Source organism: Malus sylvestris, chromosome 4 (assembly GCF_916048215.2).
Source record: "Malus sylvestris chromosome 4, drMalSylv7.2, whole genome shotgun sequence".
NCBI lineage: Eukaryota > Viridiplantae > Streptophyta > Magnoliopsida > Rosales > Rosaceae > Malus > Malus sylvestris.
The window spans coordinates 22633719-22772367 of record NC_062263.1 but is presented as its reverse complement, the minus strand read 5'-3'; the positions used below and the strand labels follow the sequence as shown (position 1 = coordinate 22772367).

Genomic DNA, 138649 nt, shown 5'->3' with positions numbered 1-138649 from the left:
CGAAATTCAATAGAAGAAACTCCATTCTCACTTGCCTTGGTACAGAGGCAGTTGTCCCAGTTGAGCTTGAGCAAGCAACGTTCCGAGTCCAGAACTATGTGCAAAGCGAAAATGACAAACAACTTACCCTCAACTTAGATCTAGTCGATGAACATAGAAACCAGGCTCACTTGAGGAATGTCACCTACAAGCAGCGCATCTCCAACTAGTATGACTCAAGGGTCCAACCTAATTCTTTCAAAGTGGGGGACTGGGTATTGAAGAAAAGATTACTCTGCGATAGAGTCCCGAGTAAATGAACACTTAGTCCAAACTGGGATGGACCGTTTGAAGTTGTTGGCATCAGTCGCCCTGGCTCCTACAAGCTCAAAATCTTCGATGGCAAGACCCTTGGCCATCCATGGAACACTGATCACTTGAAGTACTATTACAAGTAAACTCACATTGTACAAGTGTTAAGCTTCAACCGTTTGGCATCCTATGTAACAAAGACCATTTGGCATAAATTCAATAAAGAGGTGATTTAGACAACTCGATCCTAACCTAGCAATGAAATACTCGAGTTCAAAGCTTCAACATGAATGCTCCCAACATGAAATAAAGTCTAAATATATGTCAACAAGACTTGATCAAGATAGTGTGAAGCAAAACCAATTTATGGTGCCAACAAAAGCTTCATCAATGGAGGGCAACTACAATTCTCAAAAGCTTCACACTCTTGATCAAGACAGTGTGAAGCAAAACCAATTTATGGTGCCAACAAAAGCTTCAACATATAAGCTTCACCTACAAAGCTTCAACATCCAACAAAACTTCATCAATGGAGAGCAACTACAATTCTCAAAAGCTTCACACACTCTTGATCAAGATAGTGTGAAGCAAAGTCAATTTATGGTGCCAACAAAGCTTCATCTATAAACCTTCAACACCAAAGCTTCACCTACAAAGCTTCAACACCAAGCTTTACCTACAAAGCTTCAACACCAAAGCTTCACCTACAAAGTTTCAACACCAAAGATTCACCTACAAAGTTTCAACACCAAAGCTTCACCTATAAAGATTCAACACAAAAGCTTCACCTACAAAAGATTCACTTACAAAGCTTCAACATCAAAACTTCAACTATTAAAAAAAATATATTTTTGAAAATTGGAAAGAAAAAAAACAAAAATCGAAAAATAGAAAATTCTAAAAAAAAAAAAAAAAAGGCCTAGGCCTCTCCTTCTTTGGGCATAACAACTTTTATACCAAATATATATAAAGGAGGAGTTTTGGGCTACCACTTAGAAAGAAAAATGGTGAAGTTTTGTTACTTTGGAAAATTGGCTACTAGCAAGACACCTCCTTCGTTAACTTCCTCGACTGGAGACTTGGGGGACTCCTACCATATACTACTACACCTCGGTACTTGGAAGTTTCACGACTACTCAGTGACTTGGATCTTTCAAGTCTCCAACCGAGAATTTTTCCTCACTCGGGATCCACCCACGAAGTTTCAACATGCAAACTTCAACAAAAGAAAAAATTCAAAGAACTTAGTGAATGATGCCTTAGTGTATTTAACACAATACGCTGAATAAAGTAAAGCTTATTTATTGATATCTCCGATAAATTACAGATACGTGCATACACATGAATCAAAACCAACAAACAGGAGTGGGCCTTCACAAAGATTGCTCATGAAAAGTCTTAGCACTCGGCAGAGCCCCAAAAATAGGAGGCACCGGAGGGTGATCATTTGGGGCCTCAGTACTGGGCAGAACCCCAGAAAGATGAGGCATCGGAGGTTGATCATTTGGAGCTTCAGTGCGTGGTACAACCCCAAAAGACGAAAGCAATAAATGTTTTTCGAACAAACCTACAAACCTCTGATGATCAATTAAAATCTGACAATTAGATACCTGCATCTGGTCAAGCTTCTTCTTCATGCTTCTAGCGTAGTTATGTGCGAGTCTGTGCAACTATTTATTCTCGTGCTTGAGCTCTCTGGTCTCCTGTTTGAGACTTACCACTTCAGCCTCCAAATATTCAACTTGGCGGGTTCGAGCAAATAGGCGTTGGGCCATATTAGACACAGAACCAGCACACTGAACATTAAGAGCCAGAGAATACTTAACAGCCAACTCATCGGACCATTTGGAAAGTAGTTTGTTATCTTTTGGAGTGAGAAAGTTTCTGGCCACCACCGCAGCAGTCATATCATTCTTCATCACAGAGTCCCCAATGGTAAGAAGACCAGTAGGGGATAAAAAGGATGGGCGCCATATGTTGTCTTGAGGAGACATGGTTGCATCTTCACCAAAGTTCAAGTCAAACCGACGATTGGATAGGCCAGACATTTTCAGAAATGATGAAGGAAAAATGAGTCCAATAAATCTCTAAAGTACAAAAATAAGGGGAAAATTCCTACAAGCAATAACTCCCTGAACGTACTTCTTGCACACAATTGGTGCCCCTATAAAAGAAATGGTAACAGGGCCATTTGTTCAAAAATCGAAGAGGCACCACTCTCCGAATTTCGAGAAGCGGATTTTCCTGAGTAAAATATGTGGACAATCTCCACATGCAACATCAGCTCCTCAGGTACCACAAATAACTTGCCAAAGATCTCTGACAAAGTTTAGACACATAAAATTTGAAGGTCCAACTACCCTACTATTACCCACAAGAGTAAAGGAATAGCACCACTGCTTGATAACTGGAAAGTCCCTCTGTGTGTCAACCTCCGTGCTCCGTGGCAAGGCAGACTAACAAAAATACCCAACCTTTACTCACATATGAGAAAACACTCCCAACATGATTGCTTCCTCAAAAATTGAAGAGGCACCGTTCTCCGAATCTCAAACGCCAAACTCCCAACAGGATTGCTTTCTCAAAAATTGAAGAGGTACCGCTCTCCGAATCTCGAAAGCCAGACTCCTAACAGAATTGCTTTCTCAAAAATTGAAGAGGCACCGCTCTTCGAATCTTGAAAGCCAGATCCCCAATAGTATTGCTTGTTCAAAAATCGAAGACGCAACACTGTCCGAATTTCGAGAGCCAGATCTTTAACATATCTTCTTGCTCGAAAATTGAAAAGGCACCATTCTCCGAACTTCAAGAGCCAGATTTCCTTGGATAAAATTTGTCTGCAATCTTCACACGCAACATCAGCTTAACAGATACCACGGACCACTTTTTCAAAGTGCTTTGACAAAGTTAAAACACGTGAATCTTGCAGCTCCCACTACATTACCATGACCGAGAAGGGTAAAGTAACAGCGTTACTACTCGCTGTTAGGACAATTCCTATATATGTTGACCTCCATCCTCCACAGCCAGGCAGGCCTGCAAATAAAAAAAATGCTCAACTCTTCTTCACATCTAAGAGGGCACTCGCAGCAGAGTCTCTTGAAATACTCAGCTTTCTTTCCCCCGATAATACCTCTGCAAACAAACCACACCAGAGCAAGAGTATCTCATATCATCAGGGTTAAAAGCAAGAGTATCCCATATCATGTTTTTTTCCTGTCTTTTTCTTTGCCCTTGCTCTTACTTGCAAGACAAGGAGAAAGAACGTAATCAGTCGGAACCTGAAATCAAACTTCCGATCTGGAACTGATTGCCCGGAACTTTTGCATGGTTGCTTGCCTAACATCGCTCTAGAGTACTCATTCTCAACTGTTGTCAAGGTCGCGAATTCTTTCGGCAAATACCTCATAATAGTTGATACAATATTGGCTCTTTACACTAAAGCTGCCAAGCATGGATGAGTCGCTGAGAAGTAGTGCTCTGAATGACCATTCAAATGCAAAGGTTGCACACCACTTCTGCGATGCAAAAGATTGAAGTAGAAGGTTTAATGATGAGCTGGAATAGATCACTATAGCACGACGCCCTCCCTGCAAAACCGCATAATCCAGATGGAGGAATCTAAGTCAAATCCAAGCTCAACATCGTTGTCCTATCCTAATAGCTTGAGAAGCTTCAACAACCTTTCGTTGACACCGTCGCCAAAGAGCAAAGCCTCAACATGCCACATCCACTACTTTGTCAATAGTAAAAGTATCACATATCATCAGGATCGAACGTACTCTAGATTTGATGGACTAGTTTTGACCCTCAAATTCTTAAGTCGGCCTTACACTCTGGAGGAAACCAGAAAGCCCTCCAGCCTAGTTCAAGAATAATTCTATGGAAAGTTACTTCTTCAAAAGCAAATGTATCTCATATCATGTTTTTTTTTCCCTATCTTTTCCTTTGCCCTTACTCTTACCTGCAAGACAAAGAGAAAGAGAGCAATCAGTCAACATTTGGAATCAAGCTTCCAGTCAGGAACTGACTGCTTGGAACCCCTTGCCTAATTGCTTACCTAGCATTGCTCTCAAGTACTCATCCTCAACATCTTGTGCTTCCAGAGAAGATGCCACATCTACCTAAGAACAGATAGGGCAAGTGAAAATGATACAAGGAATCATGTGGAGACAAGCGCAACAGAAGACGTGCCGATTCATCTATTACTTATTCAAAACCAAAAGTATCTCATATCATCTCTTCTCCATGTCCTTTTCTTTATCCTTGTTGCGGTCTGCAAGACAAAGAGAAGCAGAACAATAAGCCAGAACCCGAGATCAAACTTCTGATCTGAAACTGATTGCTTGGAACTCTGATTACTTACTTTGTCTGTCACCTCTTTCAGCAGATCTCCTCGCTCAGAGACTTGGGGGACTCCTACTATAGGGTTTGTATCGCGCTTGACCAAGCCCAAAAATACAAGTAAGCTTCAAGTGATTACCTTGTGCATCTCCATCGGTTAAAGATACTACCCCTATATAGAGGAAAAGTACTTCCAGAAAAGATGCCACATATACCTATGAGACAGATAAGGCAAGTGAAAACAATACCACACTTTGGTACTTAGAAGTTTCGTGATTACTCAACGGCTTGGATCTTGCAAGTCCCCAACCGAGGAGCTTCCCTCACTCGGGAACTTAAAGAGCACTGTTTATACCATACTTGACCAATCCCGAAACTACTGAGCACCAGTCAACGTTATACCATCAAAGGATCCACAAGAGTTTCCTTCCAACCAGGAGGCCAATCACAGCGCGACACGTGTCGACATCAAAGGCCAATCATAGTGCGACACATGTCGACATCAGAGGCCAATCACAGCACGACACGTGTCAAAGTCAGAACAAAGCTAGAGACTCTCTTCTATAAAAAGAGATCATTCTCTCACAATATTTCCTAATGTCATTTGTACAAAATCATTCACTAGTACTCACTAAAGGAGAGCTTGAACCTATGTACTTGTGTAAACCCTTCACAATTAATGAGAACTCCTCTACTCCGTGGACGTAGCCAATCTGGGTGAACCACGTATATCTTGTGTTTGCTTCCCTGTTTCTGTCCATTTACATACCGATCCATACTAGTGACCAGAGCAATCTAGTGAAGGTCACAAACTTAACACTTTCTGTTGTACCAAAGTTCTCACTGATATTGTGCATCAACATAGCAAACGATAGTATCTACACCAAGGACGTGAAGAGTGCGCTAAGTTTCATAATGAGTTAGTAATAATATGGTTCAAATTCATCTTTAGCGAAAATTGAACCTAAGACTTCGCACGGTAGACTAGCAGTAATGTCATGTAAATCGCTAAATTTACCTTCACTTCAACCAAACGTGCCCTAAGAGTGTGACCCCTGATTGGGAGGAAAGTTCGTGGAAATTTCTGTTCGAGCATAATGTCCCAACACCCCACGTATGATTACATCCGACAAGTACAGTTCCGTCCTTGTTTATCCAAAACGTATTACGTAAATCACATGCATGCCCCAGCTGAGATATTGTACAAAATCATGCAGGTACATATAGAGAACGACGTGATGGGGATGTGTACGTAGTCGCGGACGTGGCCACAAAGATATGGGCTGGATACCTAAATAGATGGAGGAAGCTTCGTGGAAACTTCTGTCTAGGGTTCCACAGACAGGGATCGAGTGGAGGGCAAATATACTTACAGGTGTATGTGGATATTCTAGCAAAGACATAATCAACGAGAGCAAGACATGTTTTTGTAGTGTGGGTAGATGTTAAATAATGTGATAAGAGCTCTAATAATTCAATAGTTTATAAGGATCGAAGTATGATTGAGGATCATATATGACAAAGTAAATCTTTCTTTCCCTTCTTTGAAACCAATTCGTACTTGTTTCCAAGCAACAAATATAGATTTTGAACAACTAACAGTGGTAATTCAAAGGTTTATATATATATATATATATATATATATATATATATATATATATATATATATATCGTTCTTAACGAAAAGGACCACATCAGAATTTTACCACACTCATTTGGCCTCAAAATTTTTAATTGCCAAATTACTTGAGCATGGCAGCGCAAGATGATAAATAAAGGGTCCATTTGATAATTATTTTTCTTATGTTGTGTTATAAATAAGGGAACTTTAACGAAAAACTTCTGGTACTGTTCACTTTAACGAAAAACCATATTTTTACACTAAAAAGTCAATCATGATACTATTCATTTTACCCTTTATTTTGTCTTTATCATTAAAACTCAAAGTTTTCAATATAAATAAAGGGATAATAGATGGGAAAATTAGATATACATGGGTGTGACAGTTTGTTTAGTTTAGAATTCTAATTAGGGAGGGTTATTTGGGGATATTGAAGCTTCATCATTTTAGTGTGCTTCCTTTATATATATATAGAAGATAAAAGAACGGAGAAAAGCACACAATATAACGTTATGTTTGGTTTTTTTTTTTTTTATGGAGAGATAGGTGAAATGCACATAAAAGAAAACTAAAAACAAAAAAACTACTGTAACTGTTATACTTTTAAGCTGCTTAATACAACGGCCTAGCTAGTGGTATTCCTCTTCACTTGTAAGTGAGAGGTTTCAATTCTCGCCAAATGCGAAATTGAACCACATTATTATTGCAAGCACATTTTAAAACTTAACGAACTCCCTCACCCTCTTAATATAGATATTACCGTTTGTTCAAAAAAAAAATTTGTTATACTTTCAAGACTTTTTTTTTAATTTATTCTTCTTAATTTGTTTTTTCCTCTCTCCCTCCCACCTCTCTTCTTCACCGCTTCTATAATATACTTTCCTTATATCTCAAACACAGAGACAGTAGAGATCAACTTATGAATAAGAAAATACAAATCAAATGTAAATTTGGTTGCTTAATAATCTTCATGAATAGAGTAACCCCAAAGAAGATTTTATATTTAAGAAGTTGTGAAAGCAACTTATACCAGAAATTCAAAGCTGAAATTTAAGAGTAGGGTCATGAGCATACGTGTACATACGTTATTGAACACATAATAGAATGCAGTAAAAATAAGCAAATTAAATGGAGCATAAATTCTTCAACTAAATAAGCAACTAGCAAGAATTAAACCCTTCAAACAATACAACCGTTGATAGCGCAGTTTCAAACTTGGACACCCGAAATCATCTATAAATATTGTGCACAATTGAAAATCTAATCGAGCCGCAAACATATATATAGGAATTTGTCCTTAAATAGTATGATATAGCACGAAATTTCTTTCTACCTTCCCTGTTTTTGTCACTTTGCTTCTTGTTAATTAGTTGATTACGACTCGTTAATTTGTTCTAATTATAAACATACCCAAGTGCATAAAAGAAGGTAGTTTTGTATTGTATGTGTATGGTAATTAAGCAAGAAAGTGGCTTGATAGTTGATACGTAAATTAATCTTTTCTTTCCCTAAGCAGTCTCTTATTCCTACATAGGCATCTCGAGAGACATCGTCACGTTGGAATGTGAATATCCAACGTAAAATCAACGGGTAATAGGCGGAGACCATCCAAAGCAAACAAACAAATATCGAATCAAAAACAAAAACGATCGTATATGCTCATGTGCAACTCTATGTGAGCCTGCCATTCCTGCCTAGCAAGAACTTCATGATATAGGTCACTCGAGATTTTGTTCGAGCATGGAAAGCTAAGCATAACCGTCCTACTTGAGATTAAAATTTAGAGATATGATCAGAGATAATCGATCCATCGAGGAGTTTCCAGGAAGGTTCGTATGTCAGTATACGTAGGGTTGTGTACACAACTACTTCTGAGAGTTCTCAGTCATTATCTGATATATGTGGCATGCATTTGGCCCAATTAATACGCAATTGTATATTTGCATATGTATGGTCATGACATCACCATCGTTAATATTATTTCTCTTTGTTGTCTCCATAGAAAATATTTTGCGTATAATTTTTTTTGTGCTAACCGTTGGACTTAATTTTTTTTTTTCCTCATAATTATATTGGATATACGTGGTTTAAAATCAATGTGAAATTATTTAATTAATTATTAAAAAAAAAACGTTAATGGTTGTGAGGATGTGAAGATAAGAAAGTTAGGGTTCCATATAAAATCAATTGGCAACATGAGGAGTAGACAACCTCTTATAAGTCATTGCAAGGTTTATCCTTTCACTAATGTAGGACTCTTATCTTCACATTCTCACACGCCCCCTCACGTGTAAGGATTTTCAAGCCAAACATGTGGACAAGATGAATTGGGTGATGTGGAGCACGTGTGCCCATTGGGCTTCACATGTGGGCCAACCTGCTCTGATACCATGAAGAAAGTTTGGGTTCCACTATAAAACCAATTGGCAATATGGAGAGTAGCCCAACCTCTTATACATCATTGCAAAGCTTATCTTTTCACCAATGTAGGATTCTTTTACCTTCACATTCTAACAAAAGAATCCCAAATTGAGCTACTCCCCATAAGTTGGGCTACTCCCCATATTGCCAATTTGTTTTATGGGGGAACTCCAACTTTCTTCAAGTATCAAGTCAAGTTGACCTACGTGTGAAACCCCAAGGCCACATATGCTCCATGTCACCTAATCTTGTTGTCCATGTGTTTAGCTTGAAAATTCGCCACATATGAGAGGCTTGTGAAAATGTCTCTTGCAAGGGCTTATAAGAGGTTGAGTTACTTCCCATAATATTATCAATTGCTTTCATGGTGGAATCTCAATTTTCTTCATACTATCAGAGCATGTTGACCTATGTGTGTCCAACGGCAACACGTGCTCTATGTCACCCAATTTGTGTTATTCAAGTGCTTGACTTGAAAATTCGCCACACGTGAGAGGATTTGTGAGGATGTCCCACATTGGTGAAAGGAAAATCTTGCAAGGGCTTATAAGACCATCTCCAACTTCTGGGTTAGAACTTAAAATTTTTAAACCAGAAAATTTAGGTTTTAACCCAAAAACCGTTTTTATACTCCAACCCTTCTAGATTAAATTTTTAGCCGCAATTATTAAGGAAAGAATTTAGGATAATTTTGTTCTTAAAGTAACTTTAAAAAAAATTATGTAATTCTAATTTTATTTTATGAACATTTTAACCTAAAAATATTTAGATTCAGGTAAATATTCAAAATCATTAAACCGATATCATGAAACTCGTGGAATACTATGGAAGAATATGATACACATGAAAGTTTTTTTTTTTTTTTTTTTTTTTTTTTTTAGAATTAGTTTAGCAGTTGGATTTAAATTTTGACCATTAGATCTTTCTTTTTTACCATTAGATTTTATTATTTTAGGTCTTAGCCATTGGATTCAATGAATTCATAAATATAAAAACTAAAAAAAAAATACATATATTGGCCAAGCCCGCTAACCTAGGGGAAATTCTAGGCTAAATTTCCCTATTAATGAGTTTTGGGTTAAAAGTCATATTTGGCCCAAGGGTTGGAGCAAATTGGGGTAGGTTTAAAATATAAAATTTGAGTTTTACTTTAAGAGTTAGAGCAGGTCTAAGAGATTGAGGTACTCCCCATTATATTGTCAATTGCTTTAATGGTAGAATCTCAAATTTCTTCATAGTATCAGAGCATGTTATTCACGTGTGCCAAATGGCACCACGTGCTTCATTTCACCCAATTCGTGTGGTTCACATGTTTGGCTTGAAAATGCGCCACACGTGAGAGGCCGTTGGAGGATGTGAAGGTAAAAGACTCCACATCAGTGAATGTAAAAACTTTGCAAGAACTTATAAGCGATTGAGTTGCTTCTCATATTGTGCTTCTCATATTCTAAATTTATTTTAACTTTCTATAATAATTTTCTATCTGTATTCTTTCTTCTATTGGGTTTTATGCAACTTTTCTTTCTCTACTGATTTTTGCCTGTTCTTTCATGAATTGCACAACAAGTATTTTATCTTCAGTCAAAAATAGGATGCCGTTTTTTTCTTTCTTGATTGCTATGAATATACTACTCGTTTAATTAATTAGCAATATGAGGATTAGATTTGAATAGATAACACAATATTTGCAAGGTATGTTGAAAGGAAGAAATGGCAAATTTGTTACTATCTTGGAGGTATGAATATTACTCAAAAAGAAAACTTATAGATTCCTATCCACCATAAAATGACGATCTCCTCAAAATAAAAAATGATTCATTTATATTTTTGGGCATCATGTAAAATTCCATAACTTACGCCTCTTGTAGTGCTTGAATTTAGAGTGTTTCTCATTCTAATACAATCCTCTATACCAAACAACATATATCATGAATTTTTTTTTTTTTAATAAATGATATTATCTACACTAATGTGGTTTAAAATTCGTCTTTGGTGAGAATCGAACCTAAAATCTCTTACTTACAAGTTACAAGTAAAGAGAAATAGCACTAGAACGTAGTAGTAAGAAGCATATATTATGAATTATCTGTTGCAATTCTATAGCCCTTGGCTTATTATGTTCGTAATTAATAAACGTCAACTTGCTAAATTGTCGATTTACGAGTACCTTTCTAATTTGATATACCCTATATAATGTACACGCCTACCGCTGCCGGCCGACACTGGTCTATTAATTAATTCCTTATATCTTACCCAGAGTAAATGCAATCTTCTGGACCATTTTTTAATTGAACATATTATCAGATGTATATTTTGAACTGCAAAATTCAGGTGCAAAAGATATAAATTAAAGCTGAGTGATAGCATTGACCTGGACTAAATTATGCAAGAAAAAGAATTTCATACTGCATGGGTACTCAAAATTTCATACTGTTACATGCACATAGATCTCAATCACCAACTGTTACATATATAAAAGGAACACTACCACACCAAAATTCCTCAAACTGCAAATATTATTTAGTTGGTTTCTCATATAATCAACATTTACCAAAGTAAGATATTTGTGTGTGGTTATTAGCTTATTATCAAGAATTGAATTTGGACCTCTCTTAATCCTAACCACTAGATTAACTACGATATTATGGAGAATTAAATTTGAATTTGAATTGCACGTTATATTATTGTATCGAAAAGTCAACTGCATTATAGTATCATGTTAGTTTGAAAAAAAAAGAGGATCAAGAAGTGTAGCATTGTCTAATGCAGGACGAATATACATTTTTTTTTTATCTCTTATTTTAGGAAATATGTGACGTAATAAGTCTGTAAGCTGTATATTAAATTTAAAAAATGAAACTTCCTGAAAGCCTACTTGGCAAATACAAAAAACATCTCAACTCTCTATTTAAACCGTATAACTCCTCAGTCTACTTCATCTCAACAGATACTGTCTAGCTAGCTACATAGCGAGCCTGTACATACCTTGCCTTGTTTTTCTTCTACATTTTTGTGTTGAACCACCATCGATCATGGCTTCAAACCCCGACCAGCCATGGCTGCTAGAAAATGGCACCCTCAAGGGTTTAACCAAGGAGACCGGCCGGACTGGACGGACTGCGCACAACATGTCATCGTCTTCACTTCGGAAGAAGTCCGACCGCACACTTGTCTCAAAAGTTCCATGTGCCCTTCTCAGACAGTTTCTGGCGAATTTGCAAGAGGTTTTACTGGGGACTAAACTCTTTGTTTTATTCCCAGCCATCCCTCTTGCCATCGCAGCTCAGTGCTTTGGCTTTGCAAGAGTGAGTTTCACTTTAGGGGTTTCAATAAAACAGTGAAAAACAACATTTTTATTTAGTTAATATCAAAACGTCATTTTTTCAAACTTGATTAAAATTAATTGAAGAAAGTTGGGATTCCACCATAAAACTAATTAATAATATGGAGAGTAGCCTAACCTCTTATAAACCCTTTAGTGTCGAGCCAACATGGAGTCATTGGTTGTCCTTGACCCCAACAAAACTTCAAAAACCCATTTATATTTGTTTATATATTTATAAATAGGTAAGGCAAACTAAATTACAAACTCCTTCCCCTACGTCTTCTATTTTCTTCTATCATATTTATCTTCTTTTTCTCTCTTCTTGTATGAAATACTTTAGTTGAAAAGTTTTGGCAGTCTTCAACATTACTCTCTAGTATCTTGCATCACCCTTGACATTCCTCCTTGCAGCATTACTTGCCATTTTACAATTATGCAGAAACTTTTCTTTTAAGGTTAGGAGAAATGATTCCTTACAAGTATGAGCCAAATAATTATGCATATATTGATTACTCCTGTATATATGTACATAAACTAAATGATATGTCAATATATGATTTGGTAAATAAATTCAATGAGTTTAAACTCGGTGCATAAATCTAATGCGTTTATATTGTTTACATATTATGTACGCAAATGTTTTGGACCGTAACCGTTTTGACTTCTTTTATATGCTTGTAACTCTTCTGATTTCTTTTCTATGACCGTAACCGTTCTTAATTCTTTTGTGATTGTAACCGTTGCGACTTTTTTTCTCCAACTACAACATTCTAATTTATATTAAACAGCCTTGGGTGTTTGCGCTGAGCTTAATTGGACTCATGCCACTAGCAGAACGAGTCAGCTTCTTGACAGAGTAAGTCTAATTTTATTAGTAGCGATTTTGACACTCACAACTTATAGTTTCAGACTCACGCATAAGTATATCAAAATCCTGTGCGAGAAATTAAATGAGGAACGCTAACTTTTCATTCGCACTATTTTATGTTAGCACTTATAGTAGTGTAATTTTCGTTTGTCATTGACATAAACTAAGCATTAAACCAGACTAACTTTGTACTTTTCTTTTCCCAAAAATGCAGACAAATTGCTTATTACACCGGTCCAACAGGTAATTCATTTCATTCTTATTATTTGCCCTACCATATATGTAATTATAAGTACACAAAAGGGCAAGACAAGAAGGAATTAGATTTATGAATTTCTCATATACGTACGGAAAATGATCGATTTATCTCATTCTAATTTATTTATTTTTGGGTTTGCAGTGGGAGGCCTTCTAAATGCGACCTGTGGCAATGCTACAGAGCTCATAATTGCAATATTTGCCCTAGCCCAACACAAAGTAGCAGTGGTGAAGTACTCTCTACTGGGTTCCATTCTCTCAAATCTTCTCTTAGTCCTCGGCACTTCTCTCTTTTGTGGTGGCATTGCCAACATGAAAAAAGAACAAAAATATGATAGGGTAAGTTGGCTCGGCTTGAACTAGACTATTTCAATTGAATTGTATAAATGTTATGGCCGTTGTTCGGTGAAATTTATAAATGTTGGAAGTCGACGTATTAAGTTTGGATAACAGTCCAACAATTATCTCTTCATTTTTAAACTTATCCTTATCCTGGATTGTGTATGGTTTCATTTTATGCTTATCTAAAATATGCCGTTTGGTTGTTGTTCATGCAGAGACAAGCTGATGTGAACTCCCTCATGCTGCTCCTGGCTGTGTTGTGCCACTTGCTGCCAATGCTGTTCACGTTTGCTGCTACAGGGAGCTCTACTGGTGTGGGAGTGGACCCCACACTCCATTTGTCCAGAGCCAGCAGCATTGTGATGCTCTTAGCTTACGCTGCGTACATAGTTTTCCAGCTGTGGACACACCGTGAATTATTTGAAGCTCAGGAGGTAATTAATTAATTAAGTTAATAGATCTAATTGCACCCTTCGTGATCTCACAATCTGGTGTTCGACTAAAGAAATTGTGGGAAAATGTCTTTTGCCAATTTGGACCACAAAATATGTCGGAATCTTTCCTGAATGTGTAGTTCAGATCCACCACAAGCATGGGTAGAATATTGTAATGCAAGACTCTTGAAACTGAAATTTGCGGGACATTTTTGGCAGCATTGATAATTACTAACCTAGCCATTTTGTTTATGGTGTTATGATCAGGAATCGAACGATGATGATGTTGTTGAAGAAACACCTGATATAGGGTTCTGGAGTGGAATTGTGTGGCTGGTTGGGATGACTGCTGTCATTGCCTTGTTGTCTGAGTATGTTGTGGGAACAATTGAGGTAAAAGTCAGACCACCCTGATTGAATTAGTTACCTTATGTTGTTTACTATGTTAATGTAAACTTCCTCACAACTTTTTTCAACAGGAAGCAGCAGATTCTTGGGGCTTGTCGGTCAGCTTCATCAGCATAATCTTGCTACCAATTGTTGGCAATGCAGCAGAACATGCAGGAGCAATCATATTTGCTTTCAAGAACAAGCTGGTGAGTCTTCAATCAATCGCATTGATTAGTTTCTCAGTGCATTTCTAAGCATAATTAAGATTAATCTTTCCAGCACGTTTTTGTTGCCACTATTTATTTGGAAATCTTTCTCAAGTACATTTTTTCGGATAAACACAGGATATAACTCTTGGTGTTGCTTTGGGGTCTGCAACTCAAATTGCCATGTTTGTGGTAAGTATATATACACTAAGAATATAGAATGCTAGTTTTTCTTTTCAAATTTGATTCAAGTTTAATTTCTAATGCCATTTAAATGAACTTTCAGGTTCCGTTGTGCGTGATCATTGCTTGGATAATGGGAATTAACATGGATCTCAATTTCAGTGTCATTGAGACTGGCTCTTTGGCTTTATCAGTACTTGCTGTGGCCTTCACATTACAGGTAATTAATTAACAATCTAATATTGCTAAACTTAACCTAATCAGCTTTCCTTCATTAATTGGCAAGCAACCATTTATCTCACTTTCTCCTTGATTTTATAGGATGGCAGTTCCCACTACCTGAAGGGATTGGTTCTTCTGCTGTGCTACATTATCATTGCAGCCTGCTTCTTCGTAATCAAATCTCCACTTCGTAAGTACTTAACAACCCAATTTGCTTGTTAATGTAACAATTAAAATTCTTCATACCTAAAACATGAGTTTTTTTTTCCCTTTAGATCAATCGAACATCCTGCACCCGGGACTTCAAACGTCCACTGGAGCAGTTCTTGGAGCTTAATTAAAATGTAAGGTCATTACGATACTTCAACGCAAATATTTACATTCGAGCTAGCAAGTTATAAAGTTAATTAACACATGAATTAACTCAACTGATTGGTTTTGAAGCAGATTTGGCGTTTCGGGGTCATTATTTCCCGATTACAAAAGATTGAGCCTTGATCAGCAGGTTTGGCTGGATGGATGCAGCTTTGTTATATTAGTTCAATTTCGGATTGTGTTCTTGAGCCTGTCTGAACGCAAACAATTTTCGTTTTGCTTGGGGATCCAAAACGAATTGGTAGCACTGTTGAAGCTTGATGATGACCGGCTACAGAATATCTATATAATATATATGTCATGTATAGCTCCATATCGATATGATCAGATTGTTTTATCATCTGATTTTTCATTTCATGTTCTGAATAAAGTTGTGGCATATGGCATAGAGGTCCATTTCTTTGATTTGTAATCCAATAAAAGAATAAATAAATTCAAGATTGGTGTGGGTTTTGTAATTTATTTGTACTCTTGTATGATTCAAGGAAAACGCTTGTTTTAAGCACTTTAATTTCTTTTCTATACCTAATTAACAATATCTAGGATACAAACCGACTTGTATATATGTTGCCAAAAAGGACCAAAACAATGCATGCTTTAGATTTTGAAAGTGATTGAAACGAGAGGCCAAAATGATTGGATTTTAGCAGATAGACTGCGATTTCATACAAAGATTTCCTCAGAAATTCTAGTTTCCCATTTTTAACTTTTTTTCATCTAAAACTTTGAAATAAAGCTAATTTGGAGTGTTTACCAAACATCAAAAACTCTCCCAACTTTTTTTCATGCCCACTTTTTTACTTGAGATTATGGTGGGAACTCAAGGTTACTATTGGGCCTCTTGAATGGATTCCATTGTGCCATGATTTAGGTCAGCTCATTTTTTGTACTTGGGCTTCAGAAGGTGGGGCCCGCCTAACTCCTTTTTCATTCCAGGACAAGGTAAGGGTTAGGTCATTGTTTTTAGTCCAGATTTAACCCATTTTGCTCGTTTAATAAACAACAAAGAAACTTATATGCAACTGAGTACGTACGATTTTATGCCCATTTCTTATCTCATTTGACTCATCTGAGAGATAAGCATAGCCACTCGGTTTTACTTAAGTTTTAGTTCACAAGTTGACTCACTCATCTCATTTTTCGATTTATATCTTTATTCATTCATACTCTTTGATTATTCAATCTCTCTCGCTATTTTGGTTGTGAGACAAAATTTGTAAGTTCTAATTGATTTTTCAATCTAAGTATCTGTTATTTTGATTCTATATTAATTATTATACTATTAACAAGAGTAATTTTTGTCCACCACGATACAAATATTGCCGATATACCTTTTTGTCCACCATAATATAAAAATGTTGTGCATCCTTTTAATACAGCCACTAACCCACATGCTACAAAATATATTGATCAGTTTATATTTTCTCTATAGCATTAAATAATTAAGCATTTTTTTTATACGAGATTGATATTCTAAATTATTATAATTTATGAGATAAGTCATTAAACGTATATGAGACATATACGCGATTTTTAATGGCTTAACTCACAAGGTATTCTACTATAGAGAAGGGCTAAGCTGAGGAGGGCTACTGCATATGCCTTTCTAGGAGCATTACGATCTGCAACTTAAATGGTCCCTTTTGAAGTCTTTATTGGTCTTATTTTTAGGGGTGTGCTATCCACACACCCCTTTTTACTTCTCTCACACTCCTTGTTAATTTCTGTCATTTGATCTTCTTTAATTCATCCGGTCCGACGGCCGAAAATTAAAAGGGTGTGAGAGAAGTAAAAAGAGGTGTGTGGATATCACACCCCTATTTTTATTGTACATCTTGTGATCACGTTTGGAACTACGAAGGCAATCGCTCGGATGTCCCCCAACCCAACTCAGGAACAAACGGGGGAGGAACTGTAGCATGGGGAATTTCCACGCCTCGTCGCAAGGCTCATTATTAATTGTGGGTCATAGGACGGGAAGCTTTATCTAATCAAGGGTCGGGGCTAGATCTGGCATTTTGGACCTAACCCGTTAACCTTATGCAAAAAATAAACTCTATGCAAAAAAATAATAATAATAATTGTTAACGTGTGTTAACGAGTGAAACGGGTCGGGTTCGGGTGACCCGTTAACTTAACGAGTCAAATTGAACCCAACACAAACCTGATAAACCCGACCCGTTTACAGGTCTAGTCGGGGCACAAGAGTCCTGGTATATCCAGGTGCGAAGAACCCTAAAATCAAGCACCCTTGTGGCCCTCTTCACTAGAGTTCGAGGCTCCCCTACCCCCTCTTCCCTTCTTCACAAAACCCCACTTAAACTGTTGACAAAAAAAGGACTAAACCACACAACATGTTAGTCATTACTAACTACTAAACTCTACACAAATATTATACGTTATCAACTAAATCAGGAACAGTATTGCGATAACATAAAAAAGTTTCTCAAATTTTATGAAATGAGTTCATCATCTTCTATATATATAAAGTGCACCCCAATATGGTGAAACATTCAAAATACCTTGAATTGTCCTTTAAGAATTTCAAAAATTACAATTGAACCAAAATGAGTTAAAGTAATTTAGCACATTTTAATTTTCAATGAATTTAAACTTAAAATTTTAGGGGAAAAAAAAAACTCCCACGTTAGTGAGTGGCTAGGTTTTATGTTTTCATGTGGCAAGAGGCTAGTCTATGTATATAAGTGAGCACCCCAAAATGGTGAAACATTCAAAATACTATAAATTGTCTTTTAAGAATTTCAAAAATTACAATTGAACCAAAAAAATTAAAATAATTCACCACGTTTTAATTTTTAATGAATTTAAATATAAAACTTTAGAAAAACAAAAACTCCCGCATTAGTGGGTGGTTAGGTTTCATGGTTTTGCTTTATTTCTTTCTTTTTAATAAAAATATAAATTAGTTTTTCAAATAAAAAAAAATAAAAAGGCAAACTGCCCTAGTCATTGTAATATTCCAATCCAACAATACATTACTATGTGAAGAAATATGTCATGTGGTGAAAATTTTCCGTCCATCGAAGTCATTCTCGTATATTGACATTTAGCATTATGATATAATAATATTTCTCTTCACTTATAAGTAAGATGTTTTAGTCTGATTCTCGCCAAAAGCAAATTTAAACCATATTATTACTAGTCTATTATGAGATTAACTCTCATCTTTATACAAAGCCCAATTATACATAATATAACCAAATGAGCAAGGCCCCCAAAGGTCGCCTCCTTTTTAGAACACGCGCATTTCTTACCAAATTAGCAAATAACATATACGCGCCTGTCTCTACAGATTTGAGAGTCGGAACAAAGTGTGCCTTCCCCTGCACTCTGCTCTCTCTCTGCAACTGCCTCCCTCGCCTTATCCCTTCACTCTTCCACCTCCCTTCTTCAAAATTCCCGCTCCATGGCCGAAGATTCCAGAGCCATTGTATCATGGCGGAGCATCCCGAGCCTCAACGCCTCCCGCGGCGCCCTCACCGACGCCGCGGACCACTACGAACCGCTGTGGACGACCGCGCATCTCAGCTTCAGCAGCGGCGGTGGTACTCGGTTCAATTTCGCCTGCATTTCGGTGGCGGAAAGGGGAGAACAGAGGAACGAGTTTTCGCCGACTTCGGCTCAGCTGTTGAAGCATCCGTTGGCTATTCTCGCATGCGTGCCCAAAGACGTTGCTCTATTTGCTGCCGGAGCCGTCGCTGGAGCCGCCGCTAAGAGCGTCACGGCTCCGCTCGACCGCATCAAGATTCTTATGCAGGTGCTCTTAACTCTCTCTCTCTCTCTCTCTCTCTCTCTCTCTCTCTCTCTCTCTCTCTGCCGTTAATTTTATTACATTTCCCACAATTTTATTACCCGATATGCTTCCGTACGGCGTCGTATGCAAGAGATTGTGCCGCCCTTTGCGTTTTGCTTTCTGGTGTCGGTGAAAATACAGATAGAATGTTCAAAATTTGTTGCTTCTGGAAAATTAAAGAAGGCATTCGTTACAAAATTTAAAATTTTTATTTGCATTTGTGAATTTTGGAAGTAGCTGATTTGAGAAAATAGCATAGAACAAAGTACATTACTCCGGAATTTTCGAAAGTAATTCTGGGTGGTTGCTTTTGCTGCAAGGAAGGCAAAGATTTCTGATTGCGGGGAAAAAAAAATTCAATATTTGATTTGTTATTGTGTTAATTGCATTGTGGTTAAGGGCCGTATATTAGTAGCAAATCGTATTCTTCGCTATTGCTTTCGATCTAAATCAAGTAGTAGTTTAATTGGAAATGTTCAGTACTCGAAAATATGTTCACATCTTTGCAGACTCATGGCGTGCGAGTTGGGCAACAAAGCGCTAAGAAGGCTATCAGTTTTGTCGAGGTATGTTATGGTTGGTCCGGACCATCCTCTGGCTCTGCCCAGTTTTTAAAACCTCATAAATTATATGCATTTGTCTGACAGTCATGCATTCAGCTCCATTGCCTGCTCGCTAATTTCTCATATTGTGGTTTTGTGGCTTACATAATGTAGATTTAAGATCTTTTCAAGAGTTGCATAGTTTATGGTCTTTCAAAATTTTATTACTTTATTATTAACATATCTTTTAGAAGCATTTGACATTATCCTGTATGATCACCTCCTCATGTTTAATGTCGGGTCATACCCTGCAGGCTATAACAATGATAGGGAAGGAAGAAGGGATTAAAGGGTACTGGAAAGGCAACCTTCCTCAGGTTCTTTGCTGATTAAACTTCCCATTTTGTTATATTACTTTCCCATGCTCTACGGAAGGGGTTTGCTTGAGTTGCATTTAATTTTTGAAAATTCATTTGATTGTTTAGGTGATACGGATTCTCCCTTACAGTGCTGTCCAGCTTTTTGCTTATGAAGCTTATAAGGTAATAGTGAAACCCTCTTTACGAAAATGTTTGTATAACATTCCATGTATTCAGAACTTAAAGCTTCTTTTGTAATTTGATTTTGAAGAAACTCTTTAGGGGCAAAGATAGTGAGCTATCTCTTCTAGGAAGACTTGCAGCAGGTGCTTGTGCTGGCATGACATCCACCTTTGTGAGTAATACATTTATGGTCAATTGTGGTACTGCGACATTTTTATTTGGTGAGCCTTTTCGTGTTATCGTAAACCTGTTAGTCAGGGTAGTACTCCATGGAACATGTAAACCTTGTATTTTACTTCTAAAGTCTACTCTATGGGTAGTCTTTAATATTGTTGGTTTTTTTATCTACCTTTTTTCGTTACCTGTTATGTTTAACTATTCAAAGATGTACTATTTTCCTCCTTGTAGGTAACATACCCATTGGATGTTCTGAGGTTGCGCCTAGCAGTTGAACCAGGGTACCGAACTATGTCTGAGGTATGACTGACCTGATAGTGTTATTTATGAATAGCTCCCATTATCTTCATGAAAGATGAATTTCGAAGTGTTGTTTCCAGATTGCCTTAAACATGCTAAAAGAGGAAGGAGTTGCATCCTTCTACTATGGTCTCGGACCTTCTCTGATTGGAATTGCTCCATATATTGCTGTGAACTTTTGCATTTTTGACTTGTGAGTCCACTCGTACCTCATTCTTTGTCACAATAAGGATAATACAATAATGTATTCTATGTTTGTTATAGTTGTCTTTGGATTGCAGGGTGAAGAAGTCTCTACCAGAGGATTTTCAAAAGAAAGCTGAAGCATCTCTATTAACGGGTTTGGTGTCAGCTTCCCTTGCCACACTCACATGTTATCCTTTAGATACTGTGAGAAGACAGATGCAAATGAAGGGCACACCTTACAAGACGGTTTTGGATGCCATTCCAGGTAAAACCATGATGTTAAATATTTTTACCATCTGGCACTGAGATACAAGTGACGCATGGTGTTAAATACTTTTACACATGTTATCTTATTAACGGGTTTGTATGTGTGTGTTGGACTCAAGTTATAGTATATAGGAAAATTTTATTATCTCGTTCTTCGCTTCTGTCTCTGTTTGTAATGAAGTTACATTTTTAGGTCCATAGTCAAAGTCTTTGATCTGAGTTGATGTTGCTTGTGCAGGTATTGTGGAGCGTGATGGACTTGTAGGCTTATATAGGGGTTTCTTGCCTAATGCTTTGAAAACTTTACCGAACAGCAGGTTCCATGCACACCCTGTCTATTTTTTCCCTCTTGCATTATGTTAAAAGTATATGTCGAATGATCTCATTCCTAAGCTCAATTTTGGTAATTGTTCCATGCTTGGGGATCTATCGGTGCTTCAAGCCTCGTACTGTATTAGCTGATGAAATCTCCTTCTTTCAACTGCAGCATTAGGCTCACTACTTACGACATGGTCAAGCGTCTCATTTCCACCAGCCAAAAAGAGTTTCAGAGAATTGTGGAGGAAAATCGCAGTAAACACCATTAAAAGGCTGTCAGTTGAACAGTCCGACATTTTGTGCTACTGTCTTGTATTTGGTTCACCAAACTACACAAGTACTAGGAGGCTTAACCTTCACCGGATTTTGTTCCCGACATCATGTGGGACTTGTATTAGTGAGGACTGAGCTGCCCAGTGAATACTTTGTCCGGAGGTTCTATTTTTGTAGGACAATCATTAGTTCTAGTTCTAGTTAGGTTGCCTATGATTTGTGGAATTTTGTATTCCACCTGGCTATGCAGTGAGTTTGAGATTATGTCAGGTAGAAACCCTTGTTGTAATGTAATCGCTACAGGTACTGGAAGCTGTTCTGATTATAATTTTCATGTAGTAATTCTTTTCTTGGCTCAGTTCTATCAGAATTGAACACATAATATTATAACACGTGAATGGCAACTCAACATGTCTGTGACACTTAGTTCATAAATTTTATGACTGCTGAAAAATGTGTCTAGGCAAGTATTACGAGGCGAAAAACTTGTTTCCGTTGCATCAATCTCCGAGTTATATGCATCACATGTAGGAGAGAGATTTCCCTAGCTCCTTGGATGCCGCATTAGCATTCCAAGCTAATGATACAAAGTTTTGTGAAAATACATTTAGGGTATGTGTTAGGAGGAATAGCGTGAAACGAGAACTCAAAGTGGTGGTATCTTAAATTAATCACACAACTTCGACAAAAAAAAAACAAACAAACAAACAAATTAATCACAGACACCTTGTTGGTATCATAAGTTAAAAACTCCAAATTAATTTTTGGTCCAACTTAGGAGCAGGAGTAAGAGTAGGTCGAATGATGGATATTCACGCTGGTTTTTTCAATCTATTTCTCTCATTTTCTTGCCAATGAGAAAATGGTTGTGCCAATCCCTCCTCTATATTCATTAGATTCACCAATCATCTCAAATATTATTCAAGTAGCATTGTCCTTTCTTATCAAAGTGGTTAATTTTTGGCGTAGTAACATTAGTGTTGGCCTATGGTGTGGAAATCTAGGATGGGGTTTCACGGCATCTTCCCTTAACTCTTGGGATTAATTTATTGCGGCCTATGTGTTGATTTGGTATCCTTCTTGGATCTGTCTCCAAGTTGAGCTGTAAGCAAAAGTTATTTCGATTCTTAGGCTAAGTGGAAGTGTAACAACCCATCCCGGATTTTACGAATCAGAATGGTAGTTTTGTAATTTCACTTTGGTTGGGAGATATTTTGAAATGTTGCTTTTGGTCTTATTTGGTGTGCCTAGTGGAGCCCACCCTCCTTTTTGGTTCCCCAGCTCACTTCCTCTCCTTCTCTCCCTTTTCCTTCCAGTGTACATTCTCTCTCTCTTCCCTCACCTTTCTCTCCCACTTCTCTTAGCCTCAAGAGTCCTCTTTCCTCTGCAACTCCTCATCCTCATCCTCGAGCTCAACAACAACAACCACATACTTTCAAACTGGACGAGGAAACCTCGAGAACCCCAGACCACATGCGATGGAACTCCACAATAACAGTGTCACTGTTCATTTCCTTCCCCGGCGAGCTCCAATGTAGTTTGTGGAGTTTTCGACGTTGGGTAAGTTCCTAGAAACTCTTGGGATGTGTTTTAAGGTTAGATCGAAACTTGTTTTAAGTTGTTTAAGCTCGTTGGACGTTGAAATAACTTGGAATAAGCTTTCCCTAGTTTTTCGACGATGACCACCAATTTCGAGGCATTTTTCAGTCAAATCACGATGAGTTAGCCATCGTGCAAGGTATCATTGTCTTCGTCTCGTCGAGAACTATGATTTTTTTTAAATCACTCGATTTCATTGAATATTGAAGAAGTTATGAACATTTAAAGTTTATATTAGTTTCAGGCGAGTTTCCAAGTTTTTCCATTGACCTTGACCATTGACCATTAACCTTTGAGTTGACTTTTTCAGGTTTCGGCCAGAACCCCTCCTTGACTAATTTCGACGTCCTGATTCCAAATCTGCGCTCCGTTTTTCCAAATTCAATCATTATAGTATAGTTTTATTAATTGGTCCCTTTATGTGCTTAGGTGTGTTTGTTAGTGGTGTTTCCGTCTTCTCTAGTTTGCAAGGCTCTTTGACGATAGAGTAAGGTGAGTGGACCCCTTCCAAAATGCATGATTTTATTACTAGAAATATATACATGAAAAGCATGATTTTATGACTACGTTTTATGAAACGTTTATGAGTAAATCGGATTTTCGCTTTATGAATTATCATGCTTTATCAAATAACTATTTACTGAGATATTTATGATATGATGTTTGAGCTATTGAACTCCGATGAGACATATATTTTAGAAATATTATGTTCATGATTTTATGTGCCTACTTAGTGGTTATCCATACTATGAGCCTACATGCAATTAATACTTATATTTGGCTTCGGTCAGGTGATATAGTGGCTTCAGTCGGAAGATATTATATTTGGCTTCGATCAGGTGATGCAATGGCTTCAGTCGATTATGATAACACTACTAAGCACATTATATATGACATATGTTTTATGAAATGCTTTATGGCATGCTAGAGTTTTCGGAAAACCTATTACTTATTATGCTATATTGAGTTTTCTAAACTGGGGGTTAGTACGTTGAAGAATAACTGTTTTAGTATAAACTTGGTACACTCATGTTTTGTTTTGCGCCCCCTCAGGGCTTAGAATCGAGGCGTACAATCTCAGCATCAAGGCACTCCCGCATCGGTAGCATAGTCCTCTCGGTGTAGGACCCATTTCTTTGTTCGTACATTTGTATATTATTCCTTCTTCAATGTTCTGGTTTAGCTGTATACTCTGAACACGTTCCACAATTGCTTATTCATTATAGATAAATTTACAAGTTTTATTTATGTTTGTTCTTTCTTCATTGTTCTCATGCATGTTAATATGGCTTCGTCACCTTTAGGTGTCAGCCAACACGTGTCTACCCTGGTGTTTAGAAGATATCAGGGTCGGGCATGTTATCAAGCTTCTCCTGTGTTTCATCATGAGTGTGGAAGAGGAAGAACTTGATTGCTTGAACATTACCCTTGAGGATAGTCTTAACCTTGGTGAAAGGTTTGATAACACCATACATCTTGTGGGTAGACTCATTGCTAACCATGAACCATCCCAAATTATGGTGAATGAGGTTCTCCGTTCTGCTTGGAATAAGATGGGGGTTCTTCAGGTTCTTCGTGCGAAAGCCAACGTATATGTTATCATGGCTGGGGAAGAGGCTGTCATCAGAAGGCTTCTAGAAGAAAACCCTTAGTTCATCGGGACCACACTTTCTCGATGAAACTATGGTCATCACTTCACTTTCTTGATGACATCAAAGCTAATCGGGCTATTTATTGGGTCCAAGAGCACAACATTCCGAGGAACTACTGCACTATGAAGAACGCTAGAAGCTTGGGGTCCAAAATTGAGGCAATTTTAGAGGTTGAGGACCCTCTAGAGGCCGAGTTCAGGGGGTATCTTCAATTGAGAGTTGATTTCAATACCTCTAAACCTCTGCTCACCAATTTCTGTGTGTCATGTCCCAAGCTTGGGTCATATACCATCCGGCTACAATATGAATGTCTTAGGATTTTCAGCTACATGTGTGGTCAACTGGGCTACTTAAGCGAATGTCCTCATCTGGCGCACCCTTTGTCGTTAGGCGAGAGCTGGTTCAACCAATCGCTATGTGCTAAAGGTGTTTCTCAGGCGAGCTCACTTATGTTTCCTACTTCGAAGCCTACTGTCAAGTCTAGTGCCAATGAACGCCATTGGAGACGTAAATGGGAAATCGGCGTTGGGGATTTCTATGGCCTACTAGATGGCAATATAGATATTCTAACAACTGTTTTCCTAGCTCGGCAGGCTAGACGGGAATAGTCTGTGATGGCTGGGTACACCGACAATCCGATGGCTACCAGTCCTGCCAACCCGGCGACTGCTGACACGTTGCCCCTTCCCTATGATTCATTTACTTTGTCGGAGTCAAGCACGTGTCATTTCCCAACCACACGATCCGAGTTGCACCCAGACTATAATCACATGTGGCACCTAGATAGTTATAAAACCCTGTTTTCCAATGACACATTGTCCATTGCTGTTAACAAGCTTTCTTTGGAGAAAAATTAGTGACCCCAATAGGCTCCCTCCATGGACTTTAAAGGATGTGAATGTGCTCATGTTGGCTTCGGATCATGTTCGAGCCAGTCCTATTAAGTTCATTCAGCCCAATACTGTATTCCACCTGGCACGAATTTACTATGCATCAATGACTCTGAACTTAAACAAGCATCCAAGTTGGTTGAGCAATCCAACGGTGGAGATAGAGAGTTGTGTTTGGTCTTTCCTCTAGCTAAAAAAGCTCAACTTTCTTTTAACCAAAAAAAGGGTCGTCCCCTTCACCTTTCAAATTTGAACTTTCGTGGCTCCAAACCTAGAAATGGTGGACATTTGGGTGGTAACTTTCCTCGTCCAAGGGCAAAACATGAAACTGAGAATTCAAATTTTACTACTCTATACGAGGTTACTATTAGCCTATCCAATGAGATGGAAAAGGCTGAGGAACAGGGTTTGCTGGGCAAGAACAAGCGTGCGCCCTTCATTTCATTGGCGGTGGTTGACATGGTGCAATGGCGTCGTCAGCCATGAAAACCCTATTTTGGAATTGCCAGAGGCTTAGGAACCCCTGGAAAGTTCAGGCATTGCAAGGTATCATCAAGCAGCAAGATCCCAATATGGTTTTCATGTGTGAAACCAAATCATCGAGTTCTTTAATTTTGTCTATGAAATTCAAGCTGGGATTTGACAAAACTTTTTGTGTCGAGTCTTGAGGCAGTGCGAGAGGCTTTTGCTTACACTGGAACTCCAACATTGATTTAAGGGTACTTTCCATTTCGGATAATCACATCGATTAAGAGATTAGGAGTATCGATGACCCTCTTCATTGGAGATTCATTGGTTTTTATGGCAACCCTGTAACTGTTGATCGGTCAATCACTCGAAATCTTCTTCGTTCACTAGCAACCTCTAGCTTCCTTTCTTGGGTTGTGGGAGGAGATTTCAACAAGCTCCTTAGCGTCAATAAGAATGAGGGCGGCCTAACCCGGCCAATTAACCAGATTCTTGATTTCAGGTCGACGGTATCAGATTGCAATATTCGAGACCTTGGTTTTTCTTGGAATCAGTTCACCTAGATAACCATGTATTCGGGAGGTATAAAAGAGCGATTGGATCGGGTTTTGGTATCCCCACATTGGATTTGTTTGTTTAGCAATGCCATGGTACACCATTTAGATCCCACCAAATCTGATTATATTCATGTTATCTTCTCTATGGATAAGGAGTCCGCTTATAGGAGAAAATGTCGACATGGATTCCGCTTCGAGAAGGTTTGGGCCTCACATGAGGAGTGTGAGAGTGTTATAAGGGAAACGTGGAATTATCCTATGGCCAAGGTGCCTATGTTCCAGGTTGTCCACAGAATCAAGGCCACTAGGGTTACCCTTCTTAAATGGCAACAGGTGGTTTTTAAGGGGCAACATGAGGAGATAAACGGGATCCGCTCGAAGTTCGGTTTTATCCTTGCTCAACCTTTATCGAATGTGGCCTTAGCATAGATGGCATTTTTTATGAAGCGACTGGATGTCTTATTGGGCCAAGAAAAGACTTATTGGTGCTAGAGGTCTATGTCCCTATGGTTGCGACAAAAGGATATAAACACCAGATTCTTTCATCAACAGGCTAAAAATCGCAAGTCCAAAAACTTTATCAAATGGCTGTCTAACAAGAATGGAACATGGCGTTCTGATGATAGAGGCATCAAGACTATGGTCTTAAACTATTTTGAGGATTTATTCATAGCCCATCTGTTGGGGGGTGGCAAGGAAGTTCTCCAAACTAATAACCATCAGGTAACTCCTGATATAAATCTTAGCTTAGAGATGCATGTGTCGGCTGAAGAAATTCATGTGGCTCTGTTCAATATGCATCTTTCCATAGCACTAGGTCTTGATGGAATGTCTCATTTCTTCTTCCAACGGTTTTGGCCTATCGTCAGACCGGATGTGGCGGCTGCTATCCAATGTCTCTTCTACTCAGGCAGATTACTAAAACAGATAAATTACACCCATGTTTACCTCATCCCCAAAGTGAAAGCTCCTAAATATGTTACCCAATTCAAGCATATAAGTCTCTGCAATGTTTTATTTAAGATTGCTTCCAAGGTTATGGCAAATCGGCTAAAGATGATCCTTACCCACATCATCTCCCATGCACAGAGCGCGTTCGTTATAGGTAGACTTATCTTGGATAACTCTTTACTAGCTTTAGAGATTTCCCATTTCCTCTCTAAGCGTCGTCGGGGAAAAAATGGTTTCTTATCTTTAAAGTTAGACATTAGCAAGGCATACGACATAATTGAATAGAATTACCTTCGATGTATTCTAATTCATATGGGGTTCTCGCCAAAATGGATTGCCCCGGTGATGGAATTCGTTTACTCAGTTTTTTATTTGTTTATTGTCAACAGACGTTCTAAATGCTACCTCATCCCCTCTTGTGGACTTCGACAGGGTGATCTCATTTCTCCCTATCTATTCCTGCTTTGTGCGGAAAGCATGTCCACTCTTATTGCCAAAAGAGAAGCAGAAGGAAAAATACAAAGGGTTTCTATTTGCTATGTCACCCTAAGTGTGAATCACCTGCTATTTGTAGATGATAGCTTCCTATTTTGTCAGGCTAACGTGGCTGAATGCCATCAGATTTATGAGATTCTCACTTTTTACGAATGTGCATCAGGTCAAAAAGTTAATCTTCAGAAAAAGCAAGTTTTGTTTTAGTCGTAATATCAAACGCCCTTTGCAATCTAGGTTAGCTACCATGTTAGGTGTTCAAGGGGTTGACCGACACACTATGTATTTGGGTATGCCGACCTTTGTGGGAAGAAACAAAAGTCATTATTTTGCATACATCAAAAAACGCCTTTGGAAGATGCTCCAAAGTTAGAAAGGGAAGATTTTAAGTGTTGCCGATAAAGAACTACTTATCAAGTCTATTGCGCTTGCCATTCCTTTATATGTAATGAACTTATATCTTCTGCCTAAGTACTATTACGAGGACTTAAACCAACTAATTGATTCATTCTGGTGGAACGATATTGAGAGAGGGAAAAGAATCCATTGATTTTTATGGGATAAGCTCTGCATCCCGAAAGTTGACGACGATTTGGGTCTGCATAATCTTTATGCATTCAATCTCAACCTACTGGCCAAACAAGGATAAAGGATTCTTTTGGATCCTAACTCTCCAGTTTCGAGGGTTCTAAAGGCTAAGTATTTTCCCAATGTCCTCTTCCTTGAGGCCTTGGTGAATGTAGATGCCTCATACTCTTGGAAGAGCATCTGTGCAGCTCAGAATATTATATTCTGGATCCAGGTGGCAAGAGGGTAGTGGAGCTTCACTGATAATAAGGGAGGATCCGTGGATTCTTTTGCCTGCTCACTTTCGAATTTTTACTCATAAGCTTGTTGTTTCACCTTTTCGGACTGTAAACGAACTGATTGACCCTATCCTAGATCGCGGAAGTCTGGTCTGGTGTTTTCCATGTTCTCTGAGTTGGAAGTCAACATTATTCGGGCTATCCCAGTAAGTTTCCGCAGCTCCGCTGATCTTCTAACCTGGCACTATGAGAATGATGGAAGATTTACGGTTAAGAGTGCCTACCATCTTGTGAGAGAGTAGTTATATCCAAGCAGCTTGGGATCTTCTTCCTCCTCAAATCCTGACTGTAGCTCTATTTTTTGGACCAAGATTTGGCATACCAATGTGCCTCCAAATGTTAGAGTTTGGTTGAGGTGTCTCTACAACAACATCATCCCTACTAAAGTGAACCTCACCAAGCGCCATATCACGACTAATCTATTGTGCGTGATGTGCAACCACTCTAAGGAATCAATCCTCCATTTATTGAAAGACTGCATTTTTGCTAAATGTGCTTGGTTATCTTCTCCCTTCGGCTGTTTATTACAGAGATCCTCCCCCTCATCGTTCCTCTTTTGGGTCATGGAAATCACGGAGCTTATCAAACCAACCCTTTTTAAATCCTTCATGATGATATGTTGGGCTCTTTGGGGCATTAGGAATGAAAAGCTCTGGGATAACAAATGCGATTCACTGGATGTTATTGTGGCTCCAGCAACTAAATGGTGGCAATCTTTTGTGTCACCTAATGAAATGATGTCTCATAGTTCTTCCTATCAAGCTCCTGCAAAATGTCGCTTCGTTCTATCGGGACATCTTAAACTTAACATCGACGGCTCTTGGAACCGTGAAAAGCACTCTGGGGATTATGGCTTAATAGTGCGAAATGCGACATGAGGCTTTTTGGCTGCAAAGTGTGGGAGCTTCTTTGATGTTTTCTCACCACTCAAGTCGGAAGCTATGGCTGTTAGAATTGGTTTGATTTGGGCCATCAAAAGGGGTTTTTCTAATATTCTATATGAGTCTGATTCGCTTCAGGTTGTCGAAGCTTTGCGGGATCCTTTGGTTAACTTGTCGTCTCTTGGACAACTAATCGAAGAAATCAAGTCGCTTACTCTGGCAGTCATTAAAGCTCCTATCACCCACATTCATCGTCAAGCCAACGGTACGGCCCGTAGATTAGCTCATCTCGGTCTCACTGTAGATCAATGCGTTGAATGGATGGGGTATTCCCCTAATATTATCATTGATATACTAGTTGTGGATTGCTCCTCTACTATGTAATTCTTTTTGCTGCACTGTTTACACTGTTATGAATGAAATATGCTATCCATTTCCTTAAAAAAAAATTGTCAAAATCCGGGTAATGCATTTGGACACCACCACATTGGCATCCCTGTCTCACTTTAAGCCCTGGTTTGGTACTGAGGCGCTTCTGAAAAAAATGGCTATCAAAAAAAGCTGAGAGCTTTTTTATGTTTGGTAAACATTCAACTTCAGTTTTTTTTCATAGTTTTGGGTGAAAAAAAAGCCAAAAACATAAAGTTGCAAAACCCAGCTTTGAAAAAATGGCTTTTTTTTGTTGCTCAGCTTCTGCGCAAACCGATTTCGCAAGAGGCACTGAGGCCTTTAATGAAAATTTACAATACCTAAAATGGCCTTTAGCAATTAAATAAATTATACATTATACCCATCGACTTCGATGCCGACCCCGCCACGTCTCTCTTCCCTCCTCTCTGACTCTGAGCTTCTTCGGATTTCTGAGACAGGAGTGATGGGAGGTTCATCGAATTTCTGGGTTTTGTCAAAATTCGGGGCCTCTTCGTCGGATTTATGGGCTTTGTCATAATCTGGGTTGCACAAAGAATGCTAGATTTACACCCTTTTGCTTGACACCCAAAATCTCAACGGGAAAGCCTCGCCACCTTCACCGCTAACACTGATGATAAGTCCTGAAATCGGAGTTCATCCATGTTCAGCGAATCTGTTGATGCTACCCAGCCTTCCTTTCCCCACAACCTAGCCTTCCTTAGGATCAGGTAGAGAGAGACAGAGAGAGAAAGTGGAGAGATGGAGTGAGCGGTGGAAGATAACAAAGGTTTCGCAAAAAAAAAATAGGGACAAGGTAAAGAAGAAATGACCCTTAGAGAAAAGAATAGAATAAAAAAAGGTAAAAATACATTCTTCGAAGCTCACAACGGTTTATAAATAATTTATATAAATCTTATAAATGTCATAATAAAAGAAAGATAAAAAAAATTATTATATAATATTCAACACTGTTTTATTTCGCAACTGTTTATTTTCGCAACACAACAAAATCAATTTTTTATTCAAAGTACAGCAATACCAAACTAGCTCTAAATCTCTTTATTCAGGGAGCCAAACGAGGTCGTTTTGGAAGGCGGGTAAGTTGGCATAAACTCCGTTATCAATGTCCGTACAGTTTGGGTGGTAGAGGATCGAAGACGAAGATAGATTTGACCGTTAATTCCGTTTTGCTGCAGCGAGCAGTGGAGATTTGGAGAAGAAGAAGACTGACTCTGCAGCTTCTGTAACCTCAAAAACCCTAATTAAACCCCCCCCCTTTTGCAACGTCCTTCAAACAAATCGCAATGCCTTGTGGCGCTGCTGCTCTGCAACTCTCGCTTCCTACTTGCGCTTTCAACAAATCTTCTCGAAAGCCTCTCAATTTCAGACATTGCCGTTTCCGAACCGTCGCCTCCTCCTCCTCTCAAGACGGAGATGTTAACGACGGAAATCGAGCCGGAAACGGCAGGTAAGAGTTCTCTGTTTGGCTCCCGAGAAAAATTTTGCAGGAAAAGAAAAAGAGTAGGATTGGATTGTAAATTCGTGTTTTTTTTACAGAAATCAACGGCCGACGCATGTGATTTTAGTGGAGAGATATGGAAATGGCACTGCTAAGAGGTCAGATTGCAAATTTGAAATTTGATTAACCTGTTCAAATTTTAAACCCCCAAATGTTGTTTGATTTCTGTGCTGTTTTTATTGAATTGTGGTTTGGTTTCGCGAGCAGGTATGTGGTAGATGATGAATTGCAAGTGCAGACATTTGTCGAGGACGAACTTATTGGTTCGGTATCAGATAGTTCCGGGAGCTCACATTTCAACAACGAAAAATTATCCTGGCTTCCGGATATTGTCAAAGATTTTATCTTTCCTGCAGGCTTCCCAGGTGACGGACATACCTTTAGTTAATAGATTGTATAGAAGAATAGACCGAAACATGATTCACGGTGCTAGATTTTTAACTTTGTGTTTTTCACTTTTCGTGCAGGATCGGTTTCTGATGATTATTTGTTGTACATGTTGTTACAGTTCCCTACCAATGTTACTGCATGGATATGCCATACCTTAGTCACATCTAGTCTCCTAAAGGTTGGTTGGTTAGTTAGTCGATGCATCATTTGTCTTGTGAAATGGAGTTTCACATTTTAATCATGCGCTACTTGCAGGCTGTCGGTGTTGGCTCTTTCTCAGGCAGTACTGCTGCTGCTTCAGCGGCTGCTATAAGGTAGATATTCCTCTTTGTTTTCTGTGTCTTTAATTTTCATGGAATCATACGTGCAAGTTATGTTCAACTTCTAGGATTTGAATCTAGAGATTTGCCTGAGACTTGAAAGCAAAGGACATATCATTTGTTCAGCGTTTTTATGTATAAAGCAACATTTGTGTATCAATTCTTTTTGTTAGACTGAACTGTAGGCTATAAGATTGTTTCTGCAGATGGGTTTCAAAAGATGGAATTGGAGCTGTTGGACGCTTATTTATCGGTCTGCCAATCATAAAGAGAGCTAAATGGAATACAAGGTTATGTGCTGAATTTTGTTAGTGACTATGCTTTCCTTTTTCAGGTGGGCGATTTGGAAATGTTTTTGATGATGATCCAAAGCAGTGGCGCTTGTATGCAGACTTTATTGGCAGTGCTGGAAGGTTCATCTAACAAACTTTCTGTTGGGTTTTTGCATGATTGAAATTAAAATGAATTGTTGGGTCATTAGATTTTTAATATATCATGCAGCATTTTCGATCTTACTACACCGTTGTATCCTGCCTATTTCCTGCCTTTGGCATCTCTCGGAAATCTTGCCAAGGTATAGAACTGCTGTCCTATGTTGCCTGCAGCTGATTGGTTGTACAATCACATCTGCAGCACTAGCTTCTGTTCTCTCTATAAGTTTGGTTCCCGAAAAATGCATTTTTATTCTATATCTCCACCATAGCAGCATTCAGCTGATGATTGAGTATTCCAATATTTACATGTTGTTGGCATCTAAACAGGCTGTTGCGAGAGGGCTAAAAGATCCTTCAAACCGTGTAATACAAAATCATTTTGCAGTTGAGGGAAATCTTGGGGAGATAGCAGCAAAGGTCTTTTTTTTTAAGAGTAACTTCTTCAATCAAACTTCACATAATTAGTTAATAGAAAAAAAGAAGATAAACACTTATCGTGATTTGTGTAAAGCAATATTACCACTCTATATTTTTCCCCTTTCATCGAACTACTTTAAAAGAGAGTGCTCCTCATAATTAACTGATCAAATGTTTCAGGAGGAAGTTTGGGAAGTGGCTGCTCAGTTGCTTGGCTTGGGTTTGGGCATACTGTTCCTCGTAAGTTATTTTGTTTCTGATGATGATCTTTGTTCTCTAGAAAGTAATGTGAACTTAGCAGTAACCAGCTTCTTTTTATTTTATGTATTTAAATTATCTAAAATCGTGAATGCAGGATACCCCAGGCCTTGTAAAAGCATACCCGGTGTTGGCAACAACATGGATGTTCATGCGACTACTACATCTTTGGTTACGTTATCAATCACTTTCAGTTCTCCAATTTAACTCGGTAAGACTGTCTCTCTCTTACATGCACTAATAAGGGGAAAACTAGGAGATTTGATATTAGGGTTAGTTCATTTACGAACTATTCTTTCTGTCTTACTTTCTTACAGCTAAATCTTAAGCGTACTCGTCTGCTGGTTAAATCGCATGTATTACATTCTATTGTACCTGGTAAGATATGTACCTTTTTCTAGTCCTCTGCTTATAGAGATGTTATATCATAAACAATGACCCTTCTCTCTGGTGGTTTAATTTAGGTGTTGTTGATTGCAATAGGGAAGAAAACATATTAGTGTGGCAAAGATTCATGAAACCACAAATTACATTTGGTGTGCCGTTGGAGGAGATGATTTCTGGAGAGAGAGCTGCTACTATGGTAATCCATCTTAATTTCGAACATTATTACTATATAGAGTAGCTAGCACAGAGTAGAAAAACATCCGAAGTACATGCTTAAAAACATCAAAATCTTGCCATTGTGTTTGTCAGTTGTTTGTTATGCAGTCCTTCATTCTTTTATTTTCTCGTCTTTCATCCCTTAATAACAGGTGAAGGCACTTTTGGAATTATACGCAAAGGAGAAGTATATTCTTGTAGTGAACCCACAAGTAAGCGAGTTTGAGGTCTTTGTCTCGTTCAAGGTATGCATGTAAATTGCTGGTAAGGGTTTGTAGAAGATTGCTGTTCTCAGGTTCTCATCCACCTTGATATAAAGAATAAAATTAATGCAGGTTGGAGCTACGAGTATCTCAGTCTTACGAAGTGTGTGGCAGGCTTATTGGCTCCATGCCAACTGGAATAGCTTAGGTAATGCATTTGACCAACTTACAGAAAGCCGGTTGAAGATGGAAGACCGGTTCCAGGACTTCATCCAGCAGCTAAATGGAAGTGGATGGGATACACATCAAATGAATCTGAAGGTCCCCAAGGAAATCTCCCTTGATGAATTGAACCCCGCTTGAGTTTTATATACCGGCACCAAAATAGGCATGTAGGTTTCACAGATGACAGAACAAGCACCAAGATTGATGAGGTGTGGATTCAGTTGATGTCTAGTTCTTCCATGAAGTAAATTGTACCAAGGTGAGGTCTCGTTCGATTCCTGACATTGGTGAACCACACGATGGTGATCAAGGTGAGGGTGAAATGCCTCTATAAGTCATCCCAGCCTCCTAGAAGGATGGACTGCCGTGACAAAGCCACCAGCTGATCCTTTTTTGTAAAAAAAATAAAATTTAAATACAATTTTGTACCACTTTAGAACAGCCAAACTTTTTCCATAAAACATTTAAGTAAGCAACATGCCACATCAACCTACACTATATCATTTTATCTACTTAAATTGGCCATACTATTAGGGATATGGTCTTAGAAGTTACAACTCCATTTGATGTTAACCTAGTAATAAGGATCTTGCACGGCAAGGTTTCAACTTGGATCGTTTTAGAAGTTTCTGCCTGTTGCCCACACTCTAGCTTTGGATTTTCTTAATAAAGAGCTTACTACTCACTACTCATCCAATCAGTAGCAAAGTAAAAGATTTAAGAATTAAACCACATGTTTCTTACCCTATAGTATTATATAATTTGACTAAAAAAACGATGGTAAAGAGTTTGTAGCTCAAACGGTAAAAGTGTTTACTTCAACACTTGACGTCCTATATTTGCAGGTCTCTCCCTCAATATCTTGGGTATTAAAAATGAGTAGATTGCCGTTTAACTTCTGAACTATTATCCTAGTTGGAATTGAACCTTGAACTATTTGAAATAAACCAATTAACCCCTAACCGTCAAATTCGATGAAGTTTCATTCACTTTGCCATCAAATACTAGCGCATGATTCAATCTTGAGGGTAAAGTCATGCCAATATTTAACGGCAAAGTGGATAAATTGTCATTGAATATGACAGTGAGAGGTTAATTGGTTGATATTTTTTTTCTTGGTAACAAAAAGTTTAGGGAAAGATTGCCTACTCTCACCACCCACTGGGCATACCCACAACTTCAAGCCGAAATGACTTATATGTGACACCTAACTGTCAGGTGCCACCGATATTAATTTACGTAGAAATTTTAGATCGCGCACTAACGATAACTGCTGGCAACAGGGATCGAACTTGGATTGGGGTACCATAAGCACACCATTACCAATTGAACCAACCTTCGTTCATAGAATTAATTTATTTAAAAAAATATTTAAGAAATCAATTTCAACTGAGATAATAATTCAGGCGATTCAACGACAGTTTAACCATAAAAAAATATAAGGATTGAATGCGTTGGACATGGGAGTGAATAGATCCCAGTGCTATTGATCTTATCTTTCAAAAGAATTTGTGATGCATAATAGTCCATGGAGCACTTACTTTATATACAACTTATATTAGTGGTTTGATGTCGAATCATAAAAAGGGAATACTTGCCCTTGTTTGCAGCCAAGTTAATTAATTTGTTGATCATTTTTTGCAATCGCTCTTAGGTTGCCATGTCATTATCATCCAATTAACCAATCATTACGTCTCTAATCCTTAATTAATTACATTTGCTTGCGTTTGTCAGTTCGATACTTAATGTAGGAATTGGATCCCCTCTTGAGCAAATGGTGGGGATCCTCATGACTACACAACACGAGCCGTTAGATTTTGATCCAACGGTTACAAACAAGGGGTTCCTCTAAAAATTATAATAATTGTAACCATTAGATCAAAATTCAACGGCCATATTGTGTGGTCATGAGAATCCCCACCATTTGCTCAGGAGGGGATCCAATTCCCTTAATATATGCTAGTAGTGGTATTTGATGAGGATAACTCTAATTTGTACACCACCTTAAGATTTTAAATTAGCAATTTTTATTACTAATCAATATTAATATTGTCTTTAACTTAACCATTTGCATATACTGGCATATACGAAGTTTGATGCACGTTTTAGTAGTACAAAATGTCGTAATTTTTTTTATGATATTTTTTATTGGCAACTCCGCACCCCGCATCATAATAAAAAAAATGTGTTAATCTTGATTATTATTTTATTTTCTGCTTAGTGTTTGTTAAACAATGTTGGTGGGCACTAATTGTGACGACCCGTCCCAAATTAAAATATATCTTATCCCCAAAAGCGTGGAAATGACGATTATGCCCTTGAGACAATGTGATGTGGATGTATGTGTATAGTTCAACCATTTTTCTCATTGACATAATTAAATTATATGTGTTGTCACGAGAGCGTTGATAAGATTTAGGGCCGAGTTGGGTTTGAAGTGGAAATGTGATGAAGGAATAAAGGAAATTGTATGAACCCAAAATATTTCAGCCTAACTAGGACTTAAGGCAATTTAAAATCGCCCAATCTCGTAAGCCTCACACATACACCCACACGTGCACACTTTCTTTCTCCCCCTCTCTCAAACTCTCTTCTCCGTCCGTACAACCAAACCATCTAACCTTCAAACATCATCACACACACGTAGATCGAGACGACACCATCGTGCTTCTCTCAACTTCCTGAGTCGAGCCATACCTTTGGTTTGAGGAGAAGGCCTGTGGAACCCAAGATACCCGAGCTCCGACGGGGTGCTCTGTCACTTCATTGTGATCGTGGATGTTTTACGGTGTTTCAAGGTTCAAGGAAGTTTCTAATCAACACTATAGGGACCTTAGGACAATTTTGGAAGGTTTTGGACGTCGGGATACTTAGGTTTACCAAGTTGCAAAACTAGCCGGAATATCAAAGGATTTTCCAACTAGTTTTCGTTGGTTTTAGGACTCTAAACAGGTATGGATGTGTTCTCCTGGTTGAGAGCTTTAAATCTATATAGAATTTGTGTAATTTGGTTGAGAAATGAGTAAGATATTTGAATTTGAAAATTTTCCAGAAATTGGCCGCCGGCGACGGAATCCGGCGAACCACCGAAGAAGAAAGCGAATATTCCGTCAATTTTGACGGAATATACCAAACGGCGTTAGGTATATTTAACGGAATATTCTATTATTTAGCGAAATATTCTTTAACGGCGTTAAAGGTTTTGTCCATGTGTCAGGCATGTGCCTGCGCGTGGCCGCCGTGTGAGGGTGCGTGGGACGTCGGAAAATTATTCTAAAAATATGGGGATGTTCGTGGTGTTGAATAGGCCACAATGGTATATTCAAACACCCTAGTTGAGCAACGTATGAGAAGTTATTACATAGTTTTGGTTATGTGCTTAAATTCACGTTAAAATAGTTGTTTCACATATAGGTGAGACGTTTCCGGAGGATGAGCGCAGTCAGGCGAGACGCGGGGGTTACGACCCTGCCACATACCAGTGAGTGGGCTTTTGGTTTTCAATATATGTATATATGCCTTACGTTTTTCCCAGAAAAAAATTTGATTTAAATGATTTTGTGTTTTTTATGTCATGTCAAATGCTTTATATTTTAGAATATACATTAGTAGTGATGTATGTTAGTATTTGACACTGCGGACGCTCATGTAAGTTCCAGGTGAGTATATGTATTCATGATTGTGAGTTGCATTGTGATGGTTATACATAGATGCATTTAGAGCTCATAAATCTGCACCCTGGTGTTAGTGCTCCCACCCGTGGCCAAGACACAGTCCTTCACGTGATGTTCACCTCCCACACCGCACACTCACCTTGGATCCAAGTTTGGTGCACAGCCCTGTCGTACAGACCACAATAGGTGGTTCCGACTCATAGGTGACCCGCGATTTATCACACAACCTTCACGTGATCGTAGCACTTGAGCGTACTTATTACACCCAGCCCTGTTGTATAGACCACACTAGGTGGTTCCGACTCGTGTGCAGGCATACTTGATGAACTATAGGTCCACCCGTACAAGCCACACTAGGTGGATCCGACTAACATATTACTTTTCATTAATTTACTTTACATGGCTTAATTATTTATTATGTTGAGATATTTGACATGGCATATATCTGGGTTTCACTATTTTCGAGTATGATTTTTGTATATATACTATGCTAGTTTTCTAGGAGATTATACGGGTTTTACGGTGATGGGTTATTACTTTTGGAAAGAGAAATGGATTTGAAAAGCTTTGTTTTTTCCCACTCACACTTTCTGTTTTGCGCCCCTCCAGGTTCTAGGTAGACGTGCTTGTTGGTGGATTACAAGGAGTCGGTGGCGGTTCTGACAGACTATAAATAATGTAGGATCACCTCTCTGGTATTGTATAATTAGTATTTGACCTACTCGACTGCACTTAGGTTACCTACACTCTAAATAAGTGTAACTATACTTAAATACCTTCACTCGCACTTATATATTAGTATAGGGTAATTTAGTTAGTCTGGTTTTTATTGACTCACATTTTCATATCACTATCACTTCCGCACCGCGCATATAGCTATGTCACCTTCATGTGATGGCCAGCACGCCTCAATTTGGGTCGAGATGTGTCACTAATTAATCTAATGCAATAGAAATACACGATTATAGACTATAACTCTGCAAGAAACCTCCTTTTTAATGGCGTGTATATATATATAGTGTGTGTGTGTGTGTATATATATCTCAATCTTTCCCCAGCTGGGAACCACCGTCCCTAATGGTTCTAGCATATCCATACAATGCATACATTAACAACGAGATACATTATAGGGTACATTATATTACCTATAGTTATATCTGTTTTAATAAATATATCTTATTACATGTCTTAACTATAATATAATTTAGAGGATAACCTATATTAAGTTTGTTTATATTTTCATGTGTACCCGCAACACTTATCACATGTAATACTATTTTACGTATTATAATACAAGTAGACGATATAGTTGATATATTATGCTTTTAAGTTTCCCTTAATTTACTCCGATTAGTATGCCTTGCACCCCAAAAACGCATTGGTCACTACAACTAAAACAAAATTTACTGAAGCAATTAAAATAAATAATAATAATTTATACAAAACGAGATTATTATTGCAGGACGTTGTAATTCAATAATACAATCTCTACTAAAAACGAATAGAGTTCTAATCAAATGGGGCACCAAAGGCAAAAATTGTACGAGTCGCTATATTTATATCAATTATTTTCCCACTTGATAGGCCAAAGGGGAAGAGATCTTCCACCAAATTCATCAAATTCATCAAATCAGATTTTTGAAATTTGATTAAACGAATTAAAATATAGGCTTTCTTTAAAAGTTATAATAACTTTAATTGTTGAATTAAATTTTAAGAGTCCAAATTGATGGATTTTACGGAATAAATCCGAAGATGACCCCGACTCCAAGATGAACAATACAGCTCAAAGTATATATAGATGGGGTGGGCCCCATCCTTTCACCAATCACGACACGTCGCGCATGAAACAACCACCAAGCGCGGGACCCACAAGCAAACGGTTGAACGAGATCGTGACGCATGCGAGCCATGCGTCAAGTCGACCGCCACCGTCACACCCACAGCTCGAATTTAGCATCGTCCCTGTCAACACCCGCGGAGGCACGTAGCTCCTCTGCACCCCCACCGCTCAGCGACGTCGTTTTCCGCAAACACAAATCGCGAGTCGGTAGGGCAAACGGTCACTCGCGCGGTGATGATGGAAGATATCGGCAAACGGTCTTCGTCATGAATCCCGAAGCGGGTAGAGAAGGGCAAATTGGTTATTTCACAATTATGCTCTTCTTCTTTTCTTCATTAATAGACTGTTACGTGTGCTCTAAGCGAAAACCAAGTAAGCCCCAACCCCTCTCCCTCTCTCTCTCTAAAACCCTTCTCACTGTGGACGATTCTCTCTCTCTCTCTCTCTAACGCTTGAGGAGTTACAAATTCACAAACACAAAAACCAATTTTATAAGTTTTGATCAGATTTTTCTTCCGGTTGTAGAGAGAGAGAAAGGGTCATATATTTCTGCTGTTTTTGGAGAGAGAGGATTTTTGAGGTGGTTGGGAGTGATGGATGTTTAGGGTTTTCTATGGGAGGGATGAGAAAATAGTAAAAACGATCAGGAAAAGCAAAATGCGTAAGTCTTTCAAGGATTCTATCAAGGCGCTCGAAGCTGATATCCAGTTCGCCAACACTCTGTAAGAACTCCTGTTCTTTCTCTCAAGTTTCATCCCTTTTTGTTAATTTTTGTAAAACTTTCAGATTCTGGGTCGTTCCCAATTCCCAATTCTTCTTTTGGGTTTATGTGATTTTTATGGAAAATTATCGTATTAGCAATTTGATGATTTTTTCAGAATTTGGGTTCTCTGTTTCACATAATTTTTGTTAATCTCTTATGTTTCTGGATTTTTTCATGTACTTAGCATTGCAGAATTTATTCATATTTCTATATGTTGAACAATTCACTACTGGATATTACTGTTACTGTATGAGGGTCTGAGCTTTCTGGCATCATCCATTTTTCATGTCCTTGTAAGTAGAGAATTATCGAATAGGATTCAAATTTTAAAAATAAGTGATCCAGCTCCAGACCCACAATTTACAATTTGAGGATGTCAGGCTGGTTACTATGGATTCTTAGCATACTTGTAGAATTTCGGTATCCGATGTTAGGCTCGATTTATCCAAACTGCCTCTTGATTTGGTAGTTGTTCTTGTTCAAACTCTTACTATTTGGTATAGAGGGATTTGAGCTTGTTCTTTCTGCTTTTACACTGATTTGTGTGGTGGATATTGTGGGAGCTGCAATTATTTGGTATTTTCCGATAAGTTGGGTGACTTATTTCGGTAGAACTTCAAATCTGCAGTTAATTTTGATATAGGATAATATCCTGATGCTGTTCACATCTTAGGCCAATCTGGGAACTTTTGTTGGTCCACTGCATAATCTAATGTTTTACTTTCCGCAAATTTTGTTTTGATGCATCATTTGCTTTGGAATTTTCTGAGGGAGAGATGTATGTTATGGGTTTTATCCATTGAAATTTTATTGTATACAGGGCTTCTGATTATCCGAGGGAATACGACGGGGCCTGCCTCCAAATGAGATTATCCTATAGGCCGGCCGCGCAATTCTTCTGGTTTCTTATTCGGTGGACTGATTGTCACCTTGCTGGAGCCTTAGGATTGCTTAGAATTCTAATATACAAGGTGAATTGCAGTTTATTCCACGCCTATGTAATGTTATTTTAGCTTAGTTGATAGATAGTGACCCCTCCGTCCAACTTTTAATCTGGTGTATTGGTAATAAAGAAATGGTAGCTTCTTGTCATTGCTGTGATGGTGTCTATTTTGTCGCAGGCGTATGAGGATGGGAAGACCACCATGTCTATTCATGAAAGAGAAGCTAGTCTAAAAGAGTTCTATGGTAAGTAAATTGAAGGCAATTTGTGTTCTTTTATTCGAATTCTTGAACAGAAGTGTTTATAAAATAACGATGTACAACTGTTTAGCAATCCCATTTTGACTGTTTCAAAACAGGCGTGATATTTCCCTCGTTATTGCAACTCCAGAGAGGAATGACTGATGTAGAAGATAGGAAACAGAAAGAAATCTTATCCGCCAAGTACAAGAGGAAAAATGAGACGGACAAAGGAAAGCTCACCGAAATTGATTTAGAGCGAGAAGAAGAATGTGGTATTTGCATGGAGATGAACAGCAAGGTTGTATTGCCCAATTGCAGTCATTCTATGTGTATGAAGTGCTATCGAAACTGGTAAGCAGCTGTTACTTTCTCCTTCTTTTTCCCCTTTTGCTTGTTGATTTTAATTTCTCGTTTTTCTTAACGAAAGCACAAGTGGTTGAAGATTCAAGTAATCTTTACTTGCACATAGATAGGCTGAAATTTGGCTGAAACACAATAATTTAGATCAGTATACTTCGAAATTTAGCAGTATATATACCAGATGACGGAAATATTTCTAGGGTAGACGTTTCTATACTGCAAGAGTGAATTACAGTTAGAGACAAACACTAACAAGAATGAATTGAAAGTGAGAAGATGATGTTCGGTTCTCGTAAGTGATAACATAGCACGAAGGTCGAGTCATCACTAGCATATATATTCTGAATCCAAGACGTATGTTTTCCCTTTGGCTACATCAATTCATGCAAATATGCACAGCTGAGAAGATTTCCCTTTTGATTTATCTAGGCGTACACGGTCTCAATCATGCCCCTTCTGCCGGGACAGTCTCAAAAGAGTCAACTCAAGTGATCTTTGGATCTACACCAGCAACAGCGAGATTGTTGATCCGTCTGCAATCTCTAGGGAGAATTCGAAGAGACTTTTTATGTACATTGATAAGCTTCCTCTCATCGCCCCAAATCCTGCATTTGTTTCGTATGATCTTCGTCGGTAAGGGGTTTATACTCGCATGTTCTTTCGGTCCTTGTCATCAGTAAGGACAATGAACAGGGGCTGGAGTATCAACTGGGACATTCTCATTGCAATTCTTTCCATACTTCCCATTTAAATTGGAAAATGTAAATAGTGTTGCATTACTTTGACAATTTTTTCTTTAATTTGTAATTAATTGCAATACTACCATTTTATTTGTGTTAGTTTAGAGGTTCTTTATCCTTGTAAGCAAGCATGAAAGTTGTTTTCTTTATTGGTGGAAAGGAAAGGCGGAACACGGTGCGTAAGCAACCAGTTTCCGATTTTTCTTCCAAGGGCCGGGAACCTGTTTGGTGGAAGATGCGGTGCCGCCGCACGCACGCACGACGGTCATCGAGACCGCGGTAGACGCCGTGCCGATAGTGACCTACACATGAATCATTACAATTTTCAGATACTTATGCAAAAGCTCTCTTAAAAAGACAATGACGCATCTAAACCTGAACATTACAACATAGAATCAGCTGTTCAGATATTAATATCCAAAAGAGGTGGGCATATGTACTCTCTGACCGACGACTCTTTTATGCCTTCTTTGGCTCCGCCATGAAGTAGGAGATAAATTTTGGTACGGTTACCCTACTGGGGAAGATATCATATAAAACACGATCAACATGGATTCAGGTGAGACATGGATACATTGGTCTTGAATCTTGATGTTTTTGTAAGAAGTGTTTTATAACTTTTATTGATGATAGTCGTGGTATGTTTGGGAGTGCGCACACCTTGGGCCAGAAAAAAGACTGTAGAGAAACAAGTAGCCCAATTGTACCGAAACAAGTGCATTTCGATGGCGTTGCTTTGATCCTATGTACTATAGTGATAAAAATCAGTGTTCTAAAAAACGGCCTAGGCGGCGCCTAGGCGCTGGGCGGGCACCAACCGAGGTGATTTTGGGCAAATCGGGAGGAAAAATCGGGTTGGGCCTAGGCGGCGCCTAGGCGGTCTAGGCGGGCTAGGCGGCTACGTGGGTTAGGCGGGCTAGGCGGTCCTAGGCGGCCCTAGGCGGTCCTAGGCGGTCCTAGGCGGCCCTAGGCGGTCCTAGGCGGTCCTAGGAGGTTTTTTTATTTTTTATTTTTTATTAATTGCGTGCTTTTTTCTTTTTTGGTTTCATGGTGGTATACTTATGGAAATGGTGTATCTAATTTGCAAATGATGAATTTACTACAAGTTCATCCAATACTATGGAAATAGTGTACCTAATTTGCATTTTATCATTATTTTATTATCCATACAAGTATAGTTTTTTTTTAGGTGTCAATATGCACTTATTTACAAGATATACAAAAAATTTACCTAAATCCGCCTAGGCACCGCCTAGCCGCCTAGGCGCTAGGCGCTAGCCCGCCGCCAGACTAGCGCCTAGCGTTTTTTAGAACCTTGATAAAAATAAGCCTTGATATGTAAGTTATTTTCTAATCTTATGGGTTTATGGTTGAGACACCTTGGGTCTTCCTTGTGGATTGAGCTTTAGGAAAACGCCTTAGCTCACCTAATTCACAAGCTCACCACTAGTTCTAGTTAGACCTGGTAGTTTCTGACACAATATAAAAACGATAAGAAAATAATGGGTTTCAAGTTAACACGATAACTAATTAGGTTATTATTGGGTGACCCGTTAATAATGGGTATACATGCAGGTAACCCGTTTCGACCCATTAAGAAAAAAAATATTTTGATAATTTTAAAGTTTAATTACCAAAAGATTTATTATAAAATACAATAGCCATATTAATATATACAATATATTTTATATTAAATATATAGTTTTGTATTATTATTCTATATAAGTTATAAAAAAAAAAGTTTTAGTCATTATTTATTTTTATTATGAGAGTTCCTTATTATCATTACTAGGATAAATTTTACTTAGCATGTTGTTGTCCAAAATTAAAATAAACTAGTATAGTATTTGTATAGGCAGGAACTAAGAAGACATTCATACATGTATGAAAAATGTGAAAGAATATATAAACACTCATGATTTGTCATTATTCCTCCATGAGTAGATAATGGTTACACTTACATTATCGTTTAGATTTTTAAAAGCCTCCAAACCCTCATGAATAATGTTTTTTATTTGAGGGCAAAATTAATAATAATTATTGTAGAAGTGTAAAAAATGTAAAAAAAAATATATATATAATCACTCATAGTGACAAGCTTTATAACTTTCATGAAGGGGTCAGCTTCGAAATCCAACACTATAATCCATAAACCTTAAATTTATATTTAACCATTGATTGTCATTTACGCTTTATTCTTCTTACTGAATTTCATTTTTTAAATTTTCCTTTTTGAAAACATGATCATCTGACGGATGTAAGAAGATGAACGGTTCAAATCTTTGATATCACGTTTCGATATTTACGGTTAACTAAAATATGAGTCGATGTCATATAGTTTGTAGAAACTTTATAAACATCAAGCAATATTTTCACTAATAGTAAAACTCTGAATATAATATCAACGATCCAAACCGTTCATCTTCATGCATCCTCTAATAGATCATGTTTTCAAAAAAGAAAAACTGAAAAAAAAAACAAAATTTGATAAGAACAATGAAGCGTAAATGTAAACAACAATCAATGGTTAAATTTTGATTTATGATTTATATGATTATAGTGGTGAATTTCGAAGTTAAGCTCTTCATGAAAGTTGTAAAGTTTTTCATTACAAGCGTTTATATATTTTTCTATATTTTTTTACACTTCTACATTAATTAAAAAACTATTATAGACTTCATTAATTAAGCTATTAATTAATTTATACCCATTTTGTTTCAGAAGCAAGCTAGAGATTCAGATTCAGTAAACCTTAGTGATGAGGAGTCTGTGGAGATTATAATGGGAACAAAACGAGATATTGGAAGTGAAAGTATAGACAATACAAATACGAGCCTTGCAAAGAAAAAGGCCAGAGCAATCAATTTAGGTAAACGAAAATATACTTAAAAGAAAAATGTGTTTTTATGTTTTGGATGTGACAATATAGTATGTATTATGTATATATTTATTTAGTATTATATTTTTTCATTTGATTTTGGTTTAAAATATATTTTCCTTAACGGGTGACGGGTTGGATCATATTACCTGTTAATATTATCGAGTCGAGTCATTTTACTCGTTTATTTCAACGGGTGTTACACGACACGACCCGTTAAGATATTGAGTATGATACGAACACAGAAAACACAATACGAATGTCAGGTCTAGTTCTAGTTACTTGTAAATCACAGTTAACATAAATATACAAATTGTTCAATCTCAATGTGTGATTAGTTCATTATCACGCTCGGCTCGAGTAAATCAGGGTTTGGATAAATTACGTTTTACACATGTTTGGCTCTTGTCAATCATGATTAAAATGCAACTCAAACACTGATTTACAAAAATAAATTACTCGTTTCAGGAAAAAAAAAAGTCGAGCAATGCTCTGTTGTACAAAATTAATACGAAATAGAAGAAAATCAGCGAGGAAGTGGCAACCACAAGAAAAAAAAAACAAACTAGATTTTATGGTACTTGTAACCTCAGCCACAAGAAATGCCACAATAGTTATTTGTGTCCAAATTTCCAAAACCCCTTTTCAGATAAGGCAAAGATAAGGCCGATACCCTCACAGCCGTCAGATGGATACTCTCCTCAATCCAACGCCCCCGAACCCGCCACACAGGATCATCCATTCGAACCCGATAAAATACTTCAACTTCCACCTCCACATAAATCCCAATCAAATTCACTTAAAACATACATTGCAATCTCGATCCCACCTCCACCCCCGTCGCACCTTAGCACACAACCATGGCAACAACCGCAGCTGCTGCCGCCGCTGCATCCTCATTCATCGGGACACGCCTTCCGACCGACGCCTACTCGAACTCGGGACGGGTCCAGGCCCGTTTCGGATTCGGCACCAAAAAGCCCAAGAAAACAAAACCCACTTTCACAACAGACCGCCCGCTCTGGTACCCGGGCGCCAAGGCTCCTGAATGGCTGGACGGGAGCTTGGTGGGCGACTACGGGTTCGACCCGTTCGGTTTGGGCAAACCCGCGGAGTATTTGCAGTACGACTACGACGGGTTGGACCAGAATTTGGCCAAGAACTTGGCGGGTGACATTATTGGGACCCGAACCGAAACCGCGGACGTCCAGTCGACGCCGTTTCAGCCTTACTCGGAGGTGTTTGGGCTGCAGAGGTTTAGGGAGTGCGAGCTGATTCATGGAAGGTGGGCCATGCTCGCCACGCTCGGTGCTCTCACTGTCGAGTCCGTCACCGGGATCACATGGCAAGACGCCGGAAAGGTACATAACTTATTTGCATGTTTTTATTTGGTGCCAAATGAAATTGACTATATTCTCCCTCGTAACAAAGTTCATAATTTGATTGTCACTCCTCACCATCACTTAAATAACGAAAAGATTCAGAGTAACATTGAATGAGCGAACAAATTACATGAACTCACTGTTCTAAAATTTCCGCTAGCGTGGCTTAGATGGTTGGTTACCTCTCCAATTAAAACATGAAAATTAAAAAATAACACCTAGACTTGCTTAGGCATCCGTATATATCCGCCTAATTTGTAGTTTAGTATCTCAGTAAAATTATGTATTTTTCGGTATAATTAGACACTTATTTAAATAATATATAATAAATTTACTTAAATTTGCTTAATCTCCCTAAACTCCTGGCTAGACGTTGCGCTCCAACTCACCACCTGACCAGCTCTCTTTTAAGAAAGATTGCAAGAACTATGCTTGCATGAAGTGTATTTTTTTGTCTTTTCACCTCACAGTCAACACTAATTATGTTGACCAATTTGTACAGGTGGAGCTCATCGAAGGGTCGTCCTACTTGGGTCAACCACTCCCTTTCTCACTAACCACGTTGATCTGGATCGAAGTTCTAGTGATTGGCTACATCGAGTTCCAGAGGAACGCCGAGCTCGACCCGGAAAAGAGGTTGTACCCGGGTGGCAAGTTCTTCGACCCGTTGGGCCTTGCTGCTGACCCGGAAAAGAAGGCCACTCTTCAGCTGGCCGAAATCAAGCACGCCCGCCTCGCCATGGTTGCGTTTCTGGGGTTTGCCGTGCAAGCCGCCGTCACCGGGAAGGGACCACTTAACAACTGGGCTACCCATTTGAGTGACCCGCTCCACACCACCATTATTGACGCCTTCTCTTCTTAGAGAAGTATCTTTATGTGCATATCATGTTTGGTTTTTTAATCAGTAGACCATGATTAATTATCTGTCATGTTTGGTTTTTTAATCAGTAGACCATGATTAATTATCTGAATCATGATATGTACTGCTTAAGCTTGTAAAGATTGTGATGGGATCAAAGGATTAGTGTATGCAATGGCATGTGAGCTTTTCCTACTTGCTAAATGACTACATGGTTGATATATTACGATGCTTGCTTTAGACGTAAAACAATTTATTTCGAGTTAATAAGTATATTTTTTAATCTCCACGAGGTGACTCGGTGGTTGGGGATGAATTCTAGGCCTGTATTTTACATAGGGGTTTCTCCATTTTAATCCTTGATAAAGATTGAAATTCAATTAAAACCTTATGTTAAATTATATATTCATTATAGTCCTTTGACTAAATTTCCATGTCACCATAAATATTAAAATTTATATTTTCTTGTTTTGAAATATTTATTGTGTTTTTTTTGTTCCTATAATGCCCCTATTAAATATTTGATTTTAATTAGCTCCATATTTTTTGACATTGATTATTGTCTGACTTTCTAAAATGATAAACATAATTCAAAAAAATATTAGTGATACGTTACAAGAATTAACAAATACCTAATTCAAATTATTCATTATCACCATTCAAAGCATAGAGGAAATATAAATAGTCAAATCATATATTTTACATAATCGAATGCACTTAAACCATGTCCTAATGTGCTTAAATCATATAACCTAGTCGAATGCACATAAATCATAGTACTAAGTCAAATGCACCTAAACCATGGTACTCATATGAATGCACCTAAACCATGGTACTTATATGAATGCACCTAAACCATGGTACTTATATGAATGCACCTAAATCATAGTACCTATATGAATGCACCTTAATTATTTAGGTACTATCAATTAGGTCTTATCCATTCGGTATGGTCGGTTAGGTACTATATAGTGTATGTCCGATTAATTTGGTACGGTCAATTAAGTTGTGATTTCACATTCTATTTTCTCAATCTGTATTTTTTTTTCATTTATCTCTGGATTCATTGTCAATTTGGCATCTAAAAGCCCCTTTTTTCTTCTTTCTTCCGAATACAACGAGATTTTTTGTTTGTAAGTTTTATGGCTTTTTTTGTTTGATCATGGTTTCTGAGTTTTCTGGGTTCTTTGATTGGAATAACACATGGAGATTTATGTTATAACAAACATGTTAATTATGGATCTAGTTAATTAAGCATTCTTGAAAAATTAATTATATATTTGCTTCTCTAATTGGTTTTAAGAGAGTACTAAGGGTAAATAGGGAAACTAAAAATGCAATAAATTTATTAAAAAATGATTAAATGTGACATGGAATACTATAATCTGACATGGAGGACTATTTTTAGTTTTTAATCTTACATACGGTATTATTGAAAAAGCAATATTATTTAGGGATTAAAATGAAGTTTTCTATTTTACATAACACGTTCTGAGTTCAATTATGGCATTGATGAATCACATGATGGTGGTTAGGGAATGTTGAAATACATTTATGAGTCTTCCCGACCTTCGATATGATGGACTCACGTGTTGAAGCCATGAAGTTATCAGTTAATCCCTTTTTTAAGGCAAAAAAAAGTTGACCCTTTTTTTCACTTTAGAAACTTGATTGAAAATAAAGATATTGCATTCACCAATTTTCTTTTAGCGTTGATCGACTATTTAAGATGTTCTTGTGGGTGAATAAAATCTAATTACAATTATCTAATTGAAAATTTCAAAACCCTAAGGATCCAATTGAAGAAAAGAAAACATAGCATATCAAGTTCGAGATTCAACCATAATAACACAACTTATTAATTTGGCAACGAATAAGAATCTCACTCCTTATAAAATGTCGTTTTTCTTTAAAAAAAAATGATCGAAACTACAATAATCAACTTAATTGGAGTCATTTTTTTTCGCGTAAAAACAATATAGAGTTCTACAAGGTCTTGTAGCAAAAATCACAAAGAGTATTTACCACTGCAACCGGTATAAATTCAACTCCCCTCCTTCGGTAGTCTTAACTCTTCGATTGGATTGGGCTTAGAATTCCCACTTTTGCAACTTCAAACGGCCCAAATCCGGTAAAATTCAAATCCCTTGAGCAAAAAGCATCTGTTAGCTCAAAATCCGAAAAATAGTCCAGACTTTGCTTCTCCTCCAAATCACGAGTCCACGACGGCGGCAGTACACGACCTACCTCCTCCCGCCTCATCTCCATTAACGAAGACTCCCGCCGGCGAAGGAAGCTGCTTCGACAGCTAATTTGAAACATTCCTAATGGTAACCTTCTCATTTCCCTCTCGTCCATTGGGCTCACCAGGTGTTTGATTGTTTGCCTCTGAGAGACTGGATACTGTTTTTGCTTGTATAAATCTTTTGCGTTAGTTATGAACTGTCTTTTATGTTTGGTAAATTTGATGATAATCTTACAGATGGTTGCATTTTGCACATGAAATGTGAATATTTACGGAAAAAGATTGACCATGGGAACTCGGAGTGGTTTGTGGAATTTCGGCAACAAGTTTTTCACATGTGGGATCATAGGCTTATATGTTTCAGACCGATTTGCGAGTGTTGCTCCGGTGCGCGGTTCCTCTATGTCGCCTACGTTAAACCCTGGAACTACTTCTTTGATGGGCTTGCCAATTGGTTGGTATATGGAAAGATATCTTGTTAAGATTGTTGTGCTGTGCAATGTGATGGTTTATTTAGTGGTCTGATTGTGATTTGGTTGCAGATGACTATGTTTTGGTGGAAAAACGGTGTCTTCAAAGCTACAAGTTTTCACATGGTGACGTGGTAGTTTTCCGGTAATTTTTGCCCCCAATGCTGCTCGAATACCATTTGTGTCTGCCTGTCTGGTTAATTGTAATAAGAAACTAGACTTGTTGGAACATTTTGCAGCTCCCCAAGTAACCACAAGGAGTGTCACATAAAGAGAATAACTGCCTTACCTGGTGAGTGGATTGGAACGCGTCGTTCCTATGACGTGGTGAAAATTCCAGAAGGACATTGTTGGGTTGAGGGAGACAATTCATCTTCTAGCTTGGATTCAAAGTCGTTTGGACCAGTAAGTTCCCCTTACTGCTAAGTTTGTGCACTAAAAACAATTAGTTTAACGATAGTATAATTTATCATCGTGGCCTTAATTATATTGATTTGGTGCCTAAAGATGTGGAAACCATTCGCTGACTAGGTATCTGAACTTACTTCTGTATATTTATGGCAAATCACTCTGCTTGTTTATGCATACTCTAAAATTTTTTGAAATGCGGAGTAGGATGGAAATCGCTTAAATGAGACAGTATGTTATTTCAGGACACGATAAATTTGAATTGCTGTATATATAATTAGTTTGGCATTAGCACAAGACTTATCATTTTGGAAGAAGTTTGCAACCCGAGGTTATGCTAGATGTTTTTGTAATGCTAAGTGTAGTGCTTGACATATTTTAGGAATTTCTTTCAGAAGTTACCTATGAACATGTTGGCTTTCTTCTACTTTTTGGACACTTTGGCTAAGTTAAACAAGCTGTTGTTGGCAGATTCCTCTGGGTTTAGTTCAAGGAAGGGTTACCCACATTGTGTGGCCTCCTCAGAGAATGGGTGCTGTTGAGAGAATAACACCGCAAGACACGATTTCATCGTCATAGTTGGACACACTTGCTGATCCCCACTTTTGAACGGGAGAACATATACTTTTTTCTTTCTGGAGTTCTTATATTTTGACCATTTGCCATGGCAGCAGCCTTTTATTGGAATATTATTAGTCAAGGAAGATCAAGTAAGGTCGTTTGAACTTCCGGCCCTCCTCGAGGTTTAGCCATCAGCTCATCAAGTTCCTTTGTCTTAGCTCTTGTTTCGTTCTCTATCAAGTTATTTTCTTGTGCTATATCTCGTCCACTGGTCAATTTAACAGTCTCTAGATTATTGATTCAACAAAAACTTAGTTTCAAGAAAAACTTAGTTTTTTGTCAACTGGTTTGATTTCATTTAGAGGCTGGGGAAGTTTTGCTTTGTACCCTGACCTAGCGGTAGCCCTTCGTAGAGGCGGCTTGTCCCTTCCCTGGAGTTGGATCCAGTTGCGTGGTGAAACTAGCTCTGGTACCAATTACTAAGAGTAGAAACTTGCCCCTAAAAATCTACTTGTAAGGGAAAGGTGACCAAGAGCTCTTTAAACCACTTCAAGAATTAAGGTACGTTATATGATGTGGGATCACCAAGTTCTAAGAGCAATTACTTATCTATCTCTCATCACAGCGTGAATAGTCGCGTGATAACAAAAGCAAAACACATGACTGCATAAAACTGGTGATGGTATAGATTTTCTTGTCAAAAGAGGAAAACAAAGGGGAAAGAAAAAAGTTGCATGTCTAGCGTTCTAAATAAAAAGCCCCGCTTAGGCCTCACCTAGGCGTTAGGCGGTTTGTCACCGTCATGATTAATCTTTAGGCATTTAAAATCTAAGAATGTGCGTAGACTGCCTATGTTGCAACTCTTACATAGATAAAAAATAGATAACCTTTATTTTACATTTTATGTATTGCGAGACAATTATATGTTTTTTTAAGCATAAATAAAGATTTTTATATGCTATATAATATATTTAATTACAATTAAAATAATCGCCTACGCCCGCCTAGAGCCCGCCTAGATGTTTAGGCGTTAGACTCTTGAGAACCATGTCTAGTTGGATTGGGTTGGCTTTTTCTGCCTTGGTCTAGTCACACCAAGTGAAACGTTTCTTTCGGGTCCTTTGGCACCTTCTTGGGAAAGGGATTGGTGAATTGTATCTTTCTCTACGTTCTCCAGCCAAATCAGAGTCTCATTGGGTTTCATGGCATGTCTCGCTAACAATGGCTTTTTCCTCCTCGCACTCTTTCTCCAACCCCTTTCTACCGTCGCCTTTTCCTATTGGCGACGAGTTGTTTTACCAAACAATAGGCCATGAGAATTCTTCCTCTTTTTTCTTTTGAACATGTGCAAACTTTATTTATTTCAGAAAAATAATAATAATAACGTGATGCATATGAACGTAGTCATGTTAGCGAGCGAAGTGATCTCCTAACGCTTGAGTTTGAATCTCCTTTTCCCTCTTAGTGCAGCTTAGATTTGATTAGAGCTAAAGATCGTTTGTACAAGAATAATAATGAAATACATTGTCTTTTTAATCTGAGGAGTCATCGGTTCACACAATAGAGAAATGAAAATTCATTCTTCTTAGAGAATTTAATGCTTAATTCGAGAATTTAACATTATTCGATAGTGATGCAAAGACTATTAATTAACAGTTTCTAGATTAACATATCAAATTAAAGAAGGATACTAACTTTTTTTTGTTTGAGTACATCGATATTTTTACACTAAGAGGAGGGGAAGTTTGGCAAAGCCACACAATGGACAGCCTAATTTGGTATCGAATTCGCTATCCACGAGATTCGAACATAAGACCTTTCACTTTCAAGTGAAGAGAAGTACCACCAGACCGTAGTACTAAGTGATAGAAGGATACTAACTTTTAAATATAAACGAATTTGAATAGCACTATTGGTAGCTATTGTGAGGCTGAGCCCACATTTTTACCGTTCAGTGTAAATAATATCGTCTGTTTAAAAAAATAGGTATAATTTATTTTGCTAACTCTAACGAGGGATGAGAGATTAGCGATAAACAACCCAACATACCAAAACATGACCTTCGAAAACCACCCAACACATAGATTTTCCTGGTATTAATCTTTTCTTTAAAATCTACATTTTTTTCATTGAAGTTATCAGATTCATTCTAATTTTTTTTTTTAAATTACATTTCTATAATTTAAAGACAAATTATTTTACTTAAAAAAGATAAAAGAAATAAAAATGAGATAATGAAAAAAGTTAATTGTCTTATTATATATTTACACTCGGAAAAGCACTTTCTCTGTTTAAAAGCTATCACTTCTCTTCTTCTCAAATCTCAATGAAAGCTTTCGTTTCTGTTCAGCTCCCTCTGTAACTACCGGCAAAGATCACACAAAAACCCATTTGTACGTTGTCGTTCTGTTCTTCTTCTCGTCCTTCATATCACACGGTTATTGGAAATACATGCCTGCATTGTACACCATTTCTTCTTTCTTTTTTTCGTTATTTTTTCCTGAAATTTTCAGTTTTTAGTCACATTGATTTTTCTCAAATTTTCGTCGAGATAATTTCTGGGTTTCGTTTGGAATGCTTGAATTTCTAACATGGAGGCCGATCTTGTTGTTTTTGCAGGGAAAGAAAATCAAGAAATCAAGAAAGTTGAATTGTACGTGAGAAAATGGGAAGGCTGTTTGTGACCACTCTTGAGGAAAACATGTATAGCTGCAAGCACTGCAGAACCCATCTCGGTCTTGTGGACGACGTAATCTCTAAGGTCTGAAATCGCCTTCTCCGTAATTCTGTTTGTTATGGATTGTTACTGTTTATTTGCATAATGCACTCTACCTAGACATTCATGAACTCTGTGAAATTGGGATGCATTGTTGTGATATGTAAATGTGTGGCGATTTTCGAAGAGAGATTGATCGGTATTAGGCGTATGAATGTAATTTGTGTGGGTCTAATCGTTGGATATTGAGGAGTTGTGATATGTACATTGTTGGTTTTAGGTTTTTTTTTTTTTTTTTGGAGTGTTTTGTTTGTGATATTGAGGAGTTGTGGTACCGTTATACCGTAGTGCAATGCGATCGTTCATGTTCAAAGTGGTTGACATTGGAAGCTTAAACATTGGGTTGTTTCTCGGTTCCTTCTTTTATTAGTGGTGCAGGGTTTCATTTCCTAATTGTGTTTATGGCTCATTACAATCAGCTTTGGCTTCTTGTGAAATGGCTTGCGCGTTTGATGAACGGATATGCAAAATGCTCAAAATTTAGAACCTTTATCTGTAAAGCCTCTATGATGGTATTGGATTTAATTATGCAATTCTAGAAACACAGATTATGGCTTTACTTGCTGGAGCACAGATTAATGCTTTACTTGCTGGACAAGAATTAGGTACTTAATTCCTGCTAAGATTAGGTCAAAGATATCTACTTTACACTTTCCTGGTTTAATAGTTAAATTTGGCTCAGATTAGATGGGAACTTGCGTCTCTGTTCTCTAAGACTAATTATAGACCAAAATGTTGTCCGGCTTACTTGCGTTATTGTTGGTTTGAACGTCAACTATATGGAAACAAAAGCGATGCAGTTTGGTAGCTCTTTAATTATTTATTTGCGCACTATAACACCTCTTAAATTCTGGTTAATTGTAAGTAGCTTGAATATCCCTGTAAATATTGTATCGGTGTAAAACTTATGCCGCAAAGCTATCTTTATACTGTCCTGATTACATTACCCATCTGAGAGCAGCAAGGTTTTTCTTGGCTTGTCTTTTTCGATCATATCTTCCCACTTCTTGCTTGATGCTTATGTACATTAATCCCTCTTTTATGATGTTATATGTTTGATATCAGGATTGATTAGTGACATTCTAACCCTGTGATTTGCTTTTGTTTTTGTTCCAGTCTTTTCACTGCAGGCATGGAAAGGCTTATCTTTTCGATAAAGTGTAAGTGCAGTACTATTTTACTCTTGAAAATTTGAAATTGATTCACCCATAGCTATGCTGATGCATGCTTATGTACTTTTAGGGTCATGGGTGTGCAAGTTATTTTGGTCTCACTTGTGACAAAAAACTTGCTCATTCCATGTGCACGTATTTTTTCTTGTTCACCGATACAGAATGACTTATAGCAGCAAACCAAACATGGTTTGACATTGGCCAGAAGATTCATTCATGTTGATAAATTTGAAAGCTTAACTTTGAGGGTGGAAAAAGAAAGAGAATAATGAATCGATGACAGCATAATGTATTTGTCTCAAAAAAGCATTTTCGTTCACTTGAATCCTATGAAGGCGGCTTATGCATAACTCACACCAACTGCAGCTTATACACATGAATGCTGAATTAACCTTTTGTTTCCCCAATGGCAGTGTAAATGTCACACTTGGAGAGCAAGAAGAGCGGATCATGATAACAGGATTGCATACTGTAGCTGACATATTTTGTGTTTCATGTGGCTCAAATGTGGGGTGGAAATATGTAAGAAGATATTTTCTCCAAAACTATGTTTTTTGTGTGGATATTTACAGTACTTTCACCGCTGATGGCTGTATGAAACTCATATTTTGGTTATCGATTTCAGGAGGCTGCACATGAGAAATCCCAGAAGTACAAGGAAGGAAAGTTTATCCTTGAGAGGTAAAACCAAATTGGTGTCTGTGGTTGCTGCATTAAAAGTTTTTAGAGTGATTTTCTTTGTTCTTTAGCAGATTTCAGATTCTCGGTCCTGATGGAAGCAACTACTCGATTGCTCTCGAAGCTCAGATTGGTGGAAGCGATGTTGATGACTGATGAGGCTTGATTTACCATCCATTCAGGAAATTGAACTATTAATTTCAAATGTAAATTCTTAGCAACCTATTTTCTTTCGTCGAGTAGGCTATTGGGATTAAAAATTTCTTCATCGATGATGTAGGCCAGGACTCTTTAAGTTCTTCGTACCGTCGTGAATTGCTAATTGTTTTAGAACATGGTCATTGAAGACCAATACAGAACAGTTAATCAAGTTCTCGGATAAAAAAAATTAGTGTACATCTGGTTTGTTATTGCTTTTAGGTTCATTGGAGATGGATCTCTAGTCTTTTTCGCATAGCCAAATTACGTGATGAGTGAGACACTCATACAGGAATATATTCCGAAAGATGTGGCAAAATCTCGTGTATTTGGCCTCATGGATTCAAGTTCTTGAACTAAGTACACTGTCGATACTTATCATATTCAACTGATGTCTCGGTTGGTAAAGGAAGCTATACGGAGTAGCAAATTTAATCTTAAAAAGAGACTACTAGTGCAGCAGGCTTGTAGGAGAAGCGGTTTAAAGCATTTGCCTCTGCACACTCTCGAGGTTTGATTTTCTCTTCTATAAAAAAAATGAGTTTTAAATTCGATACTCTTAACCACTTGAGCTACAAGTCTCTTACAAAATGAACTTAAAAGCGTTGAATAAGAAGAAACACTCGTATTATTTGGTAAACAAAATAGATGAGTCAAGAAGCAATGCAAATGTGAATTAAATAAGACCGTCAAGTTAGTGTTTCCGTCCATTAACACCAAATTTTAATTATTTCCCATCGAATATAGTAGTATTTTTATGTCACATAATTTGCCCACCATATGCATGTGGTATTCAACTCCCAGCTTCCGAAAATCCAACCTAACACATTCACACACATACAAATAATCAAGTGGTAATTTTTTCATAAAGCAAGCACCATTTTTCTGATTTGCCCAAAAAAAATAATTAAAATCCTTGATATGTATTTGGCTTTTGAATTTTAACTCAAAGGGGTAAATCGTAAAATGGCCAAAGCTCGCGCCGCAGCTTCTGTTGTCGTCCCCTTCCTCACTTCATCACTCTCGCCGCCGAGCCGAAACCTTTAATCTCCATTAGGGTTTCTGCTATTTCTTCTTCTGCAGCAAAAACCCTAAAACAATGAAGCCCCTCAATTCCTCACCACTTCCTCCACTACGTCGCCTTCCTTTCTTAAACCCTAAATTCCTCTCCTCCAAACCCCATTCAGAATCGCCACCATTTTCCGAGAATCCCAATCCGAGCTCAGGTTTTCCAGAGGAAATCGCTCCAAAATCTGATTTTCCCGAGAAACCCACTTTAGAAATCGAATTTCACGAAAATCCAGTTGCATCAGACACCAATCAGGGCGAGTTCGCCGCCCCAATTTCACAAGACTCCGAATTAACACAAACCAGTGTGATTAGCACTCTTCTTAGCCACAAAAGTAAGCCATATTCGGCAATTAAATACTTCAAATGGGCTGAGAGGGAGCGAGGCCTTGTCAGAGGTGTCGATGCTGTCTGTGTGTTGCTTCACATTTTGATGGGCTCTCCGAATACTCACGAGCGTGCTAAGATGTTGCTTAACCAGTACGTTTCCGGTGATTCGGGCCCGGTTCCAGGAGTATTTGTCGATCACTTGGTGGACTGCGCCAAAAGGTTTGATTTTGAACTAGAATCTCAGGTTTTTGGCTATTTATTGAACAGTTATGTTAGAGCCAATCGAATCGAATGTGCGATTGATTGCTTTAATAGAATGCTAGAGCATGAGATGTATCCTTGTGTTACGTATGTGAATATTCTTTTAACAGAATTGGTTAGGAGAAATATGATTGGGGAAGCACGAGAGGTGTATCATAAAATGGCTTTGAGAGGATTTGGAGGTGATCGTGTCACTCTACACGTGATGATGCGTGGTTGTTTGAAGCAGGGGAAGCCGGATGAGGCAGAGGAGTACTTTAGAGAGGCGAGGGCAAGAGGGGTAGAACTTGATGCAGCATCCTATAGTGTTGCTATTGAGGCTTTTTGTAAGAAGCCCAATTCGTGTTTGGCTCTGGAGTTGTTGAATGAAATGAGAGAAATGGGTTGGGTTCCTTCCATGGTCACATTTAGTAGTGTCATCGCAGCTTGTGTGAAGCAGAGGAATATGGTTGAAGCCACGAGGATTAAGGATGGAATGGTAAGTTGTGGGAACCCAATTAATTTGGTTGTTGCTACAAGCTTGATGAAGGGTTATTGTGTGCAAGGGAATTTGGAGAGTGCTTTGGCTTTGTTCAATACAATTATAGAGGATGGACTTACTCCAAACAGGGTTACATATGCAATTCTTATAGAATACTGCTGTAAGAATGGGAACATGGAAAAGGCGTATGAGCTTTACAAGCAAATGAAACACATGAATATTTTGCCTGATGTCTTCATTGTAAATTATTTGATACGAGGATTTTTGAAATATCGGTCATTTGAAGATGCTTCTAAGTTTTTTGATGAGGCCGTTGATTGTGGTGTTGCTAATGTTTTCTCGTATAATAATATCTTATCATGGCTTTGTGGGAAGGGTAAAGTAAGTGAAGCTTGTAGTTTATGGGATAAAATGATGTCTAAAGGTGTGGTACCTAATGTTGTATCCTACAATAGCAAGATACATGGGTATTGCAGAATAGGGAATATGGAGCATGCGCATGATGTATTCGTGGAGATGCTTAAAAGGGATTTGAAACCAAATGATGTGACTTATTCTATCTTGATAAATGGCTACTTCAAGAACAGTGATGTAGAGCGTGCCTTTGATGTCTTTGATGATATGGTGGCTGCCAAGATTTCTCCCACAGGCTTCACAGTTGGCATTGTCATTGATGGCTTGTGCAGAGCTGGTCGTACGTCTGAGGCAAGTGAGATGCTAAAGAAAATTGTTGCAAGGGGTTTTGTTCCTGGATGTATTAGTTACAATAGCATTATCGATGGGTATATCAAGGAGGGTGACATTAATTCTGCACTGGCTGTGTACAGAGAAATGTGTGAAGGTGAAGTCTCCCCCAACGTTGTCACTTACACCAGCATTATTAATGGGTTTTGCAAAAGCAATCAAATTGATATGGCTTTGAAAATGTGGAATGAGATGAAAAACAAGGGCATCGAAGTGGATGTTACTGCATATTCTGCTCTCATTGATGGGTTTTGCAAAAGACGAGACATGAGAACTGCCCATGAACTTTTCTCAGAACTCCTTGAAGTTGGTTTATCTCCAAATGTAGTTGTTTACAGTAGCATGATATCTGGCTTCCGGAATTTAAATAACATGGAAGCAGCTCTTGACATGCACAACAAGATGATTAGAGACGGTATTCCTTGTGATTTGAAAGCATACACTACATTAATCGATGGATTGCTAAGAGAAGGTGAGTTACAATCTGCTACAGATCTCTACTCAGAGATGCTTCAGAAGGGAATTATACCTGATACAAACACATATACGGTTCTGATAAATGCCCTTCGTAACAAAGGACAGCTAGAGAGTGCACGCAAGAACTTGGAAGACATGGATAGGCGGGGTATGACTCCTAGTGTTCATTTTTATAATACTCTGATTGCTGGAAACTTCAAGGAGGGTAATTTGCAAGAGGCTTTTAGGTTGCATGATGAAATGCTTGACAAAGGCCTTGTACCAGATGACAATACATATGATACTCTTGTAAATGGGAAGTTCCAAGGTACAAGGATTTGATTATTTTGTTTATGACATGCCCTTCTGCGTTCCTGCATTCTGTTTCCAAGCACTGGGTGGGGAACACAGCCTCATGCTTCAGATGTGGGGTAAGTTCTGAACCGTTGGCATGCAGTATGGTTTGGACAAGTAGGAGACGAAGGCTTTTACTGATGCACTTCCCAAAGGTGTTGAGGTGCTGGTATGGATTTATTGAAGCAGCTGCGGCATGTCTTGTCAGGGCAGGAGCTTTGTTGGTTCCGATTCATCAATTGGTATCTTTGTAGTGAAAGGAATAATGTTCTACATGATCACACTCCTCGCTACCTTGCCCTTCTTCTCCACTCTGTGATGGCTATTGTGGTGTGACCGTTTTCATGATCGCCATTCTCCATCTCTCCATATAGCCTCATCCAATTTCCACCGGAGGCTCCTCAATTTCAGGGCTTTAATATGGATGCAGTGCCTCTTCGGGGTTGAGAGGTGTTGGAGCAGTGGTTCACCCATGGCGAATTGAGTTGCTGGACGCTTTTCCTGAAGAACCAACTGACAGCGTTACAGTTCTTCCGACAAAGAACCTTCGAAAGTCCTAGGATGAAACGGATGATTTTGTTTAGTCCGAGCGAGTCTAATCAAATGGATCATTTTGTTTTTCTGGTTAGGAGAGGTTCACCTTCCTGTAACTGTTGCTTCTAGTTAGTAAAAAGTTGCCCAACAGAAACAAAATATTGTTTATGAGCTCATCATTTATGCATGAATCTAATTGCCTGCGACAGTTTTTGACACAAACCTACTGCGACAGGAGCGAATAATTGCTTTTTAAGTACTTGAGTTTACGTTCGCCTTACACTGATTGAGTTGCCTATCAGGAAAATGGACAGAAATATCAAATATTGCAATTAGAGGAGCAACCTTCTCGTTTGAACCTTGTTGTTCTAGATTCTCGGCTCTATTTCTCAATCCGCAATGTTGCACGATGATCACTCTTTAAATATCAACTCGCCAAAATCAACCAAATCCGAAATTTTTTAATCATCTAACATTCATCTAATCATAGACAACCATGTTTTACAATGTTAACTGTGCGTTAAAAGATTCATAATTTGGTTGTTAAGGATGATCTAAAAAGTAGATGATTTTAATCAACTTGTATCATCAAAAAAAGATAACCGAAAAAGTAAGACAAGAATATTGGATTGAAAAGGTGGCTAACTTCTCCCTTGCAATTATGTGGTGATGCCCACCACCATGCAATTATTGTTCTTATTCCCTGCAGCCAGAAATGCATTATTTGTGTTGAGGACGATAGGACCTGATCATTGTCTTGTTTATGTCTTTGGCACTGATTGCTCGGATCATCACCAAAAATTCCAAACTTATGACTAGTTTGGTATTGCTCTGCTTTAAAAAAAAATTGTTTCTGCTGTACTGTAAGAATAAGCGGCTGTGAAATAAAGCTGTAGAGGGTTTGGTAAACTTTTTTATAAAAATGCTTTTGAAAAAAAAAACAGTATTATTGTGTATGGTAAACTTTTATGTAAAACAGATGTGAAAAAAGTCGGCTTTTTAAAGCTGGGTTTTGCAGCTTTTTGTTTTTGGCTTTTTTTTCACCAAAAACTGTGAAAAAAAACTGAAACTGAATTTTTACCAAACATAAAAAAACTCCCAGTTTTTTTTTTTAATGTGACAACCACGTGCCCCTACCCCTGCATGGGGCTCAAAACATCGAGGATTATTAAGCATGCGACATGCCCTACGTCTCACTCACTTCCGACCCCAAAAATACCACAAGTAACACAAATGTGTATTCCTATCCATACTTAAAATGTTGCTCTTATCTCATTTTTGTCTCGAAACTTAAAAACACACTATGTTTGGTACGCAAAAATGAAAATTGATAAAAATTGATTCCTAAGTTTTTTGTTTGAGGATTGAAAATGGAAGGATCATTTTTGTTACTTATATTGTACTTTGTTGAGATTTTAAGTGCGTTGATTTTGAAAAACGTGCCATAAAAACGATATTTAGTTCAAATGCTCAAAATCCTTTCTCGAATTGATTTGGAATGCCTTTGTCTTCAAATTTAACATATGAAACATGTATGTACTGCAATATCATATTTCATGGTCAATTCTAATGAGATTAGCAACTCAAAATTACAATAGTACACAAAATGCATGTCTAAAATTTTCTAAAATATAAATTACATGATTCAAAGTGAAAATTATCTTAAACTAAAAGGCCTAAAAGTGTAGATTTATTGATAAAGAAAAGAATTAAAGAACTTTTTAGCTGAATAAAAATAACTCATGATATGATCCTTTTCAGGTTGGGCTTTTTTTGGGCCATAGGTTAGTGACCAATCACGGCAATCTGCAATCTAATCGGGGCCCACGAATTGAGAAAAGATACCCAAAATTTAAACCACACGATTCTCGGGGCGGGACCCACGCCATGCGCCCCTTTTAAATTCGCCGACCAACAGCATCCGTCCGATGCGGAGTAGGTCATCTCGAGGAAAGGAATCCAACAGCCCACGTTTAAATCCGAGCATCTTTTGAGCAACGAAGTTTGAATTAAATTCCTCGGCGTTTCAATACGACGTGTCGTCAGTCAAAGGCTCCTGGCTTCTAGCATGTGCCATTGTTAACGGGAATGTTTCTCTCCCGTTTTAAATCTCATAATTAAATGGGTTTGTCGTTGCACTTAATTACAATATTACCACTGATTTCGTCATCAGCTTCAAATCTGGGATACTGGGATATTATCCTCTCAATTATTATTAGAAAATGAAATGTTACCTATTAATTATGAGATTTCTTTTATTGCAAGTAATCAAGTATTTTATGCAAGTTTTAATCTTTTATGGAGAGTAGGATTCTCTTATTTTCAAATTTCTCTTCTTTCTGGTCCTCTAACTGTGGTAGAGTCAGGGTTCTATGTGAAGGAGTGTCTTTCATATATGTATGGGAAAAAATGTTGAACTCATTGCGTGATTAATTGAAGTAATTTTTACAAAATTGAAAGACCCATTCAGTTTAATAGAGAGAATAAAAAAACTTTGCAGTACAACTTAGTGGGAGGCAAAGAGTAGGGTAATCGCTAAAAAATTTAAAAATATAGAAAGAACATACAAAAATAATTCAGGTTTGCATCTTTTCGTAAGAGGAGGGCAAAAGGGATGTATGCAAATAATAGATGAATATGTTGTTTTTAGAAATAATATTAAAATCTTAAACCCCCATTTACAAACTCACCGTTTCATTAAATTATAAAAACAAAACAACAAAACTGTACAACATGATCCGACTCAACTTCTTGACAAGGAACAATCCATCTTATTCCTCATGTCTCGCAGCAACTGCAGGCTTGGGACCGCTGAGAAATTTCTCACACCGTAGTCAAGGTGGGCCCGGGACCACTCAAGTCCATTAGTGGCTCAGTCATTGATCTTTTATATTTGAACAGTTACGATTAAGTCACGACAACATTTGGTGTTGACATCTTTATAGAAAAAGGAAAGAAAAAGAGGAAAGTGAGAGAGGATGAGACTAAAGGGGAGGGGAGAGAATATTACTGTGTGGAGATATTATAATAAAATTAAACTTGTTTATCATCAAAATTCATAGGGTTATTTATTGATTGATGATTGATTTTAGCTTATGCTTAACTACAAAACCTAGGTATGGTTGAGGTTGTAGTTGACATGTACATGTGCAAATATGACAAAATAGCTTAGTATTTTCTATCACTCAACATATTAAGTTGTTAGACTGTTAATCTTAATCACGCATTTTACGTGATCACTAATCATACATAATATTAACAACCAAGAACATAATATATACGAAATTAATAGGCTATAGTTACAAACAATGTGAAAATTAACCTCATATAATCCTCTCCCAATGACTTCTTACATGTTAAATTGTTAAATTAAAAATTTTGTAACTCAAGTTGTTAATAATGTTAACCTTGCTCATTCAAAATTACGTGTCCAAATCTCGATCATTCTTTGCAAATATTATGAGCACCTTATCACAGGAAATTTAAGCTTTTCACTAACCCCAAAATCATTTATTTTCCAAGGCCAAAACTTTCCATGAAGTTCACATGCATCATGAATCTTGTATCTTCTTCACATGTCTACCGTTTATGAGGAAAATGATCAAGAGAATGCCACGTATCGCAAGAGCAAATCCAATGGCACAGTCGTAATTATCCCCATATCTCAGCCCATATTCAGCACCAATCTTCACAAATTACCCACATTAAATAAAATATTAATTTCCCAATGCTTCGTTTTTTTGTTCAAATTTCTGAATGCTTCCAAAACGAGAGAGATTGAGAGAGAGAGAGAGAGAGAGAGAGAGAGAGAGCGACTGACTGAGATATTCTATTTCTTGTCAAAGCAATCAGAAAAATACTACAAAAAAAACTCAGCACCCGAAATTTCAGCTACAGAAATACTCCGGCCCCCCCCCTCCTCTCTCTCTTCTCGAAGCCTCTGTGTTTGCTGAGCTGCAGAGACGACCATGGAAGTTACTGTGGAGTCGAGGGCGCGAGAACGGAGCTTCGGGAAGGTGGTGAACGTCAACGACAGAGACGAAGAGCTCGCTCTGTTTCTCGAGATGCGGAGGCGCGAGAAGGACAAGGAGAAAAATGCCGGCTTTCTCCTCCTTCCCCCGAACAAGAACGCCGACGAGCTCGACCCTATTGCTGCCGCTGTTGCTCCTCCGGGTACGACGGCATTTGGGTTTCTTGTTTTTGGTTTAAAGTTTCAGTCTTTGTTGTTTTTTTGGGTTTATGAGGTTGGTTTTGATGGTGGGTTGTGTTTGGTTTCTGCAGAATCTGACAACCGCGGAGGCGCGGCGGTTTCCAGGACTGTTGGGGCGGCGCCACCGCCCCAGCCGAAGATCCGGGTGGATGAGTTTTTAAATTCGGAGAATGAGAAATCTGACTACGATTGGTGAGTAAATTATTGTCAAAGTTGTCTTGGTTTTTGGTGGGATTAAATTTCCGTAGGACTAATCAAAGTTTAAGTCTCTGGTTATGGTAACTTGTTGAATTGATGAAGAAAACTGTTGGGTTGCTAAATTGGGTGGGATTAAATTATCCTAGGACTAATGAACTGGGATCTGATTTCTAAAACATTTTGCTGAGGTGTTTGAAAAATCAGGGGCAGTTCTGTTTCTAAGGACTGTTTTCAAGAAAAACTGATTGAGGCTTCATATGACAGAAATCCTTGTTCAATTTTGTAGACTTCTATTTCTCACTCTAATCTCTATGCTTTGGTCTGGACTCCCGCGTCGTAGTAATGTTGAGTCATTTGTTGTGGTATCGGATCTATCGGTAATCTTTTCTGTGTCCAGGCTTCTTACACCACCAGCTACTCCACTTTTTTCATCCTTGGATATGGAAGTGCAGAAAACTACGACGAATCAGAGTGAGATTACTAATGACCGTGCATCCGCCCCAAAATCTCGGGTAAGGACTTTAGCTAACACATTCTAAATACATAGAAGCGTTAAATTCTATGAGATGTATGTGTAGCATTCGGACATTTGACTCATTTGTTTTTAATTTTATGAAGTGCATGCGCAGCATCTGTACTCATTGATGTTAATTCTACGAAATGTATGTGCAGCATTTGTACATTTGACTCATTGATAGTAGATTCTATGAGATGTATGTGTGTCATAGTAAGGTTGGACTTGAATCTTCCCATAGTTTTAGTCTTCCTTACTTACAAGTTACAAACTTATGATTGCAAATGGTGTTCTATTGATTGTTTTGGGAGACATTTCGTTTTCCTTATGAAGTTGTCATTTGCAAATTTATGTTGTCATGTTTCCCATAACTTGGGACTTTCAGCTAGCAAACAACCAGCTAGAATCTGCTTCAAGGAACAATATAACATCTAAGCAGCCAACATTGCCGTCTGGACTGAACTCTTCCAGTTCCGGTAACAGAAGGCCCTCATCACCTGCTACTCGTAGATCTGCAACACCAACTGGACGGTCCACATTACCTTCAACAACCAAGCCCTCAAGATCCTCCACCCCAAATTCTCGAGCCACCTTATCATCCCCAAAGCCTGTGGCTCCTCCCGTAAGGTCTTCAACTCCTTCTAGGTCCACAGCTCGTTCTTCTACACCAACTGGCAGACCTTCTGCACCAACTACCAGACCCTCTGCACCAGCTTCCAGGTCAACATCAAGACCAGCAACACCAACCCATCGACCAAGTTCATCAAGTTCATCAAGTGCAGCTGCCGTATCTGCCCCTCCTGGTCGATCTTCTTCAGCATCAAAGTTACGCCCCACAAGTTCAAAAAATCCAGTTTCATCACGTGGAAGTTCTCCGACGGTAAAACCAAGGCCCTTGAAATCCTCTGAGATTCCTGGTTTCTCACATGATGCGCCCCCAACTTTAAGAACATCAGTGCCACAAAGGCCGGCTTCAGCCTCTAGGGATAGGCCTGGAGCGCCAAGTGTTAAATCATCTTCTGTTATGGCTGGTTCTAATGGAAAACCAAGACAGCAATCGTGTTCACCTTCTAGAGCACGGGCTTCAAATGTTAGTACCACTACCAATGGGAACTCTCATCGAGTCATAAGCAGATCATCTTCTCATGACAATGATGATGTGAACCCTGTACTTATTGGAACACAAATGGTTGAGAGAGTAGTAAACTCGCGGAAACTGGCACCACCTAAGCATTATGACCATCATAATACTGATAACGGTTCCGGTGGGAAGTCTTCATCCTCTGAAAGCTCAGGCTTTGGAAGAAATCTTTCAAAGAAGTCCATTGATATGGCTATGAGGCACATGGTATGCATCACTTTCCTTGTTCAAGTGCATGTTGTTTCCCTTCATTCGGATCTTGCATTCCACTTTGTACTATCCAATTCCAAATTATGCTTGGTTTGATACATAAATTATCCACATGACTAGCAAAACCCGTTTTCAGAAGTAGCATTTAACCTAAATTTTGGAATTTTCTTTATACAGGATATAAGGCGAAGCATGCCAGGCAATCTACGGCCAGTTCTGACGAATGTTCCAGCTTCCTCTGGGTATAGTGTCAGAATTAAACCAACTAAAAGCAATACAACTGGTGCGATGGACTCTCCTCTTGCCACATGCAGCAATGCTAGCTCCGAACCAAGTGTCAACAACATTCCTCTTAGTTTAGAGGGGTGTGAAATTGAAGCTATTGATCCTGGAAGTGAGAGAGGAAACTCCTCCTGCAAGACACCAAGGTAGGTGACCGCCCCATGGGACCATCGACCCCGAATTATTTGCAGCCAGCCTCATCATTCTCCCAGCAGTATTATTTTACACGGGAAATTGGCATACTCAGCGCGATATTTAAGCTACAGCGCATACCTGAACGAAGCTGATCTGTAAATGTTAGAGAAAGTTTGTGAGTCATGTCGATTCCGAGTATCAGTCCTCGCTATGCCAGAACAAGTATCGGGTGCTTTTGATGAACCATATTTTCCGTAGCCATGATTGTTTGTACTAGATTTCGATGATTTGCAAGTTGAAGACCTCCTTCAGCATTTACAATTTACTGTTCATACTATGAAACTTGAAATTTATTAAGGTTTCATTCTTCATATTGCTATCATATTAGACATGACATTCCATGGGAGTTGCTTACACGCTCCCGTTCATTATCCTTTGATTTATTCAATCCAAACACAATGAAAAAGGGGTGAGTGCGAAATCCGGACAATCCTCTTTAACCACCCGACTAGGGCGAGCGTGCATAGAATAGGTCACATAAAGTGAAGGCTGGTACCCGAATCAATCCATCCTCTTGAAGCACCCTGCTTCCTTACTCTTTAAAGTAAGCAAGTAAATTACCGGTTTGAGAAAGGATTCAAAAGCGGGACAACGGACGAGCAAGAAGACAAATTTCATTATCCCTTGATTTATTCAATCCAAACACAACGAAAAAGGGGTGAGTGCAAAAGAGAAAATAGGAGTGTGGAAATCGTCCTGCTTAATCATGCATCTTGACATTAGACAACCAAATGAAAACGAGAGACACCAAGTCAATTCGGATTGCGGAGAGAGTCAAAAATACAAACGTTTGACAATCGAACAAGTGTTCAAGTATGCTCCACATGAATGAATAGATGTCCCTGTCAATTGTCAACTGTATACATTGCGGAGAGAGACAAAAATACAAACGTTTGACAATCGAACAAGTGTTCATATGCTCCAACTGAATGAATAGATGTCCAGTCAATTGTCAACACGTACGATATACGATGAACGGTCACGATCAAGAGATTTTTGTGATCCAGAGAAAAAAGATCCAACGAGAATCCTTTTCCTATATAGGGAACCTTTAAGGGAAGGGATTCCATTTTTTATTTTTTTAAATTTTTTTATAAAAATGGGATTAGTTGTAGGGTTCACACCATATTGAACTTTAATGATCTGAACCGTCTATTTTTTAAATTGCACCTCATAGATCATCCTTGCAAGATATTAGCCAAATCGAAAATGTTTAAGATATCTAATTGAGTTCAAATAAATTAACGAATACTTTGTTATATAAAAAATAATGAAATTTTATTTTGATAATTAAATAGATAAATGGTTTCGGATTGAATTAAATTATTGTAATGATAATCTATGAATCGAGACTTACAAAATAGATGATTTAGATCGTTAAAGTTCGATGTGAAGTGAGTTTCACACACACCTAATCCCCATTTTTTAAAACAAATGGAGATCCCTTTGCATATATATTATATACAACATTTTCTGCGTGTTCTTCCACTAGTGCTTCCTCATCGAACCCACTCAGTAATAAAGTAAGAATTAGCAAAAAGGAAGAAAACGTTCAAACTTCAATCTTTTCTTTTTGCTTCAGAAGTGCAGACTCCACTAGTCCTGGAAAGAATACCCAACCTATTTACAGATATTTTGAAAAGCAGAAATGCCAATGAAACTCTTTCAGACGTAAGATTTTTTGTACGTTTTCTGTCAAAGCACAATATTTTTATAATATTGGTATAGGAATTGATATTAAATTGTGAAATGACAGATAATTCATTGAGAGTCTTACTTTGAAGGAGTCTTCTTAGAAAAATGCTTGAATTAATAAAAAAGAATTGCTCACCCGTGCATCATGTATCTAGAACATGTAATGTGGGGACTCAAAAACATTATTACTTTCATAGGATACACGTTAAAAAGTTATGGTTTTTAAGCAGTTAATCTCCATCGTTAAAGACTTTGAGATGTGGGCCTTCTTATACAACAGATGTGCGAAATGTGTTAGTTCAACTAATCCCTTTCCAAGGACTGGTCAGGTAATTAGTCTTTAAATTAAAGATGTATGCGTTGTGTAATTTATTAATCATAACCGACTAAAAGTTGGTGTACATTGAAAAGAAAAGAAGTAAAATTCTGATCGTAGTAACCGGCCCTACGGCTCGTGCAACGGTTAAATTGAATTTTGATGATTGTTATTATAACACTTGATGTTGTTAACCGAGTTAAAAATCTATCGTTTGACGACGACTAAAAAAAAAGAAGGAAAAAAGAAAAAAACCTTTGGGTTTTGTCAAAAGTATGATGCATAGGGGAAATGAAAGGTGTGGACTGTGGTTGGTTCGATTAGACTAATTCAATTCTAACAAGGGTTGGCTCAACGGTCTCATCCATGTAAGAATTGGGAATTCCTCGTCCAACTTGTCCCGAATGGGCGTTAGGGCAAAGAATAAGAAGAAAACTGTTGATGCACAAAATCGGAGGTCTTGGAACAACGTAAATCCGACCGTGAATCTGCATGAAATGTAAATGACACAAGAGTTATCGTGGTTCACCCCAAGGTTTGGGCTACGTCCACACTGATTGTATTGTATTTCTCTGAGAAGTGAGGGAGAGAGTGTGAGAGCTTTGCTCTAGCTAGGAGTCACTTAGGGTTTGTGAGGGTGAGGAGGCTCTTTTATAGAATAAGGGCTCCTCCCCTAATTACATATTTGCCCCTTCCTTTATTACATAATTACATTTGAGTCCCCCGAGTATTTATACGAGGTCAAAATACGGAGGCCCTAAATATGGTATAAACAGTAGTCCCCCAAGTCTTCAGTCAAGAGAGTCTTTTGGCTGGAGACTTGAAATTCAGTCCATGTGTGGGCCGAAGTAACTAGATGTTGTCTATGACTGATACTCGGTATGTGGTGGTGCCCAATCCGAAATGATGCTCAACCAGAAGTAGCACATGTTGCGAGGCTGTTCTGCTTGTGGCTTATGTTGCCTTGGTTGGCTCGGCTTGTGGCGTTGGAAGTGAGGGAGTCCATTTTATAGAATAAAGGCTCGCTCCTCAATATAAAAATGATGGGCTCAAGTCGATGCTCGTAGCTAGGCAGTTGCTCGGCGATGCTCTCTAATGATGGTGAGGGAGTCCCTTTTATAGAATAAGGGCTCGCTCATCAATACATGAATGATGGACTAGGAGTGATGCTAGCGGTGAGACGGTTACTCAGTTGGCGGCGTTGCTCTCTAATGAAGGTGAGGGAGTCCCTTTTATAAAATAAGGGCTCGCTCCTCAATACATAAGTGATGGGCTAGGAGTGATGCTTACGGTGAGTCGGTTGCTTAGCTGGCGACATTGCTCTCTAATGACGGTGAGGGAGTCCCTTTTATAAAATAAGGGCTCGCTCCTTAATACATAAATAATGGGCTAAGTCCCCCAAGTATTTTTCATGAGGTCCAGTTAAGGCCCAATATATGGTACATAATGTAGTCCCCCAAGTCTTCGGTTAATAGAGTATGTTGGCTGGATACTTCAAATTGAATCCATGTATGGGCCGAAGTGGCAGTTGTTCGTGGTATTTGTATACCCTGCACTAAAACTTTGTATGTGAAGCTTTGCAAGTGAAGCTTTGAAGCTAGAGCTCTGTAAATGAAGCTTTCGAAGCTGGAGCTTTTGTAAATGAAGCTTTTGAAGCTATTTGACATGAGTAATGCTCATGAATGTTTATGTTGATTGACATGAGTGATGCTCATGGATGTTGTCATGAGTGATGCTCATGAATGTTAACATGAGTGATGCTCATGAATGTTGACATGAATGATGGTCATGAATGTTTATGTATGATTGTCATGAGTGATGCTCATGAATGTTTATGTATAAATGACATGAGTAGTGTTCATGTATAATTTGGAGTACTAGGCGTACTTTTGATCACCTGGTTGATGGCATGAAGGAGAGTACGGGTTGTAAATTTCATCACCTGGTTAGTGGCATGAATGGCTAGTTGCCAAATTAGAGTACGAGTTGTACATCTCATCACCTAGTTGGTGGTAATAGTGGCGGGTTGCCGAAAAATTGTGGAGTACTGGGCGTACTTTTGGTCATCTGGTTGGTGGTAATAGCGGCGGGGTGCCGAATAATTTTTTGTAGTGCTGGGCGTACTTTTGATCACCTGGTTGGTGCTATTTTGGGCTTATGGGCCTTCGCCCTCCACAACATGCTAGCCCATTTATTTTGGGCTTTGCCTTTTTTTTTTTTTTTTTTTTTTTGGCGTTATTACCCTCTGATGGGGTTTATACAGATGTCTCCGAGAGATAAGAAAAATAAATTACATCACTTTAAAGTAAGAAAAATAAATCACATCATTTTGGTGGGGTGTTTATTCCTCACTTTTTCTTTCTGCTTTTGTTTTTGCTTTCTCTTTTCCACCACACATCTCTCTGTCTCTATCTCTGCGCTGATGTCCATTTGTAAAGAGCATCTTTGGAGGTCATCACTTATGAGCCCCGCGACCACTTTCTTTGGAGGTCATCAACCCACATGTGCTTGCATGCACCCCTCTTTAAGAAATTCATATTCAATGGTTGCTTTGTCTATCTCTATCTCACATATTATATCACCCACTTCTATCTTATCTCCTTCTTTCTTTCTCCACTTAAAAATGTTTCCTTGACTCATTGTCAGTGATAAAGCTGGCATTTTAACGACAATGTGAGCAGGAAGTTATGATGTGTTGCCCACGGAACTTGGGAGATAAGGTCGTCCACAGCAGATTACCCCTCCTGACTCGATAAGGACAGCAGCGACGGAATCGATGAGGACCAAGACATTTACCCGGCTGAAAAAGACAATTACCCAGCTGAAAAAAAATGAGGACCAAGACATCAATGAAGCTTTCCAACCCCAGAGTCACCGATCAGCAAAAGTTTAAACAAGTAAGTTTAAACAAGTATTCATATTCAGGATTTATGACTATGAGTTGTTGATCTGTGAAGAAATCGACCAGGATTGGACCGGTCCACAGAGAACATAATCTGGAGCAGCCAATCAGGTCAGATTCTCAGAAGTTAAAGGTTCAGGGAAGGCAAGTGGGAGAAGAGAGAGATGAGGAAAAAGGAAACTGGAAAAATGATGGAGGTTATGGGAAACTGGAAACTGGAAACAAGAGATCCCGCTTGATGTTCCTTGTGCGCTGGGCTAGGGCTTCCTGCTCCTCCTTGAGAGACGTCGTCGGCGGCTGTTCCCAGTAAATCTCAGACCCCATTCGCTGCGGCATTTGGTAATACCCTTGACCCGATGGCCCGGTGGCCCGGTTACCTGTCGCACCATCGGCTGTTCCATAGCAGATGTAAACATGTACATAGGCTGTTCCGGAGCTCTCGTCCTCGAAAACCCCCCACTTGTAACCTGCTTCTCTGGCCAGTAGCCAGCTGGCGGGGCCGTCGTCACCGGAGGAGCCTTCTCCGGCATCTTCTGTACGTAATAATCGCCGGTGCTGGTATAGCCTCCGACGAGATTGTCGTCGTTTTTTCTCCTGTACATAGCTTGCTGATCTTGTTCCCCGATTTGTAGCCTTTGCAATTGCCTCTGGAACTCTACCGAAGTCATCACTGGATCTGATCCGATAACCCGATCTACGTGGAACTCATAGGGAAATCACCAGAGCCTATCCGCCGACCTCTCCAAGATCCAATCTTTCCTGACATCATCCTCTTCCGGCGCTCTATCATGCTCGATATACGTGGAGCGGATCCGGCCCACCGACCTGACATGGTCCTGCACCTCCGTCGGTTTTTCCATCTTTTACACTCTTCTGCAGATCCAGAACCCTTCGAACCACGAAGGTCATCGTCGTCGAAGAACATGGACATAAGCTGCTCGTCGTCTAGCTTGCCGAAGTCGAGGTTGTTGGTCGATCCGTGATGATGCATCATAGTGGCGGTGGGGTTCTGGCATTCCTCGTCAAGTATCAGCGGGGACTCTAAGAAGGCAATGGAGTCGCTAGTCGACCTCTGGTGTGCCCAGCGCCTGGCGGATGAGAAGTCGAAGAACTCGTCGATCCGGATCTGGGTCGCGGATCAACGGCTGCAACGGGAGAGCAGCTGGGTTGTCTGAGAGCAGGTGGAGAAAGGTACCCAATGTCGGGAGAGCAGCTGCGTTTTCGAAACTCAGAAATGGAGATCTAAGAGTGAGATACCAAGAGAAAGAAGAGAGATCAAGTTCAGCTTCCATGGAGCGTGCGAGGCGGCTGACAAACTGGGCTTTCGTGAAGCGTTTGGTCTCGAAGGCGAAACATTACAGCCACTCACGGCTGAGACCATCGAAACAGCCATCTCTTCAATTGAAAGATACGAAGAGATTACCAAAATTTTTGGAAATTAAATCGGGGCTTGGAATTTGGAGAGAGAGAAGTAATGACACCTGATGGATGCGATATCTATCAGAGAGAAATGAGAGCGCGAGATTTGGATCTTTTTGTTTCTGGGTTTTTTCTGAAAAAGCTTTTGGTTGTTGTTGGATTTTTGCAGATTCCTGGTGGAGGTGAAAAAATGAAAGAGGACCGACATAGTTTTTTGTATCGTTTCCCACATACGGCGCCAAATGTTGATGCACAAAACCGGAGGTCTTGGAACAACGTAAATCCGACCGTGAATCTGCATGAAATGTAAATGACACAAGAGTTATCGTGGTTCACCCCAAGGTTTGGGCTACGTCCACACTGATTGTATTGTATTTCTCTGAGAAGTGAGGGAGAGAGTGTGAGAGCTTTGCTCTAGCTAGGAGTCACTTAGGGTTTGTGAGGGTGAGGAGGCCCTTTTATAGAATAAGGGCTCCTCCCCTAATTACATATTTGCCCCTTCCTTTATTACATAATTACATTTGAGTCCCCCCAGTATTTATATGATGTCTAAATACGGAGGCCCTAAATATGGTATAAACAAAAACCAAAGGAGAAAATTGTCTAATAGTAACAAATGATTGGTAAGGTTCTTGTTTTGTGTGTCATCGATCGTATCAAAGTTCGAGTTTCACTGATAATAATTTTTATTGGTGTGCGATCTGTAAATTCCTATATAAATTCATACAGGTGACAACCGATAGTTAGGTGCCACACATAAATTATTCTTGCTCGAGATTGTGGGTATACCCTGACGTTAATGGTGAGAGTAACCAATCTCCTCCTAAACTTTTACAAACAAAGAAAATGGATGTGTTGTGTGTTCAATCATAGTCCAGCAAAGAAAAGAAAACTCATACTATGAAATCATATTTACATTAGAGAATGTCAATTTTGCGTCTACTTTTAATATAAATTAAGAAATGTTAATTTTGCGTGTATACTTTTAATATAAACAGATTAAGAATAAAGAGGTGGGTTGACAACGTCCACTTGTTAACTTAAGTTCGATTCTCAATCAACTCCAAAATGACCCTTTTTTTTATAACTTCAGTTTTGCCAACTGTCCTATCTGGTGTATGCTAATTTTAGGTTTGCTTATTGACGTGGGATATGAGAAATTATGTGTACTCGAAACATTTGTCATGCGTTGAAAATTAATATTACGTGATGGTCTTCGGGTACACTAAAAAAACTAGGAAATTTTAACAAAAAAACTTTCGGTACTGTTCGCTTTAAAGAAAAATCATATTTTTACACTAAAATGTCAATTTTGATACTATTCATTTTACCCTTTATTCTGTCATTATCGTTAAAACTCAAAATTTTCAAACAATTTTCATTAGTTTTTCTAAAAAAACTATTGTGGGGGTTCAAGAGAGGAAAATGGTTTCCGCGTATGAAGAAAGAAACAACTAAAAAAATTTCTTTTATACAAAACTTGGTGTAGGTGAGTTTGAAACTACAGCAGTTCGTGTGTGACCGATTACCTACCAGCACCAGAAAAGGCCTAAAGAATTACGGAGGATAAACGCCCAAATCTTCAACTTTGACTTACTTGGATCACTCCCGCTATGTCCCTCTCCGCCAAAACCCCAACCTTAATTTTGATTAATCTTTCCCTTCTCTTGCAACTTGGGTTAGAAATTAAACCAAAGAAAAACAATGTCACCATCAGAAGCCGTTCACTGGTTTCTGTAAATAGCAGACTTTTGACCCTTCAAAATTTATCAGGTTTCCCACTTCTTATTTCTAATACCTTTGTTCATGGGTAACATGGGTTTTCAATTTAATCCTCCACTATTAATTTCCCACCTTTCATCTGCCTTCCCTGTTTCTATGCCATTTGGGTTTTTGTTTTTGCTTAAAAACCCAACTGGCCCAGAAAAGCAAAAGCGCTTTTCTGGCTTTTTCCTGTTGCAGAAGAAGAATTCCAGAGGTTCCCAATTCTGGTTAGGGTTCCAGATTCCGCAGTGATCTGCTTTATTTCAAAGTTCCCAGCTTTTGCTTTTTCAATTTTCATTTTGTAGAACAAAAAGTTCTTGACTTTAATTTTGGTTCTTTGTGTTTTTGCTTAGTGGGTTGTGCTGGATTTTGGAGCTTGATTCTGTGATTTTCAGATTAGGGTTTAAGGAGATATGGTGTTAGGGTTTTAGGGCAACTAAATTGTGTGCTGCAATGGTTTGTGGTTGCTTCTCTGTGCTGAAATGGCGTAAAGAAGAGAGAGCTTCCTCGTCTTCATTCCAGGAGCAAGGTAAGGATTTGTTAGTAATTAATTAGCAAATGAACTCTTTATATGGTAAAAGCAGTAAAATAGTAAATACTTTCCATTTTTGTGTGTTTCCCTTCTGTAAGTTGCTTGTAGCATAATTATCGTTTCGATTATTGAATTTCAGAACCAAAGTCCAGGTTTTTTTCGAGTGGATGCAAAAGGGTTCTGTTAGAGCTTTAGTTTGCACCTTTGTACCTTTTCAGTGGGTGTACAAGGGTTAAAATTTTTGTGGGCAACGGCCGCAATGTAGCTCAGGTTCTGAGCTTGTGAAACATCTATTGTGTTGTATGTAAGAAATGAGAGTTCTCAAATCTAGCAGAACGCAAGCTCCCCGAGTACAATGATTCCTATTGCTGCTGCTGTAGCGTAAATTAATTGGTTGTGTTGTGTCTGCATTTCATCACCATGACGAATGGTAGTGTCGTGTTTGTATATCACCACCATGGTAAATGGTTGTGTCCAAGTTCCATTTTCTTTCCCTGATAAATTGAATTTTCATAGCAAGCTAGAACAGTAAAATTATGCAGATTCGTATATGTCTTATGTCTTTAATTTCTCCAAGACCTTGTTATTTATTTATTTATTTATTTATTTCTACTTCCACCACTTTGACCATCTGTTCAACTAATGAATTTAGAAATCACACATATGAAGCGGAAAAGAAAGACCGAAAAATGTGTTTGCAGATTACCGTGTTAGGCTTAGATTATGCTGTCGGATACATACATGCTATTACAAGTTTTCTTATATTATTTCTGAACTGGATAAATTGATCTCACAAGGGTTTTTATGTCTGTATGTATGGAAATTAGGGATTATCAACAACAACGTAAGGCTTTTCTCGTATAATTCTCTGAGATCAGCTACTAGGAACTTTCATCCATCGAGCAGGATAGGTGGAGGAGGTTATGGAGTTGTCTATAGGGTGAGGTCAATGAAGCTTTTATTTGTGTAGTAGGTCTAAATTTCTTCATGATGGCCAGCATTGAAGCACTTAAAAATGAAAGTTTGTTAATCCTAGGTCTAAAGGTTCAAGATTGACTACTATACGGTTTCTTTATTTCTGATACTTTAATATCATTTATCACATCAGGGAGTTCTAAGAGATGATGCCCAAGTTGCGATCAAATGTCTTTCCGCAGAATCTAGACAAGGAGCAAATGAATTTTTGACAGAGATTAATGTGATATCGCGTATACGACATCCAAACCTTGTTGAGCTCCTTGGTTGCTGTGTGGAGGACAACCATCGGATATTGGTATATGAATATCTGGAGAACAACAGTCTTTCTAGATCTTTGCTTGGTAATTATTGGAATATTTAAGTTCTATGTTTTACCTCAGATTTCATTTTCTAAAGTTAATTTTTCACCCACCCGCGGGGGGATTGACATGATTTTTAACCCGCTTAGTTGAGCCGTTTATCTCATCGTTTTTCCCTTTTATTCTAATCTGTCAAACATTCTGTATATGCTAATATGCAACAACTATCTTTCCAGGTTCGAGAAGTAAATATGTTTTTCTAGATTGGCCAACGAGAGTTTCGATTTGCCTTGGTACAGCTACCGGTCTTGCATTCCTTCACGAGGAAGCTGAACAGCAAATTGTCCACAGAGATATCAAGGCTAGCAATATACTTCTTGATGCAAATTTTCGTCCTAAAATTGGAGATTTTGGGCTGGCAAAACTTTTTCCTGATAATGTCACTCATCTTAGTACTAGAGTAGCTGGAACGGAGTAAGAATTTCTTATAACATTTAATTTAACTGCAACCCAGCTATGTAGTTCAGAAATTAGTTTTTGAATGTGGTGTGTTGGAGGTTTCCTCCTTAAAATGAATAACCAATATGATCGAGTAGTAACTTCAAGTTCAATTCAGTATCAGGGCTACGAAGTACATAGTTGCTCTTAATCTGCCAGAAATTTAGTCAATAATCTTGTAGTGCATACTGCGTAGGAGAGTAGGAACCAATAGCCATTAGCAACTGATATAATATAGATGTTCCTACTAATGTTTTGTGCACTAACAACAATAATGTTCTGCTTCTGCAGGGGATATCTCGCCCCAGAATATGCGCTTTTGGGACAACTTACGAAGAAAGCAGATGTGTACAGCTTTGGGGTGCTCTTGCTTGAGATAATTAGTGGCAGAAGTAGTAGTAAGGTAGCCTTTGGGGAGCAACTGCTGGTTCTCGTCGAATGGGTATGCTTCTGTTATGTATAAATTTTTACATTGTGCTCAGACAAAGTACAAAATTCTTAGGCAATGAATCATAGAAACCCTTTTCATGTTTTGATGCAATGGTCGTTAACAGGATGTTCTGCGTGCATTCATCTTAATGTAAAACATACTTACAAGAGGTATATTCCGAGTACCTTGACAATCGTATAAATGCTTTTTCAGGTATGGAAACTAAGAGAAGAAGAAAGGCTCCTGGAACTTGTTGATCCAGAATTGACTGCATATCCAGAGGCCGAGGTTATGCGCTTCATCAAGGTTGCGCTGTTTTGTACTCAAGCCACTGCGCAACAGAGACCAACAATGACGCAAGTTGTGGAAATGCTTTCCAAAGAGGTCCACCTAAACGAGAAGGTACTTATGATTTCCCAGGTGCTGAATGATGATGTTATGCTTTTCAATCGTTAATAAACGTCCTCTTCCGATTGAAACATGAGAAGGCACTAACAAAACCAAGGCCGAGGATGCATGCACCTGGAAAATTTGGCGGTACCAGTTCGTTGGAGGAGACATCGTCATCATCTCAGTCACGCAAGAAATCAACTGCAAACCCTGATATAACTTCCACCAGCTCGTTGATCTTTGACGATCCTGAAACACAAATACTTCCGAGATGATCATTTGCACGGTATCGTTCAACTGTTTGCTGGAACGTTGCTAAAGTTCCCGGCTGCTTTCAGTGACGGATCCAGGATTTTAAACTCGGGGGTCCCAATAATAGAGGTCAAAAAAATTTATAAATAAAAATAACATTGAAAAGTTAAATATAATACATTTCATTCAAAGTGTATGGGAACTCATACTTTGTAGGCCTACAAGGTCCCATTTGCAAATATGCTTTTTGGATCTCATCTTGAATATTAGAAGGATAGTCCTTCATTCGAATTCTTTTTCCCGGGTCTCTCTCAAGATTATTAAAATCAATGTCACACTCATGTTGTCTTGAGCTCGAACTATCCGAACAAGTAAATGGTGCTATTGGCTTTGGCTTGAAAAATCTTTCCATATTTCTTATTTCTAAACTACACATTTAACCAAAAACACAAAACAAATACCAATCAACCAATAAACAAAAATTCCATCTAAATTTCAATTATAAAATGAGTATACAAACATAAAACATATCAACAATCATATCAATAATAGACTAAAAATCTCCACCAATATCTAATATAATTTAATTGAGATTAGATTAGAATACCAAAAAACTTAATTGAATTTTGAACCAAATAGTGGTGGCTTGGAGAATTGAAACAAGTGGAGGTATGATATTGAAGTAATGTAATTATAATACGGGATTGGGTGGGATTAGAAATTTAGGGTTTTGGGTGAATATAAGAAAGATGGGGATTAGGGGGGAAAAGCAGAGGAACGGAACGGGAAAAGGAAAGGGACTCTCTGGAAAGATGGCCCATGTGGGGCTAGACGTATGGAATCATGGACAATTGACAAACGGCACCATTTGTCTCATTAGCTTTTAACAACAACAAAAAAAAGGCCAAAACACTACGTTTTGGACCAACTTTTTAAAAAACCCTGTTTTCTTTCTTCTCCCCCGCAACCCCCGTTGTCTTCTTCTCTATTGCAACCTACAACATAGACCTTGTGTTCTCGTCGAGGGGTCCCCCGGAAAAATTATAGCAGCATTTTAGGATCGCCGAGAGGTCCTGGGACCTCCCTGGTCCCTATGTGGATCCGCCTCTGGCTGCTTCACATTTTTCCTTTTATTTGTTAGTATAAAATGAGTAACAAAGCTTATAGTATGCAAGCGGTTGCTGATTTTTACTCATCTTCTTGTATGGTTTGGGCTTCTTTGAGCGACAACCATGAAGTCCTATTTGTACTTGGTTCCACGAGGAAGAACCCCCATCAAAGTATCATTTCTAGGTTTTCTTATTACAACAATATATTTACGGTAAGCGGGTGGAATAAATTAGTTGTGAACTCACCATTCTATAAATTTGAACCTAAGATTTCTCATTTCAAGTGAAGAAAAATATCATTAGACCGTAGCCAGATCGTAATATTAAATGGCTATTCTTTGTTTTGTTAAGGAGTGTGCTATCCACACATTCCATTTTACTTCTCACACACCCCTTGATAATTTTTGTTCGTTAATCTTCTTCAATTCATCTGATCCGACGGTTGAAATTAAAAAATGTGTGAGAAGTAAAATGGGGTGTATGGATATCACACCCCTTTGTTAATTGAGTTAGACTTGGGACTCTAGATACATACTTCTCAAGAGTTGTCGAGCTTGAATGACCAAGCCAAGCTCAAGCTTACCTTGACCTGTCTCATGAAAAATTTCGAGTTGTTCACAAGTTTTACAAGGCAAACATACTAACGCCCAAGTCTGACTTATTTTTTAATCAAGCTGAACTATGCTTGGCTTGGTTCTTTCATGAGTCGAGCTTCGATGAGCCAAACACAAGTAGAAACCGGTACAAGTTCAAACTGTTTCGAGCCAATTTACAGTCGGGTAACTTAAGACAAAGTACATCATTTTTGGCTTATGTGGCAACAGTTCTCACGAACATTTTTTCTTTGTTCAACATTTCTCTAGATTGATTAGTGTTCGCCATTAAGTGAATTAAGTGGGCGAAATCCGCATGCGTGATTCGACCCTCACATCCTTCGTTCGAGATTTAGGTTTATGCTAAACCATGTTTGTCTTATCAGTGTGGTGTCGTGCGTTGCCTAATTATACATCTTTTTTATTTAAATATTTTAATTTCACATAGTAATATTTAATTAGACTTATGGAATCTGATTATGTGTCACATCAACACATAATAAAATATTTGACAGAATTGTGACAGAAGAACCACGTTAATTTGAGACACTCATTTTCAAGGACTATATTGAACGATTTTCAATTACAGGGGCTAGCTTGAAGAGGTTGAACTATTTTTTTTATTTATAAAAACTCAAAAAAATTTAATACAAATAATAGTAAGGAGGAGAAATCGAACTTAGAACCTCAAATATAAGAGGTGTTTTTAGTTAAGGGTTGATTTTGGATTGTGGTGCTTTTTAAAAAAGAAGCTTATTAACAAATTTGGAACATAAAATTTGTTTGGTAAAATAAAAAAAAAGAGTACTTTTAAAAAAATTGTTTTAAGTGACAGTAGAAAATCATAAAAAATTAGGGCAGGTTTTATCATGCTTCTGAAAAAAAGTGTTTTTTTTTTTTCAAAGCATAGTAATCAGTGCTCATATAATGGAATTATCAAATGACAAATATATCTCCACATATATTACAAAATTACAATGATTGCCCCTGTATTATTCTTTGCCACAATTATTAATATCACATTAAATTCCATATTATTTTTAGTCATTTTACATATTCACAACAATTTATATAAAAGTTTATCAAACACTTAGACATTTTTTTTTGTTAAAAGCACTTTTACAAAAAAAAAGTTTACCAAGCACTCAACAACTTTATTTTACAACTGTTTATTCTCATTATACAACAAAAACAGTTTTTTTTTTTTTTTTTTCAAAAAATACAACAATACCAAACTAGCCCAACTAAGCTAACAACTTCTTATTTATGAAATAAAAGCTTTTGAACACTGTTGCATAATTGGTTTTTTGGTTTTTTCCATTCAATAAATTGAGTTGTCAGATGCTATTTGGGTTTTCTAATTGGATTTTGAGGGCCAAGTTACTGCAAGCAATTTTTAGTGGCCCATTTAAATAAAGCCCAATGGACCTCATATAAAATTACAAATAGTCCAACATTACTAAGATTAAATTTTTAGACCACGGTTAATTAACAACAAAATTCAGCCTGGTTTCCGTTGATTAGCTGATAAAGATTAAATTATTCCCATGGATTAAAAATAAAATATAAAAAAGAATTAAACCCAAAAAAAATTAAAATATAATACCTTACAACTTTATGCATCTTGAACTAAAAGATTCGTAAACCACAACAAGTGATCCAATTGTAAGGGCGCGAATTTCGGCTCTTAAAATATAAAAGGACAAGGAGATTTCGGGTTCAAGACCCAAACTAGTGAGTCTACTTGACTCTGGTTAAGAAAATGCTGAAATACATTTGTGAGTCATCCGGCTCTAAAAAATGATAGATAATTGTGTCAATTGTCTCTCCTTATTAAAGAAAAAAAAAAAAAAAAACTAAAGGGTGCGCAAAAGTCCAAAATCCTACCTTTGATCAAACGGTCCAGAGGCGGCCATCCGAAATCAACGGACTTCCGGGCTGAATGGATATAATGGTAATTTCGGACACATAACTGCCCCCTTGGGCATATAAATACCCGGCGAGTCTCATTGTTTGAAACCGAAGGCAGAGAAGAGAGAGAGAGAGAGAGAGAGAGCGAAGAGGTCTGAGAGGAGTGAGAGAGAAAGGAGGAGCGGATAGCAAAACTGGAGAATTACTTCCCAATTTTTCACAGAAACCCCCCTGATCTTTTCAACATTTACGATTTGACCTCAAATTCTTCGCGCTTTCCCTCTCAAATTTGATCTAAATTAATGAGCCGTTTAGGGTTCAAGTCCGTGGTCTACCATGGCGAGCTGCGTTTGGGAGAGCTGGACGCTATTCCGGTGACGGACGGGAATTTCCGGTTCCCGAACGATGAGATTCGAATCCACCGGATTTCGCAGCAAAGCGAGAGGTGTCCTCCGCTCTCAATTCTCCAGACGATTTCCTCGTTTTCTGTTCGATGCAAACTCGAATCGGCCTCCCCTGTCGAACAGCCGCATTTGATCAATCTCCACGCGTCTTGCTTCTACGAGTTCAAGGTTCCCACTCAATTGCTTCCATTTTTCGATGTTTGCATTTGTTTATATAGATTGTTTAGATTGAGCTTTCTGTTTGGCTCCCAAGAAAATGTACCGGCAGCACATAAATTTTAATCTGAAGTTTTTGGAGGTAATTTGATTGGATAAACGGTTAGTTAACTGACCTAGTAAAGTTAGCTCAGTTAGTATCGTGGTTAAATCAAGAATGTGATCCAGATTTTGTTTTTTTTTGTTTTTTTGTTTTTCGAGTTAATTAGGCGGAGTGTACTAATAAGGTGATTCATTGTCTTAAGCAGACGGCGATTGTGTTGGTAGGGGATGAGGAGATTCACTTGGTAGCCATGCCGAGTAAGCAGAAGAAATTTCCGTGCTTTTGGTGCTATGCGGTTCCTGTTGGTCTGTACAGTGCTTCTCTAGGAATGCTGAATCTGAGGGTTCTCTCAATTGTGTTTGATCTCGATGAGACGTTGATTGTTGCCAACACCATGAAGTCTTTTGAGGATAGGATCGAGGCTTTACGAAGTTGGATTGGACGGGAGAGTGATGGGGTGCGAATAGCTGGAATGTCTGCTGAAATGAAGCGGTACATGGACGAGAGGTGGCTGTTGAAGCAGTATATAGATAACGATTGTGTGATGGATAATGGAAAGTTGTATAAAGTTCAACTGGAGGAGGTTCCTCCACTGTCTGATAACCATGAAAAAATGATTCGGCCTATCATTAGATTGCCAGAGAAGAACATTGTGCTCACTCGCATCAATCCCGAGGTGATCCTCTAGTCATGTTTATTTTTTTCTGTATGTTTTATTTGTTTGTTTCCCTTTTGTTTTATAGGAATTCAATACCCTAAATGCTGTTATTGAAGATAATGAATGAGTGCATTGAGACAATATGTTGTAATATCATTCATTACTAGGACTTGAGAACAACACCATCCTAATGTAAAATTTATGAAACTACGTAGTGTGTTCTTTAGGCAGAGATAATTTAGTTGCATGCTAGGAGTGTAGCCTAATGTTGTTTGCAGAAATTTAGATTTTTTTTTCATTTGGCTAGACCTCGGTAGGTTTTCCAAACATTGCAGTGCTTTTTTGATCAACATATGTTTGTTAACTTTTAGATCCATTGATACATTCACCCATCTGTGCGATATGTTCCCTTGAGTTATCCAAAATTCATGTGGCAGTTTGATTAGTCAGGAAGCTTTTAGAAGTTATTTAGTAAAACAACTGTCATCTTACAAAAAAGTAGAATGAGTGATAACTGATAAGTCAATCTCGTCATAGTAGCTGCAAATATAGCTATATTCTCATGCAAGTGTGCAAAAGACTACAATACAATATTGTTGTTTAATGCAGATTCGTGATACCAGTGTGCTTGTGCGGTTACGACCTGCATGGGAAGATTTGAGAAGTTATTTAACTGCAAAAGGACGCAAGAGGTTTGAAGTTTACGTCTGTACTATGGCTGAAAGAGATTATGCCTTAGAAATGTGGAGGCTTCTTGACCCAGGGTCACACTTAATAGGCTCAAAGCAACTTCTGGACCGTGTTGTTTGTGTTAAATCAGGCTCCAAGAAATCTTTACTGAATGTCTTCCAACAAGGAGTGTGCCATCCAAAGATGGCAATGGTTATTGATGACCGTTCCAATGTCTGGGAAGATAAGGATCAACCTCGAGTCCATGTTGTTCCAGCTTTCAGCCCATATTATGCTCCTCAAGCAGAGACAGCTAGTGCAGTTCCAGTCCTCTGTGTAGCAAGAAATGTTGCATGCAATGTCAGAGGTTGTTTTTTCAAAGAGTTTGATGAAATTTTGTTGCGAAGAATTTCTGGAGTTTTTTATGAAGATGAGGTGGTAAATTTGCCTCCTGCTCCTGATGTGAGCAATTACTTGATGTCCGAGGATGCTGGTTTTGCACCAAATGGAAATGCTAATGCTCCCATTAGTGAAGGAATGAATGGTGTCGAAGTGGAACGAAGATTAAACCAATCTGATGATAAGGGTGGTGTGGAGTCGGTGGTTCATTCTGTGAAAAATCATGCTGAGTCAAGATCTGACAACTCTCAAGCACTGGCTGCAATTCTTCCCAATGCTGCTGGTACGACATCTTTGAGGCCGGTCATACCTTCTCAGAAACCTGGTCTGCTTGGACTTCCTGTTAGACGTGATAGCTTTTCTGATCGTGACCATGAAATGAGGAGAGGACTCCTTGGTACAAATCCTGGTCTAGATATAAGGAGTCAAAGCTCTGCTGAGCCCCCTCTTTTATCTAAAGTGCCTGGACAACTGCCAGCATCCTCAATAAATGCACAAGGAGGATGGTTGGTTGATGATGACAACAACAGGGGACATTTGAGTAATCACACTTCTGAGCTTGTTCAACAGCCTGGTGTTTCAAAACCTGAAAAGTCAGTTTACCAGAATCCTTTTGGTCCTGCCACACCAGGTTCTACACCCACTGGTTTGCTCTCACACAAATCCGATTTGAAGAGGGAAGAGGTATGTCCAGAATTTGTTAAATTTCTTTCGGAGTCACTTGTTTTGACAATTTGAATTAAGGTGTTACTATAAGAATTCCAGAAATGTCTCAGTGACCAAAATTTTCTCTATTTGCAGGTATCTTCTGGGCGTGATTTGCAAAAACAGAATCTTCCTTTTCCAAGTCAGCCTTCAGGTAATTTACTTTATCGCCTGGTATAGAAACCTACATGTCGAACTGGAATGAATTGGATGAATTCATTAGAATGTATCTTTCACTTCCTAGCCATCATCTTTTGAATAGTAGGTTGCTGGGCTTTGTATTGTATTTTGGGTCATGTCACCTTGATGATATTATAGAATAACACTATAGCTGGCAGTCAAAGTATCATGGTACACTCTGTGCAAATAAGTCTTCTTATGTCCTCTTTTTCATGCACAAGTTAAGTAACCTGAGAAGAGATTGTCAAACAAATGGAAAGCATCATATGGATTTGTAAGATCCATTGAATGATGTGTTGGATTTGAGTGGTCAATGCATTAATCCATATATTTACAAATTTTAAACATAGATGCGAGACGTTTTCCTTGGACCTTGGAAAATCTTAGATATAGATTGTTAAGTTTCCTTTTGATGTGTCCTTGTTCTCTCAAGCGGTTTGAAAGGTTTTCTTTTCTGAAATGCTTGCTGCCTAATCATCATTATACTTTTTAATTTTGAAGTTTATATGAGGAATGTTTTTGAGATATTAAGAAGAAATCGAGAGTCCGAGGCTACTGTCCTTCCATTTTAGTATAGATTATTGTTGTGTTGGTTTTGAGACTGAAAATTTTATGCTTTGTGCCTAATGAGCCTTCCTCTCATCTTTATCTTTCTCTCCTTTCGTTTTAATTTTAGCCTGTTATCCAACCTCACAACTTGGAGGATGGGAATAGGATTATCATTCGCCTTTGTATGGTTTTAAGTTATAATCTTCCTTTAGGATTAATAGTATGGTTCTTTTTATGAGTGATACCTATAGTTTTATAACCTAGTTTTTTCGTGCAGAGGCTGGTGTATCCCAGAATCAAGCATCTTCTATGAATAGAGAATCTCAAATAGAATCTGGTAAAGTGACCCTGCTGCCATCCCCTTTATCTATTGGAGTGCTGCAGGAAATTGGACGGAGGTGCAGTTCAAAGGTACAAATAGCTTTAGTTTTATCTCCCCAACGCAGTGCCCCATTCCGTCCCATCTCTCTCTTCTCTCTTCTTATTTTTCCTAACGGAGTTTATCACGATGTTGCCCGTTGCTCAGATTGAGTTCAGGTCTGTTTTAAGCACCAGCAATGATTTGCAGTTTTCTGTTGAGGTCAGTGAACTTTCCTTCTATACTTTTTTTCCCTTTGTACTTTGGTAGTTTTTACCACTTATTTACATCACGGCTGTTGTACTTATTATTTACATGCGTTAAATGCATGAAGTTGTTGTGAAATGATTTAGTTATATAAACAATAGATATTGTAAAACTAAAATGTTGTCTTAGGGTGTGGTGTTTCCTAACATAAGCTGACCCTGATTTGTCATATTTCTTTCTTTAGCAGAACAAATCAATAATACAGAGTCAGAAAAAAATGTCAAATCAATAATACAGAGTCATAAAAAAAATGTTTTTTAGTTTGGTAGAACGAAAAGAGAAAACTTGGAGAAAAATTCAAGACTTTGCTTCCTTTTCAATTTGTTTGTTTATACATTTTGTATTTATGTTTTAATTTTGATTTGAGGAGCGATCTTTTATCAGTTTTGGACTCTAATGTGCTAATTGTTAACTTTGTTTTAAAGGTTCTTTTCACTGGAGAGAAGATAGGTTTTGGAACGGGTAGGACGAGGAAGGATGCTCAACAACAGGCTGCTGAGAATGCCCTTCACAGCTTGGCTGGTAATGTTATTCTTAAAACCACAAGTTTCTTTTTTCCTTGCAATACTTTGAGATGTTTTTGTTCGCATGTGTTGAATATATTTTGTGTGTGGGATGGCAGATAAATATGCTGCATATCTTGCACCTCATACTGGTGTCGTGGACAGAGATTTAGATGAAGGAAACGAAAACGGATTTCTATTGGACATGGTTGGTCCAGGATCGGCTGAGCTACTAAGGGATGGATTGCCTACAGAAAGCACTTCTGAGGTGGGGATAATTGATGATGCTTTCATTAGTTGATTTGATTTTCAATGTTTAAAAACATAGGTGATGCTTGGATAAAGGGTATGTGGGCAAGACACTGAAAGGAGAACCACTCCCATTTTGAATTTTGCATCTGACAAAGATGTGATGGCTAAAACACTGAAAGCGGATTGAGCTGGCTTCAATGTCTGCTACTGCTGCCTTATTGGCTCCATCAATTCCTGTTTTGAAAGGTATGGGCTTGGTTGTCAGTCCCTCATTTCTACCCGTTATCCAAGTATTCCAATGTGCGTGATTTAGCTATGTTCTTTTCTCTTTTTGGTTTGAATGAACAATTATTCCGTACCTCAATCAATAGGTTTTTAGACATCCTCATCACCATTATCACTTCTAGTTGAATGTTAAACTTCACATAGACTCGTTTTAAACTTCTCACAGATTCATTTTTCTTCCCAATGTGTGTGCTGGATCTAACTTGTGCATTGTGGAAACCATCTCCTTTTTCCTCCAGTGAAAGGGAAGCTTCTGAACCCAAAGTTTCTTCCTTTTCTGGAGGAATAGAAAACAGGAGACCTCAATCTAGCGTGTAAACTTTTTGACTATGTTGAATTTCCTGATTAAATTCCTGTGTTTCAATGCGAAATATACAGGCTGTTGAAGTTGAACCTGGGAGTACTTTTACGGTGAGTCAGCAAGTTCTAAAGCGTGCCAGTTCCCCAAGGTAACATTACGCTTCTTTTCACCCTGTTTGAGTCGAGACATGTCCGAAACTGAGTTCCTTTGTTATTTTCTGGGCTAATTCTGGAATCCTCAAGGGTTCTTGGCTGGACAGAGTACGGCCAAGTTATGGTTAATGTTGATTTTTGGCTGCTTCTTTCTGCTTGTTTATTGGATGTCTTCATGGTCCATTATGAAGCATTCAATGAGGTTGTTTTTTTTTCCCCGCTTGCCGCTGCTGTAAGCTAGAAGGCAAACAAAGCAAACTTCTAGCCTATACGCAAATTGTGTATCTGTAAGATTGATGAATAGGACAAGATGATGGTCAGACACTGCCTGGGATCTAGAATAAAAGGCCCCGATATTCTCATGGAACTTTCTTGAATAATAAAACGATCTATGAGTTCATTGCTCTTATTTCACAAATCCTTGTACCCCAAAATTTTTCATTACCACCGTCCTTTTGCAGATTGATAGAGTCTGTTGCAAAACGATCCAAGGAAGAAATACTGCATGGTTCACGAAGTTTATCATTTTCACGGCAACAGAAGAATGGGGTTACAGACAAACTTTGAGACCGAAGTCGTTTCAATCAAGGCTCCTGCTAGCACATTCTTCCTCTCCTCACAAACGAAACGGAGGTCTCGAAGAGGTTCAGTGCCTCCATCTCTTCCCAGCCTCCCAATTTTAGCACTAGCTTGAAGATTTGGAAAACAAGGGAACAAGTAAAATTGAAAAGATTGGCGTTTTGAGGCGCACGACTCTGGCATCTTGTACATTCAGAATATCTTTTCCCCTTTCGGAATGCTGGTTTCAATATTGCCAGGGCTATATTTCTTGAGGCGTATGTGTAAGTTTTGTTGGTGGAAAGGTGGGCTATATTTCTTTTCATCTTGCTCCTTCTTTTCTTGCTTGCATACATCGTCGTGAATCTTGAGGTTGGGGATTGCCATATTCGAATACAACATACATTTTCTTCCTCCAAATATTTTACGTAAATGTGGTTGATCATAAGATTTTGAGCATGGAAACTGAAATTTGAGACCCATCTTGTTCCCAAGACGTGTAACAAATTTGTTATCCCGTCAAAGTCGATAAATAATGGCATTGTGTTTGCTTCCTTTTAAAATCTTTTTATCTTTGTAATCGGCTGTATGTTAGATACAAACAGATTCCGAGTATGTAAGAAGCTCTAGCTCTGTCCCTGATCGCTGGAGAAGTAAATTAAATATCGACCTTATTTTTGAGTCTGGAAATGATTTTCGCACACCCCATATGTTTCATTTCTATTATTTGATCTTTTGTTGATTTATTCAATCCAGGTGTTAGAAATGAACGAGGGGTGAAGAAAAAGAAAAGAAAAGTGGGAGTCATTTGCCCCAAAAATATGTTAGGATATGGTGAAACAGAAAAAGAAAAAGAAAAATTAAAAACGCAAAGAGAACACATGGCTTTCTTCAAATTGGAAGAAGTTGTCAACTGAAAAATTAAAATAAAAAATAAGAAGAAAAGAAAAGAGCTCAGCCATCCATTTCAGAAAACTCACCTTTTACAATCCTACGTAGAAAGTCCACACGGGAAAAATGATACGTCAAGGCCGTCATAAGCAGAAGGTGTTGGGTGGTGTTGGAGTTGAGTGAGTAGTTGGTTGGGGTGGTTTTTTTATTTTCAGTTCTAATTTTAAATTTTTGGAAAGTATTTAAATTGATTCACTAACAGTTTAGGAATATTGATGGTTGGAAAAAGAGGTTTTTTTTTTTTTTTTGGAGTACGTCGATATTTTTACACTAATGGAAGGGAAAGTTCGGTTAAATCACACAATGGACAACTTAATGTGGTATTGAATCTGCCATTCATGATATTCGAATCTAAGAAGGTACCAAATCCTTACCAAAATCAGCATTGTGAGGAAGCTTTACAGAACTTTGTATCCGGTACAAATTCTTACATGACAAACTAAAAGAAACAAAAACCTGAGTACTCTTACAGCACAGGAAAGTGGCAATACTCTCTCAGCAACTATGTTCATATCATATGCACATATAACAGTTTGCTTATAAGATTGCCTCTCTCTACTCTTTGTAGGCTACCAGAAAACATCAGCAACAAAGCAGGAGAGTTACGGGCTCAAATGAATTCCCTAAATTTCTTCCCAGGTTATCGGCAATGTGCATGCTATAGCAATCTGAAGTTAGACAGAAGGTTCTGCAGCATCTTACGACCCCATTGCATATCATTCTGAAAGACCTCGTTGATTGGCTCTGAGTCAGACTGTTCCTCCTTTTTAGCAGAATTCTCTTCGTTATCATTGATTGCGGCAGCTGTTTCCACTTGAGGTTGGTCACTGCACAAGACCTTATCATTGACTGGCTCTGAGTGGAACTGTTCTTCCTTATTTGCAGGGTGAGGCGTTTGCTTGATTTCATCGTCAAAATTCCCCTCATTAGCGTTGATCATTACATTTGTTACTTCTTGAGGTAGGTCACTGTACTGTTCTTGCTTCTCTTCTAGCTGAATCCAATTGTTTGAGGGCATGAAAAGATAACAGAAAGGAGAACATCAATAATAGCATAATCAAGGGAGAAGAACATCTATATCAAATACTGCTGTTCGGCAACAATACATCGCCTTACGCATGGCTACGAAAAATATTCATCATGATCGGCAGTCTAACTTTGATCATAATTATGATTATATGAAATCTTTCATATGTTTTTAGGAATAGGGTCCCTCTACATATGAATAGTTGACCATATGGAAATGCTCATGAATTGCCAGCAGAAACAAAATATATAAACGAAATGCTTGATAGAGAATTCGGTGTCATATTCCAGAGTGTTAATAGTTTCAATTTGAATCAGACAGCGCAGTTTCGATTTGCAATAGGAGAATACTTGGCCCGGGATTTATATTTACAACGTTAATTACACTGCAATGATATTGTGCGAAGATGGTCTACTTTGTTGGTTAATGATTGTAAGATAAAACATGAACTTTTCTTCATGAGAATTTATAGACAATTGCTCAATTTCGATGAAATTAAATAATTGCCTTGCCATACATCATCATCATGAACTTCTCTTCAAGGAAAACATAGATTCCAACAACATACAAGATGAAACCAAAAACTACCTAGTAGTAAAGAATCTCTCCTATAGCCCTGGACAACTTGCAGTTTTACGGAAAAGGAATGGATTGTTATTTCAGGGATGAGGTAAATGCAGTACAAGAAGAAACAGAAAAAGATAAAAGATACGTCACTCTCATCAAGCAGTTACCTCTGGCATATTACGATCCTTAGCTTCAAAGGCTCCAACCGAACCATCAAAAGACATCTGTTTGTCGATGCCCTCTTTGTTCACTTCTTCAGTTGGAACAGCTGGTGAAGGAGTCAGCCCAGGTACCAGAACAGGACCTTCTTCGTAGTTAATTAGACTTCCCTCGATTTGAGTGCTTGAAAGGTTCATTACTGTTGCAGCTCCACCATTATTTCCGAAAATGTTGTCTGCCACCAACAACTCCTTACTTGAGATGGCTGCACAATCCTCACTCGGAAAAATAACTCTCTCTTCATTAAGCACTGCAGCTCTTGCAGCAAATTGTTCCTCATATGGTTCCACGTATGCATTTGGCCATTTAGGGGTCACATTCTCTTGTGAAGGAGAACCATTTCTGGCACCAATTTGTTCCTTCCATGGTTCCACTAATGGCTTCTCTGCCGGATCAGTGTTACTACTGGTGATCGTAGGTTCATTGGTTATATTGAAGGCCAGTTCATCATTCGGCTGTGTCAGGTTCTCATCCACAATCAACATATCTGCATTAACATTGGAACCATCGCCTTCATCTGAAACATGATCTTCCTCTATTATTTTCTGAAGCTCAGCATCTGCCCAGTCTTCACAAACAGTGATCGCATTCTTAGTTTCCCAGGTCTGGAAAATCCGATCAGGGCCAGGCTGCCACGAGATATTCCCTGTGCTTTCTTTTAGTATGAACTTGAACTGAATCGATTTCCCAACTGGTATATCCTAATCAAACACAAAGACTTACATTAAACTACAAATCCGGTATCCACCTAACAAAAAAATTGCACTTGTTAGTAGATTTCACTCACCATCTCAACAGTCCACACATTCCCATCTGACCAGTTCATTGGTATTGCGCTTGCAGGATCCCACAAACCGAACATAGGATCATCCCCCACAATGAGGAACTCCTGACCGAACGAGCACTCTTTCTGCAACTGGAATTTCACATGGATAGTTTTTGTATGATCTGCACAACATGGCATTGTCAGTAAGATTAATATGCCCACACACACACACACACACACACACACACACACACACACACACACACACATATATATATATATATATTATTTTAAAAGAAAAGGCAAGAACTTACATGCTTCCTGCATTTGAGAATCTGCAACCTCCAATTCTGTCTGCAAAGAGAGTGCTCAGAAATCAGATTGATTATCTCAGTGCAAGGTATTCTCTAATTACTTAATCACCATTCACACTCTCTGATATGGAAACAATTTCTTCAAAGAAATATTTAAATTATGGCAACATTCCCAAAGAATGAAAACAAATTATTAGACTGATCATAAATCTTAGACAATCATTTTGCTTTGTGTATATATAATATATATACATACACATATATATACACATATACATTATAATATACATATACATAGATACCTATATATATGTATATGTATATATTGTACATCCGATTCCACTGCATGATTGATTCTCTGATACAAAATGCTTCAAGAACAAGATTAAAAATAAATTAAAAAAATAAAATGATTATATAATCAATGCATCATAAAGCTGCCAATTAATAATCTACTCCATAATAAATAAACATACAAAAAACAAAAACAAAAAATAAGAATCTAGCCCCAGCCCCAAAAAGCAAGATTCCAAACTTTCCCAACCCAAAAAAGCACGATTCCAAACTTTCTTGGCAACCCAAAGAAAAGAATGATCACAAAAAAGCAAGAACAACATCATATTCTAGAATTTTTTAAAACAGAGAAAACAAAAATGGGAATTTCATCAAAATTTCAAAAAACAAAGAAATGAAATAACTGAAATTACGAAAAGTTTTCAGAAAATCGAAAAAAAGATTCCACCTGGGTTTTTGACGAGAGGCAAATGACTGGTCTGATGGGCTTGCTCTGTTTCAGAAAACACACCAAATTCAAGAACCGGAAATTCTCGCTGCTTCTCTTTGGCCTGAGGAAGCAAGGTTCAAGCTTGTGGAGAAAGACATTTTCTCCGCCGACCCACTTCTTCTCTGCCGCCACCCTCGAACTCGGACTCGACAGGGTCCTCATGACTCGGTCACTGACTCACTGAATCAACCCTCCCGAGTTGCCTTCAAAGTTTGTTGCTTTCTGGATTTCCAGAGAGAGAGAGAGAGAGTATTGGGTTGTTTGCTAGTGGGGGTCTCTGTCACTTTTTTTCTAATGAGCAATCCAGTTCTAGTGGTATATATAGCGGTGTGGTCCCCGTGGGGAGATAAAGGATCGGATCTGTTGCCACGTGTAGCTTGGGGACACGTCATCGGTAATTTGGGTTGAATTGAATCGAATCTTGCTTTGCAACCCCAACCAACTGTTTTTTAACTGTTTGAGCATCATATACTCCGTGATGACTGCTTTTTCAGATCGGACAATCTCAACCCTTAAATTGTTTTAGTGTCAAATGGTAAGCACTAAAAAAGTGGCAAACGTTACGTTGGTGTGCCTAAATAGGTTTAAGCTGAACCAGTAACTAGTAACTTTCACTCATCTATCATTACTAATAATTTAAACATTTTGGTTGAATTTGGAATGCTGGATGCACATTGAACGAGTTTTATATCTGGTCTTCGCTAGATGTGCACCAAACAAGTTCTAAATCTAATTTTTGCTAACAACAACCTTTGCTTCACAAACTTCAGCTTTGAAACCCATCGATGATGGATGAGATTGAGCTGGTGAATGTTCAAGGGAGTCGGCTGACTCGACTGAAAGGTAGAAGTTGCAGGGATAGTTCAGGTAGAAAATTTTGATTCCTAAAAGAGGCTTCTCTTTGGAATCCGGATACCACCTTCTTGAAGGAGATCGAATTCTAAGAGATTTAGGAATTCAATTCTTGATTTTGAGTGGATCCCACCTTTTTTTATTTGTTACTAAAATGTTGGTAAGCACATGAATGCTTCAAAAAGTGCAATTCAGTTTCTTCCTATTCCATTCCGGTTTCATAAACATGTCATTAGGTTTGCATTCTTTAGAGGAGCTTTGTGAATATTTGTGGCTGATGAATCAAAGGTAGAGTAGATCACAGTCGACTCCGTCTGATTGTTGTAACAAAAAAGGAAAATGTCTAATGCCTATCAAGTGTTGGATTGAATATTTTACCATTGAGAGATTAGCACGTCATTCGACTCATTGCATTAATCCAACTTTCATATGACAAAAAATGTGGATTTTTTGGTTACTTGCTGGTTGAAAGAAAGACATAATAAGCCTTGGTTGCAGAAATTGACAGTGATTGGGAGGTATTACTTGCTAGTTGAAAGAAACCGTAATGTGCCAATGGTCTTGTCGCCCTTTTGATGAAGATCTTTATAATATTGTGCATTGTACCGAGATAGTTTGCGATAAAACTCTACACTTGCTACCCTATATATAGGTAAATGCAAGTTGGCGCTAGTATTATGTAATTAGTTGTGGGAAGCTAATTCCTCTATCCAACACATCTAAGCTACGCTAAGTAGCAAATCTAGATCCACTTCGATAGCAAGTTCGACTCTCTCTTCCGATGTTGAAGGTTGTTAAAACATCAAGTAGCTCTTATTTTAGTGGTACTTTTCTTTACGATATTGAGAAAGATCCTAAGTTCAAATTACGTCTCTCGATCTATAAAAAGTAACTTGTTAGAATAATAACATGGATAAATGATAACTTTTACTTAACAAATACCAGACTTATCATTGATCAATATTTAATTATTTTTTAAGTAAATGGGCTAATAACCCAACAAAAGGAAAATTACAAAATAATGTCGCGGGTAATATTGAGTAAATTACATAAAACTACCTCAACTATTGAGTCAGTTTCATACCCCTTCTTTAAAAAATTTCAACGTCATACCTTATCTTCGAATTTGTTGCAATGTCATACCTTCTGTTAGTTGTCTGTCAATTCCTCTGTTAAAAGCTGACGTGGCTTGAGACGGGGCCCACTTTCTATTAAAAAATTAATAAAATATTAAAAAAGAATGATTTACCCTCTAGAAAAAAAAAAAAAAAAAAACCCCAAACACCCATCTTCCCTCGACCCCTTCCCCTTCCCTACAACCCAAATCCAAAACCCAGATCCCTTCCCCTTCCCCTTCCCTGCAACCCCCGACCTCTTCCCCACCCATGCCAACATCTCCCCCCCCAGACCCACCTCTTCCGATTAGATTGAGAGGTTGGTGATGAGGAACTGCTCGGCGTGGATTGAGTAGTGGAGGGGAAGACCCGAGAACTCGAGGTTGACGCTGAGGAAGATCTGACCCGATGAACAGTACCTGACGGCTCTTACGTGGAATTTGGAGATAGGCGGGCGGGCCAGGGCCAGGGCGGACTTGACAAAGGAGGGGAAGAGCTGGATGACGGTGAGGTTGGACTGCTTGGCCACTGATTCGGCCTCGGAGGCTTCGATTACGAATCTGGGTCAATCCATTTCGGGGAGAGGGGTGGGCGGCAGATAAGAAGGAGGTGGGTCTGGAGGGGGGAGATGCTGGCGTGGGTAGGGAATGGGTTGGGGATTGTAGGGAAAGGGAAGGGATATGGGAAGATAGGTGTTTGGGGTTTTTTATTTTTATTATTTTTGTTTTTTTTTAAGGGTAAATTATTACTTTTTAATAGAAAGTGGGCCCCGACTCAAGCCACATTAGCATTTAACAGAGAAATTGACAGATAATTGACGGAAGGTATGCCATTGCAACAAATTCGAGGATAAGGTATGACATTGAAATTTTTTAAAGAAGGGGTATGAAATTATGACTGACCTAATAGTTGAGGTAGTTTTATGTAATTTACCCTATAATATTATGCGTGTACTTATTGTGAGATGGATTTTGTTGCTATTGACTTGGCCAACATGAGCCTCTCTTGTCCTTCTAGTTCAATCTATTTTGAGTACGCTCCATCTTCTCGTAAGCAATTATTATTATTTAATATTTTTGAGATATCTCGGCCTCACAATATTTAAATATCTTTGATAAAGAAAACCTCCAAAACTCATCGCTTATCCCTCATGGGTACAAGTGAAGTCTATAGGTCTTCACTTGACCACATAAAATTTTGGAAATTTATTTATTTAAAAATAGTTGTAGTGGAGTTTACTCTTTGGACAATTATTGTGTCACGTGACCCAGCTGATCATTTATTGGTAATTTATAAATGTTAAAAATTTTGCAAAATTTCATGGGCCATAGGCCTTGGTTTCCGCCTGGGTTACCGGGTTGTCATCGACCCGAGGAAAATTAAAATACTAGTTAGCTGGACCTGGTCTTGGGTTGGGTTTGGTTGGCTGAAAATATTATTTGATTTTTGGGTCGGAATTTTCTTCAGTACATTGATATTTTTTCACTAAATAGATGGGGAGTTCGGTTAAGCCACACAATAGGCAACCTAATTTGGTATCGAATTCGCCATTCACGAGATTCGAACCTAAAACCTCTCACTTCTAAGTAAAGAGAAATACCACCAGACTGTAGTACTGAGTGACTTTTGGATCGGATTTTAGACATGTTGACTTGCATTCTTTGCCTCCAGTTAAGGCAACTTTCCCCAGTCAATTACTCAATGGAGTCAGAAAGTTGAATTTTCTGGCACATGAAAAGTACGCATTTAAATTATATATATTAAGAGTGGTTAAATTTAATTAGATCAAACAATTTAGTTGCTCACATGTGCAACATAAATTTGCACTTCTGATGTACACTAGAGAAAACTTCGTGAGAAAGTGCCTATAATTTTCTTTGGCTTTTTAGCCAAAATGATCCATGAGATTGACATAATGCATTACTTTGGCCCTTGAGATTTGAAATCAATATAAGTGGTTCCTGAGATTGTCCACCATCAATCATTTTGGTCATTTCGTGCAAAATTATGTTAAATAAAGATCAAAATAACAAATATATCCTCAATTTAATAAACAATGCCAAAATGATTTGATAAAAATTAAGGGTATTTAGGTAATTCTATTCTTATTTAATGGAGATTTTTCAATGAAGGACCAATATGATTGATGATGGACAAACTCAGGTACCAATTCTATTGATTTCAAATCTCAAGAACTAAAGTGAAGAATTATGTAAATCTCAAGAACAATTTTAGCTAGAAAGCCTACTTTAGATGTCTGGAAGATCCTTTTGGGCCTATAATACACAAAGCCCATTAGATATGAAATCTTGAGAAAGCCCACTACTAGCTTGCTAGCACGTGTTTGTTACTGAGAAAAAATATAGGCCCAAATCAACCCCTCCGGCAAAGGAAATAAGAAAAGGGTTCAATTAAACTTTGGTTTTCTTTACTGTAAGGTCTTGAGTTCAACTTATATGGATGACCTAAAAAGAAAAATGTGACATATGTCCAGTGGGGGGTTGATTGGTTCCCACTTTGTCTTTTTCAGAAATTTCAATCAATCCTCTCACTCAATATCTTTTTATTTTCTCTACAATTTAACTTCCAACACATGCATAGCACGTGGCATCCTTTAATTTATTTTTTTTTTTTGACAAACCAAAAATATCTTTTAAAGTTATAGGCTATTAAACCGTTGACCCCTCCATCCATCTAACACAAAAAATTAACTATCATCAATCAAATGAGATTTATTATTCAACATAGTACGACGTCCATTGGTGCAAAAGATGAGAAATTTCAATACTACACCCAAATAATAAAGTATAACTTGGCGGTGGAAGGTCAATGATGTGAGAATTCGTAACTCTATGAGTTATTTTTGACAATTTTAGAAAAATATATATCAAAACTACTACATGCCTCAAAAACGCATATTCGAAAAGGGCGCGTGCAAGAAATAAATATGATTAAACATAGCATAAGTATCATTTTTAGACAATTTGTCATATAATTGTTCCCATTAGTAGATTCTAGGTCGTATCAAAACATGAAATGAATGTGACATAAGTTATAGAGCACTTTATTGAAGGAGAAAACAAGGGTGTGTGTAAGAAATGAAATAAGCATAGTAATAAAGAATTTGCGCATTTCTTTGGAGTTCTAGATAGAGTTTTGCGCTCGAGGAGCTTTGAGTGACTAAATTTCTAAATCTTGAATAAATAGTATCATCCTAATCCAAATGTCTCAAATATTCGGGAATTCAATACCGAAAGAAGCAAGTTTGAATGGAAAGTTGCAACTGATTTTGAGGTTTACAGAAAGTTAACAAGCGATATATTCAGTGGGGAAGGAAGATCGAGCTCGGGACCAACTAATGAATATGTTTACAAAAGATAGACATAAAAATTCGGAAGCTCACATATAATAAACACATATAATATGCTATTAAGAATGAGTTCTCATCAGTTCAAATGCTTATTTGGTGTGAAACTTACACCATTTTATCATTTGAAGTGTATATGCACTGTTTTAAGCATTTGTGAGATATGTGTTTGACACGCTTTGGAACTTAAGCAAATAAATACATATAATATGCTACTAAGACGTTAGGAATGATTTCTCAAAAGATCAAATGCTTATTTGGTGTCAAAAGTACACTATTTTTCTACTCGGAGTGTATTTGCACTGTTTTAAGTGTTCGTGGGATAAAACGAGTGTGTGTTTGAAACGCTTTGGAACTTAAGTAAGTAAACACATATAGTACTCTACTAAGACATTAAGAATGAGTTCTCAAAAGATCAAATGCTTATTTGGTGTCAAAAGTACACTTGACGTGTATTTTCATTGTTTTAAGCATTCGTAGGATAAAATGAGCGTGCTTTTGACACACTTTAGAACTTAAGCAAACAAACATATATAATACGCTACTAAGATGTTAAGAATGAGTTCCCAAAAGATCAAACTCTTAATGTACAAAGCAAGAGAAGAAACAAAAAAACACACGACAGCAATGCCTTCTAATGCGAAGCAGATTGGTTTTAAATTGAAAGACATTTCGAAAGCAAATTAGAGCTGACGTATAACGAACTGTGGAAGAATAGCTTGCATATGGGGATACATGTTTAAATTAGGCAACATACTTACTTGAGCATCGGTAGCGTGTTCGTCTTCGATTGAGGTATGATTCTCTAATTGCCTTCAGTTTGTTAACAACAACATTCATTGGCATCCGCTCTGTGGGAGATATTGAAGAGCATGCGAGCCCTATTTCCATCACAGAAACCAAGCACTCCTCCAATCTTTTCGCTTGGGCTGAGCTCCGATCTTGATATTTTGTAATTGGTCCTTCTTGTATTTCATTGTTGTATTCTTCATCATCAGCATCGGGATCATATGTTTCAAGGAGCAATGAACGGTCAACAACGTCCATGACATGGTCTGGCAATGCCATGGCTGTGAAACGGTGAATGCTTTGACCATCTATAAACACGTCATCGGTAGGGCTTTTTCCTGTGAACATTTCTAGCAGCAATATCCCGTAGCTATAAGTATCTCCGAGTATAGAAACTTGGCCTCCCATGCCATACTCTGCCAATGGATAAACAAAAGAATGCCATAGTCAAATGACCTTTTGGATTTAGGTCTTGTTTCAGAGTTGGCTCAATAAAGAAAATGATAGAAACTCATACCTGGAGGAATGTAGCCTATGGAACCCTTTAGACCTGCTGACATTGTTTGACTTGCGGCTAGATTGTTCGAATTTGAAGCTTCCAAAAGGAACCTTGCTAATCCAAAGTCACCAACATGGGCTACCATGTCTTCATCAAGAAGCACATTGCTTGGCTTTAGATCACAGTGAACAATAGGTGTTTCACATTGGTAGTGTAGATAATCTAATGCAGAAGCAACATCAATTGCAATATCTAGTCTTTCGGTAAGGCTCAATATTATCTTTGTTTGAGATTGCTCATCACCTTTGGGATGAATCCACGGATCTAGACTTCCATTTTCCATGAACTCAAAAACTAGACTTTTGAAGTCATTACCTTGATTGTCAATGCTTGAGCATGCAGTTATGATCTTGAGGAGATTACGGTGCTTTATACTTTTCAGAGTTTTGCATTCATCAATAAAACTCTTGGAAGCTCCTGGTTGTTGAAGGTTCAATACCTTAATGGCAACTATTGCTGCATCACTTGACAGTACTCCTTTGTAAACAGAACCAAAACTTCCCGAACCAATCAGATTGTCCATAGAGAAACCATTAGTTGATTCAAAGAGTTCAGAGTACGAGAGACCTGATTTCCAGTCTTCATAAGAACGTAAAGTCACAGGTTTGCGTCTTGACCTTTTCACCATTGAACAAGCAGCAATAAAGCATGATAGAGCAATTATAAGTGCAAGAGAAGAAGCTATAGGGATGACTACTTTCAGGGCAAGTAGTCCTCGAGTTGAATGGGGCTTTTTGCCGGAGCATGCAGGTAGACGCAATTGTGGGATGCCACCACAGAGCCTATCATTTCCAATAATTGACACGCCACTTGCGTTCAAAAATATCCCTTCCTTAGGTAATTCACCCTCAAAATTATTATGAGAAAGATTAAGTTTCTCAAGTAATGTAAACTTGCCTAGAAATTCAGGAAGCTGCCCAGATAAGTTATTGCCCGAAACATCTATTTCATCCAAGCTTCTTAAATTTTTAAGAGATTGAGGAATTATTCCCTCAAATTTATTACCTTCTAAATGCAGGCGCACCAACATTATACAACTACCAAGAGTTTGTGGGATTTCACCTGATAACTTGTTTTCTGATACATCTAGCTCTGCGAGATTTACCAAATCACCTACTTCGGATGGTAGTGAACCAGTCAAAGAATTGTGAGACATGTTCAAAGAAATGGAAAGGGATGAAAGCGCAAGCAGCTGTTTAGGTATGGAACCAGATAGACTGTTATGAGAAAGGTAAAGTATCAGTAGAAATTGGCAGTTGGCAAGACTTGGAGGGATGCTTCCCTCGAACATATTCCAGTCCAAGTAGAGGTTTGTCAATGCAGACAAGTTACCCAGGAAGGAAGGAATTGGCCCAGAAAGTTTGTTACTATTCAGATACAACTCCACTAATTTCTGAAGCTTCCCAATTGTATTAGGGACAGTACCACCAAAATTGTTATGTTCTAGTACTAGGACTGTCAAGTTTACAAGATTTCCAATACCCTCAGGGATGACTCCATGTATCATATTACCCCCCAGAGTAAGACTAATTAGTTGGGTTGACAGATTGGCTATCGATCCTGGCAGTTCTCCTCCAAAACGATTACCATAAAGACCTAAAGTCTCCAAACGAGTACAATTAGCCAAGAAAGAAAGAAAATTCAAGTCACCGGGTTTTCCACTTCCTAGTCTATTTTCTTCAAAGTTTAGCCAAACTAAGCTCCGTAAGCTTCCAAGATTTTCACCGTGGAGTGCCCCAGTGAGAGAATTTCTGAACACATCAAGCCTCTCAAGTCTAGAAGCATTTCCAAATGAGACGGGAACACGCCCTGTGAACTTGTTGGCACCAGCGAAAAACCCTATGAGATTAGGAAGAGTATTGCCGACATTTGGTGGTATCTCTCCTTGCAGCTGGTTCTCAGTAACATCGAAAAGGTATATGGAAGAAATATTATAGATTGAAGAAGCGACCATACCAGATAAATTATTCGCCTGAAGTGAGAATCTCTCCAAGCTTGTTAGACGCCCGAGTTCCTTAGGTACGATTCCTTGTAAATTGTTGCTGCCAAGATAAACAGTTTTCAAATAAGAAAAGTTTCCTACCCAATAAGGGATGGTTCCGGTGAGATTGTTGTAATCAACCCATAGATGATTTAAGTTCAACAACGAGCTGAGTTGGTCAGGAATCGACCCAGTAAGCTTGTTGGAATCAATACTGAGCACTTTTAGTTGGGTACAATAAGACATATTGGTTGGAATTTTTCCGCCGAAGGAATTGTAAGACAGGTTGAGATATTCCAAGCTTCTTAATCGACCGATTTCTTGAGGAATTTCACCGTGGAAGCCGTTGCTTGTAAGGTTAATCCCAGTAAGATAAGTGAGGTTTCCAATAGAAGGGGGTAAGGAGCCTACCAAATTTTGAGAATTCAACTTCAATGTCAGGACTCTTTTGTTGGAATTGTTGCATGTAACACCTCTCCAGCCACAGAAATCGGTGGAATCATTCCATGAGCTCATGATATTTTGAGGATCTTCAGTGATCCTTTTCTTGAAGTCTAGCAGTGCCAGTCTGTCAGATTCATTTCCGAAAGTACTGCTTGACAGTGCTGCAGATTCCAGACCTTTGCTCATGTATAAAAGAATGAACCCATGAAGGAATTTAGACAAAATCTGCCTCCCATCGTGCATAGACGAATGCTTCATCCTGTTTGAAATACAGATAAAAAAACAGCAACCAAGTTTGTATACATGATTAGGACATAGTCATGGAGAGGAATTCAACAAAGACTAGCATTCACGTCCTATACGGCGTTAGAAAAACTTGTGAGACAGAAAATTTGGATCTCATTTCCCAGTTCTAATTGATTTCGAAAATTTCGCAAGGACTAGACTAATTGTAGGGTTATTCTACGATGCGAAAAATGATTATAGTGATTTGGTTGAATATGAATATGCATTTTGTTTTCAATTGGATTGTGGAGATTAGATTTCTAGTCGAGAAGCAATTAAGACTTATATATGTATTTCTTGCATCTGCAGAACTAGTCAAGAAGGTGAAGTGTCATAGCCGAGAGATCATGAAATATCAATCATGTCGTCTACTCGTATTATAAACGATTAATGTGGTATGTTAGTTAATATGAACAACATGACAATGTGATAGTCAAATTCAAATATTCAATGTGCAAAATGTTCTAAGAAAAACTAGTGTTAGTAGTCCTAACCACAACACTTTTATAGACAAACAATCGTCAACAATGCACCGAAATTCAATTGCCCGAACATATATCAAAATTGTTTTGGTTGAAATTTATCAGAAATAATCAAAGAGCATAGAAAAACTGACCTAAATGATGAGTTAGTGCCTGATTGAAATACTCAGCTGGGGGAAGGGGAAATCATTCCTTCAACATTTTGCAGTCTGCAGCAGCTATAAATTTGTGATTTTCTCCGTTCTTGTTTGCTAGAAATAAAAAAAATCTGAGTTTCTGAAAGCTTGGTACCACTGCTGCTATTAATCTTGATCTTTAAATTGTTCGTCGGTTGATTATTATAAGATAAGAGTGATCCACTGATTTATTCTGGGTGCTTTTTTTTGTCAAAAGGGGCTGCTGATGTCGACAATAGTTGCTATCTGCCAACATGGATATTGTCAACATTAGTTACTACTTATTATATATATTGTCAAGTGGGGTGGGAAAATGTAGTTAATACTAGCCGCCCAAATTATAGTCTTTAGATATTAGTTGTATAGATTGTAATATAAAGAGCTCTTAAGGGAGACAAAGGAATATACAGAAAATTGACCACAAACCCATTATTTCTGAGATGGTATTAGAGCAGTCGATCATGATGATTGACTTCACGAACGCTTCATCCTAGTCGAAATACAGATAAAAACATCATATAACACAAACTAGCTACTAGTCAAGAAGGTGAAGTGTTATTAGTGACGAAGCTAGAAATTGTCGGGGATTGGGAAATTTAAACGTGTAAAAGGTTTAAAAAAAATGTAGACAACCAAATTCTTTTAGATACTAGACAATATTAATGTCATTCATAATTTATCAATACAAATAAGTTACAATTGTTACCAACGGGGTTTCATAGCAGAAAATGCCGTATAATAGACTCATTATCAATAAAAACAAAAACATTTCTCTTAATGTTAACAACAAAGCTATCACTCAACTATTGATCTCCTATTTTGTATGCAATGATGTTTTGACAATATTCATAACAGAAAATGGTCTTAAAGTCATTTACATCATTTCCTCACAAAACTTTTGTACATCATGAAACAAGTACTCAGAGTCAACATCTCTCAAGTTTAAAAGAAAATAAGAGAAAATAATTTTAAACTCTGGAAATAATAACAAGAATTAAAAAAGGAACAAAGCTTAGCTGTTTAAAATAATAAAGGAGCTCATGCTCTCACCAAATAATATGGTTCTAAAAAATATTAGGTGCTAGTCGGGCGGTGGACTAGAGTCTAGCGCCTAGGCGACTAGGTAAAACTTAGACGGATGCTTAGGCGGACTAGACGAATTTAGTAAATTTAATATAAATATATAACTAAATATTGAGATATGTTAATTTTTAAAAAGAATAATATATATATATGTAAATTTGTAACTTAAGATTTTTAGTATATAATATGGTTTGGTTTAAAAAAAAATAATACAACATAAAAAATTAAAAAAAAACCCACGAGCCCTCCACCTCTCCCACATCACTCCAATCGGTGGAACTCAGATCATAAGAACTCTCTCACATTACCCAAGGTCTTAATCCCATATCAAAGATTTAATACTGCCAAAAATATTAAAAAAATCAATTATAATATTTAAAGATAAGGTTAGTGATGGGCGTGGTAGTAAATACAGAAAAGTGGTGCACATTACAATATTTTTTTGACACTTTGGAAACGGAGAGCCCTTTATTTTGAGTTTTATTTTTTATTTTTTTATTCCGTTTCCTCTTCCTCCTCTCTCACATCTTCTCTCCTATTTGGTTATTTTTCTATTTCGTCTTCCTCCTCTTTTCTCTGTAAATTTCGTTCTTCTACAAGTCTGGCTTCGCGAGAGCTTGAGTTGCAAATGCAATTCTGCTTAAACTAGATAACATGATTTAGAGTAGTGCAAAAGACGATGACAAGAACTGTGCATAGAGCTGAAGAAGAGAGTTTGAAACAAAAGTTGCAGAATCAATGGCGGAGAAAGACGAGATTCAATCCGCCTAGACATGCCGCCTGGCACCGCTTAGAGCGCCTAGACCGCCTAGGGAGCGTCTAGACGACCACCTAACTCCCTCCAGATTTCTATAAACGATTTGCCTCAAATCACATCGGGCCTCTAGCGCCTAGACGACGACCGTCTAAAGCGATTTTTAGAACATTAATAACAACTTGAAAAGCGTCCAAGTTGTTTGTTCCAACTTTAATTTTTCAACTTTTTAGGATACTTATGAAGTTGTTATTGGATGAGAGCAGGAGCTTCTGCTTTTTTTTTAATCAGCCAAACTTTGTTCTTAAAAAGAACAGTGACAAAGATCAACCTTTTGTTTTTCTTTAGTCAAAACAAATGAGAAAGTGAGGGAAGAGAATTAAAACAGTGGGCTGGTTTCTTTGAGAAATGATGTTTAATCAACTAGATCATAGAGTGGTTGGAAAAAAGCCCACAACAACAAACTAAAAATTAAAAAGAATAGAGGAGCCCACCAAATCTTACTGTTCCATTAACAAATCCCTGATTTTTATAACACATCATTTGACAAAAAGAAAAAAAGAAAGTAAACAACGCTGTCTGTTTTGAACAAAATTAGGTCATCTTTTTTCCCTTGAAAATTTTAAAACCTAGCAGCGTAGCTCACCAACCCTAGATTTTGGCAGGTTCAGAAGATCGGCGGAGGAGCGAAACCCTCACTTTCAATGGCGATTTCCGACTACCGGAGCGACGGCTGATCCTCCTTATGCCTGTGTAGCTTCGCCATTGAGTGTCCTAGTTGACAAAAAAATATCATTCATATTATAAGATATGTTAGATAATACGAACAACGTGATGATGTGATAGTCACATTCAAGTATTCATTTATGCAAATTGTTCTAAGAAAACTTTTGTTAGCAGTCCTAACCACAACACTTATATATATATATATATATATATTCATGTATTATATTGATGAATTTGATGTTTCAACCAGAAAAAAGAGAGAAAGAAAGACACTATTCTTAACAATGCATAAAATTGAATTGCCAGAACATATATCAGAATATTTTGGGTTGAAACTTATCAGAAATAATCAAAGAGCGTAGAAAAACTGGCCTATAGAAGAGTTAGTGCCTGATTGAAATACTCATAACTGGAGTTGCCTTGTTCTGTGAATCAGCTAGGGGAATATATAGTCATGCCTTCAACAGATTGCAGTCTGCAGCAGCTAAAAATTTGTGATTTTCTCCATTCTTGTCTGCTAGAAATAAAAAATCTGAATTTCTGAAAGTTTGGTACCACTGGTGCTATTAATCTTCATCTTTAAATTGTTTGTCGGTGGGCAGGCGACCCACCCATGAATTATGGGTGCATTTTTCTCATCACCGAAGCCGTTTTTCATATACGCTATATGTGCAAACCTATAGCTGGAGACGCAGAAATATTGGCCCCAGAAATAATATTGTTTTCATAAAACAAAAGATTCAGAAATAGGTTCACGAATATCATCAGCTGGAGCAATGAAAGCAATAAACAAATACAGAAATAATGGTCAATAAGGTAGGGATCATTAAAATACATTGGTGGTATTGCTCACCACAGTAATTATTTTAATTTTTAAAATTTATGTCTATTCACTTTACAAATCTTGAAATTTAAATCTTTCCAGTGATGTGTATCACTATCACTTGAGAGTGATGAACAACAATGCCTTCATTCATTATTCAATTGTCTGGACCCTTGTCATCATGTTTGTTCTTTTTCAATAATTAATATATTTTAAAAACCTCTGTACATGGATTTGTACTATTCACATGCTCCTTTTTATTTTTCACACATCGCTCTCAATATACCGTAGTCGGATTAAGTGAACTGAAAATGATTAAATTTCAAAAAATTAACGGGGGTGTGTATAAGGTAAAAATGTGTGTATGAATTAGGAATGACAATTCTAACCGTTAAACCCGATAACCATAGATAACCGCCCAAATGGAACGGATTTGGGTATATTTTGGATATTGGGAAAAATTGTTTATATTATTCGGTTATGGTTTAGGATATGATTATAGAGGTCCCCAAACCGTATCCATAACCGAATCCGACCCGATTAGTAAATAATATAATTTATATATAATATTATAGTATAATATATATATATATATATATATATATATATTTGTATATCTATTATTCACCGAATCATTACCTTGAGAATACAAAAGTTGCATTTTGTAAGAAAGTAAAGTTTTGAATCAAAATCAATGTGAACTCAATGGTGCTTATGAGAGATATTAAAGATAAGCCAACATCATTAGTGTTTTAATTTTTATACTCAACAAGATCCATTTATTGGATCATTTTATACATCAAATGTTTAATGACGAAATTAATATCTACTAACTTATAATGTCTCAACTGAACGAATATATTTTTTGTATTGACGAAGATGGATATACCTGTTAATTGATGGGGAATCCGTTACCCAGTGTGTATGATTATAGATAATACCCGATGGTTAATTTACGGTTATGGATATGGTTAATTTTCGTGGTTATGGGGATGGATATAGCATTTCCGTCCCCAAACCGAACCGTTGCCATCCTAGTATGAATATCACCACTCTTATATTAATATATAAATAGAGTTTGGTTTGGAAGCTCGAGAATAACGAATTTGCAATTACTTTATTCTTTAATTCTTTTAGTGTATATATATCAATACAACGAGATATATATATATATATATATATATATATATATATATATATATATCAATAAAATCTTTCATAATTGAGCATATCTTTTTTTTTTTGTTGACAAATTATAGTGTTAGTAGATTAAATAGTTAGTCATTAGGAGAAAAGGAATTAGTGAGAATTGAATATGCACGATGATGCATAAGTATGATTGTTTCCCGCCAATGCATTATAGCGCCATCTGCTATACGTCGATATTCTATGATATGTTATGTATTTGGGATTGGAGAAGTTATAAATTGGGGTGACTATAGATAAGAGAGAACAAAATTAACAATTGGGGATGAAATCAGCTACTTTTGAGAGAACCCCGTTAGCATTTCTCTTTGGCTAAATCCAAGTCTACAATAAAATTACTATTATTATTTTGGTACAGAGTGGCCCAAAGGGAAGGGATTAAAGTTTGACGGAGATAAAGAAAATACAAAAAGCTAAAGAAATAATTTACTTTCTGAATGAAAGAGCAGTTGATGTTTTTTTTTTTTTTTTGGACAAAGGTAATTTTCATTACCAAGAGAGCACAATTACAAACAAAGGGACCCAAATACACAGAAAACACAAAACAAAAAGTGAACCCCCAACACTAAACAAAAGCCCAACCCGAGAGAAAGACCCAAAATAGAAAAACACAAAACAGAAAACCCTACTAAACTAGCTTCCTTCGCTGCCGTCGAAGACCCGGCCACCGACCACAATCCAGAATCCCATGCTAGAGATCGCACCAAACACAGCCCCAAAAAAGAAGGCTCCATCTTCCTCCACCAAACACCACACAAATCAAAACCGCAGCCACCAAGGAAAGAAGCCAGAGGGAAAGAACTTCCCCCCAACAACAAAGCCAAAAACGGCATACAATTGGAAGGTGGTGGTGGGTACACCATATGAGCTGAAGCTCGGCACACCTTCCTACAAAACCGCAAAACGCGGGTGGAAGAGGTGGTTGCAGAATCAGACATGTGTGAGAACGATGTAGGACATAAGCAAATGGAAAAGGCAGAAAATGGCTGGATTAGAGTCATGGAGGTGGAAAAACTTGAGGGAGAAGAAGAAAAGGGAAGGTTAGAAGTGGGACTGTCGGATTGAGACCCATGAAAAGTAAGATCAGAGGTCGCAGGGGGAGGATTACCAAAACAGACAGGCAGAAAAACAAGGAGAAAGCCAAACTCACAGAGAAGGGAAGAAGGAAGAGGAAGGAGGATGAAAAGCATCAAGAGAAGAGAAAAGAAGAAGAAAAGGAAAAGAGAAGAACAGAGCAGAGAAGGGGAAAGGAGAAGAAAACAAAAGAAGAAAAAGGAAAAGAGGCAACTGACTCCAGCCGAAGCCGGAGTCAGTGCCAGAGAATGTGGAAAAGCTGAAGACCCTCACCAAGGGGGGAAGAAAACTCTCACAAAGCAGAGAAGCTCTCTCACGGAAGGAGAGGTTCAGAACAAAACTTTTAAAAGTTTAAAGAGCAGTTGATGTTTTACCAAAAAAAAAAAAAACAAGAGCAGTTGATGTAAACATGAGACGGTGCAAGTGGAATAATAGTAAAGTTCTATAAGGATCTTTTGCTAAATTTAATCCCAGACGGATCAAATTCTCTCCCTCCTTTTCAAGAAAATCAAATACGAATTCTTACTGAAGAGTTGATTATTTTTACTCAAATTGCATTAATTTTACTGGGAACACTTATTTGCGGTGGTGTGCAACTTTGCTGCTGCTACCTCATGACCTGGTAAGTATTCCCTTGTATGAGGTGAGGGGAATTGAACTACGGAATTCAAATGCAAGAGTGAATGTTCTTAACTAGCCAAATTAGAAGCCCTTCGGTTATAGCCGTGGGTCTGCTGTCCCGAAAATGGTGTCTCCTCTGTCTTCTTGTTTATTCTTTTGACACGTGTCATACCACTAACTCTAACTTTAACTCTGTCATGCCACATACAGATATAGAAGACGAATTGTCAACTGATTTTACTTTTATTATATATATATTTTTAATTTATTAAAAGTTAACAAAGTTAAAGTTAGAGTTAGTGGCATAACACGTGTCAAAAAATTAAACAAGGAGACATAGAGGAGACACCATTTTCGGGACAGCAGACCCGCGGCCTTCGGTTAAGAGACAAATATAAATATATAAAGTGTCAAACAAGTAGCAGTTGAGAAAATTTGAGATAAAATACTGATTCAACATTACATGACGTCACATGCATAAATACAAATATAATGTCTTGCTTGCATAAAGAAAAAGCTACATATAGGTTGGAATAGGTCGAAAAACTTAGCCTGTGTTGCACATTGCAATCACCATCATCATCATCATCTTCATTGTCTTCTTCTTCTACCTGTCCTTGGGTTGAGATATGAGTCTCTGATTGCATTCATTTTGTTGACAACTACATTCATAAACATCCGCTCTCCTGGTGATATTGCGGAGCACGAGATCCCAATCTGTATCACTGAATTCAAGCATTCCTCCAATCTTTTTGCTTTGTACGGGCCGGGATCCTTGTATCTGGCCATTGGTCTTTCCTGTATTTTATTGCCGTATGCATCATCTTTGTCACTGTCATCATCCTCGTCATCTGTTTCGAGGAGCAATGAGGGCTCAACTACGTCATTGACGTGGTCAGGCAAAGCCAGGGCGGTGAATTGGTGAATGCTTAGACCATCTTTGAACATGTCATCAGTTGGACTTTTTCCTGTGAACATTTCGAGCAACAATATCCCATAACTATAAACATCTCCCAGTATCGAAACTTGGCTTCCCATGCCATACTCTGCATTTCAATACATACATTAGGATTCCATAGTCAATTAAACTTTACAGTTCATGTATTGAGGAAAAACTTTAGAGTTCATATCTTATTTAAAATTGGGAAGATACTTTTGTCTAGTAAATAACAAAGCAGCAAATCTTTTTGACCAATAGAGACATAAGTTATTAGGAATAGTAAAACGAGGACTTTAGAAACAATACCCGGAGGAATGTATCCTATGGAACCCTTTAGCCCAACTGAGACTGTTTGATTTGGTGTTGGAGTCGTGGGATTATTCGCTGCTTCAACGAGGAGCCTTGCTAAACCAAAGTCACCAACATGGGCAACCATATCTTCATCAAGAAGTACGTTACTTGGCTTTAGATCACAATGAACAATGCATATCTCACAATGGTTGTGTAGATAATCTAAGGCAGAAGCAACATCAATGGCAATATTCAGTCTTTGGATAAGACTCAGTCTCTTACCTTCTGGTTGTTCATTGTCTCCACGATGCAGCCAGAGGTCTAGACTTCCATTTTCCATGAACTCCATAACTAGACTTTTGAAGTCATTACCCTGATTATCAATACTTGAGCAGACAGTTACAATCTTGAGGAGATTACGATGCCTTATAGTTCTCAAAGCTTGACATTCATCAATAAAGCTCTTGGAAGCTCCTCGTTGTTGAAGGTTGAATACCTTAATAGCAACTGTTGTACCATTACTAGGGATTACTCCTTTGTAAACAGAACCAAAACTTCCTGAACCAATCAGATTGTCCACAGAGAACCCGTTAGTTGCTTGAACAAGTTCTGAGTACGAGAAACCTGATTTCCAATCTTCATGAGGACGTGAAGTAACCGATTTTCCTCTCGACCTTTTCGCCATGGAACAAGCAGCAATATAATATGATAGAGCAATTATGAACGGAAGAGAACAAGCTATAGGGATGATCACTTTTAGGCCTTGTAGTCCTCGAGATGAACGGGGCTTTTTGATGGAGCATACAGGTAGACGTAACTGTGGGATGCCACCACAGAGCTTCTCGTTTCCAAGAATTAAGATGCCACTTGCATTTGAGAATATCCCTTCTCTAGGTAATTCACCCTCAAAATTATTATGAGAAAGATCGAGTTCCTTAAGAACTCTAAACTTGCCAAGAAAGTAAGGAATCTGCCCAGATAAGTTATTGTGCGAAATATCCATTTCTTCTAAGCCTCTTAAATTCATAAGAGATAGGGGAATTGTTCCTTCAAATTCATTACCTTCCAAGTGAAGGCGCTCCAAACTGGTACAACTTCCCAAGGCTTCTGGAATTTGACCTGTTAACTTGTTTCTAGATACATCTAGCTCTCCGAGACTTACCAACTTTCCCACTTCAGATGGTAGCGAACCAATCAAAGAATTGTTCGACATGGACAAAGAGATTGAAAGGGATGAAAGTCCAATAAGCTCTTTAGGTATCTTGCCGGTTAGACGGTTACTTGAAAGATTAAGTACCAGTAAATTTTGGCAGTTTCCTAGGCTTGGAGGTATGCTTCCCTGAAACATGTTCTCTTCCATGAAGAGCTTTGTCAATGACGTCAAGTTACCTAAAGAAGAAGGGATTCGCCCTGAAAATTTGTTAAAATTCAAATGCAGTCCCTGTAACTTCTGAAGCTTCCCAATTCCATCGGGGACACGACCACCCAACAAGTTTCCTTCCAGTCCTAGACTGATCAGATTTACAAGATTTCCAATGTCATTGGGGATGCTGCCATGCATCAAATTTGACCCCAAAGTAAGAATTCTCAGTTGCGTAGAAAGGTTGGCTACTGATCCGGGCAATTCTCCTCCAAAATAATTTCCCATAAGACCCAACACCTCTAGACTCGTACAATTAGCGAGGAGACCAAGAAAATCCTTGCTACCAGTTATCCCCCTTGCTAGTCTGTTATCATCAAAGTTCAGTCTAACTAAGCTTTGCAAGGTTGCAAGGTTTTCAGCAGGGAATGTCCCGGTGAGACCATTTGTAGCAAAATCAAGCACTTGAAGTCTAGAAGCATTTGCCAATGATAGTGGAATAGTTCCGGTTAACTTGTTGACCCCACCGGCAAATACTTCGAGATTAGGAAGCGTAATGCCGACATCTGGTGGTATCTCTCCGTGCAGCTGGTTTGAAGCAACAGTGAAATAGTATATGGATGATATATTATAGAGTGAAGCAGGTACCGTACCAGACAAATTATTTCCCCAGAGTACAAACCTTCTCAAGTTTGTTAGACGTCCTAGCTCATTGGGTATGCTTCCTTGAAAATTATTGATAGGAAGCAATAGAATTTCCAAATATGAGAAGTTTCCAATCCAAGCTGGGATAGTTCCGGTAAGATTGTTAGCAGAAATACCTAGACCAAGTAAATGATACAATGAACTGAGTTGGTTTGGGATCGAACCAACAATCTCATTGGAAACAAGATCGAGCACTCTTAGTTGTGTACAATGAGATATATTACTTGGAATTTTTCCACTGAAAGAATTGAAGGAAAGGTTGAGATGTTGTAGGTTCAGTAGGCGACCAATTTCTTGAGGAATATCACCATGAAAGCTATTGTTTATCAGGTTAATTCCAGTAAGGTAAGTAATATTTCCAATGGAAGGTGATAAGGAGCCTACCAGTTTTTGAGCTTCCAGGTTCAAAATCATGACTCTTTTGGTGGCGTGGTTGCATGTAACCCCTACCCAACTGCAGAAATGGATTGAAGTATTCCATGAGCTCATGATTTGGAGAGGATCTTGAGTAATTCGTTTCTTGAAGTCTAGCAACGCCAGGTGATCGGATTCATTTCTATAAGTGGAAAGTGTTGCAGATTGCAGACCTGTGGCCATGCATAAAAGGAGAAGAAATTTGAAGAAAGCCTTGCAAGAACAGGTACGTGAATGCACCATTTTTTCTGTTCTAGTTACGGATAAAATCAGAAGCCAAGTTACTTTTAGATGATGAAAGTATATAACAAAGGAAGAAATCTGTCACATAGCCAAAATGTTTGCCGCAGGACCACAATAATTGAGATGGTAATTACAAACCATGGATGGTCCCGGAAAGTGAACTAGAAATTGGAAATTTTTTATAGCGGTAGATTGAAACTTTAAAGCTGTCATAATAGTAGGTGTAGGTTACCATCTTGCTCTTCTTTGCCTAATTGTAGCACATCAGCGTCTTGCTTTTCCTTACCTAATGTGGCACATATTTGTTTGAAGAAGCATTCCAAAGATTAAGGTGCTGTAGAATTTTAGCAGGAATACTTTCCACTAGTTAGGCCATCTCCAACCGATGGCTGGCCAGAGGGCTCGTTTTAGCCCTCTGGCCCTCCAAGATTCTCCAAGATATTAATATTTTAATGAACAGTACAGGGCCATATTTGCCTCCGTCTCCAACCGAGGGCCAGAGGGCCAGAGGGCTCGTTTTAGCCCTGTAAAAAAAAACCGTCTCCAACCGAGGGCCAAAGGGCCATAGGGCCAAACATAATTTATTATTTAAAAACTACAACTTAATTTTATTTAAAAATCATGTTGGTTAGTGTTGTATAATTTTTATGTCGGTTAATGTTATTTAATGTTGTTTCATATTGTTTAATGTTGTTTCATGTTACTTAATTTAATTTAATGTTGTATAATGGCTTAGGAAGTTATAGGAAAAAATTAGAATTTACAAAAAATATGAAACAAATTTTGTGAAATAGAAGTTATAGGAAAAAATGGAATTTAAAAAAAATATGAAACAAATTTTGTGAAATAGAAGTTATAGGAAAAAATGGAATTTAAAAAAAAAATATGAAACAAATTTTGTAAAATAGAAGTTATATGAAAAAAATATGAACCAAATTTTGTAAAATATAAGTTATAGGAAAAAAATAGAATTAAAAAAAAATTGAAACAAATTTTGTAAAATAGAAGTTATAGGAAGTTATAGAAAAAAAAGAAAAAAAAAAGGTTTAAATTCATAAAAAAAAAGGTTTAAATTCATAAAAAAAAAAAAAGGATTTACAACGGCTAGTGGCGCTAGCCGTTGGAAGTTTGAATTCAAAATGTTATTTATGTCGGTTGTAACCGACAGAAATAATATATATTATATTATTTCTGTCGGTTATAACCGACAGAAATAAGAAACATTAAAAAAAAAAATAGCCAGCCCGGGGTTGGCTGGCTGGCCGAAAGCAGCTAGCCCTCCAGCCCTCTAGCCCTCTCCGATCCCGTGGGGCCCTCCCAGATTCCCGAGCCCTCTGGCCTAGCCCTCGGTTGGAGACGGTTTTAGGGCTATTTTCGGCCCTCTGGCCCTCTGGACCATTCGGTTGGAGATGGCCTTACCTGATGCGATACACTTAGGAAAGTCGCCCACGATTATTAGCGATGAAGTTCACGTCACCATTCTGATCACAGCTTTAAATTTTAGAAAAATTAAGGAAAAGTTAAAAAAAAAAACCTTAGTTTTAATGAAAAATGACAAATAAAGGTGTAGTGAATAGTACCAAAGAAAGGTAAAAATATGGTTTTTCGTTAAAAGTGAACAGTACCGGGAGTGTTCTATTAAAATTCCCTTAAATTTTCTGTTTAGTGAAAAGTCATATTGGGTGGTCAAGTACGAACATGTGCAAAAAATAAGTGTAGCGGAGAGGAGAATACTTTGTTTGATGTGTGGACACATGAAAAAGGAAAAGATTAAGAATGTGGATATCTGAGATAAAGTGGGAGTGACCGCAATTAAAGAGAAGATGGTTAGGAAGGTGAACTAGAAATCGGAAAAAATTTATAGCGATAGGTTGAAACTTAAAAGCTGTCATAATAGTAGGTATAGGTTACCATATTGCTCTTCATTGCCTAATGGTATCACATCACCGTCTTGCTTTTCCTTACCTAATGTGACACATATTGTTTGAAGAAGCATTCCAAAGATTAAGGTGCTGTAGAATTTTAGCAAGAATACTTTCCACTGGTTACCTGATGTGATACACTTAGGAAAGTCGCCCACGATTATTAGCGATGAAGTTCATGTCACCATTCTGATCACAGCTTTACATTTTAGAAAAACTAACAAAAAGTCCAAAAAAAAAAATTTAGTTTTAATGAAAAATAACAAATAAAAGTGTAGTGAATAGTACTAGAGAAAGGTAAAAATATGGTTTTTCGTTAAAATTGAACAGTACCAAGAGTATTCTGTTAAAACTCCCTTAAATTTTCTGTTTAGTGAAAAGTCATATTGGGTGGTTAAGTACGAACACGTGCAAAAAATGAGTGTAGTGGAGAGGAGAATACTTCGTTTGATGTGTGGGCACATGAAAAAAGAAAAGATTAAGAATGAAGATATCTGAGATAAAGTGGGAGTGACCGCAATTAAAGATACAATGGTTTGGAAGGTGAACTAGAAATTGGAAAAAATTTATAGCGATAGATTGAAACTTAAAAGCTGTCATAATAGTAGGTATAGTTTACCATCTTGCTCTTCATTGCCTAATTGTAGAACATCACCGTGTTGCTTTTCCTTACCTAATTGTGGCACATATTTGTTTGAAGAAGCATTCCAAAGATTAAGTTGCTGTAGAATTTTAGCAGAAATCCTTTCCACTGGTTACCTGATGTGATACACATAGGAAAGAACCCATGATTATTAGGGATGAAGTTCACGTCGCCATTCTGATCACAGCTTTAAATTTTAGAAAAACTAAAGAAAAGTTCAAAAAAACTTTAGTTTTAATGAAAAGGACAAATAAATGTGTAGTAAATAGTATCAGGGAAAGGTAAAAATATGGTTTTTTGTTATAAGTGAACAATACCGGGAGTGTTCTGTTAATTTTTTTCCATTCTAATTGTCAAGATATATTTTAAATGTATTGTGCAAAGAGGAACTTTTTCTTTACCATGCAAGTCCTAAAAAGTTGTCATATTTTTTGTTTTTACTTTGCGTAACATAATGATTTAAATGTTATTCATGCAATTGTCAAACAACGTGGGATTTTGGATGCAAGTTCCTACCTAAAATCTATTTGTACCATACTTATGGCATCTGTATTTAGATCTCGTATAAATACTGGGGGGACTTAAATGTAATTATGTAATAAAGGAAGGGGCAAATATGTAATAAGTGAGGAGCCCTTATTCTATAAAATGACCTCTCACTCTCCTCATTAAGGGAGACCAATTCTTAGGCCATGGGAAGAGCCTCCTCACCCCCAGAGGCCAATTCTTAGGCCATGGAAGGGCTCTCTCACCCTCAGAAGCTCTCTCCATCTCTTCCCCTCACAAACAGAGAAATACAAATATCAGTATGGACGTAGCCCAAACATTGGGGTGAAACATGATACATCTTGTGTTATTTATATTTCTGCAGATTCACGGTCGGATTTATGTTGTTCCAAGACCTCCAGTTTTTTGCATCAACATTTGGCGCTGTTTGTGGGAATCGATACGAAAAATGATGTCGGTTTTCTCTCAATTTTTCACCTCCGCCGTGAATCTGCAAAAACCCAGCAAGCCAAAAGCAGAAAATATGAGAACCAAAACTCTGAAGGTCTCCTCCGCCCTGCTCTACTTCTTCTTTCTCAGCTGCCACCACCTACTCCGCCATACACAAACTCAAGTTCCGAGCACAGAAGGATACACCTGCTCAGCCATAGCCAACCAAACAGTCATTTTTGTTGGCTGTTAGTCCCACTCAGGTTCAGAGTCCCAAGGTCCTCTCGGGTCGGATCGACGACCTCTAGTCCTCTCGGGTCGGATCGACGACCTCTAGTAGTCCCCCATCACATTGCACCCAGTAAAGGTCTCAGCAGGTGGCGGTTCATCTAATGAACTTCCACTGGCAATAATAAGTGTACACTTACTGAACAGTGAAGTAGCAAAATGACCTAGTGGAGAAATCGGATCTCGATTTTCTTCCAATTCTCTCTCACAAATGTTCAAATTGGAACCTTTAGCCACATCGCCAGGAGTAACACTAGATGAATTTGAACTCTTTCTCAGATGAATGATTATTCGCACTACTAAGAGATTTTGCCTCGTGAAGTAAAACATCTAGCATGCCACTGTTACATGGTGAAGTGCAATCTGGCTCAAATGTACCAACCTGTGGGGGTGATTGGATAAAAACATCAATTGATTCGAGTAAGGGTGGCGGAGGAGAAGTGCTCCAGCTACCTAAATCAGTTTCTAGATATTGGAGTGAAGGGAGCTCCAGCTTCATGGCCCCGGATGTGGGCTTAGAAGCAGAAGAATTTCCATTTGAAAAAGAATGGCTACCCTGAATTACACCAAAAGACAGCGGACTCTTGGTGGTAGGATCAGGATCATGAGGAAAAGGCAACCCAAACGTTCGAGCAACTTTATCACAAGTATCATTTTGAAATTGATCAAATTGGGGGAAACCGTTTTTGAAACTACCACCATAATTAGAGAATAAAGCTGTTGATTCTCGAAGACGCTTTTGGCGATGCATTGTTGGTGGCATCAAACCACAATATGTAACAGAACCAAGGCATTTCATCAGCATGCCACCAGGAGAGACATCAGGGTGGTCAGGAACATAAGGCAAGACACAACCGTTTCCTTTTAAACTGTCAAATACAACATCATGTATCTCAAAACTGTTAGCTTGCATAGAATCATGCTGCACTCTGTCCACACCATTAATTCCACTGCTTGACTGGCCTTGTTGACTCTCTTGAAATGCTTGCAAACATACCTTGGGCGGATAAAGTGGTAAGCCAGCCCTCTAGCGCCGCTTAATTTTAGTATTCCAGTAATTCTATGTCAGTCCCACTCAGTTTCAGAGTCCCAAGGTCCTCTCGGGTTGGATCGATGACTAGCGGCCGTGTCATTGACAGGAAATTCGACAACTTGGCGTCTCGTGCTTCATTCTCTTCATTCTCCGTCTCTAGAAGGCAAAATATGGCTTTAAGAAGGACACGGTCTCCCAGGATCTGTGCCATGGTCAAGGAATTGCACTTCAACAAGGATGGCTCTGCCATCAAGAAACTACAGACTGGTGTCAACAAGCTCGCTGACCTTGTTGAGGGCGGTCTTGTTCTACCACGGCGTCACGAATTACAGAGTTTCGATATGAAACTCCACACGGCGGGGATGATCACGGCGAGTTTCGGGTTGGCGAATATTGTAGGTGGACCTGATGGCCTACTTTGCAGGTGGACCGGGTGGCGAACAACATGAGCAAATTGATCAGTGATATGCTGGGGGGTAAGATTATGCTCCAAACAAAAACCCCACCCACTAAGATAATTGCAGAAAGAAGAAAAAAACAAGAAAAAGCAGAAAGCATGGCTACCCACTAATGCACAGCAGCCCAAACTCCAAGTTGATTAAGGGAATCAACTTGACACGATGACAGCGTAGAAGATGCCCACCAACTTTCATCATGCATGTTCCTACTCCTCACAGACGACACCATGATGTTAAAGAAAAAGAAAAATGAGGAGGAAAAGAATAGAAAAAGAAAAAGACATAATTGTGGTGAGGATGGCATGCAGAAGAGGGAATTATAGGCGTGACCCATTGAGCAGAGGGTCGACTTTATTTTTGAATGATTTAATTTATTTTTCTTATCTTTCAGAGACATCTGTATAAACCCCATTAGAGGGTAATAGTAAAAAAAAAAAAAACGGCAAGCCCAAAATAATGGGCCGTAATGTTATGTGGAGGGCGAAGGCCCATATGCCCAAAAGAGCCAGACCCTCTATTATCACCAACCAGGTGATCAAAAGTATGTCCAGTGCTACAAAAAATTATTCAGCAATATGCCGCTATTATTACCAACCAGGTGATCAAAAGTACGCCCAGTACTCAAAAAATTATTCGGCAGCTTGCCGCTATTATCACCAACCAGGTGATCAAAAGTACGCCAGTACTCTAAAATTTTACATGAGCATTACTCATGTCAATCATACATAAACATTTCATGAGCATCATTCATGTCAATCATACATAAACATTCATGACCATCATTCATGTCAACATTCATGAACATCACTCATGTCAACATCCATGAGCGACACTAATATCAATCAACATAAACATTCATGAGCATCACTCATGTTAATCAGCTTCAAAAGCTTCATTTACAAAGCTCTAGATTCAAAAGCTTCATTTACAAAAACTCCAGTTTCGAAAGCTTCATTTACAGAGCTCTAGCTTCAAAAGCTTCATTTACAGAGCTTTAGCTTCAAAAGCTTCATTTACAGAGTTCTAGCTTCCAAGCTTCAACTTGCAAAGCTTCACCTACAAAGCTTCAGTGCATGGTCTACAAAAACCGCCTCCGAACAACGGCCATTTTGGCCCATACATGGATTGAATTTGAAGTCTCTAACCAACAACCTATGTTGACCGAAGACTTGGGGGACTACATTATGTACCATATATTGGGCCTCATGAAAAATACTTGGGGGACTTAGCCCATTATTTATGTACTAAGGAGCGAGCATTTATTCTATAAAAGTGACTCCCTCACTTTCATTAGAAAGCACCCATCGCTTATGTACTGAGGAGCGATCCCTTATTTTATAAAAGGGACTCTCTCATTTTCATTAGAGAGCATCGTCGCGAGCTGAGCAACCGCCTCGTCGCGAGCACCAACTCTAACCTATCATTTTTGTAATAAGGAGTGAGCCCTTATTCTATAAAAGGGACTCCTTCCCCTTCAACGCCACAAGCTGAGCCAACTAAGGCAACACAAGCAGAGTAGCCTCGCAACATATACTACTTCTAGTTGAGCATCATTTCAGATTGGGCACCACCTCATATCGAGCATCAGTTATAGACGACATCTAGTTACTTTGGCCCACACATGGACTGAATTTCAAGTCTTCAGCCAAAAGACTCTCTTGATTGAAGACTTGGGGGACTACTGTTTGTACCATACTTAGGGCCTCCGTATTTAGATCTCGTATAAATACTCGGGGGACTTAAATGTAATTATGTAATAAAGGAAGGGGCAAATATGTAATAAGTGAGGAGCTCTTATTCTATAAAAGGACCCCTCACTCTCCTCATTAAGGGAGGCCAATTCTTAGGCCATGGGAAGAGCCTCCTCACCCTCAGAGGCCAATTCTTAGGCCATGGAAGAGCTCTCTTACCCTCAGAAGCTCTCTCCATCTCTCCCCCTCACAAACAGAGAAATACAAATATTAGTGTGGACGTAGCCCAAACATTGGGGGTGAACCACGATACATCTTGTGTTATTTATATTTCTGCAGATTCACTGTCGGATTTACGTTATTCCAAGACCTCCGGTTTTGTGCATCAACAAAATCCATGAACAATATTAAGTAGATGTAAAAAAAAAAAAAAGAGTAGATGAAAACATTTAGTACTTGTAGCAAAATACAAAACAACTTAAATGTCAAAATATAAAACCTACATCACAATATGTACATTATTCACAATACCCATGAAGTTTATATGTCACTGTTTCTTTTGAAAAAAAAGTTTACATATTAACATCAATGCTGCAATTTCCACCCATTTGTTCATGATTGAGGCTCCACATTTTCATTGCCAATCTACAAACGATAGTGAGAAAATTAAAAATCAAATAAAAAGAGTTAATTGATAAGTGAGAAATGCATCTTAAAAGGTTATCGTTAATAAAGTTGTTACCTATTAGAAATCACCATAATTAGCTGGAATGAAGCAGGACTTCTTTGTATACCACATTCCATGTAAATACACCTTCTTGGCATACTATGAAGCCATTTTTTTACTAACATGGTTGTGGTTGATTTTGAGACCCCCCTCAATAAAGCCACATATAATTGTCCATGATTGAAGATGTGATCTGGAAGGTAAATGCATACATGTGGTATTGTCTAACCTTAAGATTTGTTTATAGTGATAGAGAAACTTAGTTTCATTGGAAACCGCTTTCTTGTAAGTTTAAATGGAAGCCCAACAATATCAGTACTTTTAAGAGGAATTTTTGGTAAGAAAACTCTGGATCCAACAAATTGTCCAATTAGAATTTCAGCATCAATAAGATTTCGGTAAGAACCACGACACAATAATCTTGTACCATTACACAATCCTAATTTCGGATCAATATTTCTTAAAAGCATGATTGGAGCACCTCTTTTCAGAGTTAACTTGTGCGGAGGCAAACCACCAGTGAAATTGAATTCAAGAACTCTGGCTGATAAAAATTCCTTGGGTCATCCTCAACTGAATCAAATGAATACATTGTCTTTAATAAATCTGGAAACATATTGATTATCTTTTCATTCAACATATCAACGTCTTCATTTGTAGGAGTTACCACTGCCCTTTCCACCATGTATGTTGCATCATTTATATGATCCTCTAAGTCAGGGAAGATTTTGGCAATTAATTGATTAATGGAATGCTCACTCTCCCATGGTATCACCATGCATTCAAGTAGTTTTACCATATCGTCCATAATAACATCTTCATTCCCATCACCAACACGAAGTAAAAATTCTGAAAATTCATGATCATTTATGGATCTCATGTTTTGTTTAAGTTTTAAAATCTTTACCTGTGGCCATAATGATACTTTAACGACATTGATTTGGATTAGTTCGGACTTGGTACCTTTCCGAATAACTGGAAGAACTTGTCGAAAGTCTCCTCCAAATATCATTATCTTCCCCCCAAATGGTAAGTCAATATCTGTTAAGTCTGTGAATGTCCGATCAAGTGCTTCAAATGCATGATGATGCATCATTGTTGCTTCATACCAGATAATTGTCTTTGCCCTTTGTATTAGCTTTGCTAAATCAGATTGCTTACTGATCGAACACATAGATAATGCATTGAGACTAAGTGGTATCTTGAATTTAGAATGGGCTGTCATCCCACCAAGCAATATTGTAGTTACTTCCAGATGATGCTGTTGCTAATACTATGTGCCCCAACCTTCTCAAGCTTGCTAACAATGCACAATATAAGTCAGTTTTTCCAGTTCCACCGGGACCATCCACAAAAAATGTTGCATTCTCTAATTGTTGAATTGCACCCATTATTGTGTTAAACGCACTTCTATGGTCATCATTTAAGCATTCGATTGCATCAAGATCTTGTTGTGGAATACCTATGGATATTTCATCTTTAATACATCTTGTCATTCTTGAACTTGATTCAATTCATCTTGTCATTTGGGGCAAATCAAACTTGTTTACTCTTATTAAATTGAACAAACAATGTGTTCAACTCACGCAAGAGTCTGTTCGTAGCAAGTGTGGGAGTTATGTTAGTCGTGGAAGCATAATCTTCTATCATGAATGGATATAACTCATCCCATAATCCTCGAAAACCAATTGGTGCACAATATACCAATATGTTGGCAAATAATCTTCTTAAAGCCGACGACATCTGAATTGTGGAGGCCTCTAGCAAACATTGTTGAATACTGTCATCTCTTTCTAACAACCTCGTTGTTGTGATGCCTGCTTATATGTTGGATGCAAAACCCCATTAACTGTTCTTAAGTTTGTGAAGGATGTTGGTCCTTTAACATGGTTAAGAAGAATTCGAAGGTAAAATTTTTCGCCTTCATCATGTGAAACTGCATATATTCGCCCAATAACCTTGTTACGATTCATTATTTTAGACCACTTTCTTTGAGCTTGAATCTATCTGTAGTGTGATGGGATCTCCATGTATAAGTACCGTCACGCTTCTGCATCCACATGATTAAGTGTGAAAAATTCAATCAACATTGTCTTACTTGTACTCTCATCATGTACAATATTTGTTATACTCTCGTCGGCACGAAACTAAACTTGGTGCATATTAGGAAGATGCATTTGCAATTGCTCAACAAATGGGTAAATTCAATTAATTATGAACTTGAATATCTTCCATAATGCCTCTGGTGCGCAAACCCATTTTGCATCCTGAAACTGCCTTATTTCATTGTATTCAAGGTCTGATTGTAGTTCGACTGTCACTCCATCTAGGCTTTTGTAAACATACTTATATAAGTACTTGACATTTTTTATGCTTGAACAAATTTCAACATTAATATGACAATCATACCTTAATAGCAACCATGGATTATATGGAATGATCCAACTATTATCAACCATTATGTTTCCTTGTCGATCAAGTGAGACTGGCAATCGATTTCCTCGCCTTTGATAAATTGGATACGAAGCATTCCCTTGAACAGTGACTAGTGCAAATGGTTTGAGATACTTTCTCTTACAACTCCCATTTTTCATACATGGAGATTGAGGATTATGAATCCTACACGGGCTATGAATCATATGTTTTAATACCACATTGTAAAGTTGAGGCTCTACGTCTTCATTTGGTATTTCAGCTCTAACAATTCGGTTATACTCATCTGGGGTTATTGATCTTGTCATTTTCATCTGACACGACCAACATATGCACATGTGGAAGACCACGTTTCTGAAACTCAATAATGTATGAGTAAGCAACAACACTCCCAAGTACCCATTTTTCAATGATGTCTTCTTTTAGTTGCTCCAGTTTTGCATGAAATACTCTAGTGAGTAAGTCAGGACGATCTTGTGGTGTTTGTCCAGCAAGTAATTCACTTTTGATTTCTTCCCAACTTGGGTTACATATCATGGTAATAAAAAGATTTGGCTTTCCGAATCTTTGAACCAGAGTCATTGCATCTTGATATCATTGGTACATGTCACGTGAGCTTTCAACAAACAATGATGGTAAAATAATTCTACGGTAGATGCTACCTGATAATTTTTTATTTTCAATTAGTAGCTATATATATTGTACAAACTTTGAACAAAGTTATATTCCTAAATAACGATGACTTAAACGATATATATACCTGCATTGTGTTGACCTGCATTTAAAGAGTCTTCAAGTCCTTTGTAGAGATTAACTCTAAATGTGGCTTGATTAAAACGCAACCATCTAAGTTTTTGTGATTCAATTTTAATGTATTTATCTACAACATATTGTTGCAAGAGATGCCCACCTTGAAGCAAAAGTGAGGATCCATATGGCGTATTTGCAAAAGTCAATTTCATATGTTGCTTTTAATATGGGAATCATCATTCATCTATATATACTGGTGGAGTAAATGGTGTTATCGGCACAAACTTGAAACATATAAGCATAATAGTCACAACATGTTATTGCTATTCCACCATCATCACGACTATTAACATCCCAACCATATGTACTGTAAGGTAGCAATAGTAGATATTGTAATGGATCATAAAATCCGACATAGTCTCGGACGTGAGAAAGTCTTCCATTTGCAATTGTGGCATTATCTCCATCTATTATAATTGCTGCAACTTGTGATGTTGATGGTAAACTATACTGACACCAATCTATTGGTTGCTCTTTTAGGATTAACTTGTAATGCGGCAAATCTTGGCGTTGCCCGAGGCTTCGCAATGTATGAACAAAATGATTATGGTTATTCAACATCTGTTGTATCTTTTCAACCACATGTCTATCTAAAACTTAATTTTCACACATTCGGTGCCACAACCCATCCCGGAGATGTACGTTAATTATTTATCGGAGGTGTGAAAAGTCAAAATTACCCCTGGACGTTGAGTTGTATTATTGGTTTAATTGTGTTTTTGGACCAATATTCTTAAATCCTAATTGTTTGGAACCAATTAGGATTAGAGTTTGGTGTATTGTGGGTTGTTGACTATTTTGGACAACACATCACTCATCCATTCTCTCTCTCACTCCCGTGCACTCTCTCTCTCGGTTTCACTCTCTCTCTCCTTCGAACTTGTACGGACAATCACCAAAAACTCTTGAAACTTCACGAATCGTGGTCAAATTTGGCACCATTGTGTTCGTGAAGCTCAGACGAATCGATTGGTACTTATTTCAGGTAAGGATATCTTCGAAAACCCTAGTTTTTCATAACCCCTGATTTGTGCACTGTTCATTCACATGTAATTATGGATGTTTTTGGGAATTTAAAGCTTGTAGAAAGCTTAGTGAGGTCCTAAGGAAGCTTGGAGTGTTTCGTTTGAAGGTTTTTTACGTCAGGATCGTGTGGACGAAGTTTGGCCGATTTTTCTTGGAATTCTCCGGTGAGATCCCGTGACTTTTAGAACTTTAAATTAGTATGATTGTGTTCTACAAGTTAAGAGCTTCATTTTGGTATAAATTGCGTGAAAAATGGTGCAAAAATGAGCGAGAAATAGGCAGTTGTAGGTTTGCCCAGAATCCAGCGTCGGTGACACTATTCCGGCGTCTGGAGATTGAAGATGCAGCGCGTGGGGGGCGCGTTTTACCGTGCCCTTGCCGGCGCGTGAGAGCTCGAAAAATTTATCTAAAAATTTGGGGATGATTCTGAGGTTGTGTATGTCACTGTGGTGTATTCATATACCTATTTTGAGCAATGTATGAGAAGTTATTAGCTAGTTTCACCTATGTGCTTTAAAATAACGTTTTTATAGTTAATTAGCATATAGGTGAGGCTTATCCCGAGGATGAGCGTATTCACGAGTGACTCGGGGGCTACGACCCTTTGACATACTAGTGAATGGGCTTTTGTTTTCAGTATATATTTATATACTTGATATATTTCCCAGAAATGCATTTTTAGGAAAGTATGCTTTGAAATAATATACCAAATGCTTTTATATTCTGAATATGCATTTCATGGTTGCATATATATATAAATGTGGTGCTGTGGAGGCACAGGTAAGTTCAGGTAAGTTATGTTTGATTATGTGAATCATCAGTATGTGATATGTGATTGAATAATGTTGAGCTCATAAAACTGCACATAGGGTGATTGTGATTTAGCCAGAGATGTGAAGTACATGCTTGTTTATTTGCGTCACCTCCCGCACTATATGCTCATACTGGATCCAACTTAAGTGTACAGTCTTGTCGTACATACCTTATTTATGGTTCCGACTTGTAGGTGACTAGCGATTTATCGTCTGACTATTATGAGAGAATAGAATTGAGCATAATTATATTACACCCAATCTTGTCGTGCAGACCCATTTTTAGTGGTTCCGATTTATGTGCAGTATGTTGCCTTATAGGTCATTGTAATGACTTCGGCTAGAGTAAATTTGAGCTATGAATTCAGCCGTACAGACTACCACATGGGTTCCGGCTAACATATCATATTTCTATGAATTTATTCTTACCTGAATTGTTTACTTTGTTATATTTTGGCATGACATACATATGAATATGTTTATGCGAATCATGAATTGAATTGTTATGATTTCAGATATATATATATATATATATATATATATATATATATATATATATATATACACATGTTTTACAGCGAGGGATTATATATGTTGATAAATGAAATGATTTTGTAAAACATTTGTTTTTGCCCACTCACGTTTTCTGTTTTGCGTCCCTCTAAGTTTTAAGTAAGCTTGCTGTTGGTGGCTTGAGGACGTTGGCAGCTCTGACTTATCTAAATAATAGTAGGACATTCCTGGTACTGTATAACTAGTACTTGTCCTATTGGACTACACCTAAACTTACTATGCTCTGATTAGGAGTATTTACGTTTGTAACTAACTTCTATCACTTCCCGTTTAGTAGTGCACTTTAGTAATTTGATTTTTAATTATTCGTATAATTCTTATCTTTATTGCTTCCACACTGTGCACATGGCTACGTCACTCTCACGTGACGGCCATCATGCTTTGATCTCAGTTGGGGTGTGTCAGTTTGGTACCAGAGCCTAGGTTTAGGAGTCTTATATAATTTTTGAATGTTCTAATCCTTGTGATGTATTTTGTCAGAACTATGCCACCTCATAGAGAGCCCCGTCAATCAGCTGAATCTAGTTTCCCTGATATTACTCAATTAGGAGAAGCTATAGTTTCTGCTATTCAAACAGCATTCCGTACTCCTCAGAAGACACCTCTTGAGACAGTTCATAATATGAAGTTGACTCACTTCATGGGAAATGAAGGTCATGAGGGGGCAGAAAAATGGTTGAATCATGTGGAGAAGACCTTTCATGTGATGCAGAGTCAGGGGAATATTTCTCCTGATAGGTGGGTCGAGACGATTACGTGGTTTTTTGGAGAACAGCCTGCATCCTGGTGGAGACAGGAGTCTTACCAGATAACCCAGAAGAGATTGTGGACTGGGGAATGTTTATGGAGCTGTTTCGGAAAAAGGTTTATTCCTCCTGCGTATATCAATCTTAAGAAACAGGAGTTTACTCATCTGATGCAAGGAAATATGTCCGCTAATGAGTATTACAGGATGTTTACTGATCTGTCGAGATATGATCCGGAGGTTGCTGCTAATTCGGTAGAGATGCTTCGCCGTTTCAGTTTAGGTACTAAGAAGAAATGGCGTTCCATAGTGACATCGACTCACTGTGCCTCTTACCAGGAGTTTTATGAGATTCTACTGAGGATTGATGCCTTAGAGAACATGCCTAGTGAAAGTGAGGATGAGGAAGGAAAGAATGGGGGCCAGAGACGAGATGACAAAGGAAAAGGGCAAGCATTTCAGGGACCCCGCAAGACCCAAAACTTTAAGATGAGTGGTGGCAGTTCCAGCACTTTTAGCGGAGGATTGAGTACTAATATGCAGAGGAGAGGTGGTAGATTTATTGGAGGCCCTAGGTTCTAGAGGCAGAGAGATTTTGGTGGTTCAGGTGGATCTGGTGCTCTCTTATGCCGAAGGTGTAATGCCCTCAGAGTCAGCAGAGACCCCAGCACGTTTCAGGATCTAGTGGTTATACTCAGACTGGACGAGGATGTACCTACCACTATCAGGGCGACACCACTCCCTACACCTCAGGATAGCAGCAGTGCTCTCAGGATCCTCAGTATCAGAGTGGGTACCCTCAGTATCAGAGAAGATCTATGTCTTATGAGCCTCATTCAGCCGGAGGATCTCAGTGGTACTAAAGGGGACAACCTCAACAGAGAGAGATTGCTGCTAGTAGTGTATGATCTTCGAGGCAGTAGGGTCAGCAGAGACAGAGACGTGGTATTTATGCCAACATAAGTCGCGGTGGACGACAGTAGAACCAGGCACGTATCCACAACATGTTACTGCAAGATGCCCAGAATAATCTAGATTTAATCATGGGTACATTAAATATTCTTAGTCACTTTGCTAGAGTATTGATTGATTGTGGTGCTACACATTCTTTTATTTCTCATACATTTGCTCAAGTGACACAACCTCATCCTACACCTCTAGGATATAATTTAGAATTTTCTATGCCTACAGGGGATAGATGTTTTGTGGATTGGGTATATCCAAGATGTCTAGTGATAGTAGAGGATCTTATTATGCTGGCTAACCTTATGTCGTTGGATATGGATTTTGATGTGATTTTGGGCACTGATTGGTTGCACTATAATCGTGCCAAAATAGATTGTTATGGGAAGACAGTCACATTTCATTGTCCTGGATTACTTGAAATTACATTTGTAGGAGAACCTAGTAGGGTGAGGCATGTTATTATTTCAGCCATGAAAGCAAAGAGATTGTTGTCGAAAGGTTGTCAGGAATATTTGGCTCATGTGGTGTTGAATGATGATGCTCCTAGTAGTGTGGAGGATGTTCAGGTGGTCAAATATTTTTCGAATGTATTCCCTGAGGATTTGCCTGGATTGACGCCAGATAGAGAAATGGAGTTTGTTATTGATCTGCTTCCAAGTATGAATCCTATATCTTTGACTTCTTACATAATGGCTCCTGCTGAATTAAGAGAATTGAAAGTGCAATTGCAAGAGTTAGTGGATAAAGGTTTTATTTAGCCGAGTACTTCACCTTGGGGAGCTCTAGTTTTATTTGTGAGGAAGAAAGATGGAACTTTAAGGCTGTGCATTGATTACAGGCAATTGAATCGAGTAACCATTAAGAACCGTTATCCATTACTTCGTATATATGATTTATTTGATCAACTCAGAGGTGCATGTGTATTTTCTAAGATAGATTTGAGGTCAGGTTACTACCAGTTGAAGATTAAAAATGAAGATGTCCTTAAAACTGCATTCAGGACTCGGTATGGTCATTATGAGTTTCTTGTAATGCCATTTGGGTTAACTAATGCTCCAGCAGCTTTTATGGATTTGATGAATCGAGTATTCCAGCCATATTTAGACAGGTTTGTTATTGTCTTCATTGACGATATTCTGGTATACTCTAAGTCTAAGGCTGAGCATGCTAGACATTTGAAGTTGGTGTTGAGCAGTTTGAGAGAACACCAACTATATGCTAAGTTTAGCAAATGTGAATTTTGGTTGAATCAAGTGGCATTGTTGGGACATGTCATTTCTGCTCAAGGCATTCAAGTGGATTCTCAGAAAGTAGCAGCTGTGGAGAATTAGGAGCAACCTCGAACCATCACCGAGGTACGGAGTTTTCTTGGCTTAGCAGGTTATTATAGACGGTTCGTTAAGGATTTTTCAGTGATTGCTCTGCCATTAACGAGGTTGACTTGAAAGGATGTTAAGTTTGAGTGGGATAATAAATGTGAGCAAAGTTTTTAGCAGCTGAAGTACTACCTCACTTATGCGCCTGTTCTAGCACTTCCAGACGATAACGGTAATTATGAGGTTTATAGTGATGCTTCTCTGAATGGTTTGGGTTGTGTATTGATGCAACATGGTAGGGTAATTGCTTATGCTTTGAAACCTCACGAGAAGAATTACCCTACACATGATTTGGAGTTAGCAGCTATCATCTTTACCTTGAAGATTTGGAGACATTATCTTTATGGTGAGAAATGTAAGATTTTCATAGATCATAAGAGTCTTCAGTATCTGTTTACTCAGAGAGATCTTAATCTTTGTCAGCAGAGGTGGATTGAGTTACTTATTGACTATGATTGCACGATTGAGTATCATCCTGGTCGTGCAAATGCAGTGGCGGATGCACTTAGTAGGAAGACTCTAGCCAGACTTAATGCCATTTATGATTGTCATGTTCCCCTTTAGCAGATTTGAGGTCCACTGGAGTGGAGCTAGGAGTGAAAAATTGAGAAGAAGCTTTGCTTGCTAATTTCCAGGTTAGACCAGTTTTAATTGATCGTGTACTTGAAACTCAGATGAATGATGAAGAGACCCAGGAAATAATTCAAGCAAGAAATCAAGGCAAAAAGAAAGATTTTGGGATTCGAGAAACTGATGGCATGCTTATGCAGGAAAGTAGGATGTATGTGCCAAATAATGTAGAGTTAAAGAAAGAAATTTTGGATGAAGCACATGTTTCGGCATATGCGATGCATCCAGGACGTACTAAGATGTATCATACCATTAGACCATTTTATTATTGACCGGGTATGAAAAGAAAAATTGCCGAATATGTGAGCAAGTGTGCCATTTGCCAACAGGTTAAAGCTGAAAGGAAGAAGCCATTTGGGTTGATGCAGCCACTTCCCGTTCCATAGTGGAAATGGGAAAATATTACTATGGATTTTGTGTACAAGCTTCCTCGTACACATAATGGATATGACGGCATTTGGGTGGTAGTTGATCGGCTTACGAAGTCAGCACATTTTATTCCAGTGAGGGAGAAGTATTCGTTAAGCCGATTAGCTAAGTTATTCATATCGCAGATTGTGAAGTATCATGGTGTGCCAATTAATATTATCTTGGATTAGGATCCTAGATTTACTTCCAAGTTCTGGATAGCATTGCAGGAATCTCTTGGTACAAGATTGCTTTATAGTACGACATATCACCCTCAGACAGATGGACAATCTGAGAGAACTATTCATACATTAGAGGATATGTTGAGATCTTCAGTGCTGCAGCTTGGAGATAGTTGGCTTGATTGTTTGGATTTGATGGAGTTCGCCTACAACAACAGTTATCATTCGAGTATTGGTATGACACCATTCGAGGCACTTTATGGGAAATCTTGCCGTACGCCTCTATATTGGTCAGAGGTTGGTAAAAGAGTTTTAGTGGGTCCTGAGATTGTGGATGTGACTACTCAAAATGTTCAGGTAATTAAGTCTGACCTGAAAGCGACCCAAGATCGACAAAAGAGCTTAGCAGACAAGCATGCCACTGATCGGAAATATGGTGTAGGTGATTGGGTATTTCTGAAGTTATCACCTTGGGAAGGTGTAGTACGATTTGGAAAGAAAGGAAAGTTGAGTCCTAGGTTCATTGGACCATATATGATCACCGAGCGAATCGATGAGGTTGCTTATAGGCTTGAGTTGCCTCCAGAGTTATCTAAGGTGCACTACGTATTTCATGTTTAGATGCTTCAACATTATGTTTCAGATCCTTCACATGTGATTCCTCCTCAACCTTTGGAAATCAATTCGGACTTGACTTATGATGAAAAGCCAGTGACTCTGTTGGATTGGAAGGATAAGGAACTAAGAAACAAGATAGTACGCTTGGAGAAAGTTTTATGGAGAAATCATTCAGTGGAAGAAGCTACTTAGGAGACAGAGGATCGGATGAGAGATATGTATCCACGCTTGTTTTATGATTATTAGTGGATGTATTGGTTGTATATAATTTCGAGGACAAAATTTTATAAGGTGGGGAGATTGTCACAGCCCGTCCTAGAGATGTATGTTAATTATTTATCGGAGGTGTGAAAAATTAGAATTACCCCTGGACGTTGAGTTGTATTATTGGTTTAATTGTGTTTTTGGACCAATATTCTTAAATCCTACTTGTTTGGAACCAATTAGGATTAGTGTTTGGTGTATTTTTGGTTGTTGACTATTTTGGACCACACATCACTCATCCATTCTCTCTCTCACTCCTGTGCACTCTCTCTCTTGGTTTCACTCTTTCTCTCCTTCGAACTTGTACGGACAATCACCCAAAACCCTTGAAACTTCACGGATCGTGGTCAAAGTTGGCACCATTGTGTTCGTGAAGCTCAGACGAATCGATTGGTACCCATTTCAGGTAAGGATACCTTTGAAAACCCTAGTTTTTCATAACCCCCGATTTGTGCACTATTCATGCACACGTAATTATGGATGTTTTTGGGAATTTAAAGCTTGTAAAAAGCTTATTGAGGTCCTAAGGAAGCTCAGAGTGTTTCATTTGAAGGTTTTTGATGTCAAGATCGTGTGGGCGAAGTTTGGCCGGTTTTTCTTGGAATTCTTCGGTGAGATCCCGTGACTTTTAGAACTTTAAATTAGTATGATTGTGTTCTACAAGTTAAGAGCTTCATTTTGGTATAAATTGCGTGAAAAATGGTGCAAAAATGAGCGAGAAATAAGCAGTTGTAGGTTTGCCCAGAATCCGACGTCGGTGACACTATTCCGACATCTGGAGGTTGAATATGCCGCGCGTGGGGGGCGCGTTTTGCCGTGCCCTTGCCGGCGTGTGAGAGCTCGAAAAATTTATCTAAAAATTTGGGGATGATACTGAGGTTGTGTAGGTCACTGTGGTGTATTCATATACCTATTTTGAGCAATGTATGAGAAGTTTTTAGCTAGTTTCACCTATGTACTTTAAAATAACGTTTCTACAGTTAATTCGCATATAGGTGAGGCTTATCCCGAGGACGAGTGTATCCACGAGAGACTCGGGGGCTGCGACCCTTCGACATACCAGTGAGTGGGCTTTTGTTTTCAGTATATATTTATATACTTGATATATTTCCTAGAAATGCATTTTTAGGAAAATATGCTTTGAAATAATATGTCAAATGCTTTTGTATTCTGAATATGCATTTCATGGTTACATATAGATAAATGTGGTGCTGTGGAGGCACAGGTAAGTTCAGGTAAGTTATGTTTGATTATGTGAATCATCGGTGATATGTGATATGTGATTGAATAATGTTGAGCTCATAAAACTGCACCTAGGGTGATTGTGATTTAGCCAGAGATGTAAAGTACAGGCCTGTTTATTCGCGTCACCTCCCGCACTATATGCTCATATTGGATCCAACTTAAGTGCACAATCTTGTTGTACAGACCTTATTTATGGTTCCGACTTGTAAGTAACTAGAGATTTATTGCCCGACTATTATGAGAGAATAGAATTGAGCATAATTATGTTACACCCAATCTTGTCGTACAGACTCCGTTTTAATCGTTCCGACTTATGTGCAGTATGTTGCCGTATAAGTCATTGTAGTGACTCTGGCTAGAGTAAATTTGAGCTATGAATTCAACCGTACAGACTATCACAGGGGTTCCAGCTAACATATCATATTTCTATGAATTTATTCTTATCTGAATTGTTTACTTTGCTATATTTTGGCATGGCATACATATGAATATGTTTATGCGAAACATGAATTGAATTGTTATGATTTCAGAGATATATATATATATATATGCTTATATCTTGATTCTAGGAAAATTATACATGTTTTACAGTGAGGTATTAAATATGTTGATAAATAAAATGGTTTTGTAAAACATTTGTTTTTGCCCACTCACGTTTTCTATTTTGCGCCCCTCCAGGTTTTAAGTAAGCTTGTTGTTGGTGACTTGAGGACGTCGGCAATTCTGACTTATCTAAATAATAGTAGGACATTCCTGGTATTGTATAATTAGTACTTGTCCTACTGGACTGCACCTAGACTTACTATGCTCTGATTAGGAGTATTTATGTTTGTAACTAACTCCTATCACTTCCTGTTTATTAGTTCACTCTAGTAATTCGGTTTTTAATTATTCGTATAATTCTTATCTTTATTGCTTTCGCACTGTGCACATGGCTACGTCACTCTCACGTGACGGCCAGCATGCCTTGATCTCGGTCGGGGTGTGTCATTCGGTTTTCAACATCACTACCACATGACATACATGCAAATAAATTGAAATGTATTAAAATAATGAAGCTTAATGTGATCAACATTTCAGACACATGCAAATAGACAAAAATATATGAAGCCTTCAACTAATTTTTGTTCTCTTTATCTACACAGTATTATGTGTCATTTTGTAGTGATTATGGCTACATGTTGATTAGTAATAAATAAAGGAAAAAATACAGTAAGAACCAAGTAATAGTGTTAGAGAACAAACTAAACAATTAATTTATGACATTAAGCTGAAGACTAAGAATACATATCCATCATCTTTTCCTTACAGTACCACATATCCGAATCACTTCTATCAAATCTATTTGAATAGTTTATCTTATTAAAAGTTGCTAAAGATGAGTTCATAGGGTATATGGCTTCGTAGTGCAATATCTACTTTTTTTCTTTGACATATATGTCACACTTTCCCATTCCACATGAAACTGCTGTATCAATTAAAATGCACCACAACATTAATGCTTGTTTCCATAGTTGCAAAACAAGTGTTTGAAATGAAAATATGAGTTGAAGTGTAAATTGTTTGTAGTATTTAAAATACATACATTGACAAAAAGTAAGAAAAAAAAAAGTCATATCCAATTAGATTGACTAGAAGCTCAATCAAAGATAATATCAAATGTAAAACCCGTTACTTTGCATTTCGTTGACATTTGGAGCTGTTTAAAGTAGCTTTTGTTACCAAAATCTAAACAAAAGAAATAAGAACCTCTTCGAAGAAGAATTTACAGTAACTACATACTATAATGCTTTTGTCTACAATAATATTAACACAATAAATAAAAAAGAGTTCTCAAATGTACATAATCTTTACTCTGTTTTTTTTTTTTTTCAAATTCTAAAGCATGATACGGTATCTACCAAATGGAAATAATAAAAGGAAGAAGAACCTTAAGAGTATATGAATGGGCAATCCTTTCCTATATGACGACTAAATGATGTCCTCTATTTGTTTTTCCTTTTGTTATTTTTTGGCTCAACTATATTTTTTTCCAAAAGTATGCTTGTATTGCACAACTTGCAAGGAGATTCGTTCATTAATTGATACCATGACCAAAGTAATAACCAAACAAAACAAACAATGGGTTAAGGGGATGTAAAAATGGCTTCCAGAACTATTGGATGAATAGCATTTGGAAATATGTTAAGGTTGGAGGAACTACAATGTTGGCATCAAATGAAACATTTCTCATATGACCATCAAACGCCACTTTTTTTGTCAACATGTTTAAATTATAACCGCTCGGTTTAGGAGGATAATTATCTTCTTTTTTTTCCAAATAGGAAGATAATTAGCCAACTGTTCATCTTCAAATATTGTCCAATATTTTAATTCGAATTGTAGAGATAAAATTCAGAAATTGAAGAAACGTGGCATACCTGTAAAGAAGGTGGATGGATTAAGGTGCAAAACAAGCAATGCTCCTTTGGGTTTTCCTTCTGCAAAATTGTCAAAGCCTCCTCAAACAAAACCAAAACCAAAAACAAAAACTTAACCATTGCCAAAGCCTCCTCAAGCCAAAAACAGAATGCCAGTATCAATTACAAACAACAACAACAAAGCCTTTTTCCCACTAAGTGGGGTCGGCTATATGAATCCTAGAACGCCATTGCGCTCGGTTTTGTGTCATGTCCTCCGTTAGATCCAAGTACTCAAGTCTTTTCTTAGGATCTCTTCCAAAGTTTTCCTAGGTCTTCCTCTACCCCTTCGGCCCTGAACCTCTGTCCCGTAGTCACATTTTCGAACCGGAGCGTCAGTAGGCCTTCTTTGCACATGTCCAAACCACCGGAACCGATTTTCTCTCATATTTCCTTCAATTTTGGCTACTCCTACTTTACCTCGGATATCCTCATTCCCAATCTTATCCTTTCTCGTGTGCCCATACATCCCACGAAGCATCCTCATCTCCGCTACACCCATTTTGTGTACGTGTTGATGCTTCACCGCCCAACATTCTGTGCCATACAACATCGCTGGCCTTATTGCCGTCCTATAAAATTTTCCCTTGAGCTTCAGTGGCCTACGACGGTCACACAACACGCCGGATGCACTTACACTTCATCCATCCAGCTTATATTCTATGGTTGAGATCTCCATCTAATTCTCCGTTCTCTTGCAAGATACATCCTAGGTAGCGAAAATGGTCACTTTTTGTGATCTTCGCTAGATTGCTCCGGTCATTAGTGTGGATAAGTATATAGATGGATAGAGATAGGAAAGCAAACACAAGATGTACGTGGTTCACCCTGATTGGCTACGTCCACGGAATAGAGGAGTTCTCATTAATTGTGAAGGGTTTACACAAGTACATAGGTTCAAGCTCTCCTTTAGTGAGTACAAGTGAATGATTTAGTACAAATGACATTAGGAAATATTGTGGGAGAACAATGATCTCGTAACCACGAAACTTCTAAGTACCGGAGTGTGATATCGTCTTGACTTGCCTTATCTGTCTCATAGGTAGATGTGGCATCTTCTCTGGAAGTACTCTTCCTCCATCCAGGGTGGTATCTGTAACTGGTGGAGATGCACAAGGTAATGTATCAATTTCACTTGAAGCTTACTTGTACTTTCAGGCTTGGTCAAGCGCGATATAAACCATGTAGTAGGAGTCCCCCAAGTCGCCGAGCTAGGGGATCTGCTGAAAGAGGTGACAGACAAGGTAAGCAATCAGAGCTCCGACTGATTGTTCACATTCTCCCTATCTTGCAGGCAGCATGAAGGATAAATAGAAGAAAAATGAGAAGAGATGATATGGGATACTTTTGCTTTTAAAGAAGTAACTTTCCACAGGCTTATTCTTGAACTGGGCTGGAGGGTTTTCTGGTTTCCTCCAGAGTATAAGGCCGACTGAAGAATTTGAGGGTCAAAATAAGTCCATCAAATCTAGAGTACGTTCGACCCTACTGATATGGGATACTTTTGCTTTTGACAGAGTAGTGGATGTATCGGCACGTGTGCTGTTACGCTTGTCTCCACATGCTTCCTTGTATCCTTCTCACTTGCCCTATCTGTTCCTCAGGCAGATGCGGTATCTTCCCTGGAAGCATAAGATGTTGAAGATAAGTACTCGAGAGCAATGCCAGGTAAGTAATTAGGTAAGGGTTCCAGGCAGTCAGTTCCTGGCTGGAAGCTTGATTCCAAGTGCTCACTGATTGCTCTCTTTCTCATTGTCTTGCAGGTAAGAAAAAAGCCAAAGGAAAAGACAGGGAAAAAGCATGATATGGGATACTCTTGCTTTTAACCCTGATGATATGAGATATTCTTGCTCTAGTATAGCTTGTTTACAGAGGTATTATCGGGGGGAAAGAA

General features: G+C 38.1%; 15 protein-coding genes and 1 pseudogene across 25 annotated transcripts; 11 read left to right on the top strand and 5 right to left on the bottom strand.

Moving 5' to 3' along the window:
• The first annotated feature begins 11603 nt into the window (after positions 1-11603).
• LOC126620065 (vacuolar cation/proton exchanger 3-like) lies at positions 11604-15738 on the top strand. 3 transcript variants are annotated; one of them, XM_050288534.1, is made up of 12 exons: positions 11604-11982; positions 12791-12858; positions 13085-13113; positions 13271-13467; positions 13686-13904; positions 14172-14297; positions 14384-14500; positions 14639-14692; positions 14787-14903; positions 15005-15095; positions 15181-15249; positions 15350-15738. In XM_050288534.1, exons 1-11 carry the CDS (start codon positions 11710-11712, stop codon positions 15240-15242), a joined length of 1353 nt encoding a protein of 450 aa, XP_050144491.1. In that variant the 5' UTR covers positions 11604-11709; the 3' UTR covers positions 15243-15249; positions 15350-15738. The 3 variants fall into 3 exon arrangements, with proteins under 3 accessions (XP_050144491.1, XP_050144489.1, XP_050144490.1); XM_050288532.1 differs by having other exon boundaries at positions 15181-15254; XM_050288533.1 differs by having other exon boundaries at positions 11605-11982; positions 15353-15738.
• Positions 15739-18535: 2797 nt separating this feature from the next.
• Positions 18536-22057, top strand: LOC126617589 (probable envelope ADP,ATP carrier protein, chloroplastic). The gene is made up of 10 exons (XM_050285605.1): positions 18536-19058; positions 19604-19660; positions 19951-20013; positions 20122-20178; positions 20267-20350; positions 20587-20655; positions 20736-20848; positions 20937-21106; positions 21347-21425; positions 21596-22057. The coding sequence occupies exons 1-10, from the start codon at positions 18708-18710 to the stop codon at positions 21693-21695; spliced, it is 1143 nt and encodes a 380-aa protein (XP_050141562.1). The 5' UTR covers positions 18536-18707; the 3' UTR covers positions 21696-22057.
• Positions 22058-31576: 9519 nt separating this feature from the next.
• LOC126617616 (protein root UVB sensitive 5) lies at positions 31577-35328 on the top strand. 2 transcript variants are annotated; one of them, XM_050285637.1, is made up of 15 exons: positions 31577-31934; positions 32024-32083; positions 32193-32350; positions 32453-32553; positions 32631-32689; positions 32902-32948; positions 33030-33108; positions 33197-33269; positions 33457-33546; positions 33727-33786; positions 33902-34015; positions 34122-34182; positions 34269-34387; positions 34560-34652; positions 34743-35328. In XM_050285637.1, exons 1-15 carry the CDS (start codon positions 31771-31773, stop codon positions 34971-34973), a joined length of 1509 nt encoding a protein of 502 aa, XP_050141594.1. In that variant the 5' UTR covers positions 31577-31770; the 3' UTR covers positions 34974-35328. The 2 variants fall into 2 exon arrangements, with proteins under 2 accessions (XP_050141594.1, XP_050141595.1); XM_050285638.1 differs by having other exon boundaries at positions 31852-31934; positions 32494-32553.
• Positions 35329-40566: 5238 nt separating this feature from the next.
• Positions 40567-43515, top strand: LOC126617617 (E3 ubiquitin-protein ligase AIRP2). The gene is made up of 5 exons (XM_050285639.1): positions 40567-41074; positions 41936-42086; positions 42237-42303; positions 42417-42651; positions 43090-43515. The coding sequence occupies exons 1-5, from the start codon at positions 40950-40952 to the stop codon at positions 43295-43297; spliced, it is 786 nt and encodes a 261-aa protein (XP_050141596.1). The 5' UTR covers positions 40567-40949; the 3' UTR covers positions 43298-43515.
• Positions 43516-47064: 3549 nt separating this feature from the next.
• On the top strand, positions 47065-48714 carry LOC126619464 (chlorophyll a-b binding protein CP29.1, chloroplastic). The gene is made up of 2 exons (XM_050287861.1): positions 47065-47639; positions 48163-48714. Exons 1-2 carry the CDS (start codon positions 47139-47141, stop codon positions 48520-48522), a joined length of 861 nt encoding a protein of 286 aa, XP_050143818.1. The 5' UTR covers positions 47065-47138; the 3' UTR covers positions 48523-48714.
• A 1806-nt stretch (positions 48715-50520) lies between these two features.
• LOC126617721 (uncharacterized) lies at positions 50521-52460 on the top strand. 2 transcript variants are annotated; one of them, XM_050285760.1, is made up of 5 exons: positions 50521-50849; positions 51046-51218; positions 51307-51379; positions 51474-51639; positions 52114-52460. In XM_050285760.1, exons 2-5 carry the CDS (start codon positions 51053-51055, stop codon positions 52219-52221), a joined length of 513 nt encoding a protein of 170 aa, XP_050141717.1. In that variant the 5' UTR covers positions 50521-50849; positions 51046-51052; the 3' UTR covers positions 52222-52460. The 2 variants fall into 2 exon arrangements, with proteins under 2 accessions (XP_050141717.1, XP_050141716.1); XM_050285759.1 differs by having other exon boundaries at positions 50540-50849; positions 51002-51218.
• A 2027-nt stretch (positions 52461-54487) lies between these two features.
• On the top strand, positions 54488-57225 carry LOC126619742 (protein yippee-like). Its single transcript, XM_050288157.1, has 6 exons — positions 54488-54596; positions 54823-54964; positions 56096-56139; positions 56565-56673; positions 56777-56832; positions 56904-57225. Exons 2-6 carry the CDS (start codon positions 54869-54871, stop codon positions 56983-56985), a joined length of 387 nt encoding a protein of 128 aa, XP_050144114.1. The 5' UTR covers positions 54488-54596; positions 54823-54868; the 3' UTR covers positions 56986-57225.
• A 742-nt stretch (positions 57226-57967) lies between these two features.
• On the top strand, positions 57968-61477 carry LOC126619741 (pentatricopeptide repeat-containing protein At3g54980, mitochondrial-like). The gene has a single exon (XM_050288156.1). The coding sequence runs from the start codon at positions 58127-58129 to the stop codon at positions 60707-60709; it is 2583 nt and encodes an 860-aa protein (XP_050144113.1). The 5' UTR covers positions 57968-58126; the 3' UTR covers positions 60710-61477.
• A 3527-nt stretch (positions 61478-65004) lies between these two features.
• LOC126620023 (uncharacterized) lies at positions 65005-68316 on the top strand. The gene is made up of 5 exons (XM_050288482.1): positions 65005-65428; positions 65537-65657; positions 66061-66175; positions 66563-67525; positions 67706-68316. The coding sequence occupies exons 1-5, from the start codon at positions 65224-65226 to the stop codon at positions 67958-67960; spliced, it is 1659 nt and encodes a 552-aa protein (XP_050144439.1). The 5' UTR covers positions 65005-65223; the 3' UTR covers positions 67961-68316.
• A 7544-nt stretch (positions 68317-75860) lies between these two features.
• LOC126619993 (cold-responsive protein kinase 1) lies at positions 75861-79771 on the top strand. Of its 2 annotated transcripts, XM_050288450.1 has the most exons (8): positions 75861-76328; positions 76455-76630; positions 77461-77573; positions 77742-77952; positions 78147-78384; positions 78700-78850; positions 79052-79240; positions 79327-79771. In XM_050288450.1, the coding sequence occupies exons 2-8, from the start codon at positions 76555-76557 to the stop codon at positions 79501-79503; spliced, it is 1155 nt and encodes a 384-aa protein (XP_050144407.1). In that variant the 5' UTR covers positions 75861-76328; positions 76455-76554; the 3' UTR covers positions 79504-79771. The 2 variants fall into 2 exon arrangements, with proteins under 2 accessions (XP_050144407.1, XP_050144408.1); XM_050288451.1 differs by having other exon boundaries at positions 75861-76630.
• Positions 79772-83215: 3444 nt separating this feature from the next.
• LOC126618526 (RNA polymerase II C-terminal domain phosphatase-like 2) lies at positions 83216-90282 on the top strand. Of its 4 annotated transcripts, none has more exons than XR_007621746.1 (11): positions 83216-83665; positions 83962-84432; positions 85024-86166; positions 86284-86341; positions 87194-87327; positions 87443-87496; positions 87967-88063; positions 88164-88312; positions 88390-88542; positions 88960-89030; positions 89496-89573. XR_007621746.1 is itself a non-coding variant. In XM_050286624.1 (10 exons), exons 1-10 carry the CDS (start codon positions 83396-83398, stop codon positions 89599-89601), a joined length of 2553 nt encoding a protein of 850 aa, XP_050142581.1. In that variant the 5' UTR covers positions 83216-83395; the 3' UTR covers positions 89602-90282. The 4 variants fall into 4 exon arrangements, 1 of the variants encoding a protein (XP_050142581.1); XR_007621747.1 differs by having other exon boundaries at positions 88373-88542; XR_007621745.1 differs by having other exon boundaries at positions 88164-88542.
• A 605-nt stretch (positions 90283-90887) lies between these two features.
• Positions 90888-94496, bottom strand: LOC126618528 (uncharacterized). The gene is made up of 5 exons (XM_050286625.1): positions 94179-94496; positions 93437-93476; positions 93144-93304; positions 92305-93057; positions 90888-91537 (listed from the first exon to the last, which is right to left on the bottom strand). Exons 1-5 carry the CDS (start codon positions 94380-94382, stop codon positions 91202-91204), a joined length of 1494 nt encoding a protein of 497 aa, XP_050142582.1. The 5' UTR covers positions 94383-94496; the 3' UTR covers positions 90888-91201.
• A 5671-nt stretch (positions 94497-100167) lies between these two features.
• Positions 100168-104424, bottom strand: LOC126617719 (probable LRR receptor-like serine/threonine-protein kinase At3g47570). The gene is made up of 3 exons (XM_050285758.1): positions 104229-104424; positions 100861-103586; positions 100168-100759 (listed from the first exon to the last, which is right to left on the bottom strand). Exons 2-3 carry the CDS (start codon positions 103583-103585, stop codon positions 100299-100301), a joined length of 3186 nt encoding a protein of 1061 aa, XP_050141715.1. The 5' UTR covers position 103586; positions 104229-104424; the 3' UTR covers positions 100168-100298.
• A 6558-nt stretch (positions 104425-110982) lies between these two features.
• On the bottom strand, positions 110983-114635 carry LOC126617703 (putative receptor-like protein kinase At3g47110). 3 transcript variants are annotated; one of them, XM_050285745.1, is made up of 3 exons: positions 112071-114635; positions 111804-111935; positions 110983-111603 (listed from the first exon to the last, which is right to left on the bottom strand). In XM_050285745.1, the coding sequence occupies exons 1-3, from the start codon at positions 114508-114510 to the stop codon at positions 111149-111151; spliced, it is 3027 nt and encodes a 1008-aa protein (XP_050141702.1). In that variant the 5' UTR covers positions 114511-114635; the 3' UTR covers positions 110983-111148. The 3 variants fall into 3 exon arrangements, with proteins under 3 accessions (XP_050141702.1, XP_050141703.1, XP_050141701.1); XM_050285746.1 differs by having other exon boundaries at positions 111804-113969; positions 114238-114635; XM_050285744.1 differs by having other exon boundaries at positions 111804-114635.
• A 3709-nt stretch (positions 114636-118344) lies between these two features.
• On the bottom strand, positions 118345-119543 carry LOC126618216 (transcription factor GAMYB-like; annotated as a pseudogene).
• A 3158-nt stretch (positions 119544-122701) lies between these two features.
• On the bottom strand, positions 122702-123599 carry LOC126618215 (uncharacterized). The gene is made up of 3 exons (XM_050286281.1): positions 123496-123599; positions 123172-123368; positions 122702-123057 (listed from the first exon to the last, which is right to left on the bottom strand). Exons 1-3 carry the CDS (start codon positions 123597-123599, stop codon positions 122702-122704), a joined length of 657 nt encoding a protein of 218 aa, XP_050142238.1.
• Between the last annotated feature and the right edge of the window lie 15050 nt (positions 123600-138649).

What these genes read in the sequence shown, in the direction of transcription:
- LOC126620065 (XM_050288534.1), top strand. Translation starts at nt 11,710, where the DNA reads ATGGCTTCAAACCCCGACCAGCCATGGCTGCTAGAAAATGGCACCCTC. An exon ending in TTATTACACCGGTCCAACAG is followed by an intron (nt 13,114 to 13,270) that starts GTAATTCATTTC and finishes TTGGGTTTGCAG; the next exon opens with TGGGAGGCCTTCTAAATGCG. An exon ending in CTGTGGCCTTCACATTACAG is followed by an intron (nt 14,904 to 15,004) that starts GTAATTAATTAA and finishes TTGATTTTATAG; the next exon opens with GATGGCAGTTCCCACTACCT.
- LOC126617589 (XM_050285605.1), top strand. Translation starts at nt 18,708, where the DNA reads ATGGCCGAAGATTCCAGAGCCATTGTATCATGGCGGAGCATCCCGAGC. An exon ending in TTGCTTATGAAGCTTATAAG is followed by an intron (nt 20,179 to 20,266) that starts GTAATAGTGAAA and finishes TTGATTTTGAAG; the next exon opens with AAACTCTTTAGGGGCAAAGA. An exon ending in GGTTTTGGATGCCATTCCAG is followed by an intron (nt 21,107 to 21,346) that starts GTAAAACCATGA and finishes TTGCTTGTGCAG; the next exon opens with GTATTGTGGAGCGTGATGGA.
- LOC126617616 (XM_050285637.1), top strand. Translation starts at nt 31,771, where the DNA reads ATGCCTTGTGGCGCTGCTGCTCTGCAACTCTCGCTTCCTACTTGCGCT. An exon ending in GCTTCAGCGGCTGCTATAAG is followed by an intron (nt 32,690 to 32,901) that starts GTAGATATTCCT and finishes TTGTTTCTGCAG; the next exon opens with ATGGGTTTCAAAAGATGGAA. An exon ending in GAGAGAGAGCTGCTACTATG is followed by an intron (nt 34,388 to 34,559) that starts GTAATCCATCTT and finishes CCTTAATAACAG; the next exon opens with GTGAAGGCACTTTTGGAATT.
- LOC126617617 (XM_050285639.1), top strand. Translation starts at nt 40,950, where the DNA reads ATGTTTAGGGTTTTCTATGGGAGGGATGAGAAAATAGTAAAAACGATC. An exon ending in ATCCAGTTCGCCAACACTCT is followed by an intron (nt 41,075 to 41,935) that starts GTAAGAACTCCT and finishes TATTGTATACAG; the next exon opens with GGCTTCTGATTATCCGAGGG. An exon ending in TTAGAATTCTAATATACAAG is followed by an intron (nt 42,087 to 42,236) that starts GTGAATTGCAGT and finishes ATTTTGTCGCAG; the next exon opens with GCGTATGAGGATGGGAAGAC.
- LOC126619464 (XM_050287861.1), top strand. Translation starts at nt 47,139, where the DNA reads ATGGCAACAACCGCAGCTGCTGCCGCCGCTGCATCCTCATTCATCGGG. An exon ending in CATGGCAAGACGCCGGAAAG is followed by an intron (nt 47,640 to 48,162) that starts GTACATAACTTA and finishes CAATTTGTACAG; the next exon opens with GTGGAGCTCATCGAAGGGTC.
- LOC126617721 (XM_050285760.1), top strand. Translation starts at nt 51,053, where the DNA reads ATGGGAACTCGGAGTGGTTTGTGGAATTTCGGCAACAAGTTTTTCACA. An exon ending in TTTGATGGGCTTGCCAATTG is followed by an intron (nt 51,219 to 51,306) that starts GTTGGTATATGG and finishes ATTTGGTTGCAG; the next exon opens with ATGACTATGTTTTGGTGGAA. An exon ending in GGTGACGTGGTAGTTTTCCG is followed by an intron (nt 51,380 to 51,473) that starts GTAATTTTTGCC and finishes AACATTTTGCAG; the next exon opens with CTCCCCAAGTAACCACAAGG.
- LOC126619742 (XM_050288157.1), top strand. Translation starts at nt 54,869, where the DNA reads ATGGGAAGGCTGTTTGTGACCACTCTTGAGGAAAACATGTATAGCTGC. An exon ending in CAAATGTGGGGTGGAAATAT is followed by an intron (nt 56,674 to 56,776) that starts GTAAGAAGATAT and finishes TATCGATTTCAG; the next exon opens with GAGGCTGCACATGAGAAATC. An exon ending in GGAAAGTTTATCCTTGAGAG is followed by an intron (nt 56,833 to 56,903) that starts GTAAAACCAAAT and finishes GTTCTTTAGCAG; the next exon opens with ATTTCAGATTCTCGGTCCTG.
- LOC126619741 (XM_050288156.1), top strand. Translation starts at nt 58,127, where the DNA reads ATGAAGCCCCTCAATTCCTCACCACTTCCTCCACTACGTCGCCTTCCT.
- LOC126620023 (XM_050288482.1), top strand. Translation starts at nt 65,224, where the DNA reads ATGGAAGTTACTGTGGAGTCGAGGGCGCGAGAACGGAGCTTCGGGAAG. An exon ending in GAGAAATCTGACTACGATTG is followed by an intron (nt 65,658 to 66,060) that starts GTGAGTAAATTA and finishes TTCTGTGTCCAG; the next exon opens with GCTTCTTACACCACCAGCTA. An exon ending in CATCCGCCCCAAAATCTCGG is followed by an intron (nt 66,176 to 66,562) that starts GTAAGGACTTTA and finishes TGGGACTTTCAG; the next exon opens with CTAGCAAACAACCAGCTAGA.
- LOC126619993 (XM_050288450.1), top strand. Translation starts at nt 76,555, where the DNA reads ATGGTTTGTGGTTGCTTCTCTGTGCTGAAATGGCGTAAAGAAGAGAGA. An exon ending in GTTATGGAGTTGTCTATAGG is followed by an intron (nt 77,574 to 77,741) that starts GTGAGGTCAATG and finishes TTATCACATCAG; the next exon opens with GGAGTTCTAAGAGATGATGC. An exon ending in ACTAGAGTAGCTGGAACGGA is followed by an intron (nt 78,385 to 78,699) that starts GTAAGAATTTCT and finishes CTGCTTCTGCAG; the next exon opens with GGGATATCTCGCCCCAGAAT.
- LOC126618526 (XM_050286624.1), top strand. Translation starts at nt 83,396, where the DNA reads ATGAGCCGTTTAGGGTTCAAGTCCGTGGTCTACCATGGCGAGCTGCGT. An exon ending in TCACTCGCATCAATCCCGAG is followed by an intron (nt 84,433 to 85,023) that starts GTGATCCTCTAG and finishes TGTTTAATGCAG; the next exon opens with ATTCGTGATACCAGTGTGCT. An exon ending in CCGATTTGAAGAGGGAAGAG is followed by an intron (nt 86,167 to 86,283) that starts GTATGTCCAGAA and finishes CTCTATTTGCAG; the next exon opens with GTATCTTCTGGGCGTGATTT.
- LOC126618528 (XM_050286625.1), bottom strand. Translation starts at nt 94,382, where the DNA reads ATGAGGACCCTGTCGAGTCCGAGTTCGAGGGTGGCGGCAGAGAAGAAG. An exon ending in GCCTCTCGTCAAAAACCCAG is followed by an intron (nt 93,477 to 94,178) that starts GTGGAATCTTTT and finishes CTCTCTTTGCAG; the next exon opens with ACAGAATTGGAGGTTGCAGA. An exon ending in ATGTGTGGACTGTTGAGATG is followed by an intron (nt 93,058 to 93,143) that starts GTGAGTGAAATC and finishes GTGTTTGATTAG; the next exon opens with GATATACCAGTTGGGAAATC.
- LOC126617719 (XM_050285758.1), bottom strand. Translation starts at nt 103,585, where the DNA reads ATGAAGCATTCGTCTATGCACGATGGGAGGCAGATTTTGTCTAAATTC. An exon ending in CATAGGCTACATTCCTCCAG is followed by an intron (nt 100,760 to 100,860) that starts GTATGAGTTTCT and finishes ATCCATTGGCAG; the next exon opens with AGTATGGCATGGGAGGCCAA.
- LOC126617703 (XM_050285744.1), bottom strand. Translation starts at nt 114,510, where the DNA reads ATGGTGCATTCACGTACCTGTTCTTGCAAGGCTTTCTTCAAATTTCTT. An exon ending in CATAGGATACATTCCTCCGG is followed by an intron (nt 111,604 to 111,803) that starts GTATTGTTTCTA and finishes ATTGAAATGCAG; the next exon opens with AGTATGGCATGGGAAGCCAA.
- LOC126618215 (XM_050286281.1), bottom strand. Translation starts at nt 123,599, where the DNA reads ATGGGTGCAATTCAACAATTAGAGAATGCAACATTTTTTGTGGATGGT. An exon ending in TTGTTAGCAAGCTTGAGAAG is followed by an intron (nt 123,369 to 123,495) that starts GTTGGGGCACAT and finishes GTGTTCGATCAG; the next exon opens with TAAGCAATCTGATTTAGCAA. An exon ending in TCTTCCAGTTATTCGGAAAG is followed by an intron (nt 123,058 to 123,171) that starts GTACCAAGTCCG and finishes ATGAATTTTCAG; the next exon opens with AATTTTTACTTCGTGTTGGT.